This window comes from Brugia malayi, assembly GCF_000002995.4.
Source record: "Brugia malayi strain FR3 genome assembly, contig: Bm_v4_Chr4_scaffold_001, whole genome shotgun sequence".
In the NCBI taxonomy this organism is placed as follows: Eukaryota; Metazoa; Nematoda; class Chromadorea; order Rhabditida; family Onchocercidae; genus Brugia; species Brugia malayi.
The window spans coordinates 2,370,866-2,492,478 of record NW_025062478.1 but is presented as its reverse complement, the minus strand read 5'-3'; the positions used below and the strand labels follow the sequence as shown (position 1 = coordinate 2,492,478).

General features: G+C 22.9%; 15 protein-coding genes across 18 annotated transcripts; 4 read left to right on the top strand and 11 right to left on the bottom strand.

Annotated features, from left to right (window-relative positions):
- Window positions 1-1,706: 1,706 nt before the first annotated feature.
- On the bottom strand, window positions 1,707-39,848 carry Bma-unc-83 (uncharacterized protein; the record flags this gene model as incomplete). The annotated part of the gene is made up of 21 exons (XM_043081391.1): window positions 1,707-1,986; window positions 2,356-2,537; window positions 3,215-3,493; window positions 3,767-4,108; window positions 4,849-4,929; window positions 5,381-5,539; window positions 7,293-7,414; window positions 8,084-8,294; window positions 8,662-8,865; window positions 9,424-9,582; window positions 9,805-9,956; window positions 10,762-10,859; window positions 11,486-11,668; window positions 12,093-12,286; window positions 20,364-20,514; window positions 20,738-20,805; window positions 24,988-25,127; window positions 25,594-25,676; window positions 27,976-28,079; window positions 32,064-32,234; window positions 39,780-39,848. The coding sequence occupies 21 exons, from the start codon at window positions 39,846-39,848 to the stop codon at window positions 1,707-1,709; spliced, it is 3,432 nt and encodes a 1,143-aa protein (XP_042937325.1).
- Window positions 39,849-58,303: 18,455 nt separating this feature from the next.
- Window positions 58,304-62,289, bottom strand: Bma-acl-9 (Uncharacterized protein; the record flags this gene model as incomplete). The annotated part of the gene is made up of 7 exons (XM_043081390.1): window positions 58,304-58,454; window positions 58,657-58,868; window positions 59,220-59,503; window positions 59,766-59,916; window positions 60,149-60,289; window positions 60,715-60,891; window positions 62,188-62,289. The coding sequence occupies 7 exons, from the start codon at window positions 62,287-62,289 to the stop codon at window positions 58,304-58,306; spliced, it is 1,218 nt and encodes a 405-aa protein (XP_042937324.1).
- Window positions 62,290-66,725: 4,436 nt separating this feature from the next.
- On the bottom strand, window positions 66,726-69,456 carry Bma-acl-8 (Uncharacterized protein; the record flags this gene model as incomplete). Its single annotated transcript, XM_043081389.1, has 5 exons — window positions 66,726-66,944; window positions 67,281-67,558; window positions 67,708-67,839; window positions 68,643-68,847; window positions 69,286-69,456. The coding sequence occupies 5 exons, from the start codon at window positions 69,454-69,456 to the stop codon at window positions 66,726-66,728; spliced, it is 1,005 nt and encodes a 334-aa protein (XP_042937323.1).
- Window positions 69,457-71,676: 2,220 nt separating this feature from the next.
- Window positions 71,677-75,635, bottom strand: Bm7996 (Uncharacterized protein; the record flags this gene model as incomplete). The annotated part of the gene is made up of 9 exons (XM_043081388.1): window positions 71,677-71,965; window positions 72,569-72,732; window positions 72,961-73,032; window positions 73,380-73,420; window positions 73,575-73,705; window positions 73,920-73,987; window positions 74,629-74,730; window positions 74,835-74,929; window positions 75,506-75,635. The coding sequence occupies 9 exons, from the start codon at window positions 75,633-75,635 to the stop codon at window positions 71,677-71,679; spliced, it is 1,092 nt and encodes a 363-aa protein (XP_042937322.1).
- A 755-nt stretch (window positions 75,636-76,390) lies between these two features.
- Bma-sna-1 (spliced leader 30 kDa protein, putative) lies at window positions 76,391-78,262 on the bottom strand (the record flags this gene model as incomplete). Its single annotated transcript, XM_001892747.2, has 6 exons — window positions 76,391-76,584; window positions 76,756-76,878; window positions 77,135-77,254; window positions 77,522-77,661; window positions 77,962-78,050; window positions 78,251-78,262. 6 exons carry the CDS (start codon window positions 78,260-78,262, stop codon window positions 76,391-76,393), a joined length of 678 nt encoding a protein of 225 aa, XP_001892782.2.
- A 1,940-nt stretch (window positions 78,263-80,202) lies between these two features.
- On the bottom strand, window positions 80,203-80,331 carry Bm7998 (Uncharacterized protein; the record flags this gene model as incomplete). The annotated part of the gene is made up of 1 exon (XM_043081387.1): window positions 80,203-80,331. One exon carries the CDS (start codon window positions 80,329-80,331, stop codon window positions 80,203-80,205), a length of 129 nt encoding a protein of 42 aa, XP_042937321.1.
- Window positions 80,332-81,835: 1,504 nt separating this feature from the next.
- Window positions 81,836-83,270, top strand: Bm3454 (3-oxo-5-alpha-steroid 4-dehydrogenase 1, putative; the record flags this gene model as incomplete). Its single annotated transcript, XM_001892748.2, has 5 exons — window positions 81,836-81,949; window positions 82,146-82,294; window positions 82,460-82,629; window positions 82,828-83,080; window positions 83,204-83,270. The coding sequence occupies 5 exons, from the start codon at window positions 81,836-81,838 to the stop codon at window positions 83,268-83,270; spliced, it is 753 nt and encodes a 250-aa protein (XP_001892783.2).
- A 754-nt stretch (window positions 83,271-84,024) lies between these two features.
- Window positions 84,025-86,233, bottom strand: Bm7999 (Uncharacterized protein; the record flags this gene model as incomplete). The annotated part of the gene is made up of 6 exons (XM_001892749.2): window positions 84,025-84,135; window positions 84,390-84,547; window positions 84,789-84,974; window positions 85,399-85,579; window positions 85,732-85,817; window positions 86,107-86,233. 6 exons carry the CDS (start codon window positions 86,231-86,233, stop codon window positions 84,025-84,027), a joined length of 849 nt encoding a protein of 282 aa, XP_001892784.2.
- Window positions 86,234-87,307: 1,074 nt separating this feature from the next.
- On the bottom strand, window positions 87,308-88,616 carry Bma-mrpl-49 (the record flags this gene model as incomplete). 2 transcript variants are annotated; one of them, XM_043081385.1, is made up of 4 exons in its annotated part: window positions 87,308-87,454; window positions 87,838-87,989; window positions 88,073-88,207; window positions 88,487-88,616. In XM_043081385.1, 4 exons carry the CDS (start codon window positions 88,614-88,616, stop codon window positions 87,308-87,310), a joined length of 564 nt encoding a protein of 187 aa, XP_042937319.1. The 2 variants fall into 2 exon arrangements, with proteins under 2 accessions (XP_042937319.1, XP_042937320.1); XM_043081386.1 differs by lacking the exon at window positions 88,487-88,616 and having other exon boundaries at window positions 88,073-88,148.
- Window positions 88,617-89,288: 672 nt separating this feature from the next.
- On the bottom strand, window positions 89,289-92,421 carry Bm8000 (uncharacterized protein; the record flags this gene model as incomplete). Of its 3 annotated transcripts, XM_043081382.1 has the most annotated exons (7): window positions 89,289-89,517; window positions 89,914-90,056; window positions 90,670-90,798; window positions 90,975-91,172; window positions 91,581-91,702; window positions 92,025-92,175; window positions 92,353-92,421. In XM_043081382.1, the coding sequence occupies 7 exons, from the start codon at window positions 92,419-92,421 to the stop codon at window positions 89,289-89,291; spliced, it is 1,041 nt and encodes a 346-aa protein (XP_042937316.1). The 3 variants fall into 3 exon arrangements, with proteins under 3 accessions (XP_042937316.1, XP_042937317.1, XP_042937318.1); XM_043081383.1 differs by lacking the exons at window positions 92,025-92,175; window positions 92,353-92,421 and having other exon boundaries at window positions 91,581-91,670; XM_043081384.1 differs by lacking the exons at window positions 90,975-91,172; window positions 91,581-91,702; window positions 92,025-92,175; window positions 92,353-92,421 and having other exon boundaries at window positions 90,670-90,714.
- Window positions 92,422-95,731: 3,310 nt separating this feature from the next.
- Bm8001 (Uncharacterized protein) lies at window positions 95,732-99,121 on the top strand (the record flags this gene model as incomplete). Its single annotated transcript, XM_043081381.1, has 9 exons — window positions 95,732-95,734; window positions 95,970-96,104; window positions 96,288-96,346; window positions 96,493-96,605; window positions 97,276-97,373; window positions 97,615-97,725; window positions 97,881-98,000; window positions 98,602-98,880; window positions 99,065-99,121. 9 exons carry the CDS (start codon window positions 95,732-95,734, stop codon window positions 99,119-99,121), a joined length of 975 nt encoding a protein of 324 aa, XP_042937315.1.
- Window positions 99,122-100,664: 1,543 nt separating this feature from the next.
- On the top strand, window positions 100,665-105,113 carry Bma-usp-39 (ubiquitin thiolesterase homolog, putative; the record flags this gene model as incomplete). The annotated part of the gene is made up of 16 exons (XM_043081380.1): window positions 100,665-100,715; window positions 101,237-101,302; window positions 101,388-101,469; window positions 101,610-101,791; window positions 101,914-101,989; window positions 102,087-102,324; window positions 102,439-102,532; window positions 102,664-102,801; window positions 102,902-103,054; window positions 103,359-103,584; window positions 103,695-103,886; window positions 103,991-104,133; window positions 104,244-104,386; window positions 104,566-104,701; window positions 104,796-104,882; window positions 105,024-105,113. 16 exons carry the CDS (start codon window positions 100,665-100,667, stop codon window positions 105,111-105,113), a joined length of 2,097 nt encoding a protein of 698 aa, XP_042937314.1.
- Window positions 105,114-105,657: 544 nt separating this feature from the next.
- Window positions 105,658-109,133, bottom strand: Bma-bus-18 (putative 45.9 kDa protein in KCS1-GCV1 intergenic region, putative; the record flags this gene model as incomplete). Its single annotated transcript, XM_043081379.1, has 8 exons — window positions 105,658-105,777; window positions 105,897-106,001; window positions 106,099-106,195; window positions 106,510-106,687; window positions 106,961-107,111; window positions 107,793-107,905; window positions 108,099-108,303; window positions 108,951-109,133. The coding sequence occupies 8 exons, from the start codon at window positions 109,131-109,133 to the stop codon at window positions 105,658-105,660; spliced, it is 1,152 nt and encodes a 383-aa protein (XP_042937313.1).
- Window positions 109,134-112,730: 3,597 nt separating this feature from the next.
- Window positions 112,731-113,677, top strand: Bm11529 (Uncharacterized protein; the record flags this gene model as incomplete). Its single annotated transcript, XM_043081378.1, has 4 exons — window positions 112,731-112,763; window positions 112,876-112,956; window positions 113,301-113,368; window positions 113,500-113,677. 4 exons carry the CDS (start codon window positions 112,731-112,733, stop codon window positions 113,675-113,677), a joined length of 360 nt encoding a protein of 119 aa, XP_042937312.1.
- A 966-nt stretch (window positions 113,678-114,643) lies between these two features.
- Window positions 114,644-116,641, bottom strand: Bma-otub-1 (Uncharacterized protein; the record flags this gene model as incomplete). The annotated part of the gene is made up of 7 exons (XM_043081377.1): window positions 114,644-114,786; window positions 114,962-115,116; window positions 115,343-115,449; window positions 115,722-115,806; window positions 115,881-115,999; window positions 116,130-116,231; window positions 116,489-116,641. The coding sequence occupies 7 exons, from the start codon at window positions 116,639-116,641 to the stop codon at window positions 114,644-114,646; spliced, it is 864 nt and encodes a 287-aa protein (XP_042937311.1).
- Between the last annotated feature and the right edge of the window lie 4,972 nt (window positions 116,642-121,613).

Below are 121,613 nucleotides of genomic sequence, written 5' to 3'. Positions count from 1 at the left end.
TATTAATGAATATATTTTTAACTGTGATAAATTTGTGCTTTAATGTAAAATTTAAAAAATAAAATTCAGATTTAAAAAGTTTAATCATCTTATTGTACCATTGAAAGCGGACGTTCAAATCATTTATATCATTGAAACCATTCATGAAAAGAAAAAACAGATGAGAATTTAAAAGGGAAAAAAAAAGAAAAATAATAATTTGAAAATAAAATAAAAATAAAAAATCGTAAATATTTCGCATCGTTAGGGCATTTCGATAAATAAATGCAAATTAAATTGTAAATAAAATATTTTCTAATAAAATAAAAAAAAAAAAAAAAAATTTAATAAGATATATAATAAAATATAAAAATTTAATAATAAGATAAAGATAATTTATCTTTCTTAAAGAAATATAAATTACAGGTATGGGAGGAAATAGTGTAGTTTTAATTGTTATCTAAAAAATTTCATATATTTAAGTGATTAAAAAAATTTCAAAAAATGAAATTGAATTTCTCTCAATAACAAATATACCATCAACATAATATAGCACTAAATGCATTGTTTTGGACAATTACTATCGAAGTATAATATTATTTGAATTTCCCCGAATATTGATAAAAAGTTTAAAAGATTACTGATTAGAAATTTTTAGGAATAATTTATTGTTAATTAGTATTCTATTATTATTACTTTATCTCTGTTTAATAAAAAAAAGAAAAATAATTGATTGTAAATTACAAAAAAGTGATTAATTCATTTTTCAATATTCAAAATTTATTATAAATTGTTCCTAATATCCTATTGTGAAAGATTTTTGAAATTATTTCAAAAAAATAACAAAAATTTTTAAAAAACCTTTAGGGAATATTTATGCTAATAAAACATAATGATTAATGAACAATAAAAAAAAAAAAGGTAAAAAAAGGTAGATAATGAAGAAAAAAAAAATGCAGCTGCATTTAGGAGATCGCTTGGGAGTATTTTAAACAGCATATTTACATACTATTTTAAAATTGATCTAAAATTCAACTTTTTTTTTTCTTTTAAATTCATTTTAATTTATATACGCTCAGCGATCAATAATATTAACAATCAAATTTTTGGTAATAATAATAATAATAATAATAATAATAATAATAATAATAATAGAAATTGTAGCAGTGACAAATCATAAAGGTAATTGTTGATATATTGCCAATGAGGTTTATTTACAAAGGTAGAAAAGGAAGAAATGATATTTAGTGATATAAAATGATAACAAATTAATGCTTCATTAATTATCATTAATATATTTAGCCTGTAATTAATTTAATATTGAATGTTTTAAGTAATAAATTTGCATTTCTACTAATAGGCACTATGATGGCACCTTGTATAATGTATAATATAACGAATAACAATGATTACTTTAAAATGTATGATTATTAAATGATAAAACAATAATACCTCATATAAATGATTAAGTAAACAAGAAAAAAAAAAGGAAAAAAGAAAGTTACATTATTTAATCAAAATTAAATTTTATCATCTTTGTAAAATTTAATTTGATTAATTTAATTTGTTAAAAATATTTGAAAAAAAAAAAGAACATTTCATAACTACACATTTAATTTACACTAAAATTATTATTATGAAAAACAAAAAATTATTATTTTTCATAATCATTAGTAAATTTAATTAAAAAAAAAAAGGAAGAAAAAATTGAAATAGAAAAGGAATGATCAAAGAGGTGGTGGACCGTCAACGTAATCTAAATGTGGTCCCAATGTTGTTCGCCACGGTACAAGTGATGATGTAGTAAACCAAGCAGTAAATGCTACAATTGCAGCAACAATAAATAACAGTTTAATTGACCAATTAATATGAATAGCGCTTGCGCAATTATCCTGTCTCATTTGTATTGTTGTCATTTTTGTATCATTTTTTAAATGCATTCGTTTTCTACTACGTACCAATGTTGCTTTATCAACACTTCTTACATGACCCATTTCTTTTTCAAATCTATAAAAAAAAAAAAAAAAAATAATAATGATTTATTAAAGTAATTAATATAAGTTATACATAATGCATTATCAATATTTGTAATTGTAATATTTAAGAAAAATTTTGTAAAATTTCAATCAATTCAAAATTAATAAATCATTTAATCAAATTAATTAATTTTGTGGAAATTAATCATTAATTATTCATATAATTCACAATAATTTCAAGTTTAAATTATAACATTAATTAATAATTTAATCAAATTAATTAATTTTGTGAAAATAATCATTAAGCATTTATATTATTCATAACAATTTCAAGTTTAAATTTAATATTTCGTTTTTATTTTTTTAAAAAGAATGTATAGCAAATTATAATGTAGCAAACCTAGTTTTAAGTTGTATTAATGCATTAGAATATAATGCTAATTCAGAAGTGAAATCGATTGGCGGTGATTGTTGAGTGGAGGAACGATTATGAAGTGATGCTAAATTACAGCTCAGGTAATTACATACTGTTTCTAATCGATTCATTCGTTCCTGACATAATTCCAATTCGGAACATATCTGCTAAAAATGGAATATTTATAATAATTAAAATTATTTTCATCAATCAAAAAAAAAAAAAAAAAAAAAGGGAAAGAAGAAAAAAGAGAGAAAATAATTCAAAGTATAAATTATTCTTTTCTAAATATATCTATTAAAAATGAGAAACAACAATTCTAAGTATAAAAGAAAGAAGAAAAAAACAATGATTTAGAATAGTTCTATTAGACAAAATATAATTTAATACTCTAATAATATTATAATATACCCTTGAATAGCTTATAAATTACTTTCAATATTTAAATTTTATTAATAATAATAGTTGATCTAGGCAAATTTTATTATTAATAATAATTGATCTAAGTAAATTTTATTATTAATAATAATTTATGTAGGTAAATTTTATTAATAGTGATAATTGCATTTAAGTAATTAAACCAAGTAAATTTTATAAATAATAATAGTTGATCTAGGTAAATTTTATTATTAATAATAATTGATCTAGGTAAATTTTATTAATAGTGATAATTGCATTTAAGTAATTAAACCAAGTAAATTTTATAAATAATAATAGTTGATCTAGGTAAATTTTATTAATAATAATTGATCTAGGTAAAACTCAATGATACAATTTTTGGAAATAAAATTTAAAAAAATTTATAAATAAATAAGGATTAAAAATTATAATTTTAACAATTCACTTCAGAATTATCAGTTCCTTTTCGTAATTCTAATAAATCATTTTCAATTGTTCGCATCATCATTTGAATAATTCGTTGCGTTTCTGACCAATCATTCCATTTATCTCGAATTGCTTCAATTTGCGCCATTAATTGCTCTACTCGTTTCACTGCTTCCTTATAACCTTCACATAATGGTTCAAATTCTCTCAATAAACCTGATAAATCACCAGAAAATGAGTCTGAATTTAATAAACTTTGCAATTCCTCTTGCTCCTCCAATAATCGTTCATGAATATCCTTAAAAAAAATTTTTTTTCATTTTCAAAATATCTTTTTTTATTTTCTAAATAACAATAAAATAGTCATTTAATCAAATTAATAAAAAATATATTATAGCAAAATCTATTATTTAACAATTTTAAATAGTTGAAAAATATTTTTGAAATTTTTAATTTTTTTTATCATTGAATTATTTTTATTCAAAAAGAAAAAAAAGTGGTAATTATATAAGTCCTTTTTTTTTCAAATTTAAAAAGAAAAGAAAAAAGAAAAGAGGAACAAAAAAATTACGGTAAATATTTTAAGAGTGCTAACGATATCACTCAATGATCTAATCGATGATAATGTCGAGAGTGATGAATCGAGACCACTATCGTCATCGTGAATTAACTTCAACGAGGATGCAAATTTTTCAATTTTCGATAAAATTATAGGCAATGGTGATTGCTTGAGTAGTGTTGGAAGTGGAAATGATTGAATGCATTTATTTGTGTTACCATCATTTGTCATCAAAACATTTTTCAAATTACACTCTGAGTGATGTTGTAATTTTGATGAATTCAATAGTTTGCATTCAATTAATGGTATTGTCCTTGCTTTCACTAATTCCAATTTCTCATTAATATTGCTATTCTGAAAAAATATAAAAATTTTAATTCACATGAAAAAAAAAAAGTGCAAAAAGCAAAATTTTGTTTCGTTTTCTATTTCAAAAGAAAAAAAATTTTATCAATTTTATCAAAAAATTTTATCAGTTTGGAAAGATCAAATGTCAATTTAAATTACAAAAAAAAAGAGGGAAAATTGTAAGAGATTAATAATTCATTATAATCTATATGATATTAAGAATCAAACTGCTAATTAAAAAATTCCAGAAGGAAAAAAAAGAAAACATTTTAAAATTCTTTTCCAAAATTTTTACTCTTTTTTTTTTCCACTTTTTTCATCTGTAATTCATTTATTTTCTCCATTAATTAATAAAAATCAACACAAATTTATCACAAAAATGTTAGAAGGTAAGGTAAAATAAGGTAAGATAAGATAAAATAAATTAAAGTAATAAATATTTCACTAAATTGAAATGAAATTTGTTACAAGTATAGATGATTATAAAATTCATTCTGATTGATATTTGACAAAAGGTTGACAAATGAGAGAGAAGAAGGTAAGTTACCCAACCCTTTTATTCCATTTGCCCTCCCTTTTTACCCATTTACCCATTTCATTGATTATCAATCACCTAGCAACGACCTTTTTTGCCATCAACGAACTGTTACAGAGGAAATTCATTCAATTTCTGCTAATTACACTATAATCTATGAATTCTATTCATGAAATTCCTAAAACGAATTTCTATGACCAGAAGAACCAACCGGATCCTTTCGTATACATTTTCCGGTAACGGTAGCAATAGGTCGTGATGCTTTTTCTCGTATCGATGTTTTCTTTTCATTCTACAAATTGATTATATTATTAAACTAAACAAAAAAAAAAGATCAACAAAATAAAATTTTAAAAAAAAAAAAAAATTAAAAATAATAATATCAAAAAAAAAACGTTGAAAATAATTATATCAATATAAATAATCATATCACATTTGCATTCATATTATTATCGTATGTAATTATGAATACAAATTTGCAAAATTAATAATTGAATAAATTAAAAAATTTTTAAACTATCATAGATAATAGTAAAATTATTAGTATTAAAGTAAAATATTAGTTAGATAATTAGCATTATGCAAAAATTTTATCAGAATAATAATAAATTTTAAACAAAATGACTATTAATCATACATTTCAGTGATAATTTCTTGCAGAAAAAAAAGAGATATGAATTAATTAATTAATAAAAAGTAAAACTTATATTGAAAAAATTTATAATGAAAAGTAAATTACTTACAATGTTATAAGTTGAGTGATTCGATGAATATAATAAATCTGTGGAAAGTGATAAGTTCGAGTTATCAAATTGCATATGATAATCATCCTCAATTGTCAATACTGATATATCTTCTCGATCACTCATTTCATCCCAGTCATCTTCAGCTTTAGCTGGTGGCTTAAATACATTTACAAATTTAATTTATACAAAAATAAAATAATCTATTTGTTCATTTAAATATGATAAAAAAATATTTTTATCTGTTTGATCTATTTTTGTTATACAATATCGCTTTATAGTTACAAAAAAAAAAAGAGGAAAAATAACAATAAAAATTTGAAAAGACAATTAAAATAGAAAAAAAAAAAGATTAAACAAATGAGAGAAGAGAGAAAAATAAAAAGTAATTAATTAATATATATATTTGAGTAATAATAATCTAATTTATACGTTCCATTATTTTCATTTTTCTTTTCATCGGTCATTGTTTTATAAAATATAACAATTTGTAAAGATTATTAATAATTTTGTAAATTTTAAAAAATAAAGTTGAATTTAGTAGACTACTAATATTGATTAATTAATTTGAAACATTCAGAAACATGGAGAAATCAAATATTTTCAGTTTAATTCTTGCAAAATGCTGCAAATAAAACAAATTAAACTATTATTTCATAAGCAATTATTATTTATAAAATCTATTCGAAATCTCAAAAATGAAATTAAATTTATGTAATTTGAATAATTAGAATTTTTTTTTTTTTGGCATATGATATGATAGTAGTATATAAGTGATCAAAAAGAAAACTTAGAATGGCAAAATTTGATGAAAAGATTTTTCAAAACTATTTGATCAATTTTAATATGTTAAAACTGAAGTGAAACTTAATAGAATAATGATAAGAAAGAAAAGTAAAAAAAAATTTTTTCTTTTTTTTTGGACAGATTAATTTGAAATGAACATAGATAGAAATAGAACACAATAATTGATAATAATAATAACAATAATTAATAATAGTAATAAATAATAATTGCAATAATAATTATTCAGAATGATTGGTGATGAGAGATAGATTAACTGAAAGAAGAAGCATAACTATTAATTTTTCTAATATTACGATTATTATGATTATTAATCACTAATGTATCTATTAAATAATAATGAAACGCTACTTAAATACTTTAAAAAAAATACTTAAAATAATGCATTAATATTACGATTATTAATCATGAATGTATCTATTAGATAGTAATGAAGTGCTAATCAAGATGGCATACTGATATTACGATTATTAATCATGAATGTATCTATTAGATAGTAATGAAGTGCTAATCAAGATGGCATACTGATATTACGATTATTAATCATGAATGTATCTATTAGATAGTAATGAAGTGCTAATCAAGATGGTATACTGATATTACGATTATTAATCATGAATGTATCTATTAGATAGTAATGAAGTGCTAATCAAGATGGCATACTAATATTACGATTATTACGATTATTAATCATGAATGTATCTATTAGATAGTAATGAAGTGCTAATCAAGATGGCATACTAATATTACGATTATTACGATTATTAATCATGAATGTATCTATTAGATAGTAATGAAGTGCTAATCAAGATGGCATACTGATATTACGATTATTAATCATGAATGTATCTATTAGATAGTAATGAAGTGCTAATCAAGATGGCATACTGATATTACGATTATTACGATTATTAATCATGAATGTATCTATTAGATAGTAATGAAGTGCTAATTAAAATAAAATAAAAGTCAAAATTACATTTTCGCAAAATTATATAAATAACATTTCATGGCATTCAATTTTAATACACTAATTGACCTTAATTTAGTATAATACATATTGGCTCAAAATTTTATGATAATAATTTTACTGATATCAACTGATAACCTTGTAATCATCCCATTCATATGGTGGCGCATCACTCTGATCTGGACCTGTTGTGTCACTGTCACGACATAAGTTTGCACTCCAATGTGACACTGATGCACTGGGTGCTGAATGAATTGATACTGCAAAATATGCTCATTTAATCTTTATGTAAATGACAATTTTTAATTATATAAAATAATTTAAGATGATATAAGATATGTGATAAATTAACTTTTTTATTAACTTGAATTTTTAACAATTATTCCTTTATTTTTGTATACAAATATCAACTTTTAGTTATATAAAATAATTTAAAACGACAAAAATATATGATAATCCACTTTTTTTATTAACTTATAAATAAATTTTTAACAATTAATTGTTTATTTCTTATATAAATATCAACTTTAAGAATTTTTAACAATTATTTCCTTATTTTTAATATATAAATAACAATTTTTAATCATAGAAAATAATTTAAAATGATAAAATGTATGGCAATCCATCGTTTTTTTATTAACTTTTAATCAAATTTTTAACAATTAATTGTTTATTTTTTATACAAATATCAACTTTAAGAATTTTTAATATATAAATATCAATTTTTAATCATAGAAAATAATTTAAAATGATAAAATGTATGGCAATCCATCGTTTTTTTATTAACTTTTAATCAAATTTTTAACAATTATTTCTTACATTTTTAGGAAAAATAAGCTATTGGGCTTAATATTTTATTCAAAATTTTCATAATAATTAACTCATAAAATAATAAATTAAAAATGATAAAAAAAATAAGAAAAACAAACCATCCATACACATTCCAAGATGTTCACCATCAGACATTGAACGTGGAAGACGTCGAGCACGTAATTTACGTCGCGTCTGATGTTTACTACTACGAAATGCATTACCCAAATATTGTGCAGGTGGTAAACGAATTGAACCTAATGATGCGGTAGCACCATCAAGATGAGGTATTTCAGACCACGTCTGTGAACAAATACTATTTTCCACATCCTAAAATTATTATTATCAATTTGAAAATTTAAAAAATTTGTTTAAATAATTCATTTTTAAAATTTATATAAAGAAAAGAAAAGAAAAAGAAAATTAATTATTTCTAAAAATTTTATTATTGTATTAGAAAAGAAATAATTAAGCTAAAACAACAACAACAACAACAAAAGGTATTTGGAAGCGTAAAAAGGAAAACCTGAATGAATTCCAATGATGAGCATGAAAACTGAACTAGATAAAATAACCGGATCAGGAATAAATGATATAAATTAATAAACATTAAGATGAGTAGAAAACAATAAAAATATAAATCATTATCAAATGATATTAAAATCAAATCTAAATTTATCACAGTTCAAAAGTTAACCTGTTGTCCAAGTGCACTATTAGACATTTTTATCATTGATGGAAAACGGTCAGAAGCGCTAAGTCGTCCTTTGCGCCGTCTTTTCAACGATGATAATTTCATATCCAGAACAGATGATGGTGTGGTAGATTTATTTTCAATGATTGAATTATTAAGATCTGTTGGCAAATCATCGCTTTCCTCACTCGATGCATCACAAGAATGCTGTAATTAGTAAACAGTAATTATTCAATTATTTAATTAAAGTAAAGAAAAACAATTACAAAAATTCTGCAAACAGTAATTGTTCAATGAAATTAAAGTAAGAGCATATCAGCAGATCTTATCATTTATTATCATCACAGATAAGAAGCTATTTAAGCTTAAAAGATAATTGATAATGAGTTTTGCTATATTTAAATTCATGCCATTGCTATCATTTGCTCTTGTTTTAATTTAATAAATAATTGAGATATGAATTGCATTACTACTACTATTGCTATTATTATTAGTTGTATTATTACTATTATTATCATTATTATTATTAATTGTGTTATTACTATTATTATTATAATAATATTATTATTAATTGTGTTATTACTATTATTATTATATTAATATTATTATTTATTATGATTGTTATTTTTTTTTATAAATTCTTTAAAATCAATTTCATTAATCTAGTAGCAAAAATTTACAAATATATTAATTAAACGGAATTTAAACAGTAATGATTGAATTATTTAATTAAATTAAAACTAATACGGTAGCATATAAACAAACCTTATCATTATTATCATCACAGCTAAGAAGCCATTTACGCTTAAAAGATAACTGATAACGAGTTTTGCCATATTTAAATTCACGCCATTGAGTACCTTGTCGTTCAAATTCTTCCCATTTCGGATTACCATTTTCATCATCTAACATTGATAAGATTTCCTGTTAAATAAAATAATATTCATTTTTTTTCTTATAAATTTATAAATTCTAAAAAAGAAATAATAAAAAAATAAAAAATAAAAATAAAAAAGATATTTAGAAATAATATTAAACCTTAATATCAAAAAATAACATATTAAATAATATGCCATTATAAAATCTAAAAAAAAAAGAAATTATTTTTAATAAATATTGCATAAAAAAGATTTTTAGAAAAGAAACCTTAATATCACCATTAGCATCCATTTCAGGTTCCTCTTCCGTATTCACAATTAATGAATCGGTAAGCACATGCATATCTGTTGTTGGATAACCTAAATTACTAGTAGACCAACCTGATATTGGTACCCGTGTCATTTCTGTATCTGTTGCACCTATAATAATATAAATATTATTTTATAATTTTTCTTTATTTCTTTCCTTCATGTAATAGAATTTATAAATTTATTAGAAAAAGATTTATAATTTTATAAGCATTTATTTTAAAAAAAAGTAATTTTTCAGATTTTATTTTTAAAAAAAAGAAAAACCTATCTATAATGAATGATAGTAAAAATATTTATTTGATATTTTTATCGGTATATTTTAGTAGAGTTAATTTCAAATATTCAAGATTATAAATTGTTGATTAATTAACTGGTAAGAAATGCTGAAAATAGTGCTTGTAAATATTATAACTTAAATAATAGCCATTTATAAGTCATAAAGTAATATTAGATAAAAAATGTGATAGTATGAAATGGTGACAAAAATGACTGAAAGTGTGAAATGGTGACAAAAATGACTGAAAGTGTGAAATGGTGACAAAAATGACTGAAAGTGTGAAATGGTGACAAAAATGACTGAAAGTGTGAAATGGTGACAAAAATGACTGAAAGTGTGAAATGGTGACAAAAATGACTGAAAGTGTGAAATGGTGACAAAAATAACTGAAAGTGTGAAACGGTGACAAAGATGACTAAAAAAAAAGTGTGAAATGGTGACAAAGATGACCAAAAGTGTGAAATGGTGACAAAGATGACCAAAAGTGTGAAATGGTGACAAAGATGACTAAAAAAAAAAGTGTGAAATGGTGACAAAGATGACCAAAAGTGTAAAATGGTGACAAAAATAATGATCAAACGTATGAAGTGGTGACATAACACGGATGATTAAAAATGGTGACAAAAGATGACTTACCAGTTTCATCTAGTGGTACTGTCTTATAGAAACTTTTCACCGGTGAGTATTGAATTCGTTGTCGTCGTTGCTCATCAGTATCTGTTGGTGATGGAAAACTTAAAATAAATTAAATATTTATTATAATATTTGATAAATTTTAAACAGTAAATTATTACAGTTTTAAACATTTAAATGAAGAAATTTTCCACTGATAAATGATAAAATAATTCACTTAATAGTAAATCCTCTAATACTCATACAAAAAGGATTTTTTAATGAACAAATAATTTACCATGATTGGCTCATAAAAAATCCGGAAATGCGGAAGATAAGTCATCCGTTTCTTTTATATTATCTATTTCTATAGAATAAAAAAATTAGAAAAACATTTATTATTAAACTTTACCTTATTTATTTAATTTAAAAGTGAAAAATATATTCATATATCAAATTTTTTTTTTTTTTTTTTAAAAAAAGAATAATCCTAGCTTATAGGATAATAAATTGGTACTTTTTTTACCCGAAAAAAAGAAAAATGGCAAAATGTAACTGTTTTTTTTTCTTTTTTTATCTGAATGAATTGATAATTTTGATAATAATTATTAATAAATTAATCCAAAATTCTAGTAACAAGCAAATGTTGTAATTTACCATCCATCAATATTATTTAATTAAAATAATTGAATTATTTGAATAAAATAATTCAAATTAATAAATTAAAAAAAAAAAAAAAAAAACATACGCTGCATGAGAATTCACTCCTTGTAATTTATTCGTATTATCATTGAAGAAATTATCAATATCAGAATGATGATGTTCTATTGTATAGCTATTATTAGTTATTGTTGTTGTTGTTGATGATAATGATGATGTTGTTGACTCATCTAATTTCATTTTTTCATCATTTTTCCATAAATTTTCCTCTCTAAAATTCTTTGATAATTTTTTCCTGAATTGATAATAATTTGACAAAATTATCCAATTTGTTTACTTACTAATTCTACTTATTCATTCATTTAATAAATTCATTCCCTTAACAATTATCAATTAATATTATCACTTATTTATTTTTACTAACAATAATCACTTATTCATTCATTTAATAAATTCATTCCCTTAACAATTATCAATTAATATTATCACTTATTTATTTTTACTAATAATAATAATCACTTATTCATTCAGTTAATATGAAATATAACTAACAATCAATCAATAATTTTGACGTTGTAAACATATTTTTAATATTTCATAAAACTTTTTCTTTCTTTCTTTCTCTCTCTCTCTCTCTCTCTCTCTCCCTCCCTCTACTTATCATATCAATAATATTTGATTACACTGATACAAACTCAGTTTGCGGCATCGTTTCGCAGTTGATACTTTCGTATTCTTCTTCAGCAAATGGTATGATATCTTCGTCACTTCCTCTTCCTAATTCATCCGTTTCCTCATATTTCATCCGTTTTTTATCACTACTATGAAAACGTCGCCGTTTCACCTGTGGTTCTCGTAATTCCGGATCACTCTCTGATTCCTCATCACTCTGCAAAAAAAAAAAAAAAAAAAACATAGCATTATTAACAACCATAATTCCGGATCACTCTCTGATTCCTCATCACTCTGCATGAAACATAATACTATCAGCAAAATTAAAAAAAAAATTTCATTTCATTTGCTTATAAATTTATTATTTATGCATTTATTATTTTCCTTAACTTTCATTAATTTTATTCTTCTAAATCAAACTTTTCATGAAAATATCAAATTATAACAATCACCTATAAATACACTAACAAAAATTATATATAAAAAATAACCAAATTAGCATATACTATAAAAAAAAAACATAAGTATTTGAGATTATAAATAATGCTTATCAGTAAATAAAATTGCAAATTGCGCATGCAAACAAAATAACAAAGCGAAAAAGTTTGTTGTGATTGTCGTAAAGTGAATGTCATAAAGTAATGTGATGTGATGTGATGTGATGTGATCACGTGAGTGTATGAGGAAAGTTATATTAGTAATATTACAACTACTTATTCTTATCCTTTTATTATTATTATTATTATTTCGAAGAGTTTATAAACATCACATTTTGTTTGCATAATAATACAACTCTTGAATTTCTCATCAAATAAACTTTTTCATTCATTTGTATTAATCGTTTGCCATTTTCAATATTACAATTAGTTATACAATAATCGTATTACTATTATTATTATTATTATCATCTGGCTTTATTACTATCATTTATTATTATTATTATTTACTATTACTATCAATATTATTTGTAGATATCTGTTATTATTATTATTATTTGTTATTATATATTATTACTATTTATTATTATTAATATTATTATCATTGTCGATATTATTATTATCTATTGTTATAATTATTTGTTATTATTATTTACTATTATTTATTGCTATTTGTTAATATTATTAATATTATCTGCCATTATTACCATTATCTGTCATTATTTATTATTATTACTATTATTTGCAGATATTATTATCTTATTTTTGCTATTATTTACTATTATCATTTATTATCATTAATATCATCATTATGTTATTATTATTTATTATTAATTATTATAGCGATTATACATTATCATCGCTAACATTATCATTCACCATTTATTGATTGTCGACATTATTATCATCATTATTTATTTATTATTATTAATATTATTGTACTGCTATCATTAAGTATGCTATGATCATTATCAAGCAAATATCATTGATAATTTTAAATATTGGCAAAGAAATTTCAAAAGACTGTAGACAATAGATTGATCTGATAAGGTATAATAAGACGTTAGCAGCTCTTATCACTAGTCTTTTCCAGTTTTTATTCTTATATTAAAACATTTACATTTATTGTGCAGTGATAAGATCACTTCAAAGAAATGAATTCCTCCATCTAAGCAATATATCACACACGACTTTATCATTTTTATCTTTTTTAACATCAATAATTAATTATTATCATAAGTAATTAAATCAAATCCTATCTCAATAATTATCATTAAAAATAGAGCTTAAAACCTTTTCAGAATTCAAATTATTCTTTCTCCTTTTACTATTATCACAAATGATCATATCGATCGATTGATAAAAATTATGATCAAACATGAAAAAAATTTGTTTTTTTTTTACAAAATATTAATTTCATTGGAAGTCACTATTCACTGATAAGGTTAAAGTTCATATATTTATCAGATCAGAAGTGATCGATGAACTATCTCTTCAGCATATTTATCACAATCGTACTATATTTACTTAGCAAATATTCTTTTTGAGCGAAAAAAAAAAAAGAATTAAACAAAAAAGAGCAAAAAAAAAGTGAAAAAAATAGCGGTTAAAAAAATCTAAAATATTATTTAAAAATTTGAAAATAAGAAAAATAAAAAAAAAAAATGTCTTTTAATAGAATTTCGATATCTCATTGCTACTTCAATTATAAGTGAATGAGTACAAAATCTAAAAAAAAAAAAAAAAATGAATAAGTGACAAATTTCTTTTTTTAATGATAAAACAATTTGTTTCGTTTAGCTTTAATAACTTTAAGAAGTAATAATAGAAATATAAAAGTTTGAATTTTAATTTTTAATATTTCAAAAATGACAAAATGTAAAAGCTCACCATAATATATTTGTTAATCATATTGTCATTAAAATGTTTAAGAAATGTAAACAAAAATTTCAGCAAGATGGTATACATGAAAAATTGCAAAGAGCTCAGTATAAGTAATTAAATTTCTTAAAATTAAATTTATCACAATAATTAAAATTTTTTTTTCAATAATTTAAGATAATTTAAATGATTTGTCGATAATTTAAATAATCTCTAACTTAAATTGATGTTTAGTAATAATAAAAAATAAAAAGCAAATAATTTAAATGAGTATTTAATAATCATACAAAAAAAAAAAAAAAAATCCTAGAAAACTATTTCAGTAATTTTTAAATAAGTGAAAAGATTTGAATTGGTATCAAAGTTAGAAATATTGGAAATGTCAAATTCTTGCAAAAAAAAATTTAATTTTTTTTTGCAATGAATTAAAATAATTTAAACACTTTTTTACAAATTTTCCATGAAATTTCTACAAAATAATGCAATAAATAAATGAATGAATAAATTATTAAAAAGTGTAAAAAATTAATTACTGAATTACCTTTTCAATAAAGGTAATAAATACCATAAGCAGTATAAAGGGATGAAAGGACAGGTAAAGAGATAATCACAGGTAAAGGTAAAGTGCTAATTGCGAAAATAGGAAGAAAGAAAGGTAAAATGAATTAATTTAGGACAGGTAAAATGAACCTGTATTGCGCTATTTGCTAATAAAAGGTTAGAATAGAATTATGCTTATTAAAGGGAGAGAGAGAGAGAGAGAGACAATTAATTTTATGACAGGTAAAATGAATATGTTTGTAGATTGACAGGTGTATTTGAAAGAGAGAAGATAGATAATAATATTCAATGAAACGTTTTTAATATTTGAAAATTTAATAATTATCTAGATTATTGAAAACAAAAATTAAAAGATTATTGCTATCAATTTGTTTTTTTACCCTTTTAACCTGTTTAATTCATTTCAGGTATGTATTTTTTTTTTTTTTTTTGATGGTAAATAAGTGTGTATAATTTATGAGATAATTGATTTATTTACGTCAAAATAAAATTTCAAATTGTTGAATTTATCATTGTTTACTTTTTCTCTTTCTTTCTTTTTTTTTTGAACAACTAAGCTTAGTAATAATTAAATATCAAAAAAAAAAAAATAATTTTTAAAAAAGAGAAAAAATTAATTTTTAAAAAAAAGATAGTATAGGATAAATGATATTGGATATAACAAAAAATATAAACTAAATCTAATCTTATTTCATTTTAAAAATTGAAAAAAAGAAATGACAGGAAAATAAAGAGAGAGAAAGATAGAGAGAGGGAGAGGAGAAGGAAAGAAGTAGAAGGAAAATATATATATAATAATTTATCAATTAAAATCCCAATGGATATCAATGAGACATGGAAAAAAGAAAGGAAAGAAATCTTTCAGTTTTTCCTTGAATAATTTAACTCATTTAAAGAGAAATGAATAATTTATTTTATCATAAAAAAGAAAAAAAAAAAGTTACCATTTTTATTTTAAAATTTTAATTTTAAGAGCAAAAATCAATTCAATTATAGAAGAATTACAAATTCTTTCATTATTTTGTATCAATTAAAAAATTTCCTTGCAAACAAACAAAAAGAAAAAACTTGTTTTACTAATTAGGGCAAATGTTAGTTACTAATTGGGTAAATGTTATTATTAAAGGTAAACGTTAATAAGAATAAATCTACAACTTACCTTACCTTACCTTAATTACATATTAGTTACTATTAGAGTAAATGTTACTATTTTAGGGTAAATATTACTATAATATGTTCTACTACTTACCTTACCTTAATTACATATCAGTTACTATTAGAGTAAATGTTACTATTTTAGAGTAAATATTAATTACTATTAGTGTAAATATTACTTCAATATGATATTCATCTTACTTTTATAGCTTACCTTTACCTTACCTTAGTTATTATTTACAAATGATTCATTATTGATATATTTGTCACTATAACGATTACTCTTATCACTGCTTCATACTTTTATCATACATACATACATACATGCACACATGCACACATACACACACATACATACATACACATAAAACATTGATTATCAATATAAAGAAATAAAAATCGATTTTCTTTTTCATTTTTAATACAATTACTTCAATTGCCAGCAAAAGAAGGGAAAAAGTTTTTTTTCTCAAATTTTTAAAGCATATTTAAAAGAAAAAAAAAAAACAAAAATTTCCATACTTATTGCTTAGTTTATTAATTTCTCAAATATTTTACTTTTTTTTTTCAAAAAAAATAGTTATACTTTATTTTACATATATTATCAATTTATCAATTTATATTTGAAAAATAAAAAATATTTACTGTAATTATTTTGAATGAATAAAATAATCTAAAAGATTATCTAAATTAATAAATTTTTCATGAAATTATCAAAAAAAAAAGATAAGTAATTAATTACTGATAAAATTTAAAATTAAAGCAAGTGAAAAAAAAAAAAGTGTACAAGTAGCATATGTTAACCATTTATTTGATAAAAGTTATCACTGAATAAATAATTTAATTAAAATAATTTGGTTTTTGTTCATTTTTTCTTTCTTTCTTTCTCACTCTTTCTCTCTCTCTCTCCCTCTTTCTCTCTCTAATCAAAAAGTTTCTTAATTGAAAAGGAAAAGGAAAAAAAAAACGGAAGAAAGAAACGGAAAAATGGAAAAAGTGTGAAATGTACGTTTACTTACATTAAATATATGTCAACAAATGAAAAGAGACATAAATACATTTTGAAAAGAAAGAAATTACATCGATTTGTGCTTTATTTTTATGTTTTTTTTTTTTTTTTTTTAATTTTTATTTTCAAAAAAAGGAAAGCAAAGCTATTTACACAATCATTGTTACAAATATAAATAAGCAAAATTAGGGAAAAAGTAAAAAAAAAAAGAAACAAAAAAATTTTTTCAGTTTTTTTTTCTCTTTTTTTTTGTATTAATTTTAATGTAAACAAGAAGAATGTATTATTCAAATAAATGTAAACAGCTGCTACCATATTTATATGAAAATTTTATATATATATGTATTTTTTTTAAAAAAAAAATATTTATTCCTTTCTTAATATATTTTATGCATAACTTTCTTCCTTTAAATATTTTTGTTGTTAGCTGTAGGAAAAAGAAATAAACAATTTTTAAAAAATTACTTAAAATTATTATAACTAAAATAGTGAAATATATTTTAGAGAAATGATAGTTTATATGATTAATAAGAAAGAGAAAGTGAATAATAATAAAAGTAATAAAAAGATTTTAGCCTAAACGAAATTGTAAGAATAACAGAATTTGAATGAAGTTTAGAGACATTAGCGCCCATCTAATGAATAGAAATTAGGAACAATTGTAGAGGGAAAGGATTCACTCATTTCATTTCATTGTTATCATTTGATTGCATGCTAAAATGTTGTTAATTGAGATTGGTTATAGCATATTACTTATAAATAATAATAATAGTAATAATGGATAAAAGAAGTAATACTAATAATAATAATAATAGTGACGGTAATAATAATGGTGGATGAAAGCAATAATAATAACAATAACAACAGTAACAGTAATAACAATGATAATGGATGAAAGTAATGGTAATAACAAATACAATAATAATAATAATGGATACGATTAATAACAATAACATTAATAACAATAATAATAAATATAGTAATTAATGATAATACTGATAATAATAATTAGTGACGATAATAACGATAATTATTGATAATAATTGACGATAATAATAATAATAATATAGTAATAATAATAGTAGTAATACTACTACTAATAATAATAGCAGTAATAATAGTAATAATAAAAGTATTAAGTGTTCAATTCATTACATTGAGATGAATTATTCGACATTAGTTTATTATTATAATTATTATTGATGATGAATAATAATTAATATTTTGGTGCCAAAAACGTATATTAAATAACAGTGAAAATTTTTTAACAAAACTGACACAAAAATGAAATAAAATATGAAAGAAAGTTAATGAAATTTGATTTTTTTTTTTTTTTTCTTAAAATGAATAATTGAAATAACGCATCAAAAATTTTGATAAATCACGCGAAATGATGGGAATAATAAAATATAAATTTGAAAAAAAAAAAAAAAAAAAAAAAGAGAAAAGAAAAATATAAAGAAAAGATGAAAATGCATCGATGCATTTTAATAACATTCCTATCATATATAATAAAATCATAAGAGTAGAATAAATGTGGTTTTAAAATGAGGAAGAAATTGACACTAATAATTAGAGGAAATTCAGCGTAAAATTAGGTCACTATGCGTGACTCAAAATTGAGCTGAATAATAATTAAGTATTATTATTATTATTATTATGAATGTAAATTTTAATCCAAAAAGAAAAAAAAAAAATTTTCCTATTTTCTATTAAAAATGGGAAAAAAATATTTTTTAATTGTATAAAAATAGTATTTAAGTAATGTTTAATTAATAATAAAATGATTATTTTATAAATAACTTTTTATATACATATATTCTTTTCTTTTTTTGATAAAATAATGAAAATGCTAATAAAAAAAATTACAAATATATCAAAAACGTAAAAGAAAACAAAAAAAATAAATAAATAAAATTGTGATTCTTTGATTAAACATTTTAAAAATGAAATGAGAAGAAGAAAAGAAAAAAAAAAATGAGAGAATAAAATATAAAATGAATGATAATCCAATCGAAATATTTATTGAAATTTGGTCAAAACAAAAAAGATTAGTAATGATTGAAAGTATGTCAGATTATCGATCAATCGATATTTGTCAAATAAATTCAAATTGCCACACCTATGAGAAATTAATTCAAAAATATGAAAATTAGAAAGAGCAGATAAATTTATATGTATAAATTGAAAATTAATAGAAAGAAATTATTTATGCCATGGAAGATAGATGTATTATATTAAAATGAAGGATAAAATTAAATTCAATTCCTATTTTTGTTATTCTCAAATAAAATTTATAGCATCAAACAGAAATAAAATTAAACGGAAAATTTTTGAATTTTAATATATTAATAATGAAATTTAAAAAGTGCAAATAACTAAAGATAGTTTGTGATAAATATTTGAATGATAAACTATTATCAATATATTATCATTAATTTGAATAGATCAGAATAATTATTGGTTGCAAATGTGAATGAATCTTTTTTTTAAATGATCATAGATAATTAAAGTATTGAATAAAATGTCTCAAATAATCTGAGAAAGAAAACAAGAAATTAAAATAAATTATTAAAAAGTATTAAATCAGGTAGTAAACTATTTAAAAATAAAAAAAAAAAAAAGAAACTAAAATAAACTATTAAAAAGTATTAAACTAAGTAGTAAATTATTTAAAGATTTTTTTAAACAATGAGGGGAAGGAATCTTCCCCCCCACAAAAAAAAAAGAAAGTGAGATGAAAATTAATCCAAAAAGTTTAAAAATAAGTTTTAATTACAATTTATTCATTTATTTTTTTAAAAGGAATTAATTTAGTAATATAGAAAAGATAATTGAAGAAGTTAATTTATTTTGATTGTTTAAAAAATTCATTCCAAATTACTACAATTTTCAACAATTAGTAAATTTCATTTTCATTTCAAAAATACTTTTTGAACATTTAAAATGATAAACTATTAACATTCAATAACCAAAAAAAAAATTAAATAAATAAATAGAATAAATATTTTTGTTATTATTTATTTCAATAAACTAAACAAAAAATAAAAAATAAATATTTTTGCTATTATTTTATTTCAGTAAATTAAAATTAAATTAAACAAAAATTTTTGCTATTTTTTATTTTAGTAAATTAAAATTAAATTAAATAAAAATTTTTGCTATTATTTATTTTAGTGAATTAAAAATCAATTATTTATTATTCAAATATTTTTTAATTAAATTTAAATGCAAAAAAAAAAAACACATACGGAATAAAGATGATCTAATTGATATTCAATTCGACATTGCACCGACAACGATCGAATCCACAAATGATACCAACGTTTTGTTAGTGTTTTCAAATGTCGCTGTTGTCGTTGAATCCAGCAATCTGTTCCATCTTCATTTGCCTCCAAATTTCTGTAAACAAATTTTTGTAAACAAAATGTTTACCTTTTTTTTTTCTCTTTCTCTCCTTCACTCTCTTTCTCCCTTTTCATTACATTTATTATATGATAAATGCAAAAATTGAACAAATATAAAAGAGTAGAATAATTTAAAAAAATTAATTTTTGAATTAAAACTTTTCTAAAAAAAAAAGTTGACAAATGCAGCAACGATGAAAATTAAACGATGAAATTACCTGGTAACAGTTCGTTGAACGTTATTTACTAATGTATGTCCTTCGGTTTCGATTTGTAATTGGAGAATCTAAAAATTGATCAAAATTAAATATTTAAAATTAATTACAACTATAATTTTCATTCATTGAATTAATTCCCAATGAGAAAAGGTAAACAAAACAAACAAACAAACAAAATTGTTAATAAGTGAAAAGTTAATTTAATTTAGCAATCGTTAAAAATTGCTAGCATTATAGTATTAAATTAAATATGAATGACATATACATAATTATATTTTTATATTTTGCAACTGCTAAATAATATTAATTAATTAAAATTTTTTGCAAAAAATTTTTTGTTAATTTTATTTTTTTAATCAATTTGAAATAAAAAAAAAAGAGAAATATTAGAATAGTGGAAAATAGACAGCTTAAATATAAATGATTTGCATTAAATCAATTGAAGTTAAAAATAAATGTATCAATAATTTATCAACCCTCTCTCTCCCCCTCTCTCTCTCTCTCTCTCTCTGTCTCTCTCCCCTTTTTTCTCTTTAATATATGAAAAATTAATAAAATGTTAGAAAATCAAAAACAAAAAGAAAAAAAAAAATGTTACAATATAAACGAATTATCATTGATAATACTAATAGATTAGAATTTTTTGATATGATAAATTATTTTTGGAAAAAATCAATGATAAATTTTTGAGACAGTAATATAGCGAATATCAAAAGAGATAAGAATATTTTAGGTAGTAAATGATAAGAAATTCTCGAGAATGCTCTATATTTTATGATATGATTAGTAAGGTCAAACGGTCAACAAAATCTATTAATAATACTTTGACATAATATCCAATCATCGCATATCATAGTAATGTTTAATATTTGGATCATTTCATAATGAATTATATCAAAATAAATAATTTAAAAAAAAACAAAAAATAAAGAAAAAACTGATGAAAAAAATGAAAATTATGATAATCATTTAAATTGAGTTATGAAAATTATAAATTATGACAAACATTCAAATTAAATTATGATAATTATAGATTATGATAAACATTTAAATTAAATTATGACAAATGTTAACTATGATAAACATTTTAATTAACTTATGATAATTACAAATTATCAAACAAAATTATGATAAACATTTAAATTAAATTATAACAATTAAATTACTTAATTCATTATATTTTTTAAATTCTGATAAAAAATTAAAGTGTACTATAATTCATAAATGAATGGCAATTAAATTATGATAATGGATAATTAGGTAGAAATTAAAATATGATAACCGTTCCGTATAGTTATTACATTTTTTTTTTGCAAAAAAAAAAAAAATATGCAGAATAACGAACAAAGTAATAATAATATTATTAATTATACCTCAAAAAATTTAATCAAATCTTATTTCCATTTCATTTCTTCAAATTATTTAATCAAAAAATTTAAAATTAAATGACAAAAATGAATTGATCAGATTATCACTCAAAAATTAATTAAATATATGAAATGATTAACTCAAATCTATTAAAATCAATGCTAACAAAAGTAAAAAGGAGAGAAAAACTTTATGTTAATTTATATTAATTTAGGAAGATTATTTGATATTATCCCAAAAATTTAAAAAAAAAATTTTGGAAATACTTCAAAAAGAAAAAAAATTCTACATTAGCAGTAGCAATAATTGATCATTTGTATCAAATGATAATTTACCAATCGATTAACCGATCGATTGTCTAATATAAGTCATAAAATTGATCAATCAAATAATTAATTAATTTTAACTTATAAATAAAAAGCATAATTAATTAACCAATTGAACTATTTGGGTAATTATCTTATAAGAAATCATATACTTATTCCTAGTACACCACCAAATTGCACTCAATCATAAATAATTAATTAAAATTCACTTCGTTCATCGTGATCAAAGGTAATGGATGACTAGAATTACATTACTTAAAATTAATTAACATAAAGTAAATAATAATGATAATTTCAAAGTTAATAAAATCTACAAAATATATTACTCCTTTATCATCAGTAATTCTAAAATTTACTTCATAAAATTGATAATTTAGTTTATGAGATAAATTTTCATGGACTATTCAACAAATATCCGACATATTTAATCAATCAATTAAATTGCTTTCATTTTTTTTTACCACCAATATATGACAATATTTGATCATTATTTTTTGATTAACCTATTAAAAATTTACAGATTATTACAAATTTTCATCATGCAATCATAATAATAGTAATAGTAATAGTAATTATTATAATTGATAATATTAATGTGATAATAATAGTAATCAGTAATCAATTATATTAACAATGATTTTTATTATATTATTGTTATGAACATAATAATAGTAATAATAATTATCACTGTTCTTATTATTATCATTTATTATTTGCTATTACTCAATATTATTATTTATTATGGTTATTAATTATCACTATTAATTGTTACTATTACTGCTACCATTATTACAATCGCTATTATTATTGTTACTATTATTATTATTATCATTATTATTGTCATCATTATTACCATCATTACCATTATTATTTTTCATTATTAACAATGAAAATATCTGGAAAGGAATTACAAATAGTTAGATAAATAAAACGGTACACATTTATGAAATTGAACATCCTACCAACATTAATAACAACAACAGTAACGACAACAATGAGCAACAACAATGACAATAACAATAACAGTAACAGTGAAAACAACAGCAATAACAATAACAACAATGACTATGACAACAGCAACAACAACAATAACAGTGACAACAGTAACAACAACAACAAATATCCATCATTACAGATTATGGGGTGATTGAACGAGAACGGATAATGCGGGGGCGGTGAGTAGTAAAATTAGAACTGCAAAATATTCGAGATTGTAGCAATAGTAGTAGCAGCGACGGTAGCGGTGACAGTGGTGACATACACAGTTGACAAAAGTAATATTGCATGAATGGGTCGTATGTCTATGTGCATACTATTTTCAAGGTTATATGAATATGCGTATGCATACATAATCATTAAATAATTATTGAAAATTGAAAAACAAAAAAAAAAAAAATTAATTGGAATGTAAATTTTGATTATAAAAATGTATTTTAATGCTATAATTATTAAATAACAAAATTGTTTTCTTTTCTTTTTTTTGTAGTAAAGGGACAACAATAAAATGAAATATACCAAATTATTAAATTATTAATTAAGGAATTAAACCTGATTAAATCATTTTGCGCAAATTACGCAATTGTTTAATTAGGAGAAAAGTAGATAAATAATTAACTATGATTTCAAATTTAACTTCAGATAATTTATTCTCCATATAATAGCATGTAATTTCTATTGTTTCATCTCTGCGACATTTACGCCAATTACTTTTTCCTTTCTTTTTATTTGCCTATTTATTGATACTTTTTATTACCTAAATTTCATATAGCTAACTTACCATATGATTTATAAATTGCCATAAAATAACTCACATATCAAACATTGGTAAATTCATTTCATTGTAATTAGAAATTAAAAAATAAAATAATTTTACGAATCGATATAAAAGAGAAAAAACAAGTTATCATATTTCATTGGAAAAAAATTCAAAAAAAAAAAAAAAAGATAAATAAATTAAAAAACAAGTTATCGTATTGAAAAAAAAAAAAAAAATAGGATAATATTTTTTAAATAAAGTTTTACACAGTACTATCATACATCTCTAATACTAAATTTAAATTTAAAAAAACATTTCAAAATTAACTTTGCATTTAAGTACATCGCACGGTATACATTCATTCATGTATATACAATTTTAATTTCATACGAATAAATTATTAAAAAATATGAAATATTTTATTCCATTTTTATTCGAGAGAGAGAGAGAGAGAGAGAAAAAGAAAACGAAAGGAAATATAAAATTTCACAAAGTTTAGCTTTTTTTTTTTTTACAAAAAGTTTTACATAAAGTTAATAAACTATCCTACATCTGTTATATGTTAAATTTAAATTAAGAAAAAAAAGTTTAAATTAACTTTATCACACTAAATTTATACTTAAATGTGTGCACTCGTTCATCTATTTACAATTCTAATTTCATAAAAATAAATTACTACAAAATATGAAATATTTTATTCCATTTGTTATCAGGGAGAGAGAGAGAGAGAGAGGGAGAGAGAGGAAGAGAGAGGAAAAAAAAAATAAACAAATAAATAAAATAAAAAAAAAAAGAAAAACCTGTTGGTCAGCAGCCAAACGATCCAGTTCGTTTCGGGCAAGTATAACTCTTGTAAATTTGCTTTCCATTATAGAAAGCTTTTCACTCATCATATGAAGCCATTTTCGAAGCTCTAATACTGCCATTGGTTCATCGTCGTCTAAAATTTATGATAAATTAAATTTTGAAAAAAAAAAAAAAAAAGAAATGCTTCGTCTTTATGGTTTACCAATTTATCATTCTTTTTTCTTTTCTTTTTTTTTTTTTTTAAATTAAATTATCTAAAAATATATTTCATTTTATTTCTTTTTATTTTTTTATTTTTTTGTTTATTCAAATTGATAATATTCTAGCATTAAAAAATTTTCATTTCTTTATTAAATTTTATAAATAATAATTTCTTTTTTCTTTTTATTAAATTAAATTATCTAAACATATATTTCATTTTATTTCTTTTCACTTTTTATTTTTTGTTTATTCAAACTGATAATACTCTAGCATTAAAAATTTTTTATTTCTTTTATTAAATTTTATAAATAATAATTTTATTAGATAATAATTTGTTTGATAATTATTTCGGAAAAAATTAAAATTATAATTGAAATTATAAATGATTAATTCTAAACCTTTAGTAATATTTTCAGCATTTTCTGCGAATGATCGTCGATTTAATTCTAGATGTTCCATGGCACGATTAATTGTACTTAATCTGAAAATTATATTTAAAAAAAAAATTTTTTTTTTTAGTATTTTTATTTATCATTCTGAAATTGTGACTAATTTTCTTTTTTATTTTTTATTTTTAAATTTAAAAGTCAAAAAAAGATTTTCTCAAATATTTTCAGTAATTTGTGTAACTAAAAGTTAAAAAGTTTGATAAATAGAAATCAAAATGCAAATTTAAGTAATTAAATTGTTCCATTTAAAAAAATTTTTTTAAATTGCAAAATGGTATAGGAATTGAAATTATAAATTTGAAACAATGAATATGTATTATATAATATTGTCACAGATGAAGGAACAACAGTTATCAATCTTGGAAATTTGGAATTTTTTTTTTAATTTAACTTTTCAAAATTTGAGTTTTTAAAATTGTAATAAAGTCTTTCAACAGTTTAATTTACTTACAAATAATTTATTCAAAATCTTTTTTGCCAGTATAACCTATAAAGCCTATGAGACAAAACTTAAATTTATTTTATCGATTCAAATTAAATTATGCAAAAAATAAAATAAAATCGTTAATTAAATAAAAAAAATAAGATATATAGGAAAGATTAAACTACTTATTTACTATTCATTTAGTTAAGTAAGAAATCTCCACGGTAGATAATTTTATTTTTTTTTATAATTTCATTCTTTTTTTTTAAATGAAACGAAAGAAATTATAAATTTGTGAGTTCAGTGTTGCGGAAAACTAAGAATTATAGAAATGCAAATTACGGAACAATTAAAAATAAAATTGAACAATTAAAATAAAAGTTAATGAACTAAAAATTAATTTTAGGTTATGAAAATCATTTTAACTTATGAAAAATTTAAACTTACGCAAATGAACAATGTGCTAAATCAGTTAACATTGGAATCTTTTCATTTACTTTAATATTTCAAAGTAAAAAAAAAAAAAAGAAAAAAAAAAATAAAATGCATATGATTAGCACTGATATAAATTAAACTTTAATATTTAAATTATCAGATTTAAGATTAAATGTATGATATATCCGATAAAATATTTTGTATAGCTAATTTTTCTTTTAAAATATTCCAGAAATAAAAAACCGTTTAATAAAAAATTTAAAATTTGTTTGAAGAATTTCTTCCGGTTAAATAATAAATCCAAAAAAAAAAAGAAAAAAACAGTTTGTTTGTTCTTATAAGTTTATAAACTAAATTAAAGAATACAAATTTTAAAACTTATAAATTCTTATAAATTATCCTTTTCCTGTTTTGTTATTTACGGAATAAAAATATCATTTAATTTAAATGAACTCATCTGTTAATTTTAGTTAGTTAAAAACTTCTTAAATCCTTTTCCGTGTTCTCATTTTCTTTTCCTGATACGGTTTTTAATTTGCTTCAGAATATTAATTTAATAATTTTAATTTTTATCAACAAAATTTTCGTAGTTCCAGGTAAACAGAAGAAAAATTTTATTTACTTAAGAATAATAAAATGAATGGATTAATTCATTTTGAACTTCGAATAAATAATACGTAACTACGTGACGAGTAATACGTAAAGTATAACAAGTATAATGGTATAACTAATAGAATTTTTCACGTCATACGTAAATAACTTGAATTTATTACTCAAAAGTTTCTCTACTGTGATTTTCGTACCAATTCTTATATGATTGGTGTGAGTGTAATCCGTATTCCGGAATCATCTAACCGGCAATAACATTATTTTTCCGATTGCTCTCTCTACTTAATCCTGAATTGTCATTCATGTCTTTTGAGCAGTGGAAAATGAATAATGTAAAAAATATTTGAACAGTTTTTTTCTTTCTATAGCTCATAACATGGAAATCTCTGATCAATTTCAAAGATTTCCACGTTATGAATTTTACGTCAAATAAATTTACGTCAATTAAATGATAAGTTGAAATTTTGAAATTTAAAAAAAAAAAAAGGCTTAAAATCATTTTTTGTTTTCTTCAACACTTCAATATATGAAAAAATTATGAGATATGCCAAAAAAAAAAGTATTAAAAAAATTGTTTAATAACAAAAATAAATAAATAAATAAAATAAAATAATTAGAAACATTAAAAAATTTTTATAGAATAAATTGTTTCAATTTTATTATTTATATTATTATTGCATATTTAATTCCTTACTACTGTGAGTAATAAAATTATTATAAGTAATATTTAAAATAACAAAAAAATTCCACAAAATATTACAGCTGCAAATTTTGAATTTCAATGAAATTAATTTCATAAATCTCAATTTCGATGAAAAAAAAAACAAACAAACAAACAAACAAACAAAAAACTTTTTACTTACTTTGAAGTAATTAAATTCGATAACTGTGGAAGCGCATCCGATAGTTCGGTGCCTTGCTCGATAATTTTCATTCGACGACGTAAAATATCACTTTCGTTGAGTACCTAAAAAAAAAAAATATGTAAAAAAAATAATTAAATTTTCAATTTCAATTTTACAATAAATTTTTTTTTTATTTTAAATACTTTTTAAATGCTTATGCAACTTATAATAAATGTTGATAACATCTTAATAATAATAATAATAATAAAATTACTAAGATTTTTAATGATAATTATTAAAACATAAATTATATTAAAGAATGATGAAATACTTTTTTTAAAAAAATAAAAATAAGTATTTTTAAATAAAAAATATATAATAAACATAAATTGTTCGTTTTAATTACATTTTCAATTTCATTTTTACAATGGATTGATAAGATTTTATTGATAATTATTAAAACACAAAATATATTAAAAAATATTTAGATAATTTTTTTAAAAATTAAAAATGAGATTTTTTAAATGAAAAGATATATAAGTCATTCATTTTAATTGAATTTTCAATTTTGATTTTACAATAAAAAAAACTTTTTTATTTTAAATTTTATGCATAAGCAAATTGTAATAAATATTGATAACATTTTAACGTAATCAAATTACTTGTATTTTAGTGATAATTATTAAAATATAAAATTTATTAAAAAATGATTACATATTTTTTTTTTTTTTTCAAATTAAAAACACTTTGTAAATAAAGCAAAAAAAAAAAAAGTTTAATAAAATATTAAATAAATTTAGTAAATTGAAGATTTTAAACTTATTAGAAAGTAAATTATAACGATATATGATATATGATATGATAAGATGAAAGCAATGTAATGTTTAGAAATTGGAAAGATAATATAAGAAGAGAAATAAAATATTTAAGAATTTTAGGAAAGAATTAATTAAACTATCAATTCATACTCTAACTATAACTAAATGACACAAATATATATATGATTGTAATTTAATACTTATGGTAAATTTGATTTTAAATTTGAATGAAATAGGAATAATATAAAATTTTATTGTATCGAAAAGAAAAGTTCAATTTTTCAGCAAAAATTTTCAAATTTAAATCAACATTTGTGATTTAATTTTAACTAATACATTTTTATTATCAATTAATTCAATTCAACAATACTTGTTTCAGTGTTGATTTTACAGTAATAAACAATAAGTGCGTTTATTTTTATTTATTTATTTATTTTTTATTTTTTAAAATGGAATGAATAATTTAACAGATTGTAATTCAAAAAAAAAATGATATGAATAAATAAATTATTTAAATTACTTATTTCAAAAATAACAAATATTTCAATTTATGCAATAAATATTTAAATGTGAAAGGATGAAAAAGAGAAACGGTAAAGATGAAAGGATTATTTTAAATATGAATTTTAGGTTTTTTTTTTTTTCTTCAAATTTCTGATCAAATAAATTTTATGAATTGTTATGAAAAAAAAAAAAAAAAAAAGGAAAATGAAAAATAAGATTACTTTTTCTTTTTTTTTAAAAAAAAATTACTCTAAAATATGTTGAAAAGGAAAAATTTTCGATCCAATATTAAATATTAGTTTTTCTTAAAAAAAAAAAAATTGCTTAATATTTAGCAATATTTAGTTTTTTTAATTTTTTTTCGCTAAGATCTGAGATATTTTGAATTAGTAATAATGAAAATTTTCTGTATTGCTAATATTTAATCTAACCTTTGAACTATTATGAATTTTTTGAAAAAGGAAAATTTTTTTTTTAAATCATTTTTCTTCTCACAAATAGTGAATGATGTGGGGAGGAACAGACGAAGATATTATTTTTTTTTTTTGATTACACTAAAAATTTGGATTTACTTTTGGATTGAGCTGAATACTCTAAGGTCAAAGTTCGAAACAAATATATGTTTTTGAGAACTTTCATTTTTCCATACTTAATTTGATCAAAAATTGAATTTATCCTTCAAAAAGAAAAAAAAGTATCCTTTAAAAATATGCAAATAAGGGAATAGCTAATAAATTTAAAAAGTGCTTTAGATAGGTTAAGTATTATTCCTGTTAATTAATTATTAAAACTACCAATTAATTAGTTAAACATTGCTGAGAAAAATAAACCATCCAAACAGCACAATAAATATGACTTATTATTGAAAACGAGCGAAAATATTTTGGTTGACCTAAATGACCTAAAGTGACAAGGTGACAAGGTAAACTACTTCAGAGTTAAAAGAGTCATCAATTTTGACTGATTGAGAATTGCACATTTGAATATGCAAATTACTTCTTGACTAAATATTAAACAATTTATAAACAAAACCCTAAAAGGTATGCAAATAAAAATATGCGCCAAGCGCCATTTTAGGCAAATATTACACTTCCGGTGTTAATGAATGGAGTAAATAATTGCTTGGAAAGAATAAAGACAAACTGTTAAACAGTAAATTAACTTTGTTTACTTTGTCAGTTATGAATTTTAGCTATGTTTAGTAAACATTTAATGAATTAATTGATATCTTTTTTCATAAATTTGTCACTTATTTGTTGAAGGAAATTTGAACAAATCGACAATTTACTAATTAACGAACTAATTAATTTCATATCTGTTAGCTAAAATTTAAAATGGAAATTTAAAGATTGTTTAAAAGATTTGATAACTGGCTAATTAACTAATTAATTAGCTTCGCGTCTTTTGTTTAAAAATTAAAATCAAGATTTGTAAATAGTTTAACAGATCGATAGCTAACTAACATGTCTTTTGTCTAAAATTTAAAATTTAAAGATTGAAATTGTCAAATATTCGAACAAAGTTAGTTTTAGGCTATGATAATGCATTTTTTATATTTGTTAAATTAGTCAAATTTATTATTTTGTTATTTTGATTAAAATTATTATGAAAAAGGAAAAGAAAAATGTCATCAATTACCAAAATTGGACAATTAAAATGAATTTAAAGAAAAAGGGAGGAAAAATCTGTAAAATTTTATTTTTAAATTGAAATTTAAAAGAACTACGAGAAATATATCATATAATTTTGCAAGAAAAGAATGAAAATAGTAAGAATGTTTAAAGTTACAATTTAAATCTGCAAACTCTTAACAACATTTATCAATTTAAAGTGTATGATAAATAATTGCTGTTGCACATTTAAAGTTTTAACTTCAAAAGTTAAAACTTTAAATGTATAACAAAACAAACAATCTACTAATGATTAATCGAGCACCAAGCAAAAATTTATAATGTTGATAATTAGTGATAAATTAGCATTACTTAATTACACAAAGAAATTGTTGTATTGAATTATATTTAATAAACAAAAATAAAGTGAGCAGACAAGGAAAAGTAGGATGAATTAAAATTGATAAGTGATAATGTGAGAAGTTATAATTTTATGAAAAAATTAAAATTACTATTAGTTTTTTTTTCCATAAAATTATGCAATTTAATTAAATAATAAAATTTTCGAATTTTTCAATAATTTAATTGTAAAGTTTACTTTCTATAAATTTATATTTATGATAAGTAATAATTTAAATATATATAAATTAATATATTTTTGCATTTTTTCTTCATCTTATCCAATTTATTAATTTGATCAATACTGATAAATACTGCAAATTTTACGATGACAAAAAAATCATTTTATTAAAATAAAAATCATAAATTTTTATCTTTGTCATATGAATTTTTCATATTATTTTTTCAATTTTTTTCTTCCATTATTTTTTATTTTTATAACGGTGAATAAAGGAATAAACTTTGTATATGTTTAGGTAATGACGTGAATATAAGAACAAACTTTGTATACGTTCACGTAATTCATTGCTTACGTAATTCAATAGCCGTAACTATAAGAACAAACTTTTCATGCGTTCAGATCATTGCTTACGTTCAGGTAATAACAGTGATCATAAGAGCAAATTTTGCATACGTTCAGGTAATGACGTAACTACAAGAACAAACTTTGCACACGTTCACGTAATTCGTTGCTTACGTTCAGGTAATGACGTAACTATAAGCACAAATTTTGCATACATTTAGAAAATTTATAAACGAATGAAAAGTGACGAACCGATTGGTGATCGATAGCATTGAGAATATCATTATAAAGTGTACTACATGCCTCACAGAATAGTTCTTGCAGTAATGCGCTATTGTCGCTGTTAATGAGATTTGTTGTAGTATCGGTGATTGCAATGTGTGTCGATGGATTTGTTTCAGATATTTGACATTTTCGTTGTAACTACAAAAGAAAGAAAATAATCAACAAACAAACAAACAAACAACAACAAACATTTGTCATCAATATATTTCATTATTGTAGTAAATGACAGATTGTTTTATTTATGATTGTAGTAAATAACAAATTGTATTCTTTTCGTAACTGCAAGAGAAAGAAAAAGAAATTTTTTTTTTTTGTTTTCATTGTGTCATATTTAAAAAAAAACAATAACAACAAATAAATAAGCAAACAACAACAAATACATATGATTAATGTATTTTCATTATTGCAGTAAATGACAAAGATTTATGATAGTTATGATAAAAGTCTTTTTCATTTTATTCATATTTTAATATCTAATTTCAAAAATAAAATGATAAATTTATTAATAATTAAAAGAACAAAAGAAGAAAATTGTTTGCAATAATTAAATTTAATACACACTTTTATAAATAAAAATGTTAAATTCTTCATTGTTTTTTTTATTTTAATAAAAATTATATATTGTTTGTTTATTTTGCTTTTTGTTTTTCTTTTGTTTTTTTTTTTGTTTTTTATTATTCTGCTAAAAATGTAACCAAAAATATTAGACAGTTATGATAAAAAGAAAAAGGAATAGTCAAAAACAAAATTTATGTGAAAAATATTTATTAATTGATGCAAATTAATGAAATTTTCTAATTAATAATAAGTTATGTTTAAAAGAAGATTTGATTAATATTTCTATAAAAATTATTAGAAAAGATGAATGTCTGAGTAATTTTTGAATAATAAAATATTTTTATGCAAAAAGAAAAAGTTGTGAATTCTTTTTTTTTTTTCAACTGGAAAATAAATTTATAAAATTATGTTTAATCAACCGATTACCTTATTAGATAAATGATAGAAAATATTATTTTTTATCTCCCTCAAATTTTTATTCATTAAAAAGAAATTAAATTGGAAATGGTTATTAAAAAAAAAAAAAAAAAAAAAAAAGGGAGAATTCATGAATTATTGAATGGTTATTGCAAATTTGATTGCTTTTTTTAAATTGATAATAAGTTATAATCGAAATTTTATATTAATTATATTTGTTTAATAATTAAAATAATCGTATGAACGAATCAATACTATGAAATATAGCAAAATTAAGAGTATAAATTAAAAAAAAAAAATTTTAAGATAATTAAAAAATAATAATAATAATCGGTTATCAAATAAAATATCAATATTTAGATAGTTTGACTTTAAAAATTTCTTTAAAAAATAATTTTTAAAAGTTTTTAAAGAAATCAATTTAATTCATTAAGCTTTGTTTGTTTTGATGATATTATCAGTAATGAATTAATTTCAAATAGTGTGATGGAGAAAGCGCAAAAGGAATAGTAATAGAGGCGCAAAAAGGATCGTACTGGAATAGGTGAAACCATAATCGTTGACATATAAATAGGAAGAAAATGCAATAAAATGAGAAAATATTACGGTAGAAATTATCGTTGACAAATGTCTTTTTATTACTCCATTAATTTAAGCTTAAATTAGAAGAAAAAAAAAAAGAAAGGTTAATGAACTTTTAACAAAATAACTTAAAAATGAATTAATTCATAATCAATTTTCTGTTTAAAATTTTTTTATTCAAAATTTGATAAAAAATTTCTTTTTTTTTCTTTATATATAATAATAATAATAATATAAAATGTTTTAATTTATATTTATCCAAGATATATTTATGAATCCAATTATTTTATTAAATTCATTTCAATTTTTTTTTTTTAAAAAAAAAAAATCTCAGGAAATATTTTGTAATTATATAATAAATAAATAATTTTTTCAAACAAAATTTTCAACAAAAATTCGTATAATTTTTTTTATATAATTCATATAAAATAACATTTTTTTGTTTACTAAAATATATTTATTCAAGTAAATATATTCTATAATTAAGTAAATATAAACACATTCTGTAATTACAACAAATAAATATATTCTATAAAGTAATATTATATATTTAATTAGAAAAGGAAATTATAGCAATAGAAAAGAATCATTGACAAAAACTATTATGCATAGAATAATTAATTAATTCTTATAATAATTTTTATTTATGTATGAAATAAATTATAAATTAATAATGAATAAAGGTAATAATTGTCTGGCATACATGAAAATTAATTATGAAGAAAAAATAATTTTCATTTATGTATGAAATAACTTATAATAAATGTATTATTTTAAACACATTATTATTTTATATAAATCTCAAAGTTATTTGAAATAATTACACTTTTTTTTTGAAATCTGTAATAAAATACATATGCAAACATTTCTCAGCAATATGATTTATTAATTTTAAGCTCTCATATTTTTCATATATTTTGATTAATGATAGGAGCAAAAAATTTTTTCTCTTTGAAAATTGTATTCTCGAAAAGATTTAATTCATCTAGTACAATTATTATTATTATTGTTATTATTAATTATAATATATTCAGTGATGATTAGATTATATAAATTTATATTAAAAATTGATCAACCAATAATTAATAAGTGCTTCGGTATTAAAATTGAAAGAGCATATTTAAAGTTTGAACAAAAAAATTAAGTATTTATTTACTAATCTACTATTTTTAATTGTAAAATTTGAATTTTAAATATTGCTGAAATGAAGAGCCACTTAAAATAAGCACAGAAAAGTACGTGAAAATAAATAAACGAGATAAAATGAAAAAAAAAAGAGAAGATATTTATCCGTCATAGAGAAATAAAACTAGTTTATCGGCTACTCGTAAAATAAATTAATCTCGTATTCATCAAAAAAAAAAAAAAAAGAAAATCCTATTTTTTTTTTTAAATTAAGTATCCTTCCAATTAGAAAAAAGAAAAAAAATAAAAATAATAAATTTTCCTTTAAACTCAAAATAATTTAAGTAATATTGGATAATCTTAAAGTATTTTAATGATTTGTGTTAAGGCAAATTATTCATAAAATTTGTGAATTCTTACTTACGAACCTAATATATTTTCAGATAAACAATTTGCTAATTAAAAGAAGTTTACGAAGGTTTTTTTTTTTTTTTTTTCTTCAACTTATTAGTTTATCAGTTTGTATAAATTTTAAGAAGTATTATTCCAAAAACAAACTTTCAAGTATTTGAAATTTGTGTCATCAGTCTTTGCAAATGCTTTTTATAATGATATGAATACAATTATAATTAATTATCATTTTTTAAATAGAATTATTCTGTAATTAAAATTTCATGTGAAGAAAGACAAGTCACTCAGAATCTTTTAATTCTTATCGATAATTCAAGGCTATTTGCATCAGCAATAGCTCATCGTCTTAAAAAAATGAACTGTTAATGGTGAAAATAATTTGACAAAAGTAATGATAACTTAAAGTGACAATGTATAAAGCAAAATTTTACAAGAAAAAAAGTCTGTCATTTTTTTTTCTTCAAAAACTAAAGTTCCGATTGAAATTTAAAGTTTAAAAGATATCAGCAGGAAGCAAAATTCCATTCTCATCCAATGATAATAAATCAAAAATGTTAACAGTGTATCATCACTTCTAAAGCACTCAGTTATACCATTTAAATGAACAGAATTTTTTTTTTTAAAAAAAAAAGAAAGAACTTATTTTAGCAATCATTTTGTAAATTCAGAAAAAGATTTGTTTTCGTTTTTTTTTTTTCATAATATTTTAACAATAAAACAAATTTTATTTAATCACATTGTGACAATAAAATGATGAGAAAAATTATAATCAAAAATTCGTTACATTAGAAATATTAATTGATAATATAATTATCACATATATATCATATTTTATCAATTAATTTCAAATATGGATACGGTATCCACCGTATCAATAAGTGATAGTATTTACCACGGTGATAAACAGTTTGATAAATAAAATTCAAAAAAAAAAATTGGTCTTTTGAAAAAAGTATGTAGTACAAATGTTAATAAGGGAAATCAGCCATATATGGTACCTGATAAATAGGTCAGACATATACGGTACAAATACTGATAAAGGGTAACTGCATACGGTATGTTACAGAATAACAGCCAAACTTATACGGTAAATATATACCGTATAAGTTTGGTTCTTTTTGAATGAAAGTAAATATTTCAATAGTAAACGTTGTAATATACTTTTGAGATATCCAAATTCTTCAATGGACGTTATGTGATTGTTTGCTAAAAAAGGGGTTACGAAATTTTGACAAAAAAAAAAAAAGTCTAACGTTTAAATTTTAAATTTAAAAAGTCTTAAGTTTATACTTGTATAAACGACAAACAGAGGTATATTTTAGCCTAATTAGAATAAAACTATAAATTTAAGGAATATTAGTATCGCAAAAAAGAAAAAAAAAAGACAAACGAAATCCTCGAAATATGCAAACAAAGCTTTTAAAAGGTATATGAAAGTAAGTTCAATTCGTAAACTCAACAGTTAATTGTATTCAACAAGAAGAAAGAGCGACAGAAATGTTGCTATTGTTATTGATTTGTCATAACGATGACAATAATTAATCATTTGTCACTGAAATGTCCCTCAAGTAAACATCTAATAGCTACCTTATTCACTGGAAATGCTTATTATTAACAATCATTATCAATAATTAATAATAATAATAATATTATTACCAAAATTTAGTTAGTATTATGTTGTAATTGCTATGATGTCATTATTATATTATTGCTTATATTATTATCGTTATTATTACTATTACGGCCATCATCACCATTATTATTGTTATTATTATTACTATCATTATTAATATTATTATCTGCGTATTAACAACATTTTTCCTAATAATTAAAACATTTTTGACGAAAAATTATATGAAACCGATATATCCTGGAATATTGTTATTTCATTTGTAAACATAAAATGTCACTGCAGCAACGATATATTGAAGACCGATGCTAATGAAATAAGCTAATCAATCTGTCTTACTGAAGAAGCATCAAGGCGAAAATACTAATGAAATAGGCCAATCTCACAGATTTTAAATCCTATGCCTTTCAGGCATATTATTTACATAGTATAGCAGATGTTTTAGATTAGACAAAACATTTTTTCAAACTTTTTTTTATCGCTTATTTAAGTCCTAAAAATGATGATGAAGTGATTTTTCAGAAATTTATGAACAGAAAAAAAAAAAAAAAAAAAAATGAAATTAATAGGAGGCGGAAAAGGAAAGTGAAAGAGAAAAGAAGATATTTACTATTAATAATTCACAATATTCATTAGCTTACCAGATGTTTCGAGTGGATATACTTTTACAATTCATTATTTAAATTTTGAATTTCTGATTGTAAAAGATATAAATGATTTTATATTTAAAATTAGCATCAATGAAAGATTAATAATCAGTTGCTTTTAAGCTGTTCCTTAGCTGTTTCTAATGAAATAAATTAATTTCTCTGAGAGAAGTTCTCTGCAAGAATCGAAATTTAGTAATTTCTGATAAATTAATCTTAATATTTACTACTTTTTTCTAGCTTTAAATTAATTTATATCCTGTATATAGCACACTTAAGACATCATTTAATTCAATGAAAACACTTCAGTATGTTCAATGTTTATCGAAAAAACTTTTGTTTGCTATTTTTCATCCATTCTATTATGATTATAATTTATTTTTGTAATTTTTTCCAACTTTACTAACTTTACTTTATTCCGTTACTCTCTTAAATCAATTGCTTCAGTCTCAATTTTCAAAACAAAAATGAAAATTCATTTACATCATCGATAAAAAAATTTTTTTAGGATAAGAAAAAGGGCAAAAAAAAAAAAGTTTCCCTTCCGTTCGAAACAAAATTTTTGTCAAACTTCTGCTAAATAAAAAGTGAGAAATGAATAAAAAAAAAAAAACAACTTAATTCATTCAATCTATTACATTAAATTTTTTTGAAAAATTACAAAAGAAAGTGAATTTGAGTTGAAAAAAAAATTTAATCATTTCTTTTTTTAAAATTAGAAATTACTCAAAATTTCACTCAATTTATTTTTACATTCTCGAGAAAAGGTCAGAGGATAAATGAATAAAAAAATGTTTGGGGAAAAAAAAAACAAAAAAAAAAAAAATGAGAAATGTCATCGATGTGCTTTTACTGATAAACAGCAAACAAACCAGTTAGTCAAGCAAAGTTTTTCAAGGTTAAATGAAAGTTTTTTCAAAAAAAAAAAAACGAAGAAAAGAAATGCATAATAAAAATTCAATTAAAAATTTGTTATGAAAAAAAAAAAGCAAAAAAAAAGGAAAAAATGAAGGGACCATATTAGAATTTTCCGGTTTACAAATTGAATTAAAACCGAATCAACCGAATTAATCATTGCATACATCTGTGAATAATGTAATATTTGAGAATTTCGATTATTAATTACACATATGTAAAAGTTATTTCTCATTAATTATCTATGAAGGACATTCATTATTAATTATTAATTACATATATGTATAAATGAAGGACATTTATAATTACTACCACCAATAATAATAATAATAGTAATTCTATTATTTTGATATTATATAAATTAAATTATTATAAAAATATCATAAGTGTTATTTTTTCATTCATTTCATGCTTAAAAAAGATCATCAATTATCATTTTAATCAATTAAAAAAGAAATTTTTTTTTTTAAATTAAAAAAAAAATCAAGAAAAAAAATATTTTAACTTAAATTGTTTCTATTTCAATTGAAACAAAAAAAAAAAATTTCAACGATTCAATTGTATTATTTGATTTATATTCTCTTGTTTGTTTTCTTATCAATTATATATAATATAAACAATTACATCAATATGTAATATTTTCTCTCTTTAAAATTTTAAATTTTAATTTATAAAATTTACTGCAATATATCATTTCATATGCTTTTATTGATGACAAATAATCATCACGTGACGTTTCTTGATCTCATCCTTTCATTTAATAAGAATAACTTGTAAAAAACAATACGTTTTTCAAAAATCTAAACATAATAAAAAAAATGTTCGAATTGTATTTTTGATTAAAAAAATTTGAAATTAGAAAGATCACGTACGTTAAAAAACAAACGTATTTTTTTGGATGGTTTTCATATTGATAAAACTTTATCACTTACTGATAAAACTTTATCATACATACGTAAGTGAATATAAAAATAATTGAGATATCTTCGTTATCACTATTATCATTATTATAATTGCAATTATTATTATTATTAAAACTAGCAGTAGTTGCTGTTTATTAATATAATATTACTAACACTTTGCTATGTTGCTCAATTCTATAAATTTTTAAAATAAATTTTAATTTTTAAAATGATAAAAGATATTCCTGTAACTAAAATTAGTAGTGATAACCGAGACGATTAATCATTTGTATCAAATGTTATCAATAGTTTAAGACATATATCAGTCATTGTTGAACATTGTGATTATTTTCAAATTTTAGAAAATATTAATAATGGCTGTATCTAAAAATACTAATCATTTTATTATTAAATTCAATTTTTAAAATAATTTAACAAATAATTTTCCGGATGCTTTTTAGTGAAGAAATTTAAAAAGTGGGAAAAATAAACTTACCATATCAGGATTGTTTTCCGGATTTGCTTGAGTTGAAAAAAGGATATCACGGCATTGACGTACATTCATTTTTGCAAAATTTCTTTGTAAATGATTCGTTTACTCGTCGAAATTAATAATTTTAAAATATGATAGTTGTTTAAAAAATAGAACACTTTCAGGTGTCTCTTTAAAATTTTCAGAGACTAATAGAAAGGACTATTTGCTATTTTGCTTAGATCAATTATGCTTCTTAATTAGTACCGATCAGGTGTTCATATAAACGGAAATATTTTATCCGACTTTTCCTGATTTCAATCAGAAAATCTTGTGGTATCTTTCCGGATAAAATCATTTTCCATGTGTAATACTATCATTTGAATATTAGACATATTAGTATGCAATAAAAATAGTTTAAATTGGTTTATCGCTTTAAATTCTTCTCGGATCTTATCACCGTCTCAGTATTAATTGTGCCCGTAATATTGGTGCTCCAACAGATCTCTGAAATTAAGTAATTAAATTTAGGAAATTCGATTAATTAATTATGAATAAAATAACGTTTACGTAGAATAATAGCGTTGGCATAAAAAGATTATTAGTAAATTTTGAAGTTTAAATTTATTTATTTTTGTTTCAAATATGAAACATTTGTAATGCTCTTTCCGCAAAATTTAATTCAAATTCAATTCAAAAATTTGTTGCATAAGAATTATATTAATTGAACAACTAAGAATGCATTTATGATAGATTTAAATAAAATTAATCCAAATTGAATTTGAATAAACAACAAATTGCAATCAATGTAATATTATAGAATCATAGCAGTGATAACAAATGATAATAAACTGATAACAGAAAGAAAAAAAAAACTCAAATAATTGGTTATCAATTTATCGAACTCGATTAAATAGTACTAAAATCTGTGGTAGAATATAGCTTTTATCATCCTTTGATTATTAATTTTAATAGAAAGTAATGAATAAAATAAAATTACTGCATGAATAATTGGTGCAATAATTTCAATACGAATGGTACCAATGCTAATGGTACCAATGTTAATCGTAAATTATATCAATCACGTGAAAATTTATTTTGAATTTTTCAACTATTATAAAAGTTTCACCAAAAAAAAAAAAAAGAAAAAGACTCAAATAATTTGAATAAAAATTACACCAAAAAATGGTACCAACAATATAAATGGTACAAATGGTACCAAAGGTATAACTTGTAAAAGTTTCATATGCAACGATGCTAAATGGTATGCATTGATGATTCAAAAAATTTTTTTAGTAGAAATGGTGCGCAGTTGTACAAATGATTATTAATGGGATCAGACTAAAAGAAGTGAAATAGTACAAAATGATTCATAGAATGGGCGGCAATTATCAAATGCTACTACTTTTACAATTTTTAGCTGTAAATGAAAAAAAAAAAAAAAAAAAAGTAAATCTTAAAGATGTGATAGTGATAAGATTTCATTCTAAATTATAAAATAAGTGATTATTTGTGATGTAAATATAGACAAATGCGCATAATTGTTTTTTAATATAGACAAATGCGCATGATTGTTTTTCAATTTTAGTAAAATTATCATCGAATTATTTTTAAAAAAAATTTTTTTTTTCCTTGACATATAATAAAATCTTTCTTATCCCTGTCACGAAGTATTTTTTGTATGATAGTTTGAATAAATTAAAATAGAAAATGTCATAAATTGTCAACTCATCCTATCACTTCAAATATGGAAGTATATTAAATTTTTTTTTTTTTTTAAGAAAAACTTATTATTTGGTAAAATTTGATAGAAAAAAGAAAAAGAAAGAAAGCAAATAGCATTAGAAAATATTGAAATTCTATTTTGTACAACAATAACAAATCAACAAATATTCCAAATAAAATTATTTATAATTAAAATAGCTCTATCAATAACTAATTAGTCTAATAAGCTCAGTCAGTAATTAGTTATATTATCATAAATTCAAAACTATTAAATAAACAACAAAAAATTAAGAAAATTTTTTGAAAATTGTTCGTTCATATTTTTTTTTCAGAAAAAAAAAAAAAGACATTAATAATAAATTTGATGATTAGATTATTTTGATGGATGATATGGATATATTAAAAATTTTTATATTAATGGAAAACAATGATAACAATAACAATAATAATGATAAATAATAATAATTAATAATAATAAATAATCTTTATCAATATTAAAAAAAAAAAAAACTTTCCTAATACATTCAAAATAACAAATATTAATATTAATTACTAATAAAAATAATAATAAATGAATAAATTGCTGATTTTGGGAAGAAATTTGTTTAAACTGTCTGATAAAAAATAGCCTATTTGATGACCTGGAATTAAATATATGTATTTTATTGAATAACTTTTAATAATAGTTATAAATCTATGCAGGAAATAATAAAATCTCGAAAATGTATCATTTTAGAAATAAAATGAACTCATTTCAAGTAAAAAATTAATCGTTCAAAAATTAAAAAATGAAATAAATTTTTTTTTTTGTTAAATGAATTAATATGTAAATCGATGAGATTAGAATGAAAAGTTAACAAATAATCCTATCGTTTTTTCTTTTTTTAATTTGAATAAAATATCAAAGAAAGGAAAGGAAAAGAAAAGAAAAAAGAAAAAAAAAAAAAAAAAAACAAGAATGAAAGCTTTTTATAAGAATGGCCTTGAAATTAAAAGATATTCCTCCTTTTTTTTTTTTTTAACACAGATTTTTTTTTACGATATCTTTTTCAAACTTTTCTTGCATTCTCAGTAATTTCAATTTTTTTCAATAAAATTAATTTCCGTTAAAAAGGAAATTAAAAATTTTATATAAATGTTTGCATCATTTTTTTTTTTTTTCAATTTATCTATCATTTCTTAGAATTTATTGAAAATTTAGAAAATTTACATGTAAATATGTATTATTTACTTATTAATTTTTTTGATGCATAAATACTTTTTTGCTTTCTTTTTTGAATTATTTATATACCTAAAAATGAGTAAATAAAAAAATATATATTAAATTTTAATTTTAACATAATAAATGATGTAGCATACATTAATTAATTTTACTGCAGTAGAAATGAAATAAATATTCAACTTTTTTTCAATGTAATTGAAATTAATTATTAATTATTACAATTATGCAATTTGTTCTCGAAAACAAACAAAATATTAGATTTGAATTAATCATTTCGAAAAAAAAAAAAAAAAAAACAAATAAAAAAAAAAAATTCTAAATTGTCAATTGTCACTTCATTTTACTTATTTCCTAAAACAGAAAATTTTTTTAAATTGCTATATAAAGCTATAAAAAAAATTTTCCTTTAACTATTAATTGCTTTAATGATTTTCTTAATGAATATTTTACTTAATAGAATTATTTTCAAATATTTTAAATAAATTTCAATTTTCAATTATTTGCAAAATATTTTTTGATGAATTCTAATTTTACGATAGTATTATTTCCTATCATATGAAACGATCAGCATCCGCATTTTCTCACATTTTTGACATATTTGCGCTTACTCATTTTTTTTTTTTTTTTCATTGCCGACCGTTCTCTTTTTTCAATTGATCAATAGAACTTAATCGATTGGAACTTAAAAATTAAATATTTATTAATTGGAAAATAACTTTTACATCATTTACAAAAATTATTAATTAATAATAGATAAATATCATATTTAGTTTCAAAATAATACTAATAAATATGAGAATATTTATAAAAAAAAAAACGAAATAATCGGACAATGAATGGCAATCGAAGAATGATTTCAAAAATATGATTTAATTTTGAAAAAAAAAAAAAAAAAAAAACTTAATAATTTAAAAAAACAAAATCATTATGGTAGCATTGTTATATGTTAATGGTTGTGAAAAAAAAAATAGTTTAATTTTAAAGAAATAAAATTCTTTCAAATTTTAAAATAAAATAAAATTATTATGAAAAATTATTGTAAACTAAGCTAATTACAATTCAAAAGATTATTGATTATCAAAAATTCTTTGCATCTTAGATAAATATATGAATTACAGTATGAGTAAATTAAATTAATCATTCATTTATGTGATAATGAACAAATTAATCACTTATCATACTGTAATCATATCACTTCTAATCACTAAACATATGAATTTTTATAATTGAAAATAATTGTTTAATGATCTGTAACAAAATTTCTAGTCATAATCAAATGAATTAAAATTTCATATTTAAAAAGATGAATTAAAGTATGATTACCTTGAAGATATAAGTCATCAAATTTCTTCCACCATTACACCATTATTTGTTATTTTTATTCAACCGCAAAATATATATTCATTTCCTGTTTAATTAATTTAATTAATTCTGATCAGTACACTGCCCTACCTATATTTAAAGTTATCATATAAAATTTAACAAAGTTAATCAAAAAAAAAATGTATTTAGAATAAACATAATATAAAACTTTTTTTCAATAAACAATTTGATAATTGTAAAGCAAAAAACAAAAAACAAAAACAAACAAACAAACAAAGCAATTAAATCTTATCTGAAATAATTTTACAAACTTTTTCCCTTCTCCTTTTTTAAAATATTAGCAAAAAAAAAAAAAACATGAAAAGAAAAAAGGAAAAGCTAAAGAAATAAATTTGTAAATAAAAAATTGATAATAATTTCAACAAAAAAAAAAAAAAAAAAATTATACCTAAAAAATTATTTAATAATTATTACATATAATATCTTAGAAAAAAAAAAATTTCCTTCTAATAATTAAATTATTTCATAGCTCGTTTCTTTCTCTTTTTTATCTTTTTAAATCAAAAAATTTATTGAAAAGATGATTTTGAAAGATAACAAAAAATAAAATGAACAAATTAAGAGATTAATAACATTTAACTTTCACTATTAAGCTGTATTGCTTATTGTTAATATTATTATCACTTTTAATTTTCAAGAAAAAAATTTTAAAAAAACGAAAACTTTCGCATTTAAAAAAATAATTATTAATTCATAATTTATAAAGTTATATAAAAAATGATTATTATAATTAATTTATAATTCAATATTTTATTTTTCTAATCATTCCTTTTCGCTTTTTTTTTTTCATTCTACTACATTTTTACAATTATTTCTTCCATTTTTCATATTTTATTACATTTCAAAAATACTTTCATCTATTTATTATTTAGTCGATGTAAAATATTATAATAAATAGTTAATGACTTCGTTTTTTTCTCAATTATTTTTTATTTTCTTTCTTTTTTTATTTTTTACTTACAATTGATAATTTTATCATTTATGATAGCGATAAACATAATTTGAATCAAATTAATGAGAAATGAAAAGAGAAATATTCTTCCGACTAAATTTTTTGGGTTTAACTTAAATTTCATAATGGAACTGAATTTATTTATTAAATTTTTTTTTTTTAAAAAAAAAGAAAAAAAGAACTCAAATTGACATATCTTTCATAAAGTTAAAGAAAGTATACAAAAGTAATGAAATTTAAGTAATCTTATAAATTTGGAGCAAATTTTATCTTTAGGAAATTTTTACAAAACTTATCCGTTTTATCCTTCTACTAATTTCTTATTGTTTTATTACTTATTGTTTATTGTCAACTTTATCTTTTTACTAACTTCTTATTGTTTCATTACTTATTGCTTGCTATCAGTTTTAACCATCTATTAATTCCTTATTGTTTTGCTACTTATTGTTTTATTATTGCTTTTATTCATCTATTAATTCCTTATTGTTTGAGAATTTCAATAGGACGAATAAATGAACGAATGAATCAATCAATAAAGAAAAAAAAAGAGAAAAATATGAGAAAAACGATATGATAAATTCAATAAAATTATTTAAAAATTTGATTAAAAGATGAATGAATTAAAAAACTGTTCTTTAAAGCTTAAAAAATGCTTTAAAATGCAATGATTCATCGGTTGAGAATTTCAATAAGATGAATAAATGATTGAAAGAAACGACTGAACGGATGAACGAATCGATCGGAAAGAAAAAAAAAAAAAACAAAAAAATATTGTATAATATTTACCTGTAACTAAATGATATTATATAAAATTTACCTTAACTAAGTGATATAATATAATATTTACCTGTAACTAAATGATATTATATAAAATTTACCTTAACTAAGTGATATAATATAATATTTACCTGTAACTAAATGATATTATATAAAATTTACCTTAACTAAGTGATATAATATAATATTTACCTGTAACTAAATGATATTATATAAAATTTACCTTAACTAAGTGATATAATATAATATTTACCTGTAACTAAATGATATTATATAAAATTTACCTGTAACTAAATGATATTATATAAAATTTACCTGTAACTGAATGATATTATATAATTTTTACCTGTAACTAAATGATATTATATAATTTTTACCTGTAACTAAATGATATTATATAAAATTTACCTTAACTAAGTGATATAATATAATATTTACCTGTAACTAAATGATATTATATAAAATTTACCTGTAACTGAATGATATTATATAATTTTTACCTGTAACTAAATGATATTATATAAAATTTACCTGTAACTAAATGATATTATATAAAATTTACCTGTAACTGAATGATATTATATAATTTTTACCTGTAACTAAATGATATTATATAAAATTTACCTGTAACTGAATGATATTATATAATTTTTACCTGTAACTGAATGATATTATATAATATTTACCTGTAACTAAATGATATTATATAATTTTTACCTGTAACTAAATGATATTATATAAAATTTACCTGTAACTGAATGATATTATATAATTTTTACCTGTAACTAAATTATATTATATAATATTTACCTGTAACTAAGTGATATTATATAATATTTACCTGTAACTAAGTGATATTATATAATATTTACCTGTAACTATACGATATCATATAACTGTTACCTGTAAACAGTTAATTATTCACTGAATGAAATAAGAAATGATAAATGAAAATGATATAAAATAGAAGAAAGATGAAAAGGTATCATTTTAATAGTAAATAGAGAAATATCACTTCATTTATTACCAATTATTTATCAATTTGTTGAAGGCGAAATATCATTTCATTTATTATCATCTACTTATCATTTAGTGGCACTGAAATAGTACTTTGTTTATTATCATTATCATTTAGTTTATTATTCACTGAAATAGAAATAACACATCATTCATTTATTACAATTAACTTATCATTTGTTAGGGAGAAATAATTATTTTATTTACTATCAATTACTTATCACTCATTATGAGTTATCATTTGTTAATGCAAAAGTATTATTTATATCATTTTTTTTTAATTGCAAACGATTTTAAACGAATATAGGAGAAATATGAGATTTTATAGATAATTGCTACACAAAATGAATTTATTTGAAAAAAAAAAAACGAAAAAAGAATGAATGGAAGATATTATTGGAATTAAATTTAAAAATGATAGTTACTTTCCTTATAGATAAGTAAATATAAGTCATATTTAGCATTTATATAAAGCAGTAAAAAGAGAGCAATCGATAATAAATGATTATATCAGTAAATGATAACATCACCATGCATTTAAAATGATTTTCTTATCAGCAAGATTTTTCTTTTCTTTTTTAAATTGTTAAAATAGCTAAAAGTGAATGAATGATTAGAATAGCATAATTTTAAAATATCAGAAAGAGGAATGATAAGATAAATATTAAAAATTTATTTCAATAATATGCAATAATATAGTTATTATCATATACTTATTACTACTATTATATGGCTGTAAGGCTAGATATAAAAGTAAATTAACTAAGTAAATTGAATTAATATTAAATGATACGCTTAACTTACATTTGACGTATTCACGTATGATAAGTAATATGTTAATACGTAATAATATAACTATCATATTTTAATATAACTTCTAAGAATTTTTAATATAACTATAATTTAATGTAATTTTTAATCATATTTTAATATAACTTTTAAAAAGTTATTATAATACTTCTTGCTTCTATGATAAAAGCATCAATATATTTAGTTATTAGCAATTCGTAATTAATTAATTAAAAGTTTATTTTAAAACGATTCAAATGAACAATACATGAGCAGATGTTTAGTCATTAACAATCAACTAATTAATTAATTAAATGTTTTAAAATGACCCAAGTGAACAATAATATATTATCAGTTGCATTCATTGTAAAAAAAAAAAAAGTTGCTCTGACTAATAAAATTAATGCAAATAACAAATTATGCATAAAATATAATTTATAAAATTTTGTAAAACGAATTTACCTTTGATTTTTAATTAACCTAAAATTTTAACTTTGTTTGTCTAGTCATTGATCCATTTTTTACCTAATCACTTTTTTTTTATTCATACATTTAAATTATCCAATTTTATCATTTAGTTATCATTTTATTTTCTATTTATGATTATATGTATGATCTAACTTAATGACAAAAAATGTGGCGAAATGATCAAATAAATAAATATAAATCTGAAAATTTACCTTTGTTTGCTTTATTATTGAATCCTTTCTCACCTAATCATTTTTTTATTGACACATTTAAATTATCAAAATTATCATTTAACTATGATTACACCTATGATCTCACTTAATGACAAAAAATATGGCAAAATGATCAAATAAATAAATAAATATAAATAAGAAATGGAATATATTAGTGGTAAAATCTAGCGATTGAGGTTAATTGAGCTGAATGAGCGCAAATATGCCAGATCTTATCAGTTATCTTTTCATCACTACAATCACTGATGACAATATGCCACAATTTATTAACTACCATTTCCTGATGACAGCTCTAAATTCTTAAATGTATATGAAAAAAAAAAAAAAAGAAGAAATAGAATATAGTATAACAATGATAGTATATTTGAAATTTTTTTAGAATTATTTTTTTCAAAAATATTAATTGCTTTTTTTTTTTTAAATTTTTTTTTTTCAACTGATAAAATAGAAGAGAGGAAAACCTTAAAAGAATAAATAAAAAGAGAAGAAAATTTTAAATGAATAAATAATTATAAATTCAATATTTTAAAATTTTTAATAATGATAGCAAATGGAAGAGAAATGAGGAATAAAAATAGAAAAAGTTTAAAGATTGATTTAAAATTAATATTAATAGTTAATATATTTTTTTTTTCTTGAAATTTCTTAGCAAACACACAGATTTAAATTAATTTCATTTTGATATCTCTCTCTCTCTCTCTTTTTTTAATTGGAATATATTATTTACTCATTTTCTAGAATATATAATAATGTTTTTTCATTCGTTTCTTTCTTTTTTCTTTTAATGAATTTTAACGATAAATAAAATTATATATAAATATATTAAATTTCATAAAAATATTTTTCAATTTCATATTAATCAATTATTTAATAAATTTTATAGTTATTAGAAGAGATAACAAAGTAAAGAGAAAGTATAAATGATCAACAATTTTTTGATATATTATCATACACAATGCAAAATCTTCAACAATTATTTATGCATCATTTAATCATTCAAGGTCACTAAGGTCATCCAACTAATTTTGAACGAAACATTCAACATAATGCAACAATAAAATTATTATCATATCATAAATTATCACTAAAAAAAAAAAAAATTCGTTTTCTTTTTTTTGCTTTTCGAAAATAAAAAAAAAAAATTATTATTATTATAAAATGAGAAAGTAAAATTTAAATTTTGAAAGGAAATGAATATTATACAAAATGTTTATTCATTTCATTTCAGATGACAATGACAGGATGATCGATGAAGAGGAACGGATTAAATTTCACCATTTCTAAACTTCTCCAATAATCGCTATTCGATAAAACCTTCACTTTATAATCGCATTTATTACTGTTAATGATGCGACAAAATCCGATATTTGATATTATTTACTTAATTCTTTCTTTTTTTTTTTAAAAAAAAAAAAAATAAACTTATGATTGTTTATGTTTACTTGTGATTAATTATGTTTACTTATGATTATTTATGTTTACTTATGAATATTACAATGATTTCTTTTCATTTCTTTCTTTTTTTCTCCTAGATTAATAGCATAAGTATTATATAAGTGAATTTATTAGCATTAAATAAGTTAAATACTTTTCATTTCATTTAATTATTTATCTAAAAATCTTTCACTCCTCGTTTGATTTTAATTGCAAAATTTAAGATAAAAATTATTCTAGCTTATAAGGTAAAAAGTTAGTAGGAAAAGTTATAGCAATCAAAAAATTTTTGCAAATTTAATAAAATGAAATGAATGAATCAAAAAATTTGTAAAAAAATCATTAATTATGCATCATTTATCAAATAGAATGTTAATAACAAAAAGAAAAAAAAAAAAAAGATTAAACTTAAAATTAAAAAAAAAAAAAAATTTTTTTTTTCTTTTATGTTTATCTAAGCTATATCAAATATTGCATTTGAAAAAGTGGAGTGAAAATAAAATTAGAATGAAATTTTTGTTAGAAAAACAAAAAAAATAAATAAATAAATAAAAATGATAATTTAGAAATTTTCAATTTTTAAAAAAAATTTTTAAAAGCTAAATATTAAGATGATAGTCTTATTATTATTATTATTATTATTATTATTATTATTATTATTATTATCATATTCTTTTTTCTTTAGAGAAAAATAAAAAATGAATAAATGAGAAAGTAAAATTTAACTTCTCAATTAGTAATGTAAAATAGAAATTAATGCTAAAAAAAAAAAGAAGGAGAAGACGAAAAAGTATTCAAATTTCAACGTATCATCAATCAAATCTTATCCTTTCTTCTATCTTTCCTTTCTCTTTTCTCTTATAAATATTTATTACATTCGCTCTGATTTATTAAAAAAAAAAAAAAAATCTTTTTCTATCAATTAAATTTAAATTTAAAAAAAAAAAAAAATCTCTTTTATCAAACAAATCAATCTGAAATACAGTAAAATATAATTGAGTAAAATGTACAAATCTTTTTTTTTTTTTTTTTAACTTTTGAATAAGCTAACATTTGCAAATTATTCAAAAAATTCTTTAATTTTTCATTTCAAAAATTTTCTTTCTTTTTTTTTTTTTTTCTTTTGTCATTCAAAAATGTCAAATATTTATTAGCATAATTAGCATTTTGCAATGTTAACAGTGGCTTAATTTAAAATGCAAATTATATGATCAATTTTTGAAAATTATAATTTTAATCTCAAAAATATCTGAAATATATATATGTGTTTGTAAAAATATTCGACGTAATAAAATGGTTGTTTAAAAAAAAAAAAAGAAAAAAGTGAAAAATGAAAAAGATGAATGAAGGAAGAAGATAAATGGTAGAAAATCTCGTTGAAATGTCATTCGATGGATCATTTCATTTTTGGGATAATTTAAAAAATGGAATAGAGAAAGACAGAGAAAAGCAAAGAAAGAAAGAGAAAGAGAGAGAGGGAGAGGGAGAGGGAGAGGGAGGGAAAGGGGGACAAATGAAAAAAAAGAGAGTAAGAAAAAAGAAAACAAGAAAAATTTAAATATTCGGCAAAATCTGACATACCAAGAAAAAAAAAGATAAAAAATACTATCATTTGTATTTTTTTTTTTTTTTTGTCTAAAATAATACCACAAATAAATGTATAAAAGCTAATGTGTAATTTATAATAAATCAATAAGTCAATAAATAAAATATCTTTAATAATTAAAATAATTCATAATGCTAATTTTATTTATAATAAATCAATAATTAGCTAACAATCAATATCATTCAAATTATGTAAATAAATTTTTAATTACAAATATTTGCAATTGTATGAAATATAATGGAAGAATAAACTTTTTTTTTTTTTTTAAATCATAACTGAACTAAATGAAATGAAGAAAACAAAACAAACAAAATTGAAAATGAAAAAAAAAGAAAATGAAAGTATGGAAGTAATGAAAAAATTAATGGAATGTAAATGAATTAAATTTAAATTAATAACAACATATGAAAGAAAAGAAAAGAAAAAAGAGAAAAGTAAACTTAAATAAAATTCAATGTAAAAAATTTGATATAACTAATCGATGGATATATTAAGTGGATTAGATGAGAATTAATTCTATGAAATGTACACTGATCTTTTCAATGAATTTATACACTTTTAGAATATGATGGTTGGCTAGTCAGTTAGGATATTTAATTTTCAAAAATTTTACAACCAATCTGAATTGCAATTTGCCTTCTTTTCATTCACATAAATATCAAATCGTTGTAATAGCAATAAAATGTAATATTTCTAAGTTTACATTTTCATTTATTAATCAATCAATTTATCTTATACTAAAAATATTATTGAATAAATAAATTATCACAAATTGAGGAAAAAGAAAAAATGTTGCGTAATTAATTAAAATTACATTAAACAAAATAATCGTATCATTGACTGCATCCAATAAAATTATGGTTGCAGTTGCAGTTGCAAAATTTGTAACTGCAAATGCAGAATTCTTGTTGCAGTTGCATAGTTACAGTTGCGATTGCATAGTTATAATTGCAGTTGCATGATTAAGTTGCAGTTGCATGGTTAAACTGCAGCTGCATGGCTATAATCGCAGTTCAAAGTTATGACTGCAGTTACGGAGTTATAGTTGCAGTTGCAGAATTACAGTTATAGTGACACAATAATTTTACAATATTGAAATGATGCAAAAGGATACTGCAGTTGCGTGCTGCGTGATGATAATACTGCACCAGCGTGGTAATGATACTGCAATTGCGTGGCAATGATACTGCAATTGCGTGGCAATGATACTGCAATTGCGTGATGATGATACTGCAGACTGCAGTTGCATGCTGGCAAGGTGATGACATAGTGGTAGTCGTCGTAGTGGTCAGTAATAGTAGTGCTATAAGCAGTCGTAGTACTGGGTGTCGATATAGTTGTAAATGGCACCTTTCTCTTTTTTTTCTTTGTCTCTCTCTATTGTCAGTCTTTGTCTCTTCCTCTTTCCCTCTCCCTCTCCCTCTCTCTCTCTTTTTTATTATCTCACAAATTCCCGCCAGTAATTGACAAATTTAAATTTTTGAACAGTACATGTCAAACAATGATAATATCATTTAAACAATATTATGCGTACGCATTCTCTCTCTCCCTCCCTCCTTCTCTCTCTCTCTCCCTCTCTCTCTCCCTCCCTCTCTCTCTCTCTCTCCGAATTTTTTTATATTATCGTTGTAATAATGAATAGAAAGAGGGAAAAATTGAAAAAATTAGAAAAAAAAAAAAGATTAAATCCAGAAAAAATTAAACAAATAAGAAAAAAATATTTGAAATGATTTTGTAATTTTTTTTTTTTTGAAATAAAAAAAAAAAAATGAAAAAGAAGAGAAAAAAAGGTATAATTTGATTGAAATTTAGTGGAAAAATGCTGAAAATTTTTGATTAAATTTTTAGAAGAAATGAAATTATATTTATTACTTTGAAAGGTAAAAAATCATTTAATAATTACTTCTCAGGTAAGCAAGAGAGAGAGAGAGAGAGAGAGAGAGGGAGGAAGAGAGAGGGAGAGAGAGAGATTAAATGAACCTATAAAAAGATAATAATTAGCTTTTTTTTTTTTTTTTTTTCTCCTTTTTACATAAATATATTTTTGCTTTTTTCAATTTTAAATTAATAAAAAAGAGAGAGGAAAAAAAAAAAGAAAAAGAAAGAAAGAAAGAATTGTGTAATTTTTTACCTTATTTATTAATTTACTAATTATTATCATTCATTATTATTAGTATAATATTATTGATTAGTGATAGTGATATAAAAGGATTATGGAGATTATTTATAATGATAATGATAATGATAGTGATAGTGATAAGAATGATAATGATAAGCGATAAAGTTTTGAAAAAATGATGATTATATGAGAGAGAGAGATAATAGAGAGATTATAAAAGAATATGGCCTATAATGAAGTAAATTCTTATGGATCAATGATAGAAGAAAGATTATGAAAGTTTGCTTAAGTTGTAAGTAAACAAAATAAACAATGAAAGAAGAAAACGGAGAGAGAGAGAGGGACGGAGAGAAAGAGAGAGAGAGAGAGGGAGGGAAAAGGGACTTTATAAAAGATATAGCAATCAACCAACTAACAATAAATTTCCAAATGTATATTATTAAAAGAAGGTTTTTGAGAGAGGAAATAGGTGATAAAGAAATCAGTGATAATATCAGTAGGAAAGATTGATTGATATTTATGATTGGTATACAGCTTTTAATTTAAAATATTAATTATAAAAATGAAGTTTAAATTTTATGAAAAAATTATTTCGTTTAATTTTAGATAAATAAACATATCATATTGTTATTTAATGATAAGCATATCATTATCATTACTTAATATATGTTATCACTTAGTGATATATTCATTTTATCATTATGTAATTCCTCTATTACTATAAAAAGGAAAGTGAAGAAAGGGAGAGGGAGAAAGGGAGAAAGAGAGAGAGAGAGAGAGAGAGAGAGAGGGAAGAAATATTTGTTTGAAAATTATATATGAATAAATAAAACAATTAAAATACCTATGTTAAAATTTTGTATATTAAAATTAAAAAATAAAAAAAAACAATTTTATTTATAACTTTTTTATGATTTGTTCATATATATATATATTTAAACTTTAAAGTTTAAATTTAAACAAAAATATCATTAATATATTGTTAATATAATTAATTTTAATGTTAATATTACTTTGTGTAAAGTAAGTGAAAATATTTAGATGAAAAATTATAACAAAAAAAAAAAAAAAAACGTTGTAATAGAATACATATATATACAAATTACAACCATTTTTCTTTTTTTTTTTTTTTTTTTTTGCATAAATTTTATTTGTTGTAAATAAAAAATTTGAAAGGAAGGAAAAAAGAGAGAAAAATGAAAGGAAAGATTGAATTACAATAACATTACCTATTGATGATGTGAATGGTAGTAAAAAAAAAAATTAAAATGAATTTTAGTTGAAATGTGGAAGAGAAGGAAAGAAAAAAAAAAATGAAAAATAAAATAAAAAAAGAAGAAAATTACATTTTAAAATTTAAGAAGCAAAAATATTTATTTTGTTGAAAAAATTTTTTTTTAAAAAAAAAAAAAAAGAAAAGAAAAATTAGAAAATATAATTTTTATCATTTACAATAAATGAATATTTAGTCAATCCTAAATGAACATTTCTGTTGTTGTTTTTTTTTTTTTTTTTTTTTTGTTATTATTTAATATTTAATAATTTAATTAAGAATAAAATTAATATTTTAATTAATAATAACAACTGATTAGAATAAAAAAAAAAAAATGAAGAAATGAAAAATGGAAAGAAAAAAGAGAAGATGATAAAGTATAATTATCATTTAACCAATGATAATTTTGATAAATTTAAAAAAGAAATATTTTAGTTATCTATTTTCAAACTATATAATATTTATCGATTGATACAAATTTAAATCAATCATTTCCAATTAATATTATTCATTATAGTTTCATTCTTTCATATAAACATAAAATTTCATATATTTCTTTTTGTTTTCTCATTAATTTACTGATAAATTTGTTTATAATTAGAAAAGAATTAATTTTTGTATGGATGAACAATTATAAATATTTTTAAAATAATAATAATAATAAACAATTATTAATATTTCTCTTGAAAGAACTCAAATTTATACGTTTTCATTAGCAGTGATAATATTGATAATATCTTATCACATATCACTCACAATATTGCATAATGATAATTTGAAATATTTGTTGAAAAATAAATTAATTTGTAAAAATAGTTACTAACAAATATGATAATATAATAAATTAATCAACAATAATGCAAGAATATCTTAATAATACTAATAAAAATATATATTTGTAATAAAAAAAAATATTCGAATAATTTTTTTTTTGCAATATTTTAGGATGAAATTTTAATATGACATTTGAATTAAGACAAATCGATATAGCATCATTTCATTTTTTAATAAATATTTTATAAGCTACTTTTTTTTCTTTGGTTTTAAATTTCATTTAATATTTATTTAATCTAAATTTGTGATAAGAAAATTTTTAATTTACAATGGATGATATTTTTAAGCTATTATTATTACTTTACAATGTTACTTCACTAATTCATTACTTTACAGTGTTACTTTACTATTTCATTACTTTACAGTGTTACTTTAATAATTCATTACTTTACAATGTTACTTTAATAATTCATTACTTTCCAGTGTTACTTTACTTATTCATTACTTTACAGTGTTACTTTAGTAATTCATTACTTTACAATGTTACTTTAATAATTCATTACTTTCCAGTGTTACTTTACTAATTCATTACTTTACAATATTTCCAAAAAATAAAAATTAAAAAAAAAAAACAAATATCATTTTTCATCAAGCAAAAAGCAATCGATTATTGTCGCATTAATGATTAATTATTTACAAAGATTTCAATTTATATAAATTTCTTTTTCAAATTTCTTTTTTAATAAAAAATTTTGCAAAAATAAAGGAAGAAAAGGAAATTGAAGAAATGAGCCATTGAATTTAATGGATGAAATTTATCAGCAAAGATAATCGATCATTTCAAATTAAATTCGAGGATGATAAATATAATTAAATTGTTAACTACCATCAAAAATAAACAAAATTAACAGTTCACATTAAAAAACAAATTTTTTGAAAAGTTTGTATAAAGTAAAAACCAATTTTAAATTCTTTGAAATTTTTGTGTCTTCTTTTCTTTTCTGATATTTTTTCCAAATTCTTTGTCATCCCTTTTCCACTTTTTTTTTCCTCGATTAAATCAAATATTTGATATTTATTTTTTGAAATATTCAAATTCATAGAATTTAATTGTAAATCAACGTAATGTTCAATGTGTATAAACAGATTTGTTTACAGTGTTTTTTTTTTTTTTTTTTTTTTTTTTTTTATTTCAAAGCTGTGTAAAAATTTAAATACTTCAAAAGTAATCTGTAAAAGTAATTATTGACTTTATTGGCTTTCTTTTAATTTCTTTTTTTTTTCTGCTTATCATTTTAAACGATGAAATACCAAAGTAATATTTTAATTTGGTTATAGCCAAAGTAGAAATTAATTTACTTATAGCCAACAGAAATTTACGATTATTCAAATTGTTAATCTTATTACTTACAAAATTATATAAATAAATGATTCGATAAATAATTATGAATTACTATTATAATATTTCCATATTATTACTTCATTGGATTGATCCAAATTTAAATTAAAACAAGCATAAAGTATTATTTAAAGAAACAATTAAATTTAGCTAATTATTCGATTAATCTTATAAAAAAAAAAAAAAAAAAAGAAATGAAAATTATGAAGATAATCTCTAATTAATCACGATTTAGTACAATATTACCTTATTATTACTTCAATGAATTGGATCAAATTTAAATTAAAACAAGCATAAAGTATTATTCAAAATAGAGAACTAAATTTAGCTAAATACTCGATTAATTTTTAAAGAAAAAAAGTTGAAATTGAAATTATGAAAGCACTTTATCAAAACTATTTTAGGTTAAATTCGAAACATCTAAGAAAACAATATTTGTTATTGAATAATTGCAAAAAATTTACGCTGCATTTAATGATTATTTTCAATTTTTCAGACAATTCAAAATACTAAATTAATATGAAATAAAAGAATGAAAATTAATTATGCAAAAAATACTAAATCATTTATACCATTACAAATTTACCTTTTATCAACTTTAATATGTGTGAAATTCTGTCAAAAATAGGATAAAATAAAATAAAAAAGTAAAAAGATAAAACTTATGATAAAATTTTGATTAGCAAACTTTTGATAAGCTAGTAAATTCAAAATTTCTACAAGAGTTTGAATTTATATTCATGACATATATCATTATAGTATATGAAACTAATTATCAATGAATGCAATTTATTTATTTATTTATTTTTACAAACAAATCAGAAGGTGAAAAATTAATAATAATAAAATCAAAACGTATAATCAAACAAACATATGAAAATATGCATTAAAAGAAGAAAAAAGCATCATAATTGATGCAAAATGCTTTAGTATTAATATATACAAATGAAAACAAAAAAAAAAAAAAAAAAAAATAAAAAATGGAAATTAAATTTTCAAATACTTTTGCAATGATAAATGAAAAATCAACATGAAAAGATGGAAATATCTTAATAATTTTGCATAAATTCATATATTTACTATTTTATCATTAACCAGTATATAAGTATATCAGTATCTTATCACTATATCACCGGGATTTTTGTAATCAATTATATTAACAATTTCATTGTAAACAACAAATTTGTATTTCTCTAATTTAATCGCAAAAAAAAAAAACTCAATTCAGGTTATTTCCATCCTGATTATGCCTTTCTTCGAGAACACAGGAAAATGATATAAAATCAATACGAAATCAATAATTTAAAAAAAGAAAACATAAATGAGTTTAAAAAATAAAAAAAAAATAGGTAGATAATAATCAAATGATATTTACAATTATTTTTTGAGCAATTCTTCAGATAATAATAGTGATGATGATGATGATGATGATGACGATGATAATGATGATAACAACGATGGTGATGATGATGATGATAATGAAAGGCCTGATGATAATGCTATATGTTCCTGTTTTGTCTTTTCATACCTGTAAATATTTAATTATCAATGAATGCAATTTATTTACTTGTTTATTTTTACAAACAAATCAGGTATTATTAGAAAGATACAAAGTAATGATAAAAAACAATAGATAGAAAAATAATACTATCATAGTTTTTATCAACAAAAATAAATTATTAATAAAGAAAAATCAAAATAAACAAATTACCTATAAATTATTAACTTACCTATGAGTATAATGTGAAGTATATTTAGCCACTTGAATTGCAACATGTTCAAAGCCACCAAATAAAAATTGAGAACCAAAAAAAATTGCAACTGTCAATATTACTAATAAATATTGTGAAGGATAAGAGAAGAATGCATATATTAAAAATATTGATGTAAATACCCAAAATATTACAACAGCACCATAAACCATAATAGATTTAGCTGTTAGCTGTTAAATAATATCATTATCATATCAGTAAAAATGAAATTTCAAAAGAAAAATTTTCAAATTTATCTTTTATTATATTTAATTATAGCAAAATTAACTATCTATCCATTTTTGTTTCATACATATAAATTATGATATTGAAATTTGATCACATTTAATGATAACAAAATTAACTATCTATTCACTTCTCTTTTATGCCTAAAAATTGTAATATTTCAATTTCAAACTTATAATTATGCTATAAAATTTAAATTCTAAATCAAACATTAAATACTTGAATTTGATAAATAAGCAAACATTTAGGTTTAGAATTATATACTATTATAGTAATAAAAAAAAAAGAAAACTTACACCAAAAATTTTATCATAATTTGAATCAATTTTAAAAGTTCGATATTGTGCATCGTCAGAATGATAAAATTGTGCAAGTTTTTCCTCTTTTGCTTTCCAACAATTTGTAAGCCATTGTGCAGTTAATTGATCATCATTTTTAGGTAAATTATTGATATCAATTTTACTCACATAAAAATGAATATTCTTTGGACATGAACCATTCGAGAATAGTTCAAATTCAGATTGTACAATTGTATCAGCATATGCAACTGTTACATCATATATAGTTTTTATATATCCTACTAAAATAATTTCCATTTTAATCATAATCAAAAAAAAAAAAATCAATCAATCGATCAATCAATCAATCAATCGAAAAGTTAATCTTTTGGTAAAAATATAAAGTAAAAAATGCAAGAATTTATGAATTTTAATATATAAAATGAAATAAAAAAAAATGTATTTCTAATTTTTTTTTTCCCTCTTACTTTTATTTTTTTTTTTAAAGAAACTATTTTAAAATTAATCTAATTTTATGCAATTTGAAAAAATTACATAATTAACCTTGTCGCATTTTTCTTAGCAATGCTATAAATCCTGTCGTTCGAGGATGAAGCACATAATTATAATGAATTAAACCTTGTTTTAGAGCATATCGTCGACTTCTTTCAGTTGCTCCAAAATCTTTATCAGTTCCTTCAGGAAAAAGAAGCAACTAAAAATATACAAATAATATAATGAAATAATTAATATATATATATATATTTTTTTTTAAAAAAAAGATTAAAATGTAAATATTAAAATTATTCGTTTTCATTTTAATTGTCAAAAATTAAAATAAAAATTAGAATTAGCTATTAAATAATAATTAATGCTAATATTTCGATTTTTTTTTTCTCACTTCAATAATTGATAATTTTGATAAAAATTAATTAATCATTATTTACCTGATAAGCATGTTTTGAATTAGCATAATATTCGATCATCTCTTCAATATGTGCTTGATCTTTGTCAAAACGTCGTGTTAGAAATAAATAAGCATTTGATGCCATAGCCCAACCAGCACCAGGTAAATGACGTACTATTGCCTGTTAATAAATTTGATAGCATAGCATTTTAATCTTTCTTATCATCAATTTCAATTTTTGATAATTTTTATTTATTAATTTTTAGGTTAATAAGATACGAAACAGAGAGAGAGAGAGAGAGGGAGAGGGAGAGGGAGAGAAAAAGAAAGAAACGAAAAACCTTTAAACTGATTATAGAATTAATTGATTTAGTAATCTAACATGACATATTTCATATTATTCAATAATGAATTCAATTATTAAAAATTTAATAAGACATATTAGTAAAGATTAATATAATAATAAATTATAAAAATTAATACACTTTAAAGTGATTAATAATAATAATAATAATAATAATAATAATCAAAACCTTAAATTTAAACAAATTATTCAATAAAGTATAGTTGTTAAAATTAAAAAAAAAAACATGTATATAAACAAACTTTTAAAGATATTTTTTGTGAAGTTAAAAGCCAAGGATCTATTCGAATTAAAGCATTCCAAAAAAATAACCAATCTAAACATGTTCGATGATTCATTATAATTAATGCCGGTTCACTATGATCAATTTTCATACCGGATACGGTTACACGTGCGCCAAAAAATATTTCAATAAGACCCTAAAATTTGAAAAATATTTGATATGAAATATAAAAAAAAAAAAAACACACAAAAATCATTCTTTTATCATAATTTATCTCTCATTTTTTCTTTTTTTCTTTTTTTTTTTTTTTTATGACAATAATAATAATTCATAATTTATTTTAAAAAATTTTTAAATAAAAGGTACAAATGAAGTGAAATTAATTAAAAAGATTAGAAATCATTCAATCATAATTGTATTAATAAACAAAAAAGAAAAAAAAATCGAATAAATATAAGCGCTAAAAGAATATTTTATTTTTAAGGAGAAAAAAAAAAAAAAACCAATAATTTTCATTATCTTTTGTTTTCTTTTTTTTTTTTTGAAATCAGTTCAATAAATCTGATTGAATTATTGATAATTCTAAAGAAAAAAAGAAAAGAAAAAATTTATTTTTAGATGGAACAAAGAGAAAGTAATAAATAATCAAATTTAATACATTTATTTCAATTAATTTTGTTCTTTTTTCTTTCAACTAAACTCTATGATTTAAATGAAAAACTAGAAAAAAAAAGAGAGAGAGAGAAGGAAAAAAATAAACAAAAAATAAGTAAATAAATAAATAATAATAGATAAACAAAAAATAAGTAAATAAATAAATAATAATAGATAAGCAAAAAATAAGCAAATAAATAAGTAATAGTAGATAAACAAAAAATAAGTAAATAAATAAATAATAATAGATAAACAAAAAATAAGTAAATAAATAAATAATAATAGATAAACAAAAAATAAGTAAATAAATAAATAATAATAGATAAACAAAAAATAAGTAAATAAATAAATAATAATAATAGATAAACAAAAAATAAGTAAATAAATAAATAATAATAGATAAACAAAAAATAAGTAAATAAATAAATAATAATAGATAAACAAAAAATAAGTAAATAAATAAATAATAATAATAGATAAACAAAAAATAAGTAAATAAATAAATAATAGTAGATAAACAAAAAATAAGTAAATAAATAAATAATAATAGATAAACAAAAAATAAGTAAATAAATAAATAATAATAGATAAACAAAAAATAAGTAAATAAATAAATAATAATAGATAAACAAAAAATAGGTAAATAAATAAATAATAATAATAGATAAACAAAAAATAAGTAAATAAATAAATAATAGTAGATAAACAAAAAATAAGTAAATAAATAAATAATAATAGATAAACAAAAAATAAGTAAATAAATAAATAATAATAGATAAACAAAAAATAAGTAAATAAATAAATAATAATAAGTAAATAAATAAATAATAATACTTACACATGGCATAAATATCCAAAAGCCAATAAGTCGATCAATTATTCGCCTCCATAATGTATGATTAAAAAACATTAAAGGTAGAAGTGGTATAAGAAAATACATTGAACTTAATATTGCAGAGAGTAAAATAAACATACAACAAAATACACCCTTAATTCTCATCCATATTGTTATATGTGTTAAGTTTGCTGGTTCACCCATTTTTTTTTTTCTTTTCAAATTTTTGTCTGAAAAAAAAAAATTTTGTTTTTTATTTTAATAGATAAACAAAAAATGAAAAATTATTTCAAAATAATAAAATTATTATCAATTTTTTTTTTTTATGGCTAAAAGTTTTTTTAGCAAAAAACAAAACAAAAAACAAAAAAAAAAAAAAAAAAAAAAAAACAAAAAGATGAAAGAATGATTGAATGATAAAATTAGTTTCATTATTATGCAAAATTTTTTTGCTTTTTTAAACATTTTATAAATATCAACTAATAATCAATTATTTTTTGTTTTATCAAAATTTTTTTTTTTAAAAAAAAAGTTATCATTTTATATCAAATATCAAAACAATAATATCATTTAATTATTGAACTTTCTCTATTAAGCATTTAAGCTTTAATTTATTGATTTTGAATATTATTAAAATGAAAAAAAGTCCAATTTGATAATATTTTCGAATTTGATTTACAAAACAAAAAACACTGAAAATAATTCATAAAATTTTTTTCCATTTTGATAATTTTTTCGAATTTGATTTACAAAATAAAAAACACTGAAAAATAATTCATAAAATTCTATCATTTTTTAAATATGAATATTTAAAAGTTATTTTCAAATGAATGAATAAATATAAAATGAACAAATGTTATCAAAATAATTATTTACATAAATGAAATTTGAAATTATAATGATTTAAAAAAATTTTTTTGTTAAAGAAAAAGATGATTTCTATATAGCTAAAATGCTATCGATATATTAAAATAATTTAAAATTTATAATTATAAATAAAATAAGAATGATAAATGATACAAGGAGTAGAAAATACATTGAAAAATTTATAAATAATAAATGAAAAAAATAAATTTAATTAATAAGCAATAAGAAATTTTGATAAAGTATGCAAAAAAACTATCCTTTGCTAATTTGATTATTAAATAATAAAAATATTTTCCAAAATAATTTTATTTCATAGCAGTAAAAAAAAAAAAAAAAATAACAATAATAAAAACAATAATGTAAAGTAAAATTGAAAGTTAAAAACAAACAGAAATAAATATTTCAATTTCCTAATTAGAAAATCATTATAACAATTAATGTTAAATATGTCTTTAAGAGAAATAAAAAGATTAATTAACTGTTGTTAAATGACAACTACTTACTTAAATGATGATTATTTACCTAAAAAACAATAAATAAAAACAAAAACTGGAAAAAAAATAATGAGACATTAAGCTAAATGATAATAACGAATGAATTAAGATAAATCTTAATTAAGCTAAATGATAATAACGAATGAATTAAGATAACTCTTAATTAAGCTAAATGATAATAACGAATGAATTAAGATAAATGTTAATCAAGATAAATGATAACAACGAATGTATGTAACATTATTATTCGATAAGTAATATCACTTAAGTAAATAATTGTGATTCAAAGATAATCGATTCAATTATTGTGATCGACGATAATATTATAACATTATAATTATATGTAAAATAATTATTGTTGCATTGAATTTATCTTATTTTACATATATATTACAATCGAAGATTTAATCAACTAAATCGATAAATAATTGATATATGAAATAATGTAAATTACATACGTTATACACGTACGTACGTATATACGACATTAATTTAAATAAATTTCAAAATTCTCGAGAAAGAATAAAGGAAAGAAAAAGAGAGAGATCATAGGAATAAATCAATTCTAACATTTTCTTTTGTATTATTTCATCGTATTGAAGAAATTAAATCATTTCGTACAGTTCTCAATATGAAAGATAGGAAGAATTAGAATAAAAAAATATTCTAATGAGTTTTTTACTAAATTAAATTATTAAATAAAAATTATTAATATGAATTTAACTAAAATAAACTATCAATTAAAGATTAATGAAACAAACATTCATAAATTAAAAATGACAAATAAGAATTAATAAATTTCAAATATTTTATCATATTACTATCATTATTTTTACATATTTTCTAGTTTAATCTTTTGTTATCTTTTAGTATAATAATACGAAATTTAAATATTAATAATAAAAAATAACAATGACAATAATAATAGCAATAATAATAATGACAACAATAATAATGATAATAATAATAAAAGTAATAATAATAATGTAATCAATTTTAGAGGACTTTAAAAAATTAAAATATTTCAAATAATTGATAAATATTTTGGTTTGCTCATTTGATAAGAAAACTTTTGGTAAAGACTAAAATTTTACACAATTATTACAATAAAAGATGTAATAAAATGACAGAATTGTTAATCATTAATGTTTAGGAAAAAAAAAAAAAAAAAAAAAAGCGATTTCTCATCTGTTTTATGATAAGAATATCCAACAGAAAAAAAAAATCATCTTATCAATAATTCATCTTATCAGTACTATTATCAAAGCTTTTCTACTTTTAGCATTATATTTTATGTTTACCCATTCCATACTATAAACTTAACTCATATGTTTACTATTTTATAAACTTAATGAATTGATGAAAGACACTTACTTGAAATAAGTTGAAAGTTACCAATTGTAATTGATTGAAGAGTTAGAAATTCTAATTGATTTGATAAATAAGAAATAGAGAGAGAGAGAGAGAGAGAGAGAGGGGGAGAGAGAGAGGAAAGGAGAAAGGAATTGATGACACACAACAATTCTAAAAGAGTTTTTCAATAACAGATAATGAACAAGAAATTGAAATGATGAAATATAACATCATCTCATCTCTTACTTCTTTCTTTTCTCTCTTAGGAAAAATTCCTTTTTCCTTTTTTCATTAGAAATTTAATGCGAATTGAAAAACAGAAAAAAAAAAATGATATTAGAAATTTGTTTATTTTTTAAAATCAATATTATACTTCTAGATTATAGAAATGTAAACAAATAAGTATAGTATTAAGCTATTATTATTAAGTAATACTAAGCATAGACTTTTTTTCCTGAACTTATCGCACTGAAACGGAAAAAAAGTGTTAAAATTTTAACATCAGCAATATTTGACTAAATTACTATGTGCATAAATTATAAAAGAATAATTACCTAACCAAGAAGTAAATGATTATTTCCTAATTATCATATAAATTAGTAAATCAACGATAGATAAGTAAATTATTTATGGACAAATTCATTTATATGATTTAATTAATAATTTCGTTCACATTCCTTTAATTCAACATCTTTTAAAAAATCTTAAATCATTAAACCATTAGCATTCCTAATAATATACATCAAATGGAAATATATTTTTACAAATATTTCACTCACTAAATGAGCTATTCAAAAATTACTCAATATTTTTAGGAATAAATAAATAATAAAAAATTTGTTTACAGACAAGTCAATACGTCGTAGACGTAAGTAACACGTCATAGACGGTTTATCTTACGTAAATTAATAATATTTTATCGTATATTCACACATATATATAAAATCTCCTAACATACAATTCAAATCAATGAAAATGTTAAAAGTCCTGTGTTAAAACATCATAATATAATTAAAAAAGATCAATAAAAAAAAGTAATTTTTAAAAATTTATAGCAATATTATATTTAACAAAAAGAAATGGTAGAATATTATGATTAAAACTTTCAATGAATGAAATATTTAAAAATGAAATATCTCACAAACATTTCAAGTTTCAAATAAAACTAAGTTTTTTTTTTTTTGAAATTTGAATAACATGATAAACATAAATATTCAAAGAGTAATATGTACTAATACAATATACCTTCCTAACAAAAATATTTGCAAAAACAATTTAAAAAAAAAAATATTAAATATTTATAAGCAATTATGCTAATAAAAAATTAAAGAAATTAAGATAATGAGATCATATATATTTAACACAATAAATGTATAAATGTGAATTTTGAAAATGACTAAATTTTTTTTTCTCACATTTTTCAAACTATTTTATTTAGATTCATTGCTAATAGTCAATATTTAGTTGCTTCAGATTAGCGTAACTCACATTTAATGCTCAGCAAAATGATTTTTTTTTTAAATGGTATAATCATAGGATAAATGACTAGAATATAAGATGAAAAAAATTGACAGATGAATGTAGCATAAAAATAAACAAAAACAAAAACAAAAAAAAAAAAAAAAAAGAAAGGAAAAACCGAAAGGTTATGTGATTCTGCTGATTTCAATGAAAGAAGTACTACTTATGGAAGCAATTTCTTCTTTTTTTTTTTTTTTTTTTTGAGGTATAAAATATAAGAAGCAATTTAAAATTTTTATTCACTTATTGTTGCTTCTGGTAATATTACTGTTATTGTTGTTCTTATTGTTGTTGCTTCAGTTACCGTTATTGTTGACGTTGTTGTTGTTGCTGTTGTTGTTTGAATAGCTGTATAGCTAAATTTTGTACACCAGCATATTTCCAGTGACAATAAACATAAAAAACACAGGCAAAGAATACATAAATCTTGACAAAGAAAAAATAAACAATAAAATAAATCCATATTATAGACATTGCTATCCAAAATGAAAAAGCACAATAATAACCAATGCCTGTCGAATGAATCTGAAAAAAAAAAATGCTTTTATATACTTTATTTTGAATATAATCTGATGACAGTAAATAAATAATTCGAGTAAATATATCATACTTATTTCATGTCATCTTTAATTTATGATACTCTTATTTCTTCATTAAACTTTCATACCTATCATTTAAACCAAGGAAGTGATTTATTTTTATTGAAATCTAGACTGAAATCTCTACCATTAGTTTCAGTTAAGAAGTTTTGATTATATTCCGACCTGTTTTCTTCCTATTATCGAAAAAACTAATTATTCCAGAGAATCACACAGATAAACAAAACTATTTTGACAAAAAACAATAGAAAGAAATGCTAACCAGCCAATCATTCTTCTTACTACTAGATGGTAAGAATTTTCTGTTGGCGACATCAGCTTTGTAAAAATTTTTGAGTCGATCCTCCTTTTCTCTCCAAATATTATTAAGCCAATTAATCAAACCAGTGTTATCTTGAGGTAAATCATTTTCATTATATCTTTTCACATCAAAATGCACAGCATGCGGAAAGCGACCGTTTCGAAGTATTTCTAATTCTGAACTGATAATCTCATCCGGATAGCCAACTGTTATGTCGTAAACATTCTTTAGATAACTTTCTGCAGCAAAAGGAAAAAGAAAAGTTGATAATCTCTCTAGAAATGATATGTTGATGTAATAATTAAAAGAATCGTTTTTCTTTTTTTTTTTATCACTAAAATATATTATACAAAATTTCTCTTAAATGTTGAAAAAAAAATAAACTAACTTTGACGCATTACTTGTATCATATATGAAAAACCCGTCGTACGAGGATGCAAAACAAAGTGATATAATGGTAAACCGTTTTGCATTGCAAATTGGTCACTATTCTTTGCAGCTCGTTCACCACGATCTGTTCCTTCCGGAAAAAGTAAAATCTAAAAAAAAAAAATCATATACCACAAAAAAAAAAAAATCCGTCGCAGTCATTTAAGAAACAGGAAATATTCAAGTTCAGTAGCAAACTCAACAATGATATTAAAATACATTAATTATTAGACAAATATATGTTGAAATTAACAAAACAGAAAATCAAATATCAAACTAAAATCAACTATAAATGAATCTATTTATTTCTATAACTGAAAATTCCTTCATAATCTTCTCTTAGATTTAATCAAAATAGCATCTATTTCTAATTAATGTATTTTAGTCTAATTTTTTAGAACAAATAGAATTAAAATATTTGTTCATAAGGCAAACAAAATGAGAACTAGAAAATGTAAGATTAATTATGAATGACGAAAATTAACCTGATAATGACGTCCCAAATCTTTGTAATACGTGATCATATCATCAATAGTATGCGCATCATTTTTGTAATTACGTTCCAGGAACAAATAAGCAGCGCATTGCATTGCCCATCCTAAATTTTTGGAGAATTTTCAAATCCAAAAAGAGAAAAAATTTATTTATTAGAAGAAGAAAAGACGCAACAAAAAAGAAAAAGATAGGAGAAAAGAATCAATATAACATGAAAATTAATTTTAAAAAATATTATTAAAGATATCAATTCTTCTCAATAAAAAAAAAAAAAAAAACTGCAAATTTAAAATTTAATTTTCCAAGCAGAATTTTCATAAATCAAATCAACAAGTTAAACTTCATACAACAATTATTCACAAACTTATAATTCTTTAACAAAAAAAAAAAAAAAAGAACCTGCACCAGGAATAGATTTCAATGGTTTTTTCAATGATATTTTCTCAGTTGTAAGTAACCATGGATTCATTTTGTAAAGTGCATTCCAAAAGAACAACCAATCAAGTCTTGTTCTATGATTCATGATAATCAATGCTGGTTCAGAACAACTGATCATATCGCCAGTGATATGAAATTTTACTCCCAAAATATAATCACACAATGACTGAAAGAAAAAAAGAAACACATAAGATAAAAGCATAATTAATGAATATAAAGTATAAGAAATAAAGCATAATTGATGATAATTAGAACATAACCATAATTAAAATTCATCCTAAAAATTTTATCCTAGTAGTTAAAAATATTTAATATTAGTATTTAACATATAGTCACAGGAAATAAATAGATATAGGTTAATGTTGTCTAATAACTTTCTGAAAACAAAAATGCTAAGCTATTGTTTATCAGTATAATCATCATGCATAAGATGAAATCATTTTTGATTAGTGATATGATAAGCATTGTTACAAAGTTATCACATCAAAATTTAAATCCAAAAAAATATTTTTTTTTTTGGTAGCTATTGAAATTTATTGATATTGAAATAGATATTGAAATTTTCTAGTTCAGAGAAAAAAAAAAATTTTTTTTCAGAACTTACCGAAGGTAAAATTAACCAATATCCAATAAAACAATCAGCAAATATACGCCATAAAGAAGGAGCAAAATATATGAGTGGAATAAATGGAAAGAGAAGAAATATAGAGCCAAGAAATGATGATAGAAATAATAATAACCAAAAGAATAAACCTGTTAAATTTGGTAAATTCATTGTTTATTAATTGGAAATGATAATTATAATAATTGATAAAACACCACAACCACATTGTTAACCATTTTTATTGTGACAATAGCACTTTGCATCCTGAAATTTCATTAATTTTTAAAATTATTGTATAAATTAATCTAAATAAAACGTAATGTTTTTGTTTTTTGTTTTGTTTTTTTTACCATTAAATATTTGATAAATTTTTTTTTTTTTTTTTTTAGGGAAAAGAAGAAAAAACTTCGAATAACATTAAAAAAAAAAACAATTAACTAAATTGTTAGAGAATAAACATAAAAAAAAAAAGAAAAAAAAAATTAATTAAATTGTTAAAGAATAAAGCACATATTTGCAATAAAAAAAAAAGTCACATGGAAAAGTATTTAGTGTAACTTTTTGCTACCGATTTATTGACATGCGCCATTTTCGAATGAAATAATCCAATCCATTTAAGTATTTCAAATTTTGAATTTTGTTTCTTTCGATAAAACCATTTAATTTTCCATGCTCGGCTAGAATATATTAATTAGTATCCCTTTTCATTAGTTCGACATTAGTTCATTAGTATAAATTAAATTTTTAGTTCATTAGTATAAATCAAATATTAAAATTTCGACTACTGTGAAAGAATTTTACAACAAAATTAACGAGATGCATCTTATGTGAACACTATATGAATTAACCAATGATTATTCCTCATTTTTATCCCTCTCTCTCCCTTTCTCTCCCTCTCCCCTCTCTCTCTATATATATATATCTATCTGTCTATTTCAATCATTATTTGAAATTGATTATTTGAATATTTCTACTCCTCTCTTCAACGATTATGTACAATATTTCCATCAATTCTGACACACTTATCAATACTACACACTTCTAAAGCTTACTGAAATTACTTATTCTAAATCCGTTTTCCTCAATTTAACATTTCCGGAAAAGTTATTCTCCAAACAATCATTGCTACTCTTGCTCTTACATTATGATAATACATCCATAAATAATTGAATAAGAATTTTAGCAGAAAAGCGAATAAAGAATAATGAAATATGCATGAAAATAGCTCCAGTTGTTTTCCTTTTTTTTTTTTTTTTTTTTCATAAAAGATTAAAATTAAAATATTTATAATATTCAGTTGGAATGATTATTAAGAAAAAAATACCTAACAACAAAACACATAAAATATACAATTTATTCTTAATTTCACAGGAAATCAAAATAAATATATTACTTTTACATATTTACAATTTTACATTATTTACTTTTATCATTTTTCTCATATGGCATTACCATTTTCCAAGAAACATTTCAACCTGCAAATAATTTTTTTGTTTTTTTTTTTTCTTATAATTCATAAATATCAAAAATGTATTGGTTAAAAAAGATAGAAGAGAGAGAGAGAGAGAGAGAAAAAAAAATTCCACCAAACTAATTATTATCGTAATGCTTTGAAAAAATATCCATCTCTTCTCAATTGATATTAATTTAAAGAATGAACCAAAATAATTAATTACAAACAGGATGAAATGCTCATTACACCAAAATTAATTCAGTTATATTTTTAAATTAAACACCAGTTTTGATTAAATGACATGATAAATGGAATAAAAACAACAAAGATTAAAATTAAAACAACACCAGAACTTAACATCAGCTGGAAAAAGGATGAGGAGAGAGAGAGAATGAGGGAGAAAGAAAGGATTTTAAGGCATTGTGTAAATGAATGACATCATTAGCAGTTTTTAAATAAAAATTGAAATTATCAAATGCATAACAACAATTTATCTACGTGTCAACAATAATTCATCGAGGTGTCAACAATCTGTAATAAACTTCATTGAAATCCATTCAATAACTATTCAACTGCTTTGCATTTACCTACTTATTTTTTCATTTACTCTAATCAACTCTAACAACAAGCATATAAAACACTAAAATATTCCAGTTATTTCATTTAAGTTGGAAAGAAATCGATCCATAACAGTCTCAGATAAAATTCATCCAGTAAACAATATCAAATTCCTAACTTCTACTTCAATATAAATAATCACACTACGATTATTATTATTGTGATTAAATCATAGTATTAATCAAATTGTACGACAACAATTCAATAGTAAGTTTCATCTTTTCCCAGCTGATACAAATTTATAATCCAATTTCTTATGCACAAATCTAGATATATTTTACAGAAATATTCAAATCAAAAAAGAAAAAATCAATGATAAATTAATTATCATTAGAACGAGTGCATTTATGAGGTGGTGAATGGCTACGAGAATTCGCACGTACGTTATAGAATCCATGCGTAATCGATCTTAATTTAAATGCGTTCTTTGATAATTGCATATCTTCCAGTACTTTTGATCGTTTTTTCTTTCTCAGTTGTTGCATATTAAATTCATCCTTTTTAATTTGTGCCACAGCCGAACAGGTAAAATTTCCATCAATAATTGTTGATAAATGAGAATTCTTTTGCGATATATATTGCATGTATGGATTGCTAATATTAATAGTTCTAAAAAAAGAAAAAAAGAAGTAGTATCAATGAATAAAACTTATTATCAATTTATACTAAACTATTTTGAATATAGCAGAAAAAAAATATTTAGTAAAGTCAATGCAACTTTCAAAAGTACTAAAAAATTACAACATTTATTTTCAGCATTTTTTGTATATTCATGTGCAAAATAACCTTGAATCAATCTGAAAATGTTTGCTTAGACATAAAACTACTGTTCAAATGTTAGAATATTTTTTGAATTTTTCTTTTTTTAAAAGTATTTTAGTGAATAATTACACTTAAATACTTCAAAAGACTGAGACTTTTATTAGTGGAATTCATATTAATAAAAAGCAACAATACTATTGAACGATTTTAGTGCTCAATATTCTACTCGCAAAACAAAAAAAAAAGATGAAAGTTAAAATAAAGAAAAAAAAAATTTCAATATCTAGAAAGAAAGTCGTATATAAATAAGACTTGCAACTCAAAACATATCCTTTCCTGAACAATAATCGATATCGCTCATAATCTTTTGCAAGAGAAAAACTCAAAATTTCAAAATACGATTAGATGAATGTAATATTTATGAGATGTCTCAAATGATAAACAACTCACTGATTCAACTTCATTGCATTACTTTTATCTCTACGATCAAATATCGCTGCCAAATTTCCAGATTTCTTCACTGACTGAAGACATGACACTGAGAGATTGTCGTCGGCATTAAAACAAGGAATGAACGATTTGCTGATTGCTGCATTGCATTTCGATGAACTTTGCTATAAATATATATGAAAATTATATAATTTAAAGTAAATTATCAATCTATAATATCTAAAGTATCGAAACACTTTTTCTTAAGAAAACACCTATAAGTAATAGTGACGTGAGATGATGTTAAAATTAAGAATTAAAAGCATTTAAGAATTTGAATAAAAAAAGAAAAAAAAATACAGCACATATTTATAAAATACAAAAAATGAAAAGTTGCAGTTGTTCAACCTTACCCTATTTGGCGACAAAATGCTATTAAAAGATCTATTTCGAAGAGGAAAAGTGTTTGCTTTGCTCAATTCTTCCTGAAGAATAAATTCTTTTATGAGATCAAATAATAAAGAATTACAAACATTAACAGCTAAAATTCTTACTTTAAAAGATCCTTCGGTCAATCTTTTCTTATTACATCAAATACTATTTCGAATTTTGTTCAGAAATAATACAAAAAGTTAAGATAATTTATCAAACTAATGCTATTACATACATAGTTAATGCTCACGAAGAAAAACCGATTGATATTTATTTTCTCTCAAGGGACAAAATTATTCAAATTTGTCCATGTTACATAGGAAACCTTTTGAAGAATCTTTTTGCTACAAAAATAATTACAATAATTGTTATGAAGATATGAAAAAAATAAATATTTTACGTTATTGTCTTTAGATGAATGATGCTGCAAATCAACCGATCCTAAATATGAATACAATTAACAATTTTCATCTTTACTTTAACTTTTTTTTTGTTAATATATCCAGTAAATTTCTTCTTCTTTATAACATTCATAGCACGTCTCATAACACGTCTCCTTTTTCCTCCTAAGTTATATCCAAATTTGAAAACATACCTGATGCATCGGCAATCCCACTAATATCTTCAAAATATTTCAAATTTTGCTCATAGTCCGTAAATGAGCTATTCAAGTGCTGCAACATTCCACGATAGTGCTGTAAATTTGTAGCCAATGAGTTTACATTCCTAAAAAAAAATTTAAATGATCATCAAAAATCTTAATAAAAAAAAGGAAACATAGATGTTTATTTATTTTCCGAAAAAAATTTGTTTGCTTCAACAAAATAATAACTGTATACAACCTTCAACATCTTTCTGAAGTAAAAAATCAGCAATAATAATAATAATGCAATAATCAGAAGATTTTGCAAAGATCAAAAAATAAATAAATAAAACTAACTTCCCCAAAAAATCGCAGATCTTCGCAGTTTCCTTGCATCGATCAACTATATCATCCATATGTTCGTGCTAAAATCATAATGACAAAATATTTCCAAGATTTATAAAGAAAATATAGCATACTTTATACTATGATTTAAAAAATTTTTTAAATCAACATTTAAAAGAAATGATGTAAAATGAGTATGCCTGCGAATAAAAATTAGGCTAATCTTCTTTATGTGTTGAAGCTTACCCAATTTCCTAAATTATTACAAATGTGCAATTTTTTTTTTATTATTACCATGGAAAACAGATGTTTACTATAATTATAAGTACTAGAATACATTTCAATGCCTGGAAAAGATAGGCTTATTAGGCATATATTCTATCCAATATCTGTGGTTCTTGCAAGTGCTGATTTTGAAGGATGTAAATTAAGTAACAATTTCGTTAATACTCTTCGTAGCTGATGAAATTTAATTTGATTAGTTTTGATTATAAAGAAGAGAGAACTTTTCATCAGAACATAATGCTTTCATCAAAAAAGTTCCAAATCTCTTCTTAATAGTATAACTAGAATTAAGTGATAAGCTATTTGATAACTCTAAACTAGGGAATCATTATTATGGTTAATACTGTCAACTTGATAATGCACAAGAAATCACCAAGATTAGTAATAAGAACATTTCTAAAAAAAAACCACACCCTAAAAAAAAGCAAAAACTTACCATATTGCTCACATTTTTTTGCATTATTTTGTACTGATTCTGCTGGAATTTAATAACTGAATTTACCTTTTGTAAGGTATTCATCAGTAAAGTATTAGGTGCCTGAAATTATATTTATTTTCAGTTATAATTTCTCCAAAAAAAAAAATTTAACTAAAGTAAAAAAAGTTAAAAAGTTGACCAACTATGTGTCATTTAATACTAACCTGGAAATATCTTTTTGTTTTCTCACTCATATGACGTCCCACATCTTCATAAACAAAAGGTGAACGTTGACACACCATACACATCTTCCTTGATACTACAATCATAAATAAATTCATTTGAAGGAAATTTATTTGATTAATTATAATTGATGACAAACTATATTCAATATTCAGTTACTTTTAAAAGAAGCATAATTTTCACTATTGCAATGACAATTACCTCACGCATTGTAGAAAATTTTTATCCAACAATTAATTTTAATTTCTTGCTTTAACACATTACAGGCTTAATGAGTTAGTTAACAAAATTAAATAAATATGCAGAAAATAAATAATTCCATTTGGATTAAAATAAAATGGAAAAAAAAAGTTTCGTTTTGAACATAATCAAAAGATAATGTCCCGGTGAGAAGAAATGCTGAAGAAGTCAAGTTAAAAATAAAAAGTAAACCTATTAGGATTAAAATAAAGTGATATCATAACAAGATGTAAAAGTAAAAGGAGTAAAATATTCCGTTAATATTGTGTCTAAAAAATAAAATAGCTCCAATTGAAAAACAACCTGAAATGATTTTGCAATAGGAAAAAATAATGGATATAATTATTTAATAATATTTGTAACATATACCATCTTTGTTTTATGAATGATAGAAAAAATATCCATAACGAACCACATTTATCACGACACGTAGAGCAGAATATATGTCCACAATTAGCAAGCGCAAAAGTTTCATTTTTGTTTATATTCTGAGTAGATGCAATCAGATAGCAATTATTACAATGCATCCATGATAACGCCATCTGAAAATATCTAATTAAATTAAATAATATAAAAGATAACAAGAAAAAAAAAAAATTCTCATACAAAATATGCGATCATTTGATGCATCGTAGTAATTCCACAAATTATTAATATTGTCATATTACTATGTAAGCTTTTGTAATACGACTAACACCAATAATTTAATCTTCTCTAAAAATTATACCACGCAACAATATGAAATATTTAATATTTCATTTCATACGCTCTAATATATCGTGTATGCATTGTGTACTAAAATAAATCTAATAAAAACAATTTTTTCTTTCTAGCAAACCTTAATTCCAAATCTTTTCAGTCATTGTATCCTTCCCATCGATATGAACTCAATAGCTATCACCTAGATATAAATAATCTTCGTAGCATAACTGATAAACTGAATACTTGAACTTTTTTCAAAAACCTTTCTGTATGATGTACACTGTGTAAAGAATACACCGTTGCTCTGCTAGAAAAGTAACACAAATATATTTTAATTTTATAAATAAAACAATTTATGCACTTGCCAAATTAAAATTTAAGTATACAATCAATGAACAACGTTAGAAATAGAAAAAAAAAAAAAAAAGAAAAAGAAAAAATCAGCAACAAATTACATGAACCAAACAAGTTACAAAACATCTGAGCATGAAACATCTGAGTCCCTGGCTTCTTTTATTTGGCAGTAAATCATAAAATAATATCTAATCTTATCATCACGTCAAAACATACAATAAAAACATTTCCTTAATAATTACTATGTTTGACTAAAATCGCGAAAAGGTAATGTTGAGGGATTTCGATAATCGCGAACTGGTGAAGGAGCTCGATAATTTTTGCGTGCAGTAAGTTCATCGCCTGTTGTGGCTCCAACTAATCGATCATATGAACGCTTAGTTACGTCAATTAGAACATCAGATCGTATCGCACCATACGGATGCGATGGATTTGCTATAATCGGAATATATTATAAATAAATATTATATTACAGAATATTAAATAACTAACCGAATAATAAAAGTCATACATAATCAAAAATTTATAAATTAAAAGCGCTAGAAAGGATTTACAGAATTATAACTGAATAGAAACATTCTAAAAAAATTTTGTGGAGGAGCTTACCAGTTTGCAATGTTTTGGGATTGGAATATTGAATTTGCGAGGGGTATTGACGATTTGCAGCTGGTGCATAAGATGCTGCTGATGCTGCATATGCCTGATATATACTTGCTTGCCGCGCTTCACCTATGATTGCAAAAAATTATTTTCAATGAAAATACACGTTGTTACCTTCTTTTTTTGTTCTTCAATTATCCACAAAACAAAAAAATGAAAAAATGAGAAATTGTCGACACCGAAACTTTTGTCCACTTCTTCGACAACTACTGCCCGAACATGAGAGAGAAAAAACAAAAACTATATTCTGAGAGATATGCCAAACATTTTTCTCTAAATCTGCTAATTTTACTTTAAAAAACTAAAAAAAAAAAGTGAAATTTACCGTATGCTTGGAATTTCTGTAAAGCAGAAAGTAGTGCAGGGAAAAATGTAGGATCTTTGCTAGTCATCATTACAACAGCGAGAATAAAATCTTTCGGTGAAATTTGTGCCAGCAAACCATCTAAACGTTATAAATAACAATGTTTTCACATTTATAGTATATTTTGAAGCAAATTTAATGCAAAAAATTATATCTCACCTAACATACTACTACGTCTTACAGTACTACAGTTATATACCTTATAATATCAAATTATTAATCAACACAATATATTAACATAAGTAATCATGGTTAAATAAAAGTGCATTGCAAATCTTATTCGAAACAACATGAATAAAGCATCACTTCTGATATTTTATACAAGATTAGCTAATATAAAGAACATACCAAGTGTAGTGTCTAAATCTTGTGGTGCGATCAAGCTATTACGCTCCTCAATCAGTTGCCTTTGTTGCTCTTTAACACCTTTCTCCCATTCATTGAACTCTTCCACATATTTATTATATGTTTCCGTACCACACTGTGCTCTTAAAGTAACTGAATAAAGTATATTAATTACAACGTCACAATAACTCACATCTCTTATCCTTAACTGGATGATAAAGTATTTTTAATATCTAACTGAAGCTATTGGATGTATAATTTATGTAAATCACTAAAGTTCTTGCATCAAAATACATTCAAAAAATTAAAAAAAAAAAGAGAAAAAGCTGGTCAATTCATGAACAGTATATATAACATTGTTTCATTATTTTGGTTAAAAAATGCTATAAATACTAGTATTTACATACGATTCATATTAATTTAAGAAAAAAAAAAATATATACATATTGTTCAACTTCCATTTCTCGAACTTTTCTTTATGCTCCACATACTGTTGTTCCAGTCGTCCAAGTGCAACTGTTATATGCGTAATCTAAAATCAAGCGTAATTTTTATTTTGAATATATTAAACAAGAATATTACTGCTCTATCAAAAAGATGGATAATAATCAACAATACAAACAGTCGCTAATTGAAATGGTTAATGAAGAAACCTTTGAAACGGTTATAATTTTGCAAAATAAGATTAGCAAAATGTACAAAAATGAAGCATAACATAAATGAAATTAGTACCTTATCAGCCATCAGAATTTAGATAACATTTTTCGAAGGAAACATTTAAAACCTGAAAATTTAAATGCAAATCAAAATGAATGCATAAACATGTTGTTTAACGATAAACACGTTCCTTTCATCACGTTAACATATTCTTCACTTCACTGCAGTTTTGCTTCTTTTTTTTACAATGGTTTAAGATATTTAAATACAATACAAAGTGAAAAATACACGTGACAGTATATGAAAATGTATCAAAAGACGCAGATGCATCACAACGTCCAAAACGACGATATAGCTAATTTTATTGACGTTTTACGTGTATCATATGATATGTGAAACGTTAATAAATTCAACACTAACTTCCTACATGACGCAAAACCACGTAACCGTAAACGCAACACCAATGCAACGTCAGCATGAAACCATCTGCAATGACGTTGCTGTGCTACGGATTAACAGACCAGTGATGGCAAAGTAGACGCTACGTGCAACAAAAAAAAGAGATAAGTACATTTGGTTGTTAACGTGATACTACGTCATGGGTATTCAATATGACGCCAGTACAATACTATCACTGTTTTCTCTCAATTTATAATATAACTCTAATAACGTACTAAAACACAACTTTACGTAAGTAACCAATAATTTCAAGCAGTGCTACCATTACGTTTCCTACGTTTTGCGTATTATTTCGACGTAAAGTAGTCATTATATTATATAATTTCTATTCTTTAAATTGTCTTATTGTTTCTTAAAACATTTCACTATTCATTCATCAATAAAATATGAGCTTTTTTTTTATTGTAACAACGATTAATTGTAAACGATCTGTTTAATCTTTAATCTTTAATCTTTTCGTTTGAAATTCATATGAAAATGCGAACAGTGTCGTGAAAGTTTTGAAGGTTTAGTTTAATTATTATTTTTTAGAAAAGGTTGTTGATCTCAGAGAGATTCGTTGGATGTAGGTGTAAATGTGTGGGTAACAGAGGAAAATAATAATAATTCCTTTACTAACAGAAGCAATAGTACAATAACTTGATAGAGAATTGAAGTTGAACTCTCTTCGTTTCTGATAAAAACAAGCAATGCTCCCTTTCAATAAGGGTAACTATCTTATGTATTTAGTTCTCCATCTTCGACAATAACCTGTTTAACTGTTGATCTCACGATTTGTTTGTTTCCATGAAAGTTGAAGAAATAATTTGAGTGTAATCACTGAGGGAACTAAAATCCTAAAGGTCATAATGTGAAGCAATAAATTGCAAGATAGTTCTCTTAATGATGTTCTTTTCATTTCATGGTTTAAGTATTATACGAATTATATCCAATTCATAAATCCAATTGATACCATGAAAAACTGCTTTAGAATTTACCTATTCGTAATCGGTTATTGAATTCTAGATCATTCGAAATAAATTCTGTAATATTCATGCCTGCTCTTTCAGAGATAAGTTTTGTCTGTTCGTATTTTAATAAGGCATTCTCTGTACACTTCGCAGATAAAATCAACATAAATATTTTTATATAATTTTTCGTAGTTATAATTGTTTGCGATATTATTATTCTATCTTGGTGAATTGAAAAGTTCTCTATTTTATAGATTTCTTCTTTTGCTGCGTTCCTGTTTGGATGTGTTGTTTTGTTCGCATATGTTGAGAATTTTTGTGACATTTTGTGAAATGTTTTGCAGTAGAAACATTTTACCTTTCTGCTGCCATCTTTACTCTGCTGAGTTCATTTCATGCAAATAGTAAGTACATCTCTTCATTTCTTTTGGTCGAGAATCCATTGAGTCGAGAATCCATTGACAAATATGTTTGACATTCACTGTCCCAGTTTCTCATCATCATTGTGATTGGTCGTCAATGCAAAAGTTTTATCATGATTTCTTGGATTCTTTTTATTGTGTGAGGTGATTTTCCTTTCTGTAAGAGTAATTGAGAACTCATTTCTTGCTTGTTCATTCACGTTGAACCCGTCTCAGCTCTATCAAGTACCTCACGCCGTGGTGTCAGCAGGTCCAATGCACATTCCCTCGTACGTTGAATCCACTTCACAATGTCCAATCCACGAAAAAACGACACAACAAACATCACCTCATAAACATACTTTAAGTTTTGAAGGAATTTCTTTAATTTCATTGTTGATCATGGATTATTGACCTTTTTTTGATGATACACTTTGTCGAGTATCTATCCATTGTATCTTCAATACTGGAATATTCGACGTTCTTTCCTAGCATTTCTAATTGTCGAAAAATTCTTTCCATTCTTTCAGCATTTTTTGATCAATTCCTTGTCGTTTCGTTTGATTCACCGTAGTTCATTTACAGTAATTTGATTATTGTCAACGAGTTTCCATATTTTTCGGTCAATATTTGACGCACAATTTCATAATTTTCTAGGACAACATTAAAGCCTCTTACTGATTCTAATGTTGCACCCTTTAAGTAGGAAATTAAATAATTCATTTTTTGGATTTGGGATATATCCTGGGAATGTACAGCTTCACTGAATCCACTGCAAAACTCTCTCCATCGAAAGTAGGAAGGGATAGTTGACGAAAGATTGATATTGCAATAGGAATTTGATGTTGTCGACCCATTTATTAGTGGTTTTTTGTTTGATTTCATTATTAATTTCCCTCTTGTACATAGTCAACATGATGACTGCTTCGTTTGCTTTGTGCTTTAGAATGAAAATATTTTGTCCCTCATCTTTCTTTTCCGTTCCGGATTTTTGGACACATTCTATCCAACTTCTTATTTAACGCCTCGATAAAGTCAATGCACATTTGCAGTCGAAGAATTTTTTCGTCTACGTCTATAATCTTTGGTTTCGTTAATTTGGAGTCGTTCGTAGTTTGGTAAGGTTGGGTGTGGCGATTGGATATATTCATAGTTTTTACCTCATTCAGTAATCTTTCTAAACGGTCCTTTACAGGTTTGACGCTTTTATTAATAGTAAAGGCCATTGTAATATTTGTCGTGGAAGTTTTGAAGATTTAATTATTATTTTTGGGAGAGGTTGTTGATTCCGGGGAGATCCGTTAGAGGCAGGTGTAAATATGTGGGTAACAGAGGAATATAATAATTCCTTTATTAATAGAAGCAATAGTACAATAACTTGATAGAGAACAATTGAAATTGAACTCTCCTATTTCTTGGTAAAAAATACACAATGGCCCCCTTTCAACAAGTGACCTCTTTATGTAACAAGCAATAACAAAGTAAAAAGAGGTTAATCCCTGCCGAAAGAGTAATAAAGTGTTGACCTGGTTTATAAGCAAATCTATTTAATAGTTGACAAGCCGCAATGGATATCGGTTAAGCAAAAGTTATTAACCTCATAGATTTAAGGGTAATTTACAATTAGTGGCGGCGACACAACAATGAGGTCAACTAAATGAGGAACTGATATCGTGTAAATAAGATATAAAAGATTTACAATCTAAGCATAAGATTTGAAACAAAAGGTTCAAGATATAAACATTACTTGCAAAATTCCATATAACATATTTTTTACTCATTTTTTCAACTCTCATATAGCAGTTTAGAGTTTTGCGATATAAAATTCTCGACAACAGTAAATGGTTGCAATGTTTGAAATCCTACCATATGCTATGCTTATCAGTGGTGCCATTAGTTTTATAATACTTATCTCAGGATTTAAAGCAGCTTATGGACGATATTCTGGGCAGTCCCATATACTGGTCACTTCTTTATCATTATAGCATTACTAATATTATCATATTATTATCATTGTTATCATTTTTGTTATTGTTAATTATTATTGTTATTTATTACTGTCATCATTAATTATTATTTACTTCATTATCAATTGTTATTATTTACCATTACTATTAATTATATTATTAATGATAATACATTTTTGACCTACATTTTTAGATACCATTAATACCAGCTAAATGGGCTTGGTTTATACAAGAATTGCCTTCATTATGCATTCCTCTTTATTACCTTATTATCGGCATTATTGATTTGCCTCTTATCAATGCATTTATCCTTATCTTATTCTGTTTACATTATATTAATAGGTACTTCTTTTTTCCTTTTCCTTTTTCTTTGTTTTATTCTTTCCAAGAGAAGCAATATTATTTGTTTCGTTCCTTTATAACAAAAAACTAAAAATTCTATTTTGATTATTTTGTACATTTTAAATAAATATTTCTTATGTTTATATTATGCTAAATTACTTTCAGAACACTTATTTATCCATTCTTGATTAAACAAGGTACAGGAACACCTGCGCATATCTTCCTACTTTGTCTTCTATTTTGTACAGTTAATGGTTATATGCAAGGCAAATGGCATTCTTGTAATAATGTTGTTTACAACGAATCACCGATGAACACTTTATTTTGTTTCATTGGTAATTAAGCATTTATATTCTTTTTTTTATTAATCCCAACATTTCTAATTAAGCTTAGATAATTATACCGATTATAGTGAAGAAATAATGAAAATTTTCTTCTAAGAATGATATTTTTGCATGTATTTTAGCTCTTTTTGTAAATATTAATGTAGTATTTGGTATATTTCATAAACACTATTAAATTTTCCATAATAGGTACATCGACATTTATTATTGGAATGATAATTAATATTACATCCGATTCAATACTACGAAATTTACGAAAAGATGGAAAATCAAATTATAAGATACCTTACGGTGGTTTATTCGAATATATCTCGGGAGCAAATTTTTTTGGAGAATGTATCGAATGGATTGGTTATGCGTTATTAGCACGCACACCACCCGCTTTTGCATTCGCATTTTCCACATTATGCAACCTTGCACCACGCGCATATCATCATCATAGGTGATTGTTTCTTTCTTTTTTCAGCCGAAAAATTTCAGTTTGTTAAGAGAGAATGTGAAGATGGATTATGAATTAGTAAAACTTTTCTTCAGAGAATATATTATACAACTTCGTTTATTTCAGGTGGTACCATGAAAAGTTTGACAATTATCCGAAGGATCGTAAAGCTTTTATACCATTTGTTATTTAGATAATTTAAGTGAAATTTGATACAACAGAAAAATGGAAATTACTTCAGATGACATTCATAATGCCAAATGATACTTAGAATGTAATACCACACAGTAAGTGAAATATTTGAAAAGATATACTGAGCATCGAATTAATTTCTGAAAAGACACATAGCATCAATTACACTCAGAAGAAAAAACTTACAAACAAAAAAAAGTTCGAAATATGATTATGCTCACTCGTACATTTTACAGTAATGACATAGAACTAATAGTCAAATTTTGAAGAAATTGACATCCTGTCACTGTTCTTACTACTATAAGGTACTTTTACGCATTATAAAAAAATATATTTTATTGTAAAATAATAAAAAAACAGCGAACTCTAGATTAAAAACATTATCGGTATGAAAATGCTTGAACTATTACTGCTTATAACAATTTGCTACAGTTCGTCTTACAAATTGTCAACATAGACCTCAAAGTTTTAATATATTTAACACAGAAAAGCAGTAACAAGGTCATAAGAAAAAATCTGTGAAATATAACTTCAATTAAAAGAAACATTATATAATTAATGAGCAATATGACATGTAATAACTATAAATTTCCAAAACAATATGTAATTCCAACCTTCACTCACTCATTGTAGTACGAAAGCTAAAGTGCTGCATCAAATTACTGTGAAGTATTTTAATCATATTTAATTTTCATTAAAATATTTCGGCAGCAAAAAATTGAAATGGTGAAGAATTGGCAGATATAGAGATTTATTTACCGAGAATGGAAAATTCTAGAAAGTATACCGCTCTTCTTGCTATTTTTTTTCGATTCCTTCACCATTTGCATAGCTTCATTCTCTGCTTTCTCAGCTTCCAGTACAATCTTAAAACAAAAAATAGATATGCTGATTTAATAAAATGGAAAAATATGAACCTAAGGTTTCATGCATCACCTAAACCAATCACAAATATATTCAAAGTATCGGATAAAACAATTTTAACTGTTGGGAATTGAATATATCTCATTTCTTGCATCTTTTTTTCTTCTATATGATGATGCATCACAAAAAAAAATTGATATATCCAATAAGTAAACAAGAAAGACTACAATTCATTGATAAGAAAGGTAACATTTACTCTTTGCAGTTCTTCACAATCGATTTCGCTTTTATCGTCTGAATTTTCACTTTTGAAACTGGACTCAGAAGAACTCAGAACGTCGTGATTCAGTCTTCTGTCCCAGAATTTACTCAATTCATCACTTATTTTTTCCGATTTTTGATTACTTTGGTTAGCTAAAATGATGGTTTCGTAAGTAATCAAAAGTAAATTTTATTTCAATAATGCAATAACACACATTCATACAAATGATCTAGCATCTAAAAGCAGGATAAAGGGGAATTACATAACTGTACTGTTTGCCTGATCAAGTATTTTATACTAAAGTTTGAAATTCCACTAAACTAAATGTGTGTATTTATAATAATAATATATTTATATTTTACTCATATTTTGTAGAATAGAATCTTTTCATACTTAATTTCATTAGTTCCTTAATTTCATTGTCCATCGCATGATTATCATTACTTATGCCTGTCAATTTAGATGCCTCTACACTTTGTTGTTTGGCCAATTTCATCGTTCGTTGTATCTCTTTCAAATTCCGAATCGTATCTTGACCCATTATATCTGTATTTGATATGAATAGCTCTCCATTCAACTCTTAAAATCATCAAATTCAATGACTGTTCAATTAATGACAATTTTTTATCAAAATTAAGATACTTAGCTTTCTTTTTTTTTTTCTACAGGTTTTTTCTTCAGGTAAAATAATCATGAAATGCGTAGTCTTTCTAGAAAGCAAAAATAAAATGAAATTCCTCTGCAAAAAGAGTCCTTTTTTTTTGCTATTGATCAAATAAAGATTTGTAGCGAATCATTTTTTCCTAAAGTTCGAAAAACGAATCCTAATCTAGAATAAGAAAATACCAACTAATTACTTGATCGAGAATTTCATACTTCTGTAAAGTAACTACTTCACGAATTAAATATTGGATGACAATACAATCATTATAAAAGAAAGATGAGAATAAATTTTCTGTTTCAGTAAATAAAGTAACACTGATAATTTTACAAAGAGGGATACCATCTGGAACAGAGGCATTATTTTTGCACATCTTAATGAATTCAGCAGGATCAATATCATGTTTGTCTTCTGATTTCCTAGAAGCATCCCATTTTTTCTCTAACATAGCTTCATCTCTTGCTCGTTTCATCAGTTTTTCAACCGTTTCTTCTTCAACTTTATTTCCATTTATAATAGCAGACTGAAAATTAACTAATATTACAACAAAAAATAAGATTGTTTTATTCATAATTTAATGTGCCAAAATGGCAACAGTAATATACATATTATCCTGAAATTGAACTGAAATGACGAACTAATGCTATGATAAAATAAAATAATTGTCAGGTATACCCTCGGATATCTGATATTCTCCAAAGGCATATCATAAAGTTTTGCCAGTCGTTTTTCTATGTCACTCACTGAAGGCATATCTTGACCTTAAAATAAAGGCATTTTATAAAATCTACAGAAATAAAATAATCATTTATTCTGATCGATACAAAAGGAAAAAAAAAGACTGTGCAATAATATTGAATTTCCTCATCTTCTCAGGGAAATGCAAATAAAATGAAATAGATAAAGAAATAAAATAAAGGCACTAATTAACTAATTACTCCAAATCTCCTACCGAAATTATAACAGAAAATCTTACCGATGTATAAAGATTTGTCAAAAAAAAGAGAAAAAAAAAAACAACCAAATTAAAATTTAAATGTAAATGCTTACTTCCACCACTCATTGTTAGCATTTTTGCCCGTTCCTCCAACGATGATAATGTTTCCATTCGATTTTCATCCTTATCCATGTTTAAATTTGTCAATCTTTGTTGTAAAATTTCATCTTTTTCCTCCATTTGATGACTTAAATATGTTGAAGGAGAAAAATGTCGTAATAAGCTATGCGTATACTTTTATCGCATCGATGGAGGTGGCAAATTATCATCAATCCACCATTTCTTATCACTCATTAAAGAACTATAACACAGCGATATAATATTAAGGACAAAAAAAAAAAGTAGCCTGAAAATATTACATGTTAACATGAAACAGCGTAAAATGCAAATATGCTAATTTGCTAAGTGAAATATGACATTAGCGCAAATGTAACGTATAAATGAAATGCTGATAAGAAGCATAAGTTGATATGATATCTGAGCAGCATAATTTTAATATGATTGTTTGAATATGATTTTTCAACCTGCAACAGTAATGATAAAATTAAGTGAGCAAGTTTTTATTGCATTCAAGAAATACAACAAAAATGATGTAATCATATAATATCAAGCTAAGAAAATTAGCTTACGTGACGTGTGTCAAACGTAAAGATTCACAAATTTCAATTTATGCTTATCAAAAATTATTAGCTTGCAGAATTTCTACATCCATTTTCTCTTACATTAATTTAATTTTAATTTAACTCTTAGACACCTGAACAACATCTTTTAACGAACAAACTTTATTATTACTCCATTGCCACACAAAAAAAGTTACACCTTCTTTTTTCCTCTTTTTGTCCATTTTAGTCAATCTTTGCAACAAATCCAAGTAATGTAATCAATTGGCTAAATTTTAACCTTCCAAAATCTCGTTTAACTTAATAATAATAATTTACTTAATAATAATAATGTCTACTTCGATCTAATGACGACTAAAAGACCTAATGACAACTCCAACTTCATTTTAAAACATATTTGCTACATAATACTATCCAAATATGAGCAGAAAGGAAAACCGGAGCCCTTCCTTCACGTTTAGCTTAACTTTTTTTACGATCACTTCATTGCAATATCGAAAAGATGAAGGCATATAAATGGATTGCGTTGGACATTGAAAAATCGTTTTCATGAGAAATATTAACTTTTCATTTAAAGAAAATGATTGCACGTCTCTCAATTGAAAATAATATTTATTCTCTAAACTTCAACAATTCAAAAACCAAAGTCATACAAACACTGTTCAACGACAGCACGATCAGCACCTTTTATTCGAATGAATCCTTTCAGCTCATCAACATGCGTTGCAATCGGATGATGCAAATATTCTTCCAAATATTCTCGCATCTTTTTTTCACATTCCTTAATACAAATCTTTTTAAATGTAAGAGAATGATTAATTTTCTGGAAATTTCACAAAAGTCTGCTTTATTGGAAATGTTACAGAACAAAAAATGACGTATATTACAATGCATATGATATCCTACAGAAAATTTTTTCGAGAGTTACTTATTAGTTGATTTTTCAAAAAAAAAAAAAAAAATAAAATCACTTAGATCTAAATATTTGATTCAGATCTAACCAAACTAACCAATTTCAAATATCATAACTAAAGAAATTTATTGAATGTAAAAAAACTGATTCATATTGTTATGCAGAAAAGTTTTCTACTGACAGTAAACATAAATAGGATGTAATAACTATAAATTATTAGAAATGAAACGAAAAAGAAAAGAAGAACATACGAATATATCGCCATGAATTCCTTTCACCAGTACCAATTCAACATATTCAAACTCTAATGTCTTTGGATCTAATTGATCTCTCCTCGTTTCCAAATAAAGTGGTAACAAATGATCACGATTTCGCTCTACGTAAAATGTTAGATCTGGTCGAGCTGGAAATCAATTATTAGGTAAAATTGATTTCCTAAAATTGCCACCAAGAAAAGAAAAAAGAAAAATCAAGAAAAAATCATACGTTTTGGTGGTCTCCATCCACTAGGTGTTGGATATGTATCATGGTTCGGCACATCAGGTATCAATTTCTTTGGCATAAGCCTTTCTACATACTTCCAATCAACTGATATCTCAACTGCTTTACTTCGCGTATGCTCTAAAATAACTCTCTGTGCATTTAATTTATGATCAAGCAAAAATATGTTAAATTTTATGATTGATAATAGAAAAAAAAAAAGTGAAGCAACAAAATAAACTAACAAAAATCGCAGAATTTATTAGCTAGAAGAATTTTAAACTTAAATGAAAAAGACAATTTATTGTAATAAAGAATGACAACAAATGTTCGTATCCTTAAACTGATAAAACAAATGATATAAATAAAACAAAATGATATTCTCAAGGTAAAATGTTAATTCACAACAAAAATTTATACCTGTTTTTGATATAGCAGCTTGCCATGGATCATCCCAAACTTCACCACTTGATGTTGTGACATTTTCTTTTCGACAAGGATATTTTGTTAACACAACATTTCTGATTCGTTTCAAAGAATGTCGTAACATAAAACTTTCTTAAATCTTCATGTGAAATTGAGAACATCCTTGCTACATCGAAAGCTTACATTTAAATCTTTTCTATTCTCCAATTTTTTTTAATATTAACACAATGAATTCCTTTAATATATTAAACATCTTAAGAATTTTTGCTAATCATTACAACTGAGCAGGAGTTAAAAAAAAAAAAAAAAATACATTTACAAAAAGCAGAAATATAGAATTTCAGACGATTCAAATATGAGAAAAATTTTTATAAGATATTAAACAAAGCTATGCAATTTACATCATAAATTTATACCATAAAGATCAAAGTATCGAGTGCATTATGGAATTTAATTACAGTACCATATTTAATTAATCACAGAAATGATGGATAAATATACTGATTTGAACAAATGATGATTATTTAAAATTACGGTTATATTTTTCAATGTATTAAACGTGAATATATCAAAAATTATTATTACGAAAACTGATAACAAGCATCAAAATTCTACCAAGAGCAAAAATAAAATATCGGAGCATAAACTAAATCACATTCCTCAAAATAATCTGTAAAAATTTGTATTTACAAGCTCTTTACATTTTTTTTTTTTTTAATATGATGCTAATTGAACTTTTATAAACTACTTTATTTATCTAAAAAATTAATAAATCATTATATTTCCACAAAATTAATCAAGTTTGATGAGCTAAGATAGCCTGATTATTTGATATGGGTAAAGATGTGAAAGATGCTGTAGACGATGATGATGACGTCATATCCATACTTAGTTCAGAATCAGAGCTCTCACTGAACGTTATGAGATGACGTCGAGCTATAGCAGCATTTCTGCGTGCTATAACTGAGCATAATGCACTAACACGTCCATTTCGCTGATATTCAAACCATGATTGTGTTTGCTCTCTGAAATTAACTTTAATACTAAAGAAATATTAAAATCTACACGACTAAAAAACTTATTTCCATTTATTACATATATCAATTTGTAATATATTTTTACTTTAACAACTTATAGATGTATAAGAAATAAAAATAGATAATTGTATGAAAAATAAAAAGAAAAATAAAACTTAAGTTTCAAAGCAATTTAATAAAACAATGCTGTGAAGTTATTTATGAATCCAAGAGTTATACGTAACTACAGCGACAAAGTAATAAGTTATTAATGCAATATTAGTTATATTAGAAAATGTATTGTACAAAATTATAGAGTTTGTTTGACAAACTATAATTTAATAATTTTTTTTTTTTTTTTTTTGATACATTCAACATGGCTAAAAATATTGAAGAATAATTTACTGCGCGGATTGTGTAGTAAATTCATTTTTGTCAGCTACATCTTTATATGCAGTTTGACTTGCCAATTCCACGCCTGTCCTTTCTGTTATTGCTGCAATTTTGCTGAACATAGTATTCATCAGTGTAGCAAATTCGGATGTAGTCTAAAATAAAATAATTATCTAAACAAAACATCCGGAATATAAGTATTTATGCTGCCACAGATATAGATCAATTCTTAAGTCTTCTGATTTCATTCATCTTACTACTCCACTAATAACATATGATGAAAAAAAATTGATATTGGACAATTAATAACAGAAATATTAATGACAAAAAAAAATCTCGTCATCATTCAGTCATTTACATTTGTTTGGAGATCAAAATTTTAACTGGAAAAAGGGTCAATATAAGATTCAATATTACTGTTCTGAGTCAATAAATATTACTATTCTACAAATAATTTACTGATGAAAAAAAAAATATTATGACAGCACAATACTGTCCTATAATGTCCACTTCATAAAAGTCAGAATAATACAACTTGAAAAGAGAACATAAGATTCAATACTCAAACATAATAGATACGAATGTCAGACAATTCTCCATCTTTATGCCTAATAGTTGAGTACTATAGCTTGATTTTACGCCTTTTTTAAACCGAATTACAGTGAAAAAACCAATATTTCAAATAAACTAAGCAAATTATTTATCTTTTTAAAATATTTCTTTATTAACTGTTCCTATATATAATCTGAATAACGTCAAGCAACAAACTCGCGTGTAAATTTCACGCAATCGTCGAGCGTGTTCTAATTTCATATCAATATCGTTTTTTGATATAAATTCATCATTATTCAGTGATATTTCTAATGCTTGAAACTGTGCACGCTGCTCCTCCAATAACTGAAATACTTATGTCAAAAGAACATATTTTTTTCTTATCAGACATTTTCTCAACTTACACTTCATAAATTATCCACTCAAATAATGAAAAAAAAATCATATTTTTTCACGAAATTCTTTTGTTTTTTTGTTTTTTTTATAGATAGTATTTAGTACAATTTATAATCGAAACAAACCTTAAACAAATCCTCAATACAACTGATACGATCAGTCACCAATTTTTGACATTCATTCAAAATTTGTAGAGATTCAGTGACCATTTCTTGAAGTATTTGCCGAGCTGTTTTAACTCGTTCCTTTGATTCGCCATACTTTGATACAGTGTGACCCATCTTAGCATGACCATTTATTACACACAAACCGCAACGAACGTGCTCAAAAATTTAAATCCAAAGATACAAATGAATTCATCTCTCTTCATGATAATCATCATCTACACCTGTGACACTTTTATCAAGACAAGCAATAATATTATTTACAAAGCATATGTTTACATGAATTTGTTTGCACACATCTCTTAACTTTATAACTTTATCAAAAGTATTATGTTCAAAACTCCAAGTTGCAAAGCTCCAACTAATTAACACAAATTAATTTGTCTAATATAGGTTCCAGTGTTCTCTCTGATAAGAATTTTCCTGTCCTACAAACTTACCATCTCATTGACTACACAAAGGAAAAATAAAATGAAATAAAAATAAACAACTTTTATATATAACAATTATCAACTCCACTGTTATATACTCATCAGTTCATTATTCCTTATTAGAAAGGATCGGCACCTCTATTCTATCAATATGATCGCAATCATCACAGCAATATTGATCTTCTGGTTTTGTAATTCTCAAACACTGCTGACAATGTTTAATCATAGCATCTCTTTCTTTTATCCGAGATACAAGGCCTAGAAAATTTTCCCTGCTTCAGAAAAATCAATATATTATTTTAACTTAATACTTGATGATAACTCTTTTAACTTATATCACGCTTCATCTCTAATACTAAACTGAAAGCTTAGCTGGCTCATTTCCTTTCTCCTATAATCTTATTTTACTTCTTTTTTTCTTCTCTTTGAACCTAAAACAAGTAATTTAAATTTGATTGTATTCTGGAAAGAAAAAAGAAACGTTATAAGATTGTCTATCCAGTCAACTATTTCACTTCAAAAAGTTCCAAAGAAAACCAAAAAGACAGAAAGAAGAAAAGGATTTATATGAAACGCTAACCTTTTAAGGAATAATTGATCACTGGTGGAATTGTAAAATGTGCACGACATAAGGGACAGGTATATTCCTGTCCCACATCCTTACACAGCTGATCGATACATAAGGCACAAAATGAATGACCACATTGTAGCTGTTTCGGCTCATCAAATATCTTTAAGATTTATAAAAAAAAAGAAAAAAAGAATATTCGCACATACAAACGAATATATTTTAATTTTATACTTAATCTACTAAGATTTGCTAAATATTTAGTCTAACTATTCTATCCGCATCCTTTGTTTACTGTAACATATGCATAATTTTGATATGGATATACATATACACTGACCGTAAAACAAATCGAACAAATCATTGCTTCTAACAAGAATTCATCACAGTTGTCGTCCTCCTCAGTCATTTTTTTTGACGATGAATATTTACTAAGAAAAAAATCTGCTAATGTCATGAAGAAATCGATAAAAAAGAAGCATCCGAAAAAGAAGAATCTGAAAAAGACAGGCAATAAAACATTCATTACACTGATTCAAATACGAAAATTTGTTACTGAAAAATGAAGACTAGAACAAATAAGTTTCGTGTTCGTTACATAATAAAACATAACGCTATATAAGCGGAAACAGATAAATAAATTGCTAAAATATAAACATCTGAGTTCAGTGACGTGGTATAACGAAGAAAAAATGCTGACAATGTCAATATAATTTTAATGGGCTGCTGACATGCCAGACCTTAGTGACCCTGACCTTCATTTGAAATTATTACTTTTTCATGTAAAGTAAAACTAAACTAATCATTGCTTAACTAAATCAGATTTGAATTCAGTGAATAGATCCTAGCTAACATAACCATAGATAGAACAATATCTGATGTTCTCTTCCGGAAAATATAGCATACTCTACACGTAACTATACAGAAAATATGACGCAACGAATAACCTGAATGCATTATTAATATAAGACTGATATGATACAACATACTGATATCCTTACGAACAATATTCAATACTCTCTAGCTAATCCGTGACGTTAATTATTTCAACAACAAATGTACAAACTTATTATAGTTATAATTCATGTTAATGCTTACGTTTATCAACGAAGAAAAACTTGAAGTAATTAAATTTTCCATCAAAATATATTAAAAATTCACATATTCCAAATATGCTAAGTATTACAAAAAATAACACAATAAATACTATTTACAGGTATACTTATGAACAACAGTCAATTCTTAATATAATACGACTATTACATTTATTAACTGAAGAAAAAGCTAAAGTACTAAATTTCCCAACGAAAGCTATCACAAAAATTCACATATTGATACTAAAATATATTATTCTGTGATCTTAATTACTTTATCAATCAATGTACAAACTTGTCAATTCACGCACCATTCTTTTTTGTTCGCAAAAAAAAAGAACTGAACCATATTTGCATATTCCAAGCATGCCAAATAAAAAAGTAAAAATAGGGATATAGCTATGACTCCTTAATGTAATACTTAAAATCAATCATTAGTGTAGTACTTAATAAAGTGACCTACTAGTGAATTACATTATTGAATTAAATACTGAACCCAAATACTAATACTGAATCAAATATCATTCAGTGTACAAATTTGTCACAGAAACAATTCACATTTCATGGTTTACTTCTATTACAATTTACTCATAGAAAAATGAGCTAAAATTTTAGATTTTCAATCGAAATATACTAAAAATTTGCATATATAAGTAGATTAAAATTTGCATATTCTAAAAACGATATATTATTATTTACAGATATACTTCTGAAATTTAATCCATACTATACCACAACCATTTCATGACCTGAACTATCCTATTTAAATACTATTTAATATACAAATTTGCCATAGGGTCAAATTTAAGTTCACTGTCATTAATGGCCATATGTGACAATTAAATGAGTATCCAAATTCCTATCCAAAAAAAAAGAAAAACATTCCTACAATAATTATCTAAATGAATTACAAAATGAATGTAAGAAATATGTGTTAAATAATTCGCCGAAAGATAATCCCCACATGCACACGTACGCAAGTACCATTAAAGTAATTAAGTAATTCAGGTAGTAACACCTGTCGCTAATAATATCTCTGCCTCCCATATTCTCTTTTTCATTTCTCACGTTGTCTCATTCTCTCCTTTATCATTCACTTTCTCATATCTCTTCTTCACGTAATGTACAGTTCGGAGATTTCCATTGATATTTACCGACAAAGATATGTGTGGGAAGATAAGGTAGTTTTGAGTGACGTCATACGTTATTATTGCGTTACGTGAGAACAAGAGAAACCCACGTGAAACACAGTTGTTTACAGCAGAAGTAATTAAGAACGAAGAGAAAGGAGAATTTATGTTGCTACTAGTGTATGAGTTTTTTTTTTCTTTAAAGCATCAAAGAAATGACCCAGAAAAGGTCAAAGGTGAATGAGGTCAAGGAATAATGTTAGGTAAAAAAAATGAATTGATGGTATCGGAGTAAATAACAATAGAAGGAAAGGGAATGGAATGAAATTTTCGGGAAAAAGAAAAGGATTTCAGATTAACAATTCTTTTTTGTTCTTTAAAGCATCAAAGAAATGATCCGATAAGGTCAAAGGTGAAGAAGTCAAGAAATAATTTTAAGGAAAAAAAAAAATAAATTGATACTATCGAAGCAAATTGTTATTTACTTTTTATATTTTTAGCAATAAGAATGAAATGAAATTTTTAGGAAAAAGAAAAGGATTTCAAATTAACAATCTTTTTCTGTTCTTTAAAGCATCAAAGAAATGACCCGAAAAGGTCAAAGGTGAATGAGGTCAATGAGTGATGTTAAGGGAAAATGAGACTAAATTGATGGTATCGGAGTAAACAACAATAGGAATGAAATGAAATTTTTAGGAAAAAGAAAAAAATTTCAGATAAACAATCAATTAGCATCGATAACAACAAACATAAATTATTTTTTGAAAGAATTTAAAAATTTTTCTCATAAAATACAATTAATTAAAAAGGTTATAAATTTGTCCAAATATAAAAATAATTTTTGTTCTCATTATTAAATTTCGCATATTAACGTATTTTAAGAAAAACATCATTTACTCTTTAATTTTAATTAATTCTAACTTTAGCTTTCAATTTTAACTATAATATTATTCTAGCAAAAAAAAAAAAAAAGCTATTTACAGTTTTGCAACTTTTTTGGGATTATTTATTACTTTTCAACATTTTTATAGTGTCTAATTAATTCAAATAACATTTAAACAACAATTTAAATGATTAATTCAATTTAGACAATTTTATTGATTAGCATATCGTTTTATTAAGTTTTATTAATTAATAAAAGTTTTATTTCATAATCAATTTCCCTAATATATTGGTTTTTTTTTTTTTTTTTTTTACAATCACTTTTTTAATATTTTATTTAAAATATCGAAATAATCCCAGTGTTATTTTCTAGCATCACTTAAATTTATTTTAATTAAATTCGTTTCAATTTATAAAAAAATTTACACTAATTCCTATTCTTATTTGTACAATGAAAGAAAATTTTTTTTTCTTTTTTGCATATTAAATTAAAATATTAATTTGCATAAAATAATTTCTAATATAATTTCTTTACAGTTTTCAATTTATTGTGTTCGCATTATCATTCAGTGAGCGGTGGAGTGAAATTGTAAAATATTTGTGAAATACAATTATGGTAAAATAATTTTTAAATCATTTTTCATCTGATCAATTTTGTAGAGTTTTATTTTTTTTTTCTACCATTTATGTTTATTTAATATATGATTTCATTAATTTATGTTGATTTTTATATTTTTAGCAAATAAATTTAAAAATTTAAACTTTAATGTGGAATTTTTTAATGACAATTATAATTGTAATTAATTAGTTTAGTTTTTTGGTAATTTATTTTATTTTTTCATTTATTTTAGAATGAAACAACAGTAACAACCAAATTGATACCATTGCGAGGAAATTTGCGCTTCATATCAAATAGCGCAAATGATCCGGTTACATTATATGCCCAAAATGTTACAACAAATGGTTTACAAGCACACTCAGCTAAAGTTTCTTTTTTAAAAAAAAAAAAAAAAAAACTTTAAAATTTTTAAAAAGATCCCAAAATTAAAGAAGAAAAAAATTCAAGAAAAAAATGTCGAAATATTTGAAATTTGAAATTTAAAATTTAAAGCCTTCTTATCATTCTATTCATTAATAATTTGCATATTTTCTCAAATTAATATTATTAGCCTGCGGCAGTAATTCAAGAAAAAAACAAATGGACCGGTGGAACAGTAAAATTTCATAAGTAAGTAGAATTATTGAATATACCTGAAATTAAATTATGTAAACAAAATTGAATATATCTGAAATTAAAAAAAAAAACAAAACAAATTTACATAATTTGCCGCAAATGTTAAAGTTACCCAATATAAATTTAAAATGATTTTTTAGAGGTGAAAATCGAGTAGAAACCATTAATACAGCAATAGCTTGTGCTCATTCACTTTATATTCATGAACTTGTAAATAAAACCGGCGTACGATCACCAATCCTGAATTGTACCGGTTAGTTGTGTATAATTATTTTATCATTTATTTATTTATAATATGTGACTAAGAAAAGTAAACAAAAGCAAAATGATTGGAATAATAATTTATCTAGCATTTTCAGTAGTTAATTGAAGGAAAGATGGATGAATTAGTTACAATTTAAAATATAGAAATAATATTCGATCATATAAATAATCCATTCATATAATATTAATTATTGATTAAATTGTTATATAAAATATAAAAAAAAATAAATGAATTAAATCACTAAAGTTGTAATTAAAAATGAAAATTTATTAGACATAAAAGTAAAGTTAAAAAAAATAAGATAAAAAAATCATTTTTTTATTATAGCATTTTTAACGAGTTCAATTATTCAAATGTTTTCAATTTCAACAAAAACACCAAAATTAATACTACTCGCTAAAAAAAAAAGCGTATACTTATATTACGTGTGCTTGTAATGCATACTTATGACGTACGCTTATGACGACGTCTCGTTCACATTACCTTTATCATATCACTCAGATTTACATAAAAAAATTTAAATTGATACAAGTTTTTTTTTTCTTAACTCTAATATATTTGATGTTATATAATATTATTATCATTAATTAGCTTATAATTAAATTATTCCAATTTACATAATTTTAAATTTGATAAAAATCAAAAATAAAAAATTTAGCATTACCATTTCATTGGCATACAATTAAAGCAACAGTTCATTTTATGCGTGCAGGTGTACTTCAATTTGATTCTATTGCAATGCAAGATATGATTCAGGTTGTTAAATTATTATTGCTTTAAAATTAACGGAAAAAAATTAAAATACAATAATTATGCTATTCTTGCTCTTTTTTTTTAAAAAAAATTAGTCTTTTAAATATATTTTAATTATATGTGTTTTAGAATTAAATTAATCTACAATTGTATTTACTTACATTTGCATTAATTTAAATTTAATTAATTTTAAAAATAAATTAAATTGTTATTTCTTTCTTTTTTTTTTTTAAATTTTTTTTAGTGTGCAATATTTTTTCGTATTGCACAACTCAGTCGATTAGTGGAATCATTCTTACGTCAACGATCAAAATATCCGGAATCTGTGTTGGATGCATACAAAACTATTTTTCATGTAATCATTTTTTCCTTTTTTTAAATTTTTTTTTTTTTTAAATAAGAAATTTCTTTACTTATAGCTATTTTATAAGGATTATTGATAAATATTTAATTATAACTGATCATAGATCATGCAAATAATCAATAATTTTAAATTTTATTATTTTATAGGATGATCAAATGATGCGCTGTGTAACTTATCCTACCCAACAAATTGTTGCTGAAAATATGTTAAATAATCTTCCGCCATACATTGATGAAGCAATTAAAAATGAACGAAGTACATTAGCTGTAAGTTTTAAATTATTGAATTCATTTTGATAATTTTTTTACCTTTTCTAATTATTATTATTTAAATTATTTCAAACGCTATTCTCAATTGCTATAACTTATGCAAATTTTTTTTTTTTGTCATAAAGAAAAAATTGACAGTAATATGATCAAAAAATCTTTTTTAAAAAAAAGTTAAAGTTAATTGGAAATAATCGGTGAATAATAAAAGATCAACAAAATAAGCAGTATTCAACAATTTAATTAATAAAATATCAAATGTTAAAAAAAAATAAAATTTTTAATGAATTACTATTAGCATGAATTCTAACTATTTTTAAAATTGTTTTGTTTTAGAAGAAAAAATTGACAAACTTTCAAAAAAAAAAACTTTTTTTTTTTTAAATTTGAAAATTTTTGATGAAAATGAAAATTTAATTTTTTATCTTTTGTAGAATTTTTTTTTTTTTTTTTGTTGTTGTAACTATTAGAGAATTTTAATTGAATATGATGATAATGAAATGATTGAAAATGTTGAATATTGCAAATCTTTTTTTTTTTTTTTAAATTTAGCAATTTTACTTTTTAAAATTTCAAAAAAAAAAATGAAAAGAAATTTTAGCTAATGTCATGTAACGCATTATATTTCTTACTTTCGCGTGATGCGCAACGTACACGTCAAAATCAACGAGAATATGAGGATGCAGCATGTCAACGTTTTCAAGTGATAATGCGTTGGATATACTTTCATCAACAAAATTACGATTATTATAATAGTCTTAAACGTGATCCAAATGCTCAGCCAGTTACGTTTCCTAGAATTGTACAACTTTTCAGTTGTGTACATTTTGAACATATGCGACCTGAAATTCGCCGATATTTTGCCACTTATATACGTGGCGTAAGTTTTCACGTAAATATTTTTCTTCAAATAATATATAGCATAGAATATTTCTTTTTTTTCTTTTCTTTTTTTTTTTTTTTTTTTTTGTCCTTTGTATCTTTTGGATTTTTGAATGAAAATTAAAAATATAATTTTAAAGAAAAGAAAGAAAAAAAAAAAAAGAAAACTGAATTAATTATAGTTATCGAATACAATGTTTGCAAATGCTGCCCGATCCTATCTTCCCGAATTGCAGTGAAAAAATCGATGTGAAAAATTAATATCAAATTTTAATTTATATATGTAACATTGTCTATGGCAAATTAATATTTATTCTTATTATGAACAATTGTAAATTAGATAATAAAGTTTAATATTAGCTAGAATTAAGTATAAATTAGATAATTAAGGTAAGTAATCTGATATACTTGTTATAACTTATTAAAATTGAATGATTTGATTATTTATTTGTAATAGAATAGAGCTCTGTATTATAATTATATTCCATCAGTGTCATTAATATCTGAAAAAAAATTTTTTATGCTTTTGTAAAATTTCAAAAATTAATTAATAGCATTGTCGAAAAAAATGTAGTTTGAAATATGTGTGAAAATTAGCAAATTTATGCTTTATTATCATAAATTTTAAATGTATTATCATTCATCTAATGAAATGAATTATTTCAAATATTTAAATGTTTATTCAATTTCTCTCCTGCACTGCAAATTATATCATTAAAAAAGGTTTTTTTTTTTTTTGAAAAAATGAATCAATTAATTATCAGTTTTATTTTTTCTTTTAAACATCAAATTTTATGTTTATTGAATAAAATACATTTTGATCGTGAAATAATACCATAGTGTTTTAAAATATAAGAAAATTAGATAGAATTTAGATTATTCCCGAATAATTGGAAATGAATGAATCAAACAAATTCTGAAATTTAATTTGGAAAAAAGGCATTTTATTTCAAGAGAGACTAAAAGTGAGAATTAATCAAAGATTTAAAGCACTAATAAGTGCAATATGCAATGAATGATAAAATTATTGATAAGAATGAACTGACACAATCATAGAATAATCCAAATCATTATTTGAATTTTTTTAGTTATCAAGAAAAAATGACAGTGTTTTTTTTTTTTTGAATGAATAATAACAAAAGGCTTTCACAATATAGTATGAAATTTGAAAATCAATATTGCAATTTATCGTTTAATTAATTATTATTTTAATATAAATATTCGTCATATTTGTGGAATTTTTTTTTAAAAAAGACTACTTGTCAATTTTTTTTGATTTTTTTAAAATATTGTTATTGTAACAATTATTAATTAAAATATATTACTAGCAGTAGTACCTGATAATACAATTCTTTAATTGCATTGGATCAATTAATTTCATAGATGCTATGCGAGCGATTTTATGTTTGGTTTGTTAAGTTGAGCACTTTTGTCTGGTCGGAAAGATTTAGTGGTTATAACAGGGGAAGGGGTAGGGGTGGGCGTCGTTTTGCCCGTGGAATTATGAAAACGCGGGAATTATTTTGCCCAAGGAATTACGAGAATGCGGGATTATTTTGCCCAAGGTATTATGAGAATGCGGGATTATTTTGCCTGAGGAATTGTGAAATGTGGGAATCGTTTTGTCCGAGGAATTATCCAAAGACAAGTATAAAAGTATGGGGAATTTAAATAGATTTAGCATTTTATTGATTTTAACTGCGAATTAAAATTAGATGGGTGATATTTGTGATATGTAACATTTGCATACATCGATAATTTGTAGAATATTTCACTTTCACAATGGTTACAACAAGGAATAGAAAACGGACAGAGGAAAGTAACGAAAATAAGGTTTGCCTTTTTTCTATTTGAGTATTGATAGATCAGATATAACTATATTGCTATTCTTTTTTCATTCATTTTCAAATTCGGTTATCATACCTGTTTATTTAATACATGCATTATATGCATTGTTTGTTTTTTACATTTTTTGTTTCTTGTTAGTTACCTTTGTTACTACCTGTTGTTATTGTTTTTCCTTTTTTTTTTAATCACTTTTTGATACTATTTATCACGACGAATTTCAACATTATTGTTGTTAGTTTTCCTGCTAGCCATTCCTCCTACTATTTCTGTAGATGACGAGCAGATTTAAGAGCACTTTCTTGATCTTTCCAAATGTTTGTCAATAATGTTAAAATTAGGAGCAGAACTTGGAATAGCGGAATCTCAAACGACGTAAAACATATTTATGGCAGTTTCGATTGCAGAAATGGTAGGAAAGTAGGAAAATATTTCATTCATATTTTTTAGAAAGAGAGTGGAAAGGAAACCATTTAATTTCTTAATATTAAGTTGTGCTTAGTTTTCAGAGTGAACGCAGTGAAAACCATCGAAATGGTGGACAAAATGTTGAAACTGTAAAAGAAATGATGCCTGTAAGAATTATATATTATCTGCTCTCAATCAAGTTAAGCTTTCATTTGTTTGGGAGGAAAATTTCTTTCTTTAAAATCTGTTCAGGGTGTTTCTACAAGTAATGAGGATGGCGAATTAGTGGAAAATGAGAGTGGAAATGAGAAGAGTGAAATAGCAACTAAAGCAGGTTATTTTTCTACACATTTATTATTCTTTTGTCATTACTGGTTTTATACTTGATTTTGTGATTTATCAAAATTTGAATGATATACTGGTAGAAGAAAACATTTCACACAATGTTAGACATCAATGTGCTAATATTTCCAGATAAATTATCCAGTGAATCTTCAAGAAAAAGTCGACAGGAAGAATCTAGTAGTAATGTTAGGGATAGAAAACGTAAGAGATCACGATCAGCAGATTCTGGCAGTGATATCAGTCGAGATGATTCGAGAACACGGTCGAAACGCAAGCATTCAAGTCATAAAGATGCTAAGTCATCAAAAAAGGCATTTTACATTTCCTATATTGTATTATATACCGCATATCTATTAGGCACTTTAAGTAATTACTTTAAAGCAGGGCTGAAATAAATGTTCTCTTCTCCAGTTTAAATGATTGTTATTTCTAGCACTCTAAAAGTGACAGACGTCGTCGTTCTTCGATGGAAAAGGAAAAAAAAAATGATACCAATGAAGTTCTTGATGGTATGCCTTTATAGTTTCTTAAATTAATATTTTTATTGAATTCAGTCATTTTTTTAAATTAATTTGATATATGCATGTAAATTTTTTACTCTTTTAGGGACATCTTCAAAAGCAGGATTGGTAAGTGAGACGAATGGTACGAATTTAGAACAGAATAACATAGAGAAAATCAAAAAAGAACCAACAGCAAGAGAATTGGAAATTGCTAGGCTGTTGAAAGAAGAAGAGGAACATCCGGAGCTACTTGATACGGATATTGATGCAGTTTGGTCGTTGAAAAAGGCTCAAATTGAAAAACCAAGTCGACAGTGCCCGTATTTGGATACCATTGATAGGTTCACCTTTCGAATTTGTTTGCTTTTTTTTTTTTTTTTTTTGTTACAGTTTTAAGATTTTATAGAAGGAGTTTTTCTTTCATTTATAGCTATTCAGAACTTATATTTTTGCAGATGCGCATTGGATTTTGATTTTGAAAAGCTTTGTTCTGTTTCATTATCACACATTAATGTTTATGCTTGTATGGTTTGCGGAAAATATTTCCAGGTGATTTTTAGAACTGTAAAGAATTTGTTGTCATTATTTGATACTTTCATCAGGCATTGAGAAATTTCATCAGTATCATTGAGAAAATTCTTAATAGCCCATACTTTTTGCAATGTTCAGCTAATTTTTAGGGTCGAGGTACCAGCACTCATGCGTACACTCATTCGTTGGATACCAATCACCGAGTTTTCTTGAATTTAAGCACTTTGAAATTTTACTGTTTGCCAGACAATTATGAAATCATTGATCCATCGTTGGATGATATCAAGGTTATTGATTTAAAAAAACTAATAAGGAAAATTATTATTGCTTTAAGAATTGGTGAAAGATTGTTTAAACTATTTCTAAAAAGGATATAAATTTCTTTAGTATGTGTTGAAACCAACATACACAACAAAATATATCATGGAGATCGATAAGATAGGAAAGATGGCTCGAGCTTTTGATGGAACAACTTATCATCCAGGAGTTGTGGGTCTTAACAATATCAAGGCTAATGATTATGAAAATGTGGTCCTCCATGTGAGTTATCATTTTGAAGTTTTCATGTTGTATTCAACTAATAATCAATGTATATTTAAACTTAATCAGCATATATTTGCATAATAATGAGCGTATATTCTCATATTTCCTAATAATTGATTTTAATAAATACCTTACTCCATTTGCAAACTGAAGATTATTTGCAGCTGCTTTGCACTTAAAGAGAATTAATATTATTAAGGCAAGTAAATGTCCTCATTTTTGATTAGAGAGCTTTTTTAAATATTTATTCACTGATTCGAAAACAGATATTTTGTTACAGCTAATAAGAATTATATTTCAGGCACTTTCACATGTTCCACCACTTCGTGACTACTTCCTGCGTGAAGAAAGTTATATAAATATAAAAAGACCACCTGGTGATAAGTTAACGCTTTTGCCAAAACGTTTTGGTGAATTAATCAGAAAATTATGGAATCCAAAGGCGTTCAAAGCTCACGTCTCACCTCATGAAATGTTACAAGCCAGTGTATTATGCAGTAACAAAAAATTTCAGATCACTAGACAAGGTTTGTTCGCTTAATTAGTTTTGAACATATACACTTTAAGTAGCTGCAGAAAAAAAGAAGATTTTCGAAATAAAAATAGTTAAATCATATCTATTATTCTAAAATTACAGGTGATGCAGCTGAATTCCTGAATTTTTTGTTGAATACTCTTCATATAGCCCTGAATGGTACTCGCAAAACATCCTCATCCATTATCTACAAAATATTTCGAGGTAGACTGCATGAGTTTACACGAAAAGTAATACCGGTGGAAACAACTGAGGAAGCACGAAAAACATTGTTGGAAACTGACGAATATAAAGGTGCTTTTCTTTCGATCTGTTTAATTTTTCATTATTACATTTTCTTAATTTATTTCATTTTCTTGCTAAAATATGAAATTTGTTGCTGAACTGTTATCTTTTAGAGAAAAAACTCGAAATTCCATTTCTTTATCTTACGTTGGATTTGCCAGCTGCACCACTTTATCGTGATGAATTGTTGCAAAATATTATACCACAAGTGCCATTGTCTGTGCTCTTAACTAAATTTAATGGAGTTACTGAAAAGGTTATTACCCTACTTTTTCTTCAAATTTTTTTTTCTTCACATTACTAGCATTAACTATAAGAGCAACTTACTTTTGAATGCGATAAAATTTCTTTGTTGATTATTTCCAGGAATACAAAACATACAGTGAAAATTTCATGAAACGTTTTCAACTGGTCCGTTTACCACCTTATCTAATTATAACCTACAAAAGATTTCATAAGAATCAGTGGTTTGTTGAAAAAAATCCTACAATTGTCAATTTTCCTATAAGGTAATGAATAAAGAATTTTGCTTTATACTCTGACGCAAATATAATAATTAAACTTACAATTCAGTGACTATTTATGAACTCAAACGTTGAGTTTCAGATATTTAGCATCTAATACTTTCTAATAAATTTTGTATTTTTGCTGTTTGTATAATGTTTTAATTGACTCTAAATTATTTCAGCAATGTTGACTTGTATGATTGTTTGGCGGAAGAGATGCGTCCTCTGCATAAATATACAACTTATGATCTCGTTTCAAATATTGTTCATGATGGTCCACCATCAGCTGGCTCATATCGTATTCAAATTCTTCACAATGTTCGTTTCTTTTCATCAAATATATGTTGGATTAATAGGCGAAAAGATTTATTTTTCTTTTATATCTCAATCGAAGAAGAAATATTATTTCCAGGGTACCCAGAAATGGTATGAACTGGAAGATTTGCATGTGAAAGAAATATTGCCGCAGATGATTACACTAGCGGAATCTTATATACAGGTTATCTCATTGTGCTCATTCACTTTTCATTTATAATAAACATTTGACAGAGGCTTATTTTATAATTTTTTGTTTTACATTCATTAGAAAAAAAAAATTTTTTTTTTTCTTACATTGTTAGAAATTTATTGTGAAATTTAGATTTGGCGTTTGAATACTTCGAAAACACGTGAACAACGAGCAGGTGAGACGGAAGGAGGTGAAGAAACTATGAACGAAATGGAACAATAATTTTTTTTTTTTGTTTAAATATGAAGTAAAAAATTAAATATATTCCATTTTCTGAATATAGGGAATGAGTTACATATTCTTTTCTGTCGTTTTTTTCTTTTCTCCTTGATTCTTATTTCATATTTGTTGTTTCTGAAAAAAAAAGAAAACATGAAAGGAATTTCCGAAGGAATTGAACCAATCATAAGCTTAAAATTTCGATATTCATTTTGCATTTTAGTATGGCTTGAGTTTACTCATTAACTAATTTCCTTTCGTTCTGAATTCACGTTCTTTAATTTCCTCATTTTAATATTGTATGAATAAAATGATAGTCTCTAACAAATTGCCACTTTACTATTTCAAAAAAAAAAAAAAAGGATAAACAGTTTATACAGGATCACTGAAAATATGGCACAAATCAGAGTTTCGAAAATCATCACATGCTCTCATCTATTTATGATTAATAAAATGGAAAAATTGTTAACATCATTTTTGCTTAATATTCCAAAATTATCTCACAAATAAAAATTCAATCGGATTAGACTTTAAAATTTGATAAATGTTACCAATGAGCTATTTTTGATTTCATTGTATGCCACCATTTGACATATACCATTTGTTGGATACCACCATATTTACTATGTACATAAACATATGCAAAAATGAAATATGCAAAAAGTACCTAAAATTTATTATTATTTTCAGATTATATTAGATCTTAGCAATTTATATGATTGATTACATAATTTACAATTTTATTATTTATTAATTAAAAAAAAAAAAAAATATTTAACATATTACCTGAACAAATCGTAGAAATGTTAAATGATAGAACCAAAGTGTAATAAGTAATAACCAAAAGCATAGTGTAAACAATTTGACTGTCTTCTGAAGTGAATTATCATCCTGAAATAATTTATTATTTAATAGCTCTTCAAATTTATCTCCTAAATTTTTTAACATTTCTTTATCCATTACTCTTCTAAATTTTCTATTTACTAACCTCCCATATAAATTTATTGTTATCATTTGGAAAATGTATACGTGGCGGTTGCTGTGAATAAAATGAATCTAATTTCTCGTCTTTAGCAATCCATAACCTAAAAATTGTATAATTTTATTTTTTTTTTTTTTCAAAAAGAAAAAAATATTTCAAACATTTCATCAAAATTTTATCTCTTAAATGAATCTAATAATTCTATCTTGTAATTTTTAAGCTTACAGTTATATTTAATTTTAAATCACTTTAATCTCTCGTTTATTTATTTATTTACTTACTTATATTTACTTATTTGATAACATATATCCTATTTAATAAATTTAATAATTTCTAAGCTTACAATTATGTTTAATTTAAATTTTTTTCAATTTAAAATGAAATTAAAAAAAAGACAACGAATTATATAAGTTATACTCATTAATCCATTGAGCAATATCATCATCTCTAGGCGGTAAACATGACAGATCAATGCGTTCAATATGAAATAATACTTTTTGTGGTGTACGACCGGTTAAAATAAGATTAATTTCCGATTGAACAATATTTACCGGATAAGCAATAGTTACATCATAAATACAATCAATATAATTATCTAAAATTTATCAAATAAATAATTTATCATTTATATTAGAAATGAAGAAAAAAAGTTTTTTTTTGTTTTGTTTTTCTTCTACAATTATATTTCATTTGAATTACTTTAATCTCTTATTTATTTGTTTATTTAATTCATTTATTTATCAACACTTGATAACATAATCTTATCTACTGAATCTAATATATTTTAAATAATTTTTACCAAATTTTAATCATCTTATTATTTGTTGTTAATTGAATAATTAATTTGAATAATTTGATAAAAACAAACATTGTTTCATTTCATTGATTAAATGAATAAATCCAGCTGAACGAGGATAGATTAAATTATTTAATTGTTTTAAACCATTCTTTTTTGCATAATTATTACTTTTCATTGTTGTACTGGGCGTTTTATCCGTTCCTTCAGGAAATAATAATATCTAAATAATAATAATAATAATATAAAAGTGAATGATAATTATTTATGATTAAATATTGTTTTAAAATTGATTGAAATAGTGGCAGTTTTTTTTTTTTTTTTTTTTAAAAAAATGGAAAAAATTTTTAAAATAATTGCATAAAATATATGAAAAAAAAAAAAAAAAAATGTTAATTAAGATGAAATAAAATGTATGTAAAATTAAACTAATCTTTTTCAGTTTCCTAAATATATTCAGTTTAATTTTAGCAGTAACCAAATAATTTTCCTTTTTATATTTTGTTTTTTCTTTAGTTTAAAGAATTGTATTTTTATATATGTTAGAAAAAAAATTACATCTAACTGACTAATTTAAATTATACGTAGTCAACTAGAATAAAACGAAATATAATAAAATATCAAAAAAAAAAAAATGTTTGATAAAATAAAATTAGCTAAATTTATAGCGCTGTATCTAAAATGAATATTTCATTTTTATTTTTCTTTTTCTTTCTTAAATTTAATCATTAAACTTTTAAATGTAACTATTTGCTTAGATAACGCAAATAAATTTAAAAAAAAAAAAACTTTTATTTTTGTTCAAATTAATTTATTTACTAATAGAAACTAATGGAACTTTAGCACCAATTATCATTTGCTGATTGTAAGAGATATTTAAAAATGATAATTTTAAAGATAAAACCTGATAATTGCTTCCAACGGATGCATAATAACGGATTGCTTCCGAAATTCGTTCCTTATCCGTTTTTATTTTACGATCCAAAAAAATAAACTGATTTGCTTCCATTCCAAAACCTTTAAATCAAAAAACAATTATTAAATCATTCAATTTTTACTTTTAAATTTCAGTTTAGTTAAAGTATAGTTTACTTCTAATCATACTTAATTTAGTGAAATAATGAAAAATTTGTTTAACTAAAATCTGAAACAATAAAAGAAAAATAAGAAATAATTTTTATATGAAATTTTATAGTAAATAAAAGTAAACCTGCTGCTGGTATATGTCGAAGTTCAGCTTTTAAAGCAATTTTTGAACTAATTAATAGCCATGGATTCATCTTAAATAATGCCGCCCAAAAATACATCCAATCAAGCCGTGTCCGATGATTCATTATGATCAATGCTGGACGATCATAATCAATCGTATCACCGATTACTTTGAATTTCATACCAAATATATATTCCAAAAATGTCTAAAATAAATAATTTTACTTCTATGAAAAATTTTTTTTTTCTTTTTTTGTAAAAGTTTTTTAATTATTAATTATTGAAATTATACAAATTCATATTCTTTCGATTGTAAATTAAATCGAATAAAAAAAAAAAAAGTAAAAAAAAAAAAAGAGGAAAATGAAGAGATAATAATAATCAATATAAATCCGATTATTTTAAATTTGTGATTATTATTATTTTTAAATTCATATTATCAATATTGTTTATTTTTATTTTTAAGCTAATATATTAAATAATCAATTATAGTAATCATAGTATATTTCTTTCGATTCATCTAAACGATAAAATTGACTAATAATTACTTTATTTCATCAATTCAATTATTTATCAGCAAAAATTATTTTTTTAAAATCATTTATTATTATTGAATGTAAAAAAAAAAAAAAAAAAAAGAATTATTTTTTTTTGCGTTCCATTGCAAATATATTTTAATAATATTTTTCTTTGGGAAAATTTTGACAATGATTGGATAAAATTAGTATGTGTTTTTAAAGAGATTTAAAAAAAAAAAAATATATAAAAAAAAATTTAAAAAAAAAAAAAAAGAAAAAAAAGGCGAAAAAAATAATTTCAAAGAAATAAAAAAATAAAAGAAAAAGAAACTTACAACAGGTATAATAATCCAAAAACTAATTGCACGATCAATTAATAAGCGCCATTGTTGATGATTGAGTAAAAGCATTGGTAAAATTAGCATAATTACTGAATCACCAAAGAATGATGTTAATAAAAGAGTTATACCAAAGAAAATACCCAGTAATGGACGAATAATTTGTTGTAAAAGTTTCATTTTTAATTGTAATTTTAATTTATCACTTTTATGTGATTCATAACATTTACCATCGATTAAAATTTAATAATGCACTTTGTTTGTTTATTTTTGTATTTTCTTCTTTTTTTTTGCGCCAAAATTTACTGAAATTGTTGTTAATCGAAATAATAGCACCTGAAAAAGGAAGAAAAGAAAATGATAAAATTAATTTATCAATTTTTACACAGAACATATTTAAATATAAGTTAAATATAAATTATTGCAGTCGAAGTTATAAGTTAGTTTAATAAAAATAAGTTAGTATAATGAAATTTAATATTCATTTATTAATTTAAAGAAAGTTTTTCTTTCTAATTAATTTATTTTGCTATTTCACTCCTAATAAGTTTCATCATTTTATCCACCTTTTTTTTTTTTTTTTCTTTTGTATTTGTGGAATTATTTTGGATATTTTATTCCAAACAATTTTATTCTAGAATAAGCAAAAAAAAAAAAGTTAGTGTTATTTAAATAATTCATAATTTAATAGCATAAGCCAATTGTCCGACTGATTTTATTCAATTCATTTTTATTTTTTTTTCCTCAAAATCTTTTGCCAAAACTAATCATTCAATTTGTTCAGCTACAACAATAATTCATATATTACCAATTATTTTTTTTTTTTTGTGTTATAAATAATAATAATATTACGAATAATAATAATAATAATATTAGTAATAATAAATTAATTGCTTTATCACCAAAACAGTCAGTTAAATATTTATCAATTCTCTCATTTTGCTGCTTAATGAAAATACTAATTCTAATATCGTTGATAATTTACTGCAATTTTTTTTTTTTTTTTTTATTATTATTTTAATAATATATATATATAATATCTATTAATATAATAATATAATATAATATAATTTAATATCTAAGCCTAAATCTATAAATTCATAGTAAATTTTTAATAAAAATATTACAATTATTTGGATGCTGTTGTAGTTATGACTAATCATTCTTTTTTGCATTAAACAAAATAAAAAATTTATTAATTAAATTAAAGAAGAAAAGTGATTAAATATAAATATATAAATTCTATGATTTAATATAATCATCAGAATGACATAGTAAAATTGTCAAATGGATGATCGGTGTGTCGCGATGGAACGCTTGTATATTTCGCTTGTGGGACATTTATTTAGTCACAGATTGTTAAATGACCTCATTTTAATCTCATAATTTAATTCTCTTCATCAATCAATTTTTTTTCCTATCTTCACATACACATACACATACACACATACACACACATATATATATATACAACATACATAGACACATACATACATAAATAAATAATCATTTCACTGTTAATTCAATTTTCTTGTTATTTTCAAGTTTAAATTAATGAATTTGAAATGTCAGTAATTATCATTATCTTTTCACTTTTTATTTCCATTTTTTTAATATGAAACAGAAGAGCAAATTGAATGATTAATTAAATTAAACAAATTAATAAAATATGATTGTAGCAAATAAAAAAAAAAAAAAGAAAAAAAAAGAAGGAAAGAAAGAGTTAAAGAAGAGAGATAAGATTGATTTAAAATGATCAAATTTATAAAATTTTTGAAATTATTTAAATGAACATGAAATACTTGAGCTAACAATTTAAATTATTCATATTATTTATTCAATAATTTTAAACATATATGTATGTATACATTAAAAAGAAAACAAAAAGAGAAGAATTTGCATAAATTTACTAATTTATAAGCATTTCATTTAAATTGTCGGAGGCAGTCGGTATGCATCGAAACATTTATGCTCTATTATTTAGTTTTAATTTGGTATTAATGGTACAACTAAAAAATAATAATACCTTCTCTACCATTAAGGTGTGCTCAATTTCATAGAATAGTTTAAATAATTGTTAAATTAATTTAAAAAAAAAAAAAGCTCCAAAAAAAAAAGTTTAAGAAGTAATGAGAAAAAAAAAAAGAACTTTTATATAATTACAAGTTTACTATATGTATCAAATTTTTATCATAGAAATGTATACATACATTGATTAATTGATCAATGATTTATTTAATTAATTAATTAATTAATCAAATTAAAAGCATTAATAAATTTTTTAGGAGACAATTTTTTACACTGTAAAAGAAGATTATGTTGAAATATCAACTTTTCATAAAGTAATTCGAATTGTCTATATTGTAGCACTTACATTAATTGGTATTATTGCTACCGTAATGTTCAATTGGAATATAATTAATTATCAGGTTGAAAAAAAAAAAAAGAAAATTAATCAGTACTCCTCTTTTTTCTTTCTTTCTTTCTCCCTCTATCTCATCCTCTTTCCTTCTCTTCTTATCACTGAAATAAATATAATCGAAATTAATTGTAATAGATAATTATAATTACAATTGACAGGAATAGATATAACTTTTATCTTATTAATTTCTTGTTTAATTAATTAATTCATTAATTTTAAAAAATCTTGAAATTTACTCAAGTATAATTATAAATATGAAATTGTAGAAAATAATTACATTAGTTAGTCAATTAGTCAAACATATAATGAAACAGTGATAGAAATATTTTCAACAATAATAAATCAAATAATATTATTCATTTTTTTTTTTTTTTTTTTTAAGAAATTATTATAAATAAATTATTTTTTACTATTTAGATTATTAATTTTAAATAATTCTTTATTAAATTATTAGCTTTGTCACTTTTTTTAGACTCATTTCTCTTCTCTCCCTTTTCATAAAGTTTTCATTAATATATTTTCTCTTTCCTAAATCTCGGATTTTTTATAGTAATAAATCATCGAAGATAATAACAAACTATAATCATTCAATATCAACAATATAATTCATATTATAATCGAATATAATCAAAAAATATAATTCGATATAATAATATTCAAAAATGAGAGAAGAAAAAGTTTTTAAATACTAAAATCATATTTCAAATCAATTGATAGTTGATTAAACAATAAATAGAATAATACATTAAAAGATATTAAATTAATTCATAAAAAAAATAGTGAAATAATGATAAATTTGCTTAGTTTTTATTAATACATTTTCTCTTCTCTAAATCTCTCGCCCTCTCTCTCTCTCCCTCTCTCTTTATAAAAATCTAAATCAATATTTTTCCATTAGATATTCCGGATGGAAATTTCCAGTTATATTTTTAATACTTTATCCTCATTTCCACTTATTAATTTTAATCAAATAAAGTTTATTGATTTGAGTTGAAGCTATTTGCTTAAGATAGTGTGACATTATTTATTACTGTCACATAACAATGTAGTAATCAGTGAAATGTAATTCTTGAGAAAAAAAAAAAACGAAGAAAATAAAGATTATCACAGATCAATGTTAACGTATAATGGTGACAGTGATAAATAAGTTAATCTAAAATGGTGACACACAAATTTTATTGTCTCTACAATTCTAAAATATAATCAAGTTTTTGCAGCATTCTCAAAAACAATTTTATCCAAAAATTCATTCACCTGAATCAATCAATCAATCAAGTCCTATCAGTCATACGGATGAACAAACGGATGAAAATGATAAGCAAAAAAAGAAATCAACTAGCACTTCTATCAAATCAATGTTGGAATTGAATGATACAGGATTGGAGCCAGTAAGGTTTGTAGGAAATTTTCAAAAATATCATCAATCAATTTAAACTTCATCACAAACTTAAATAAAATCTCAAATAACTAATGATAATATAATGCAATAATATGATTTAGAAATTAAGTGATTTCCCAACAATAATAACATCCAAATCTCGAAGTAGTGCTGGACAAGATGATGATAATTATAATTCGGAGGTATTTTAACTCTTATCATTAGCATTTATGCTAATATTGAATGTAAAATTATTTCCTTATAAGGATTTTATAAAGATTATAAGGAAATAAAAACAGAAGAAAAAAAAAGTATCATTAATCCTCAAAAGAAAATAATTGAAAATTTTGAAGAGGAAAAAATAAAAAAAAAATCAATTTAAGAAGTAATTTTTTTTAAAGCAAAAAAATTTTATATAATTTTTTGTTTTCTAATTCATATAAATTAATTTCCTGCATTTATTTATCCATTATTTACTTTACAAAAATCAATAATGGCATATCTTATCAAACATCCTGATAATAATTCAATTACCTTAAATTCATAGATAACATTAGCGCAGAAACATATCGGATGGGACGAGATCGAAATGATGCGTCATGGCTTAATTAATTGGTTAGCTATTTATTGCGAATGCTAAATGTGCTAATGTTTTGAATTCTTAAAAAGATGACCAACATATCAAAGGCAAATTTAAAAATAATTGAAGAGAAATGAACAGAAAAAAGAGAAAAACTTTTTTCTAGTGATTGTGAACGAGTAATACAGCCAAAAAGTCCCGATCTACCAGTGAAAATCAATATTGGCAATACAAGTAGCAGTAAAATGACCATCTCAAAACAAACAGATCATAATTCTGCCACAACTGAATCAACCCGAAACATCTATTCCGACTATTATGAAGACTTTCATAAGACAATTTAAATGAATTTTAATTGGATCTGTTTTTCCTTTCTTTCTTTCTTTCTTTTTTTTTTTTTTTTTTTTTTTTTTTACAAATTTATGAATATAATTTCGGCTGTTGTAGAATCTTGCAAAAGTAAAAATGATTAAATGCAAAAAAGAAAAGCATATATATATATATATTATACGACTTTCTGAATAACATTGTATATGCAACAAATTTATTTAAAATCACAAACATAAATGAAACATAAATCTAAATTTGTTACGAACTTTAAGCATTTCCTGAGTGAACTTCCAATAGATGTACACATGATTATGCTTACTACATTTTCTAAATTATGCGTAGATATATGTGCACAATAAATTTATATTAAAAAAAAAGAGAAAAAAACAGCTCAAATTTAACGTCAACTAGGTTGATAACGATTGAAAGACCAAATATTACCGTCATCTCAATCTTTTCAATAAATAATGATGAATAATAATCACCAATTTTCCTGATGTAAACTGAAAAAAAAAAAACCCTCTTAAATTGAGTTTCTTATATGAACCGTTCACACTGTCAAAAAAATTCGAAAAGGAAACGAAATGGAAGAAATATACTCATTTGATCTAGTTAATCTCTCTGATAATCCTGCACTCTAAAACTTACAATTTAAACCGCCAAAAAATTCGAGAAAAGGGAGAAAAATACTCATCTGATTTAATCAATCTTTCCGATAATCTTCATTCTAATGATTTTTGTTAACAAAAGCTTTTAAGTGAATTCTGTGTAACCAATGATACAACTGATTATGCATGTGATAAGAGTTTCCCGAAAAAGATCCATACAAACAACTGTCAGTTTTAACCACTCAAATCATCACCTCAATGCTAGTAATTAACCTTTATATTTTAAAATACATTTCAAATAAAAAATTTGAATTCCAAACAATGCAACAAATTGGAATTAGAAGAAAAGTGGTAACAAAACAAGATAAGCCATTAAGCCTTGTAAATAATATCATAATGACCCGGGCGATAAAGAAAAAAATGCCTTGGTAGCTTCTTATCGACAATAAAATCATAAAACCAGCCATGATGTAGTGCTGCTGTTCGATCCATATATTCAATACGAATTGATACACCTGTAATTCTCGTATTTACAGTTTCATTGAGTCTATTGTCGTCTGCATTTTTCTATTTGTCACATTTTAATCTATCATAGGGTGAAAATCTCCAGATTGATTGCCTTAACTTTAGCATAAACAAAAATAATAGTTGATTCACTGTAAGAAATGCTAATAAGTAAATAGTAAATACCTATAGCATTTGTTAAAGCAATAATTGCTAAATGATCGCAATCTTTGAACATTGGTTCTATTTCGCATTGACAAAATTGCTCGATTGTACGGCCACCATCAATGAAACCCTCATAATCAGCAGCATTTTCTCGCAAATAACCGGATGTGATTAACCTAAAGCAAAGAAGAAAACAATTTTTTTCATGTAAATTTTATTTAAACGTCTCATGCTAATATCAGTGGATTAATATGAAAACAAAAAAACTGCGTGAGGAAAATTGCAAGATTTTTTCCGGGGAAAGACGGAATTCAGTATATGACCACAATCACTCGTAAGATATTGCAGACTTTCAATTCAACTGAAAAAAAAAAAAAAAAAAAAGAAAAACGAAATAGAAACCTAAAGAAAGTTACGTAGTAATTTGAGCGGCCTTCTTCATTCAGAGCTTCAATAAGCAAATTTTCATTATATTGCCCCGCTGCAATACCATCCAACAACTCATCGAACTGAATACGCTATTACATTAAAAAACTGTTCGACAAATCTTTCTTTTGTTCAAATTCACATTCTTTTGTTTAAATAAAAAAAAGCTCAAAAAATATAAGCATGAATTCATTTAAAAAAAAAAAAAAAAAAAACACTAAAAAGATTTTTTTAAAACTATCTAAGGATGTACAATTTCCTTCTGACATAAATAAACATCCATTTTTCGGATATTAATTGATTTAACTGACCATTGACAACACCAACTATCTCTACAAATGTCTAAAAAATACACCCAATCACAAAAGTCGTTCGTAGTGAATTCTGGAAATCCAAGCTTTATTAAACGTTGCCGCCATTCTTTGCATACTTTCGTAAACCTTCAATGATTAGAATTTTAATATAATTAACAAATGTGAAATAAATTAATTCTCAATAGGTTAAAAAAAAAAACCTGGCTAATTCTTCCGCATCCTTTAAAATATATTCAAGCTGAGCACAAAGAAGAGCTCGATAGAAACAGCAACCATCACCACGAATACGACGTAAAAAACTATATACTTTTGCCAATTCCTAAAAAAAAAATTACCTAACTAGTTTTCTAAATCATTGGGAAAACATTATCAAAAGATAAATCACATATGCCCAAAATGTAATTCATAAAATAACTTTGTCAATGCTCACCAAACTATTGTCTGATTACCTCTGATTTCTGATAATATTCAGCACTTCTATCGCGATCATATTCATTTAATAAAACGCTAATTGCTTCCTTCTGAGCGACCAACGGTTGCTCTTTCCTTATCTAAATTATTATTTTCCTTTATCTCCCGAATAAAAAAAAAAAAAAAAAAAAAAAAAAAAAAAAAAAAAAAAAAAAAAAAAAAAAAAAAAAAAAAAAAAAAAAAAAAAAACGAAAAAACAAAAATCCATCATTTTTTTGTAAATCAAATAATTCAAAAACAATACATTTCCCAATCAATTTCAATTACTTCTATATATATAGTCATTTAATTATATGTTGGCTTAATAATAATTTTCACAAAATCAAGTTTATCATACTTCATCTTCAATTTCTTTTTTCTGTTTATTGATCTGTTCGATTAGTGTTGCACCATTTTTTGTCAGCTGTTGACCTGCTTGCTGATCCGTTGAATATAATTGATCATTTTCATTATCTTTAGAAATTTCTTTTGCTTCTGCAGATTTTGACATATCTAAAACAAAAAATGAAAAATATCATAATAATTAATAATACAACTAAAAAATTATGATAAAGTATTGTTGTAAAAAAAGAAAAACATCGGTAAGTCATAACTAATCAATTAAATAAATCAATTATTTCATCTAATGATCATAAAGAAACAAAAAATAAACAAAAGAAATTAACAAATACTGCTAATTACATAAAACAGATCACTACATTCAACACTTAAGCATATAATAAAATACGGAATGTGTAGCATAACTTTCCGGAAAACCTGAAATTAAAAGCTACAACGTACCTTCAGCTGCTAATCACAATAACTAATGAAACGGATCAAAGAACAAGTAAACTTCTTCCACACTTCCACGCTTCTCTTTCATTACCCATTTTGCAAATTTTTGGATCATTACGGATTTTTAACCTGATCCGGTGAGAATTTAAGGTTTCACTATCAATTGCCGGAGATTATACATAATATTTAGGTTTTTATGTAATTACGGGAAAATCTTGTATAATTACGAAAAATATTTCGTAATTTTATTAATGAATTGATGTATAAATATATCATATATCCAAACAAAAATGCACCAAAATTTACATAATTTTTAACAAAATCATTTTCAACAAATAATAAATATTTTTTGTTAGTATCATTACGTCATTTACGAACACGTATTCTCGTAATCATAATTTTTTGCTATTTGACTCACAACTTAATTAAATAAATAATTAATAACTTGAAAGAAAATTTATAATTATTACTATTATAAATATGGTACAGTTAGAGTATGAAATTAATTTCTTATTATTACTTTATATTTTATTACTCTAAAATACATTTTATTATTACAAATTGAAATTCTATCAAATTAATAGGCCAAATATGTGAACTTTATTTAAATAAAGATGGATGAAATTTTTGAAAAATTTTATAAAGAACAAAAATAATTTAAAATAAAATAAATTTAGCTTGAAATAAATTTTAATTTCAAATAAATTCACTCTTTGCTAACATTGTCAATTTTACAATTCTTGCAGCTATGATCGAGTGCTAATAAAATTAGTTTTACTCGAAATTTGTTCAAGATATACAATTTACTTGTATTTTTGATGTTAATTTTGCATACCTTTCGAGACATTTCACAAAACAGTTCGTATCATATCATATCATATCATATCATATCATATCATATCATATCATTTTCTTATCATTCCATACAGTTTGATCACTTTTTTCCCGATTTATCTCGAAGTTTTCTGCGCTTTTTTTTTGTTTTTTTAGAAAAGATAATCATTTCATTAAACAGATGTAAATCAAATTTGCCTGAACATTGTGCATTCCAATAATTGTTTGAAATTTCTCACACATATAAAATTCAATTTTGTATACTTTTAATAAAAATGATGCTATTTTCAATTCTATCATTGTGTTATTGATTATTGCATTAGTAAAATTCCAGTTAATAAGCCTAGCAATACAGAAATATGTGTTATAATGGGCCTTAAAGTGATCAGAAACAATTAAGTAAGTCATAAACTTTTTAATATACTTTAATTACTAACATCAATAATGTCATATTTTGCGGTTTGTTTACAAAATTTCTTTAAAAAATTTCTTTTCATCTTGCTTTCAGTATTATTCAATAATTATTATTTCTGTCTAAGTGAACAAAAAATTGGAAAAAATAAATGTTAAAATTGTAAATTATTTCAAAGTATACATTAACTCTGAATATAATATAGGCAAAAAGTAATTTACAAAAATATCAAATCAAATGATATCTTCAAAATCAAATATCAAATCAAATAATATCTTTTCTATAAAAAACATATTTTATCTATAATTTCATTTCATTGATTTATTTTTATATATTAATTTTCTGATATAATTTGTTTGATTTTTTAAATTTATGATTTAAAAGTAAATTCAGCTAACGAATTGACGTAAACATTAATAAAAATTCTATGCGATAACATCTGCTTGGCTTTTAAACAGCAAATTTGACATCTGTTATGAGAACTTATCATTGCTAATTACAGATTACCTTATTTGTTCATTTTTTTTAAAAAAAAAAAAAAAAAACATATTCAAATATTATGATTAAAACATTCAATTATTATAATTAACATCACAAATTAATGCAAATAAAAGATTCATTTGTAATAAGTAATTGAAAAATAAAGTTGTAAAAAAAAAATTCAAAATTAAATTACTCAATGTAGGGAATTATTTATAATTTTATAATTATTAATTAATATTAAAGATCAAACAATGAAAAAAAAAAAGAAAACAAATTGCAACAGATTCAGATTTAAATCATTTTCAAAACAACAAAAGAATTATTATTGTCTTGGCTAATTTAATATTATCAAAAAACACAGTTCACTTTTCTTGGCCATCATTTGCAATTTAATTCTTTGATAAATCATTTTAAAATTTTGCATATAAAATGGGTGAAAAAAATTGTCCGAATTTTAGAAAATTTTATAATCTTATTTTTATTGATTTAATGCTTATTGTGGATTTAAAAAAAAATAATAATAATAAAATCTTACTTATACTTAATATATTTTATTTTATATATGAAATATTTATTATTATACATAATCATTTCCAATTTAAATAGACTTTTAAAATTTGATACCTTCTACATTTTTTATATTTTTGTAACCGTACGTACGTTAAGTAAAGCAACGTTTCAACTGGGATTATCAGATTTCAAATTAATTTTTTTTTTTTTTTTTTGAAATGATTTTATTACAGTCTAATTTAATATGTCAATAATCTATTTTAGAAAGATAACTAATAATAATAAGCAAAATGATTATTTAATATAATGTGAAATATTTAATGAGATAATATTCAAATTGAAAATAATCAAAATAGCTGAATGGTTGGAATACTGAAATATTCTTTTACAAAATTATCTTAAAAAAATTTGTTATCTATTAAAAAATATTCAATTGTAATTTCTTTTCTTCTCATTTTAATATATGCTATCAAAATTAAAAATGTATCATTCATTCTTACCTTTACACAGAATTGAATTAATAATTAGAAATTTTTACACGAATAAGAATTTGTATTAGTAATTTTGAATTCAAATACCATTCAGTGTTTGACATTAATTGAAAATAATTATGTCAACTATACTGTCAATTGGTATGTCGAATATTTCAATTTTAAAATGTTTAATTCAATGATTTTGTTATTTAGTAATTGCTGAAATTATTATTCATTAAGTCCATCAGCAAAAAAAATTTTCATTATATTTTCATTTCATTCAAAAAATTTGTTCAAAATTAGCAAAATTATGCTATAAAAATTTTCAGATTTCTTCAAATGATATTTCTTCGAAAAGTGATTAAATTTTGAAATTATTAAATATCATTTTTTAGCTTTTTTTTTTTTTTTGATCTCTTAAAACATATCAAATCAATGGTTCGAGAAACAAAGAAACATTTTTTTATATTTTATTTATTTCTTATTTTTTTTTTTTTAATTTTAGTTTATTTATTTAATTACTAAACTAGTTAAAGTATTATTTTTTGTTATATTTCTTGCATGAATTTTTGCAATAAATAATATTTCGAATGTGCGAAAATGTCACATAATGCAAATTTAATAACTTAATTACAATGACACTATGGTAGATTACCTGATTGTATGATATTAATTACCTAATTACAGATATATCATTTATTATCATATCAATCGTAAATTATTGATTGATAAATTATTAGCAATTGTCACATTAAATACACAAAATTAATTGATAACTTGATAACAAATCAGTTAAAAACTGTACTATGAGGTACATAAAGCTAATTTGAATAAAAAATTACTAAAAATTAAAAGTATAAAAGAAATTAGTTTAATGTTAGAAAATAAGTATTTGAAATTTGAACAGAAATTACTTTAACAACAAAGGAAGCTGTCCACTTGTATGAATTTTCATTGTAATATTGCTGAATAAGCTTTTCGATATAACTTGAAATGATAATTAGATATTCACCTAATTAAATGTTAATTTATAACGAAGTATTATTTTCTACTATTCTTATTACCTGGATTATTAAACTTAATTAAGAAAAGTATGCTTACGTTTAGATAATGCTTCTCTAACTTTTGATAATATTATTGGATTAATTCTTCAAAGCAATCTAGCAAGAATAGTAATTGATTGAAATAAAGTAATGAATTAATTATAATCTCAAATTACTTTGTTGAATTTAATGAGATCAGTCTCATTTGATCAGTCACCGATCAAATCGATATGATAGTATTCCTATGAGAGTGGTAATTTAAAAAAGTAAATAAATTCTAATAGTAAACAAGCCTAGTATAGCAATAAATTTATATTTGTGGCGCAAACGGTTAACCTTACTTATGCGCTTTCAAGGCGAAATTTCTCAAAAATAATTATAATAATAAAAAAAAAAAAAAAAACAAAAGAGCGAAAAATTTTATTATTATTGTTATTGTTATTATTTTTGTTATTGCTGTTATTATTGTTATTATTATTATCACTAAAATTATTTAATTATTGCTAAAAATTATAAATTATCTATTAATATTTTGCATATTTTGCATTTTGCAATATTTTCCTTTCTTCAACTATCTTTCCTCTATCACGTAATGACGCATCACACGTTATTTGCGTGTTACAATCATAAACTTTCTATGAAAACTTTTAACAGAAATATAGCTTATTTTAAAAAATTACAGAGAATGTAATCAAGGATGGTAGCAGAATTATATAATTTCACAAATAATTTATAATATTTTTTTTTACTATCACATGCCTCACTCTCTCTCTCTCTCTTTTATTATTGTAAAAATTTAAAAAAGTAATTAAACTACTTCTAAATCAACAAGTAAATAAATATAAATAATACTACTATAGAAATAATATTTGTACTTCTCACTGATACATTTCGATTAAAATTTATTGTTTATTCATAATTTTCAATTTATTT